The sequence below is a fragment of the Pleurodeles waltl genome, chromosome 2_1 (genome assembly GCF_031143425.1).
Source record: "Pleurodeles waltl isolate 20211129_DDA chromosome 2_1, aPleWal1.hap1.20221129, whole genome shotgun sequence".
In the NCBI taxonomy this organism is placed as follows: domain Eukaryota; kingdom Metazoa; phylum Chordata; class Amphibia; order Caudata; family Salamandridae; genus Pleurodeles; species Pleurodeles waltl.
The window spans coordinates 53,763,713-53,907,891 of NC_090438.1; the positions used below are offsets into that span (position 1 = coordinate 53,763,713).

The 144,179-nt window shown below is 49.1% G+C and overlaps 1 protein-coding gene across 1 annotated transcript; it reads left to right on the forward strand.

Moving 5' to 3' along the window:
• The first annotated feature begins 851 nt into the window (after positions 1-851).
• EFNB1 (ephrin B1) lies at positions 852-112,237 on the forward strand. The gene is made up of 5 exons (XM_069210001.1): positions 852-1,779; positions 60,568-60,845; positions 96,834-96,926; positions 103,098-103,223; positions 106,441-112,237. The coding sequence occupies exons 1-5, from the start codon at positions 1,652-1,654 to the stop codon at positions 106,830-106,832; spliced, it is 1,017 nt and encodes a 338-aa protein (XP_069066102.1). The 5' UTR covers positions 852-1,651; the 3' UTR covers positions 106,833-112,237.
• Positions 112,238-144,179: the final 31,942 nt, after the last annotated feature.

Sequence of the window (144,179 nt, forward strand, 5' to 3'; positions counted from 1 at the left end):
CGCACGGTGGAGGAAGCGTGTTTAGCGGAGTTGAGTGATGCCTCCCGGGGTGCCGTGAGTGAAGGTACCTGTGGTGAAGTGGGTGATCTCTGCAGTGGTTTCACGGTTCACAAGTGAGGCATAGCTTGTGCAGCTGAGTCTTCCCATAATTCCACCTTGCAATGGGTGAGGACTAACTCGGCACCAAGGTGCAGTGGGCACAACTTCCACGTCTGTGATGGTAAGACCGAGCGATTGCCAGTGGTTAGACAAATTGCAAACATTCCTCCCATCATCTTTTGTGTGTTCTGACAGTAAGAAATATTCAAAAGCTCTGGATGCAGCATGTGATTGTGACAGAAGAGTTGTCACTCCTGCCATTTTGCAGTAGCTCCAAGGTGCAGTAACGTGCCACAGCTCCAGTGTGGTGTCCTTGCTGTGGTGCTGGCCTGCGGACAGAGTGCAGTGGCTAGTCTCCCATAGTATCTTTGTGCGGTGTATTGGAAATGCCGAAGTGCAGTGGGAAATGCCTTCTGTGGTGTGGGGGGGGGGGAAAAGCAGTGCCACAGGGCAGTGAGTGAGTGTTCCAAGGTGCAATGATTGCATGCCCTGATGCCACTGCTGAGCTCCCTGCACTCCCCACCTCCCGCTCTTCACGGAGCCCATTCACTCTCTCCGGCCTCTTCTCCCAGGCCTCTGCTTTTACACAAGGACGCCGGCCCTTTAAGAAGTGGGCGGGGTTCCAGGGGAGCCGAGCCTGTCCCAGGCAGTGGTGGGTGTGGCCGAGCAGCAGGCGCGTCGCTGATTGGTCAGACCGGTGAGGCGTGGCCTGCGGAGGGCGGTAGTGTGCGCGCGGCCGTGGGAGGCGCATCAGTCTGAGCCGGGCGCCCGAAGGAAGCGCATCCACCGCCGCAGAGAGCCAGGGCGCGCCGCAGGAAGGAGGGCACCGGGAGCCGACGCGGCCGCTGAGCGCACCGAAGGAGACAGGCACGGGCGGGGGAAGAGGAGCCCGAGCCGGGGAGGAAGGAAGCAGCCTCTGGGGGAGTGCCCTGGGTGTTTGCGGGGTTGTCCCGGTTCATCCGCCTGGAGATCTCCAGAAGGCGCCGCGTACCAGGGAAAGCGAGACCTAAAGGAAAGTTCACCTCCAGAAACAATATTGGGAATTTCTGGCACCACATTGCCCACCCTCAAACGCATTCTCCCAAAGTGGGGTGCAGTAGGAGCCGGGGTGACCCATGGCGCCCACCCCTCGGATCCGCCCTGGGCGGGGGCACACGAGCGCAGCGGTGCAATAAGGATCTGGATCTGTGTAACCGCGTGGGGCAGGCGGAACGCTCCCGGCACCCTCTGGGGGTCCCCTGTAGTGGATTTACATGGAAAACTCCCCCCACCCCCATACCGTGGATTCATCCGGCCTCACTCCACAGATTCATTGTCTCCATCTCCCGCACCCCTCTCCATCCCAGAACATTGCTCATCCCTCCCATCTAGCGCCCAGACGCAGGGGACTGTGAAGGTGGGCGCTACCCTCATCCATTCATTTTGAGACTTCTCGCCTTGGCTGCCGGATGCAGGTGTGAAGTTTTTCGAGCGGTGGAGACGCCGCGCCGCCGGAGGGACCCTTGGATTTGTGGTGGTCTTTGCGCGCTTGTGTTTTGGGGGTACCTGGACCATGCCCGGGAGGAGGATGCCCTGCTGCCTCTGGGGGTATCTCTTTGGGATCTTGCTGGTGCTGTGCAGGATGGCCCTGCCCTTGGCTAAGAACCTGGAGGCGGTGTCTTGGAGTTCACGCAACCAGAAGTAAGATTTCACATTGTCTCTAGCCCCGATGGGGCCCTGCTCTGCTACAGCCCCCCCTTTTGCAGTCCATAGTGATATACACGGTACTACAGTTGTCATGGCTTGTGGTCTGTCCGTGCACCCCTCCCTTCAGGTTTGCAACACTCCTCTTTGTTGTAAAGCGCCTATTTTGCCACTTAGTGGAAAAGCGCCTACTGGTCGAGTGCAACGTAATTAAGCAGTACCGTGCTTGTGAAGCGGGAGGGTGTGCTGTATCCAGCTCCAGTGGTGGGGGGTCAGCCTTTTGAAGGGTGTGCGGGGAGGGTGGTTTGAGGCCTGGCGCGCAGGAGCTGCATGGATAGTTGAAGAAATGTGGCGTCTCTCACGCAGTAGTTTAGCGCACACATTTAGGTATTCGTGGGGGGCGGAGAGGTGGCCCTAGAAGTACAGACATGGAGATGGGTCACTGTGAATGTGTCCTTTGTAAACAGCCCTATTTGCCTCGATTACCCTCAAGTAACGTAAACCAGGAAGTGCTTCGAAGCCCTTCGTGTGAACTAGTCACGCAGCGCCGACTCTCCTTCGTTATTGAATGTAACTACGAAGTGACGCGCCTTGGAAGGCGAATAACCGGAGCGCTTTAAGCCCGGGCTTACGCCTGTCTATTTTAGCTTATGCACCCTCGGTCGGGGTGTCAACCCGCTGTGTTGTCGCTGTTGCTTCATTCTGTCGGTCCTATTCTAGCGCCTGGAGTGCCTGGCCACCTTCTGTCTGGAGAGCGGCGCGCTCTGCATATCTCCCTTGGTGTCCCACCCTGCTCACACCGAGCCGAGGTGCGCCTATTAGTCACGAGGCGCTAGTGAATGGAACGCGAGCCTTGCATTGATTCCTGCAGCCCGCGATGCACACGCGCCTTTCTAGTTCATATTCAAGAAATCAGAACTTAATTTGTCAAAAAAGGGATTCTAGTGAACATTATTTATTTTGGTATAAAGACCCCGTTCTTCTGCGCCCAGAAGCAGAGAGAACACTGTTTTCCATGGCTTTGAAAGTCCATCGTATCCTTCTCTGAACTCAGCCGCCTGTTTCCGAGGGCGCATCTTTGACCAGGTTTGTAGGCCCCATTTCTAAAAGTGTCCCTTCTCCCCCGTGTCCCGTCGACCCCTCTCCAGAGTGACACAAGCCCGGGGGGGGGGTGAGCCCTGATCGCGCAGAGCTCAGATCAGTTTTACAATCGCTGGTTTGCGCATGTCACCTGAAAGACTGGGGAGACCTTTGAAGGAATGAGGTACTGACCTGGAAAACATGTTAGATCAGGTTCGATACCACGTGGGGGAGGCTCGGCCTTAATACGACGATTCCCCTGTAGGTGTACCCCACCATCTTATCTGGTGCTGTAGCTCGGAGGGTTGGTGTGCCCATTGCACAGTCATCGCCTTGGAGCAAATTCTCCGGTCATCTATGAAAACTGGTTCAAATGAGCACTGTTGCTTTGCTGATCTCAGCTGAGGGGGCGCCTCTGCATGGCGGAGAATTACCCCCACCCCCTTCCGCTGTGCCTTGGTCCGACGGGTGCCAACAGCCCCTGTCTTAAAGTATAAACCCTGATCTTCCGTGTGTGTTTACGGGAGGGTGTAATAGCTCGGTGATAGCGCTTAGAGGCGAAACACGTCCCCCAGTCCTCGTGTTTTCTTTATCGGTCTCTTACAGTAATACCCCCGTAGCAACTAGGGGTGTCTCTCTGCATCCGTTCTTAAACGTGCCTTGCCGTGCCCTCCTCCCAACCGTAGCTCCTGCTAAGATGCGTCCAGGCGCTGATGCCAGGTGCGCTCTTGGGGCAGCTTTACGCACAGGCGGATTCGGTGGGCAGGGAAATCAAACGCGGGAAATCGGCCTTTGTTGAAAGAAGTTTTGTGGGCCCCAGGCAGGCTGTGCCACTCAGTTCCTGAGGTGGTATCGTGCCCCTTGCCAGGCTTGGTTGACGTGACTATGGCCCTGCTCTTGAGATGGGTCAGTGACACACGGGCCAGACATGCCCTGACTCGCAGTTCAGTTTAATGCATTTTATGTAACCCTTCGGGTCTCTAGGCGCTCTAATTCACGTTATTACCCCGTTTTGTTTTGTAAGACACTTGGGTGGGTTGGCACTGGTGCGTTTTTCATAGCGGGCATGCACGGTTTGCCCCCCTATACTAGACTCATGTCAGACAGCAACGTCCGCAGTGAGGGGCAGGCCACGGCCTCGGACGCTCCTCGAAGCCTCACACAGACCCTCGAGGCTGGGCCGTACGGTGGCTGGGCGCTCGGCTCTGCGCCCTGGTCCGAGGAATAAATCGATTCAAGGGAGAACTGAAGACCGACAGACTCCTTCTTGGAACAACCGGGCCGCCCTATCCTGAAGGGGCAGCGCCCCACCAAAGATCGGAAGAGAAACCTTCGCGCGAGACCCCACTGTCTGTCTGGGGAGAGGGTGGTTTCACAGACCCACCTGTGCCGGGGGTCTGTCACTTGTTCACTAGTTTGTCCCCGGGCCTGGTTGTAAAACCCCGGCTTTGTAGACAGTATATTTGAAGCGTTGTAGTTTGTCACTCTCCTCTGACGGTCGAGGGGCTCGGGTGGTCGCTCCGTGTAATACTGGGCCCGTGACCCTCACTCCGAGGGTCCCTCTCGACTTCCTCAGCCTTTTCACGATCTGTGGCACATTGAACGTCATTCGCCAGTAAGTCTGTGTCCAGCGCGATCTGATGTCTATTTCTGATGGCGCCTTGCACCACCCTTCAGCTATTTCTAAGCGCTGTAGATGTTATCCATCGGTGCTGCCCTGCGCGGCATCGGACGCCGTGTTTAAGTTTCCCCCGCGCACGATGAACTCTTCTCCGGGCCTGATGTGTCCGTAGCCGGGCTCTGCGTGCCCGAGTAGGCCCTGGCATACCTCGGTGACCACCAATAACCTCGATGGTGGCACAAAAAGCTTCATATTTATTTTGATGTTAAGTCTCAGTCGTGTTGGGGAGCTGTGGAACGGTTTTTTGTTTTGGGGGGTGTACACTTTCGGAGGGTGCCTGGATTGCCGACTGGAGGTCCCTCATGCCGCTAGGTCTTCTCAGCCCTAGTAGTTAAGGACAGCCAAAATAACTGTAGAAGTAGAGTATATGACGCACTTAGTTTCTGAGCGCTATGTGGACGCTGAGCGCTAGTATTCAGCAGAACGCCTGCAATACTTTACTTGTATACTGGTGCGTCCCTGGCAGTCTGTATTTTTCCCTCGTAATTGTGTTCCTCGCACATGGTTACATGTCACCGTGGGATGTATTTTTAGTGGGTTAAACATCGGGTTCCAAACACAATCCTGACGGCCATCCGTGGGTTATCTGTGAGTGGCGGCCGTTCATAGCGCCTCGCGCTTTCACTATCCGTGATGGTGCGTAAAATAACTTTGTACGGAGTAATGGCAGAACTTTGCGAGCAAGTGATATGAAAATACAGGGTGTTTTAATACCTAGGAAGCATATTCCCATTTTTAAAGGCCAAGATTTCCTTTCTGGTCTCTCAAATATACTCTTAACCTGCGAGGTCGCTTCTGCTTTCATAAGGGAAGTTCGTGGTTGGGTTTCAGCGGAGTCTAGCGTGAAGGCCGTCGGAATCCTGCAGCCGAGCCCCGGCTTTAATTCGTATTAAGAGTTTGGTTAAGTGCTGTCTGGGGCAACCTGCGACGGAGGTGGTATTGAGTAGTTTTCTAAACTTTGGGGCATTGCTTTCTGCAAGGCCGGGTGGCGGATGGCGGTCCCCACGGCGCAGGCCCCGTCCCATCCGTACGGCCTTCCCCGGCCCCTTAGGAAAGGTTTCACCGTCTTTACCTGTGAAGCCTGTGTGTCTTTTTTTGTTATTTATCTTGAATTATTTTTTACTGTTTCTTAATATTAAATTACTTTTTACGCCGACGTTTCCCTTTGTCTGGAGCTCAAGTTTGGCTTTTGACAAATGTCCACGGGCAACCAGCTCGGCGCCGTAGCCCCGGTCCGAGTCCGGGCTACACCACGGCTGCGCGTGAAAAGGGGTTTCCCCAAATATTCATCGCCTCACTGGCATGCATGGGGGTTGGGATTTGTTAACCTGTGAACTTTTAAGGGGTGCGTGTCGTAAATGCTAGTCTTAACAACACAAGGAAACTTGTACCAGTGAGTGGGACACAGATGGGGGGGGGGGGGGGCTCTATACACCTTCGAGGTGAGACTTCTTATGGGGTCTGTAAGAAGTAACGCGGAGCTTGCTGGACAGGGCACACCAAAGTCACCCGCCCCCTGACAGCAGAGGGACTTCTCATCAAACTTTTTAGGCAAATACAATGCAGGGTGCAGCAGTTTGGGGGTGCATCCTGAGAGGGCGATTACCGCCTGGAGACCACAAGCGCCCCTCAATATGCCAGAGAGGGCGGTTGCTTGAGACTCTGTCAGATCATGAACCCACAGAGGGTTCAAGTGTGCCAATCTGTAGCCCACCTCTCTCCCACCCTGTGCCCATCAATCTTCTTTTTTTTTTTTTTTAATCCATCGTTTTCCAACCTGATTGTGCGGTGCTCCGAGAAACATCTACATGGGGTCAGTGAATACGTCTCTGCTCTTCCGCTGTGCTCCGATGGTTTCTAAACTCCACTCAACACTCCCTGAAAGGGCTTGTATCCCCCAAGAAGAAACGCACATTTTTATGGGACAAACTTCTCACCTCGCCTTTAGATGTCTCCCTCGCACCTTTTTCTTATTTTCAAACCATGATCAGGGTAATAGTAGCTTTGTCGAGCCACTGTGAAGGATGAAGCCTCGCATGAGCCCGGCACGTTTCCAGACAAACGCGAGATATGGAGACCAGGGGGTGTGATACTGTCTCCCCTGGGGTGTCTAGCTTCTTTTACCATCGTGAAGTCTTGGGGGTCAATTTGCAAGCAGTGGGCCCACATCCGCCTATGGCTACTAGGCCGAGGGATTACCCTGCTCACCGGCGCCTGGGAAATAATTTGTCAGTGAAGCATTAGAATAGTTAAATTGGAAAACATTTTAATTTTCCCTTTTTGCCTCCCTTCCCACGACGGCGTTTTTTCAGCGATCTAGGTGAGCCTTGAGTCTGCGATCTGCCCGAAGTCAGCCTCTCTAAAACAGGTCTTTGAGTAACCGAAATGCACCCTTGAGTCGAACGCTCAACCCCCTATCATGTATGTAATGTACAATATATTCTTTCTAGGCTGGTCTGTAAATAACCACAGTCCTGTCCACTCCGAAGGCGGCACCTGTGCGCCCTGTTAATGTCCGGAAGGACTGTAGGGTCTCTCAAAGCAGGCCGGTCACATCCAGAGAGACGTCTGTGACCCTCTAATGTCTGTGAATGTAGGCCTCGGACCCACTCGGACGGGTCTCGTGTGCGGATGGACACACGGGCATATTTATCAGAAATTACAATTTAATGTATTTACAGAAACCAACAGTTAAGGTGAAAGCTTGGAATTGACATATTGGGGGGCAATGCATAGTCTTAAAGATGCCAGAGGGAACTCGGTGGTCGCAGTCAAGGCAACACCTGCTTCCCGACCTTTGCTCTCCGAATCAATGATTGTGGGCAACCCTCATAGATGCACTAACCCTCCCACCCCCCACCCAGAAAAGGTTGAGGTGAAAGGGTTTTGAATGAGGGATGTCTGACCTGCAAGGCGACGCTAACTCCATGGCCAACCCTTAAGGGACATATAACATTTATGGCTCTTCAAATTCCTGAAAATTGCTCAGGGCATGGAGTGACTGGAGCCAATACCCTGTCCTCCGCAGTTCACCCCTTAACACATGCCATGCGGTGCCCACAAGCGCAGAGTCTCTCAGTGGCCTGCGCCCCGAGTGCTGCTGGGTTGTGCCCCTAGAACGCGCAGGCCCCTTAAGGCAGGGCTGTAAATAGGCCCCCCCTCCCACCATTGTCACGGCGGCGTCGTGATTCCTGCCATCGAGCATTGGATATGTGCTTCTAAGCACCTACGAGGCCAGGGTCCGGGCAGGTGACTGACTGCCCCATGGTAACTTCAGTGAGTTTATTTAGAACTGTCCATCCCAGTGTGTCTACCCTCTGTAATTACTTGAACTATGACGTATGACCCTTGGGTACGTCTGTAGATTGCTAAACCTTTCACCACTTTGAACCTTTCTTAGATAATATACTTCTACTTATAGGCGGCAGGTCAGATATTTTCTCCGGATGTCTTCGTGTCTTAAAGAAATGTTGCCTTATCTGAGGGCAAATATGGCAACTGAAATCAAAACCTAAGGGTCTGCCTCGGACTTTGAGTTCTGATAAAAGAGGAAAAAACACTGCAGTGAATCCAAAAAAAAGACTGTTTTCTGTATAAAACGCACCTGCGAGATAAATAATTTAATGTATGGTGACTAAATTGTACTTTCGAGGTGTATAATAGCTTCTCGCGCATTTCAATGGAGGCACCCCATAAGAAGTGGAGAGACAGACTTAAGAGTCAATAGGGTTTGGAGCGAGAGAGTACTCCCCGCCCCGGCGCCCATCCCATATACAAATTAATTATTTGATAACTATATGTACCGCAGACAACTGCTCTCTCAAGCCAGACCTAAAAACTGAGGGTGCGCGAGCCTTCGGGGCTGCATTAAGACATGGACGTGTTCACTGACAAGATGCCTTTATCTCAGCCGTGCTACGGGCAATGATGTCTTGACTGTAATTTCCCAATAAATGGTGGGTGCCCCCCAACCCCCAAGGAAGCCAGTTTGTAATATTTTTCTTGTAGGGAAGGCGAGCTCTGGAACCAGACGGCCCCTTGCAAAACAGGCTGATTATCTTGTCATGGGTAAATGAAATGCCTCCTCTGATTTCCTCTTTCTGGACTGTGGGGTGGGGGGCGTCATACAACGCCCCCGATCCCCCCCAGGACTCTCTGATCCGGCCCTCTATCCATTTAGTGGTTGACTTTCTGAACTGTATAAACAGTTCCTTTTATATTCAAAATGTGCCTTTTCCGGCGCCGGCTCACATAAGTGGCCTACTTATCGGGGGAGGAATGGAGTGTTTTATTTTTGTATTCCTGTCTAGTGAAGGGGGTGGGAGACCTGGGGGGGGCTTCCTTACAGTTCAGGATCATGGGTGGGATGGCAGGTGTCCCACCCATGTCCAATTTACCGCTCCAACGATGTTTGCTGCAAAAGGTTTACTTGAATCATAATTTTGGATTGAAAGATACCCCCAGGTAGGAGTAAGTCACCGTGGACTGCGCTGCGCGCGCGCGTAAACGCATCAGCACTTTACCCACCCCAGCGCTGCGACGCCCAGAAATGCACAACACTTCCCAACAGCTAAAAGTGGTCCTGACCCGTGCGGAGACGGCACTTCTCATTGGTTGATGTCTCGGGGTGGGGGGGCACACCCACACTTCATATTGGTTAATGTCTCGGGGTGTGGGGGGGCACCCACACATCACATCAGTTGATATCTTGGGGTGAGCACACACACTTCACATCGGTTAATGTCTCGGGGTGCGCGCGCGCTCACCCCCCCCCCCCCCCCCCCCCCCCAATTATTACAGTTCAGCTCTTTTGAACAATAAAATGTTCCTTGGGCAAAGCAGTGACGTTCTACAAAATTCAGAACATTTTCTAAATAATTCCCTTGCATTAAAGTCCGTGCTAGCTGGTCGCAGCGTTGCGGCTCCAGGACACGTAGGTGGCATCAATAACTCTTTTCTATACGTTTTCCAAAGTCTCCCTAGTTTAACTTGGGTGGCTGTTGGCAGTCGAGGGCAGACGCACCGGGGCTGCGTGCTGCAAACTTATGAAACTGCTGCTACGTCAGAGTGGTGGGTTGGCACTACCAGCTGCTAGGGCCAATAGCCCAGGGGGCGACTGTACTGCCCGGTCACGTCCTCCAGTGGATGAGAGGCGGGCTTCCTTGTTAAAGGGGTGCCCAGATTACAGTCCCCACAAGTAGTACCGCTCCTTGTTAAGGGGTTAATATTAAAATAACCTTCCAACTGGACGCTGTTGGAGCTGTGCACAGAAATGTGCATTACTCTTCTTAAATGTCAAATTTCTGAGGTTCTAATACTATTAACAGTTATTAGGGCCCTGCTGAAAAGCTCGGATTAAATAGCCTTCTCGCTGAGAACTATCGATTATACGTCACTTGTGAAAGTGCTCCGGCCTGGCAGAGGAGTCCCTGCAGGGCACTGTCCACAACACGTCTCATCGGCCTGCTCCGGAAGTGGCGAGGATCACACACTGAGCGTGTCACAACGTCGGCAGGGCCTGTGGACGTTAAGATGGCCACAAGTCCCAGTGATGTCCCATCCGAGCAGAGTGCGGGGCCTGCTCGGCTCTCACAGCCCTTGCACTTTCTTTAATACCACTGGAGTGGGCGATGGTCGTGGCACCCTCCTGTGCCCTCATCGGACCTACATCCATTAGCCTCACCATCTCCTAGAAGTGATCCCGACCTGTTTTTAATGTTTAATATAATGCCTGAGCAGCAAAGCGGTTTACTGCTCGTGGGAGAGAAATTCATAATATATATCAGTCATGGATAAAAATCTAGAAGCGCTTGTGCAAAGAGCTCCTAGTCCAACGCCTAAACTGGTGAAGAAAGAGGCGCTGGAAAGCAAGGCGCTCTTGGAAAGTGAATATTTTCATTTTAAAGATTTCTACATTCCCCTAGAAAAGTGCACCTGGCCTGGCGCCAATTCAACCAAGTTTAGTAATCAACATAGCGCTTAAAAGAATTGAGTTCACTTTAGGTGCTCCAATGTTGACTTCTAAGCTGTGGCCCATGAGAGAAGTTAATTTGTTTAGAATCTTGTGGCTTCGTCGGTTAAGTTAGTCAGTCTATCTGTTAGTCCTCCCCTGCACTCAGTCCTTCTGGGGGCCAAAACCTACTCACCCTTGATTGAATAACGACCCCCTGTGTTGTGCTGCTTTCACCCCCTAGTGATGGGTAGCTGATCTGTTAAACATGTTTCATTAATATTTGTAGCGCCTGCAAATGTGGGATAGTATCATTTCTCTAGTCGGATCTGTGGAATGCACCTCTTTTAGCTACTGAATATTTATTTTTAGAAAGGTGGGCGAGTGCAATCACTTCTTTTACTGAAACCAGGAGTCCCTGTGGCTAGTACCCTATAAATATCACACGCCGCCATGGAACTTTTATTATCCGCGGGTTAGAAAATCACTGCTGTGCTTTCCAGACAAGCGGGCAGCGGGCAGCAAGGGGCTGGTTATGTGTGGTACTTGCAAATGGTGGCACACTCCTGTGCCAGCTGGCTCGAGCATCAGGCCTGTGACACACCTGTGTGCCTGCTGACCCTAGATGCTAGCTTACAGCTGTAGGTCTGTGGCAAGAAATCTACCACTCTTATCTTGTGGCTGTTCACTTGCCTTTTGGCAGATGTAGCTTGTGACCGCCAGTGGGCACTCTAGCACTCGACTATGCTGTGTGCTTGTCTGCTGTCACTCTGACTTGTGACTGTCTGCCTGGCTGTTGGCTGCTGTGGCATATGGCCATAGACCTGTGTGCGTGCCTGTTGACCACTGTAGCTTGTGAGGTGACTTCTGGGCCTGTTTGTGGCTATCTTGGGAGTGTAGACCTGTTTTGTGTTTGTGTTAGGTACTCCAAATGGGGTTGGCAAGTGTGCCTGTCAGCCACCCCAGCTGGTGGTGGTGGTAGGTTTGTGTGCACCAGTTGTCCACTCCAGTTCGTGGTGTAGGTTTGTGTGTGTCCGATGGCCACTCCAGCTGGTGGTGGTAGGTTTGTGTGCACCAGTTGTCCACTCCAGCTCGTGGTGTAGGTTTGTGTGTCCGATGGCCACTCCAGCTGGTGGTGGTAGGTTTGTGTGTGTCCGATGGCCACTCCAGCTGGTGGTGGTAGGTTTGTGTGCACCAGTTGTCCACTCCAGCTGGTGGTGGTAGGTTTGTGTGCACCCGATGGCCACTCCAGCTGGTGGTGGTAGGTTTGTGTGCACCAGTTGTCCACTCCAGCTCGTGGTGTAGGTTTGTGTGCGCCCGTTGGCCACTCCAGCTGGTGGTGGTAGGTTTGTGTGCGCCCGTTGGCCACTCCAGCTGGTGGTGGTAGGTTTGTGTGCGCCCGTTGGCCACTCCAGCCTGGTGGTGGTAGGTTTGTGTGCGGCCGTTGGCCACTCCAGCTGGTGGTGGTAGGTTTGTGCCTCTTGGACACTCCACTGGTGGTGGTAGGTTTGTGTGCGCGCCTCATGGACTCCGATGGTGGTAGGTTTGTTGCCACTCCACTGGTGACTAGACGTGCGATCGGTTTTGACTTGTGGGTGCCGGAGTCTTTTTTTTGTGATTCTGTTTGCCAATCTGGCTTGCTTACGTTTACCCAGTGTTATTGGAAGTCAAGTTGACTTGAGTAAAATGTAGCCGTATAACTCTTAAAACTGTAAAAACAATGAATGGTTTACACGAAAGTATGTCATAGTGACAGCTTGACTCCATTACAAAGGGCTCGGAAGTGTACAGTTGTGCGCACATTAGTCTAACGGAGCCTTGTGAACACACGTGTGAAATTAGCCGAATCTATGCACAGTTCTGATGGGTAAAGATGTCGGAGGCCGCTCATCTTCTCTTGCCGCGCACCGCAGGCGCATTAACCTTTCGAGCCTCGTGCCCACCACGATGCCCCTTTGCCAGCCTGCTCCTGGAGGCTGCCAAGGACCCTTTTCAGAGCTGGCAGGTGCCTGGGCACTCCAAGGAGTTACAGACGTTTAGTTTTCCGCACGTTGTGTCCTTTTTAACGTATGCAAAATAAAAATCACCGGTGCACGTGAGTAGAGAAAAAAACAAGCAACAAACTCTAGGATGTGACGAGGGAACCGCGCAGCAAAACGATCTTAGGGCCTAGAAAGATCCACTCTCGTACCCAGCGCTTAAGGCACCCCGCCGACTTCTGGCGCTACACGGCATAAAGTTCACACCAATCTGCTTTCTTTTCCGCTTTGCAATCAGGACCCAGGTGTTTCACATCACATGACACTCTAGCCCTGACCCTAAGAAGAAAAAAGGGGTAAAACTAACGTGTACGCACAAACCTGGCGTGATAACTCTGTCTGTGAAACACAGGGATGGTGCGCAGGTGTATTGCGACCTACAGGGTTCCGACCCAACCTTTCATCCTCTCGAGGTCGATACAAACTGCAGGCAGGCATACATTTACGTACATTTCTGCATGCGCCAGCCGTGGAAAAGCCCCTACCCCCCCGTTCCTGTGTAAGGCAATTAGAGAGCTCAGTTGGTTGCTACATGCTTGTGTCACCAGGCGTGCACTGGTCCGGATCCTTCTTGGGCCCTAATCGCACTTTCATGCTTCAAGTGTCGATAAGAACAGAAACACGCAGGACCTGTACCACCGGTTAAACCGCCAAGTTGCAATTTCATCTGTGGTATCTGTTGTATGAATGGCCTCGGCATTCTTTCCCCGCTGAAGACCCTCGAGCTGTGAATAAAATGCTGCATTTGATCGTGTCATTCCCACTTAGAGGCCACTGATATACATTACCATGTTAATCAATTTGCATAACCCAAAATTAACCACCATTAGTCGAGCACGAGAGCAGCAGAGCACGAAAGCCCGCAGGCAAAACCGAGACCCACACATTTATTAAAGTCAAGATGGATTCCGAAGCCCATCTGTTAATCTAAAGAAGAAAACGGAAATACTGCCTTCTGCGAGCCGCGGCCTTCGAGACAACCTTTAAAAATACCCCGTGTCTTAGAACCCTGTTAAATATCTCCAAGGTGCCTTTCCAAGTTATGCTCCTTTCTAGACAGACTACATTTTGACATGCTGGCCTGTTTTTGGAATAACATTTTCTCATTTTGATTATAATCCCACAATTTATATGTGCATAATTGGGGTGTTTTTCTATTGCCCCCACACCTCTTCTGTACAAACTGTACCGAAACTCATAAGTAGGTTCCTCTGGAGCCCTTCCACAGTATGTAGGTCAAGGTTAGTATGTGTGTGTGTGGTTTCTGATTTCGGGCGTAAGAGTTGATTGCTATATTTCATGGTTGTGTGATTGTGGGGTACATCGTGATTAAATGGACCTTACTCAGTTGCAGAATCCAGGGGACCTTCGGGCGCAGATGGGCAGATTTATTTATACTAAACATATACATTTTTTTCCCCTTTTTTGTTTTTTCACTTAGTTGAGAAACGCTATAGCCTTAGCCCGCTGTCGTGGGCCAATACCGGCCATTAAAGGTCAACTTTTCGCGGGTGGGGAGAGCGAAGGACCTTTGGGGCCCTGGTCGCCCTCGTGGCAGAAATTGAGGTATTAAAGTGACCAGAAATAACATAGGGGTCCCCGAGGTTAGGGCCCCGGGAGGGCACCAGGGATAGGATCTTGAAGTTCTGAGCCAACCTGCGGATGTACACACCAGATTAAGGGGTAAGGGAGCACAGATCGCTGGGGGGGCCATGGGGCTCCAGCTCTTGGCCGCCCTGTTACACCCTGAGACTGATTGGTGTTTGGAGGGGGGGCGGAACCCTGAGCGTGAGGACAAGGAACGGTGTAGTCAGGGTAACCGCCTCTCATAGGGATACAGGTGAGGTACGGTTCACTTGTGTGGTCCAATGGTGGTTCAGGACAGGAAGGGATCCTGTCAGAAAAAGATTTATGGTCACTGGTTTGTAGCTCATGATTTGTAAATATTTGTGTTTGTTTTATAAAAGTGATTTATGACTTTGCTAGGAGAATACTAAAGTTGTGTTAATAAAAACGTATTCCAACAAGTAAGATTGTCGTTCTGCGTATAGCTGGTGGGGGGAGTGGGGGCTGTGTGGCGGTCTCTGGATCCTAAAAAGGCCCGAGCCCAAGGCGAGGTCCTTTGACAAGGGAGCGGGTCTTTAATGGCCGATATAGACCAGCTATAGGACATTCTGTCACTAGACTGGCCTCCTTGGAGGTGTAATTAACCTTAGTACAGCCATGTCATTGATCTGGTTAAATAGGACTATGCCCACACAAAAACCTAAAAAAGGTGGGGGTCAAACATATTCTAGAAACCAAGATGAATGGATTAATCGGGTGCAAATGGAGCTGCAAATTTAGACTGGGGCGCCAGTCACCCTTCTCTTTAAATTCCTACAGCCGGCTCGGGTGCAAGTATTTTTGGAGCCCTGGGGCAAAATACTATTTTGGTGCTCCCCTTCCCCTAGCAACAAGGCTAGTTTAGAGCCAGTGTTGCAATATGGCGCCCTCTTGTGGTCACTTCTCTTGGTGGCATAAGGCAGCAGTCAATGTTCTACATGAGAACCAGAGCCCTGATGGGCATTTCTCAGTTTACCATCCACCAGGTTTCTTTTCAGTTCAGCTTAAGCTACTGTCCATCTGCAGTGAAAGGTCATTTGTGATGGAGAGCCCAGGAAGTAACTTTTGAAACCCCACCGTACACTCCTTGCCATGTCTGTGAGGTCACAGCCGGAGGCTTCAGAGGTGCCATGTGCTAGCAAACTCCTGTCACTTGTGAGCTGGTCCTGGGGAGACCAAGGCGGTAAAAAGCACCAAGCTAAAATACATCCTTGAAAAATGTACAGACCCCCAAAAATAAGAATCCGTGGGATTTCAATTGTGCCATGTGGTGGCATACAAGCTGCCAAGGAAGGTCAGTGGACACCAATACACATTTGGTGCATTTCCCTTGTATTCATACAATGCCAACGCCACCCTGACTTGAAAATGGCTACTTTTTAAATCATTCAATTGAGTCCAACTTAACGCAGTTTATTCTTTTACCGAAGAATGTTGCGCCCTAATGCCCAATTGGTCCCCATTTTTGTGAAACGTGTCTGACTACCTCCTCCTGGCTTCTTCCCGCGTGATGCTGATTTGCCAGAATGGCTCGTGGAACTAGGGTTTTTAAAAGAATTCCTACAGATTTAGCGGCCTGGCCTTCCGGCCAGATCCAGCCCCATAGTCGGCGGTTCTTGCTAAAGGACCGGGGCTCGGAGCGTCTCCCCCTCATGTCCGCACATGGTGCTCAATGATAGGGCGAATTAGGGGCTCCCACAAACCAGAGTGTCCCCAAGGCAGCACCTATAGCGTTTGTGACCACCCAGGTATTTAAAAAAACACCTCGACTGTTCTTACTTCAATGAAAGCAAAGGCTTCAAAATATTCCTTGGAAAGTAACCCCGGCCCCCACCCTGCGTAATTACTGAAAAGTATTCAGTAATCCCTCCTGGCATTTTTAATCAGCCCATTTTGCTCTCGTTTCAGTATTTGGCTATTAAAAAATAAAAAAGAAAGAAAGCCCTCGGATGACACTTGACCTCAGCCCCCCCCCCCCCCCCCCCCCCCCACACACACACACACACACACACACACTTTGCATCGAGTTTGGGATGTATGGCCGCCAAATGCTGGCAGAGAAGTTAAGATTTCGTGTGTATCCGGCCCAGAAGATACCGACTGCGGGTTGGGGGGGTCTCACCAGACATAAAGATAGACGTTTCCTTTTCAGGGTCACCGGGAGGATCCAGTCGAGGACATTAGACCTTGTGCATGCCCCTTGCGCATGCGCGGCTCTGATCCTTACAGACCTGTAGAAACTGTTCCTAATCCCACCATGCAAACCAGGCCTAACCCACAGCGCGTCCTCGAATTACACTGATCTGCGCAAATCTCTTCAATTCCCGCTCTGCCACCCACAAAATGGCCGATGATAGCTCCGCCCCTAATCCAAGATCTGGATCTGCCCTAATCCCAGCAGTGCGCTCCCCACAACACTGCTCCCCCACACTGACCAGTCATAGCCCCTTTGCTCCTCATTCAATTGTGTGAGCCCCCCCCCCCCCCAAATCTTTCTAATCCCTGGTAGACTCAACCCTAACCCAGCTCTGCATCCCTCACACCATGACCTATGATACCCCAATCCTAGCTCTCCCTCTCACAAACAGACCAATGACAGGACGTCCGTAATCCCAGCTGTCCGCCTCCCCACAACACTGTTCTCACAAACTGACCAATGATAGGGGCCTCCCCACAACACTGCTCTCACAAACTGACCAATGATAGGGGCCTCCCCACAACACTGCTCTCACAACCTGACCAATGATAGGGGCCTCCCCACAACACTGCTCTCACAAACTGACCAATGATAGGCCTTCCCTAATACCTGGTTTTGGGGTGGGGGATGGGGGGTTTGTGTGTGTGCGCGCAAACCATTGTCTACATCTTTTGCCGGGGTTCACCTGTAAACTTATTTTGGAATCCAACTTTCCTCATCCTCCACAGCCCTGCCCCCTTCACCACAAGAAAGGAACAAGACCTTCCCTTTAGACTTGTAGTTGTCAACCGTTTTGACGTCTGTGGACCCCCCACATCATCATTAATTGAACCAGGGGAATACCCCACTGAATCTGGGACACCACACCCCCACCAAATCATTGCTAGGGGTCTTACTGGAAGCTGGGGACCCCAGCCTAAACATTGCCCATTATTTAACTGCATAACAATACACAAAAAATACATAAAACGAGCATTTATCAAGGACATACACAAATGATAACACATTTAATTTGCAAACAAATATAAATAAATAAAAGTAAGGTTGGAGCTTTTCTCCATTTAATTGCAGTCACCCCTCGTTTGATGCACCTGTACTGCGCCCGCAAGTAAATCTGAGGATACTCATTTAAAAGTATGTTTTTAAATTTTAAATTGTACATTTGACCACTTTATATACACTTTTAATCTGTTAATATTTCATTTTCCAAGCAGTGGCGAACCTCCTGAGGCGACTTTGCGGACCCTCAGAGGTCCCTGGACGCAGGTTGGGAACCATTGCTTTAGACCAACCCTCTCACACTTAACAGCATAATCATTTTAAACATCCTTTAATGACTTTGTTTTGCCACCTGAGCTCTGCTTTCTACTTTTTCAGTTTCTGTTCACAAAAAGAGAAATACTTCCGACCCTCCTTGGATTCCACGGAAGTTATTTTTTACTCCTGCTGCAGTATTAAGTGTACTCCCTGGATGGACAGACATTTTTTATCTGACTTCGGTTCTTGCTATACATTTATATTTTTTATTTTTTTTTATTTTTAGATGACCTAGATAAATATTGTGCCTGAGCAACCTGTAAATTAGAGCGTGGCTTCTAAACGGGGCCACCTCTGCTCTTCATCGTTCTGTAGTTAAGGAAACGTACCTCTCTTTTAATCTGGCTGTAGCGCTGCAAAATTCTACCAAGCTCTATAAAATCACTTAAAGATCTGTGCATTCCCTCTGCCCCCAAACCAGAAAGTGGAAAATAACTGTGCACCTTCCAGCTAAATATCCGATTTCCAGACTCTGCTTTTCACACGTGTCTGTCTATTAGGCTGTTTGTTTTGTTTGAGGGCTCTCTGTAGCTCTGGGACTGGGGTAGCCCCTGACCCCGTGTGACTGCCTTGGTGCAGGGCTCTGGAAGGAATGAAAAAGTTGCATGCACAGATTCCTGCCAGGGAGGGAGTTACAGGGGTGACTGTCCCGAAAGCAGGGATATCTTGAGTATTTTGGGGCCCCTGTTCTGAACAGTTTTGAATGTGAGTCAGTTTCACGTCTTTCATGCCAGTCTTTGGCGGGACAGCACACAGACGCAATGGTCCAAATTATAAATGTTTCCATCTAGTATTCAGGGATAGTGATGTGTTTCTAATATTGTAACACAGCAGCAGCTCAGTAATATCACTGCAAATAACCTGTGACCCCTCTCCTTTCTGGTAAGTGCTGCCCCTTTTTTTTTTTTTAACGGATGTTGCATAAAACAAACATAATGTGTCTACAAAATGCCGGTAATAGACACTTAAACATATCTCAGATTAAAAATGAGCTAAAGGAGAACAGTATTTAAACCAATCTGTTTAAGAGTTATCAGGGCAAGACTGTAGAACAGGGCTGGTGCTATTGTGGGGGTTCCCTGGGCCCCGGGGCTAGAGCCCACTCCTTAAAGCGTCTCTGCCCGAAAGGTGCCTAACCTCCCCCAGTTCTGATGAAAGCGGGATCTCCTCGGCTTGTAAGGTGCGCGGCCCCTTTAAGGCCCAGCGCCTCGGTGCGGGCTGATGCAGGCCTCGGGGGGCCCTCCCGCCGCGCTGCCCTAGATTTCCGCCGCCATTAACAATCAGGCTGACATTCAGGCGACGGTGCAAGGAGTCCGGGTCCGTTTCCTCTTCCATATTGGAGCATGAAAGGACCCCCCCCCCCCCTTGCTGGTTAAGCCCCTTGCTTGTTGAGCACTTCTGACCCCTGAACTCTGAGTTTTTCCTTCTGAGTGGAGCTGTCTAAGAGCATGTTGTGTTTGCAGAGGGCCATTTCCCATCTGGGTTTTCACATGTTTGATTTTGCCAACAGGATTGTGCAAATCCTATTTTATGTGGGGAAATGCAGTGTTTACTCACAGATCACAGCTGCGTTCCCAGCCTTTAGGCAATTAGTCACCCAGAGTTGGGACGCCAGGGCACACTGGAATATTATTAACACTGTACACAAACTTAAAACGTCGGGAGGTCACGGGGACTAAACTTTCTCACCAAGAATACGAAAACATATGTTTCAGTCTGACCTGTGGGGACTGATAGAAAAGTCTGGGGGCCCAAAGTGTTCCCCTGCTAAGAGCCCCCCACTGCAACGTGTGGGTGGCCTGATTTCAAGGCTGCACAGGCTTGAAGGCGCCTCGAATCTCTCCCTCCAGCACTGCACGGTACTTCCTTATAATAGGCTTTTGTATCCCCCTTTCCCCCATGCGTCACTGTTTTCCTACCTTTCTGTACCCCCTTTTCTCTTTCAGTCTTTATTTTTTTTCCTCTGGCAAAGGCAGATGACGAAAAATAATTCCCAGCCCACCACCTCCAAACACCGGCACAAATTAGGTAAATTACGCACTGCTATAGCATTGCGTGCCATTAAATAGGCACGGGTAGGACACTTGGCCACGTGGGCACTAGTCCCCTCTCGCTGAGGTCGGATGGGGGCCGCAGAAAGCCATGTTTTAATGTTCTCTTGGGCAGCAGGGTTCTTAGCGGAAGCGGTGGCTACTTCCGGTTCCCATGCTGTTCCTGCAAACAGTTGCGCTCCGGCCTGAAGGGGGCGCTGTGGGTGCACTTTCCTCCCTGAGGCTGCAGAACATGGCGGCCCGTGACCCACATTTCGTGCTGGTTGGCTTGATTTTTGGGGTGCCCGTCGGTTGAACGCTCTCCCACCTCATAGGGCGGGATATAGTTTGGCCCCCTGTGGCCATGGGGTAGAGCTCGGTGCCAGTATGTGACACCTGCCAGAGCAGGGCAGCCAGGCTGCTGGGAAAGAGCATGGCCTCACTGCCACCCTTGTTGCACCCTCGCCCAGCAGCACCCGGACCTGAACCAGCAGGTGAGTGGCTGGGGTGTGTCTACGAAGACTGGCGAGGCTGGTGCCAAGGGCCACATGCCCGCTGACGCGCTCTCAGCAGCCACTCCCGACTCTCTGAACTGCTGAGAAGTCTAGGGCCCTGTGATGTCTGTCTCTCCTGCAGACCTTCCGGCAGAAAACTATTTCAGTTTTTATTTGTATTTTATTTTAAGTTTTTATTCTTTATATATTTTACGTTTCATCTGGACTGACTTGGTCTGGATTTCTAGCCCTACCCCATGGCCGTGGAGTCCGAAAGGAGTGCCCGGGCCAGAGACGGGCGCGGCCACAGCAGCCGCAGATACGGACCTGGTCTGTAATGGGCCAAGTCATTCACTGATTGTCGTGGCACCTGAGATGCCCTGATTGCAGGCTGGGCGGGGCGGTCGGCCCTGCACGATGAGTGTGCCAGCCCAAGTCGCCCAGCAGCCACACCCCAACGCAGTTTGCAGCGAGATGTCTACATATGCCAAGAGGGTGTAAGAAAGGTGTGTGAGGGAGAACATGGCACCAGGACACGTATGTAGCATGCGTGTACAACACAATCTTAGCTGCCAAGCAGGGGGGTGCCCTAAAAGTGATGGGAGCGGGTCTTAATATCCAGACCCACGAGAGGGGCAGTACACCTGCAGATTTCAATAACTTGCCCTTGTAAACAGTTAGTAATGTCCAGACTCCGGGCGGCAGTGCTGATGTCATGAGAGGGGGGTCGGTGGCTGCACTCTGAGCTCTGGGATATGCTAGACAGGAAATATCAAACGCTCCTCTCAGTTCTATGACTATGGGAGTGGCCTATTTAATTCAAGGGGCTGCATTAATCTCCCCCACCCCCGCTGCTTCAAACCCCTGCAGGTGACAGCCAGCAAGGCCTGCCCAAGGTCACAGTGTGGGCTAAGTAACAGCAAGTAACCAACCAAGCAAACTTGTTTAACAAGCATTGGAAGGATGAGAGGCTGAGTCGTCCTCCCCAGATGCAAGCTTAAGATCTACCATTGCTGCTTTTCTCTTTTTTTCTGGTTTCCACGACCCTCTTCGTTTGTTCGGTGGCTGTTAAGAATTAATTATAAAATTTCGTTTTAAGCCCACCTGTAGGAAACCTGTTGCAAAACATCCAGTGCTCGTCTTAATCTCTGTTGCTAGCAGTTTGGTTCTACACACGTCGTTGTCCCTAAAATCTGTATTTCACTTTGGCTGTGTTGCAGATATTTTTGTTTTCTTTGCAAGCGGAGATGCTGTTTACCTCTCCTGTTCTACCTCGGAGTGAACTTCTTTTGCAATCTCAACAACTGTCCTCTGAAATGAATGTTTCCCTGGAAACCTGCAAATCTCATTTCCGACCCCTCCATAGCATTGTTTGTGAGGAAAGTTTAATCTAGAGATTTGTGTCTCAAACAGATCCTGAGTAAATTGAAGACATTGTTGCATTTATTTATGCAAAAACGAATGTATAATGCCCACTGTTGGGCAGGAAAAAATACTTCTAAATAAACCGTATTATTCAGTAGGTTGAAAGTCATCTTTAATTATGGCGCAGGGCCGCTATTGGACTCGTAATGTGGGCATAAGCCATGTAAAGCATAAATGTAATTAAGACCTTTCCACCACACATTTGTTCAGCGGTGACCGTTACAAATGTGTAAATTTTTGGACTAGCAGTAAACCTTAACCTAAAAGAACAGCTGTGTGAGCCAATAAAATCTGACCTGTGTTTTGGCTTACCTGCTAAAATCTGCATAAGCCTTCTTCAGGGAGGACGTCATTCAAGGCAGCGTCATTTAATTGTAAGAATTACTCATGTGTGGGAAACTGTGGCAGTAGTTTTAATTAAATATACTTAAAGGGGTCACTCTAAATTCAGTGAGGGTGATGGACTTCACAATGTAACCATCACTGGATCTCTGTAGATTCCCTCCTCGGTCCAGACTGGGACAAGTTCATTGATGATAGAGCTCTGTGGTCGAGAATATATTCTTCATTCTTACCATGGTTTTGGCATACTGCGCTCACTCGAAGATGTGCTTAGGAAGTTTAAAGTTTCCTTTAGCCTGTTGTTAACTCCATCTTTTCCAAATGTTTTGATTGGATGAATGTCACTTTACCGATAGGAGCTTGGACTGGCCTCTTAGCATTCTCCCCCTGCATTTACTGCTCTTTCCGAAGCGTTTTGCCACCAATGACGTAGTTTCCGGATTTCCCGGATGAGGTGTTCTGACCAGGCTTGAGATGCATGATGGCAGTCTTGGCATACATGATGGCGGCAGTCTTGGCATACATGATGGCGGCAGTCTTGGCATACACGGTGTGCAGGGCACGAGCTCTGGCCCGTGGGATGTTCTTCAGGCACTGTGTGGGCCACAGCCCGGGACACAAGGGTCGCCCCTGGAGGGGATGTTGAGCGCCTGGCAAAGCCATGATTGGGCCTAGTATAGGCCATTCTGGGAGCCTTGTGTGGTGGGGGGACCTGTGGCCCTGTGAGCGCGCACACTGCATGTCAGTGGGATGCATGCACGTGTGCGCGCCTATGTCACGTACTAGGCGTGTGCACGGGCCCAGTCCTCCTCGGCCACGTGTGCACGCGCATTTAAGGCAGCCTTTGCAGCACCCTTATGGCCACGCCGTGACGTGCCGAAAAGGAGCCTTCTGATTGGTTCGAAGCGGGAACAGCATGTTGTTCACAGTTTCTGGGACAGCCATGAAGCACTCACCATTCTACCAAATGTTCCTCGGGGCTTGTTCCCAAGGCCTGCTAAAGTCGTTGTCTCCCCACTCAACACTTGCTAAAGTCATTGTCCCCACAGCTTGCCGGCGGTGTGGTGGGGTGGGAGGCCTCCCCCGGTTGAGGGAGGTGTGAGATGATCCGCACAGGGATACTTCCCGAGCTGGTGGATTTTCGGAGGGTTTCTTCTCTCGCTTAACTAGTTTAACAGTTTTTGTGGGGTCTCCCTTTCTACATAGTGTGTCCTGGAAAGGCAAGAGTTTATTTGCTCTATTGAATGTTCATTGGGGCCCCTTGTTATGATCTCCAGTACACTCGGCCGTCCCATCAGCCTTGCCTGGCTGTGGTGTACAGCATCTCCTGTCTGGTTGTCGTATACTCTAACGGTGCACACTCTGACTGGTTGTGCAGTCCACCGAGCTGTTCCAAGCTCTTGCCTGGTTCTGCACAACCCCCAGGTGAGGTGGGCACACAATGTTTTTCCTGGTGGTGCTGCACACTCGCTGTACATTACTCGCCTGCCTAGTTACCCAGTACAGTGTTCTGGTGTACACCCGGTGCATTACCCGACTGCCTCATTCTCCAGTGCGCCATCTGCTGCCTGCCTGCCTCTCCCGCGTGCCATGCATGGTTCTGGGGTGCCCTTTCTGGCTCTATCACGTGCCAATGATCGCCGGGCTCTGCGGTACCCTCTCTGGCTCTCCTATACGCCAGGTGCTGGGGTGTCCTCTCCTGGTTCTGGTATTCCCTCTCCGGCTCTCCCGTACCTCTGGTAGTGCCTGGATCCGGGGCACCGACTTTGGTTTACCCGTACACCAGGGGTACACCCCTTGCCTCTCCTGCACATCAGGTCTCCCCTGGTTCTGGGGTACCCTCGCTGGCTCTCCTACACAACAGGTCTCCCCTGGTTCTGGGGTACCCTCGCTGGCTCTCCTACACAACAGGTCTCCCCTGGTTCTGGGGTACCCTCGCTGGCTCTCCTACACAACAGGTCTCCCCTGCTTCTGGGGTACCCTCGCTGGCCCTCCTACACATCAGGTCTCCCCTGCTTCTGGGGTACCCTCGCTGGCTCTCCTACACATCAGGTCTCCCCTGCTTCTGGGGTACCCTCGCTGGCTCTCCTACACAACAGGTCTCCCCTGGTTCTGGGGTACCCTCGCTGGCTCTCCTACACAACAGGTCTCCCCTGCTTCTGGGGTACCCTCGCTGGCTCTCCTACACAACAGGTCTCCCCTGCTTCTGGGGTACCCTCGCTGGCCCTCCTACACATCAGGTCTCCCCTGCTTCTGGGGTACCCTCGCTGGCTCTCCTACACAACAGGTCTCCCCTGCTTCTGGGGTACCCTCGCTGGCCCTCCTACACATCAGGTCTCCCCTGCTTCTGGGGTACCCTCGCTGGCCCTCCTACACATCAGGTCTCCCCTGCTTCTGGGGTACCCTCGCTGGCCCTCCTACACATCAGGTCTCCCCTGCTTCTGGGGTACCCTCGCTGGCCCTCCTACACATCAGGTCTCCCCTGGTTCTGGGGTACCCTCGCTGGCCCTCCTACACAGCATGTCTCCCCTGGTTCTGGGGTACCCTCGCTGGCCCTCCTACACATCAGGTCTCCCCTGCTTCTGGGGTACCCTCGCTGGCTCTCCTACACATCAGGTCTCCCCTGCTTCTGGGGTACCCTCGCTGGCTCTCCTACACAACAGGTCTCCCCTGCTTCTGGGGTACCCTCGCTGGCTCTCCTACACAACAGGTCTCCCCTGCTTCTGGGGTACCCTCGCTGGCCCTCCTACACATCAGGTCTCCCCTGCTTCTGGGGTACCCTCGCTGGCCCTCCTACACAACAGGTCTCCCCTGGTTCTGGGGTACCCTCGCTGGCTCTCCTACACAACAGGTCTCCCCTGGTTCTGGGGTACCCTCGCTGGCTCTCCTACACAACAGGTCTCCCCTGGTTCTGGGGTACCCTCGCTGGCTCTCCTACACAACAGGTCTCCCCTGCTTCTGGGGTACCCTCGCTGGCTCTCCTACACAACAGGTCTCCCCTGCTTCTGGGGTACCCTCGCTGGCTCTCCTACACAACAGGTCTCCCCTGGTTCTGGGGTACCCTCGCTGGCTCTCCTACACAACAGGTCTCCCCTGCTTCTGGGGTACCCTCGCTGGCTCTCCTACACAACAGGTCTCCCCTGCTTCTGGGGTACCCTCGCTGGCCCTCCTACACATCAGGTCTCCCCTGCTTCTGGGGTACCCTCGCTGGCCCTCCTACACATCAGGTCTCCCCTGCTTCTGGGGTACCCTCGCTGGCCCTCCTACACATCAGGTCTCCCCTGCTTCTGGGGTACCCTCGCTGGCCCTCCTACACATCAGGTCTCCCCTGGTTCTGGGGTACCCTCGCTGGCCCTCCTACACAGCATGTCTCCCCTGGTTCTGGGGTACCCTCGCTGGCCCTCCTACACATCAGGTCTCCCCTGGTTCTGGGGTACCCTCGCTGGCTCTCCTACACATCAGGTCTCCCCTGCTTCTGGGGTACCCTCGCTGGCCCTCCTACACAGCAGGTCTCCCCTGGTTCTGGGGTACCCTCGTCGGCTCTCCCATACGCCCAGGCTGTAAGTACCCACCCCTTCCCCCGGCCAGTGTTTCTGGGGCTTCAGAAGCCCCCAGCCCCCATCCCCGGCTGGTGCATTGTGAAAGCTCCCCGCGTTCCCACTCACTTCAGCACGTCCGTATTGTGTGCGCGCCAGTGCCTCTGTGTGCCAAATGTGTGAAGCCCCCCCCCCCCGCTCCTCCTTAGCCAGAACTAATTGCTGAAATAATTGGTGCAGCTACAACCTGTCAGCATCATTTTACCAGGTCAGAGGTTGGTGAAAGCAGCTCCCACCACATCAGCCCCTCCCCAAATCACAGCTGGGATCCTTGAGCTGCGCACCGCGACTCTCCCGACCCTTTCATGACGTCTGGGGAACAGTTGCGGCATCTCTGGCTGAAAAGAACCCTGCCACCCTTTGATCTCTGCGAGGACGGGGCTTAGAAAGTCAAAATAACTCCCCCTGCCCACCACTCCTCGAGCTGTGGGCACAGAGTGGTCCTCGAGGGCGCGCGCATCTGGGCGCACAGTGGGGCCCGAGAGCAGAGGTTCTATGCGACATATAGGCCCTGATTCTAAGCTTGGCGGGCGGCGGTAGCCGCCCGCCAAGCGGGAACCGCCAGAAGACCGTACCGCGGTCAAAAGACCGCGGCGGTCATTCTGGGTTTCCCACTGGGCTGGCGGGCGACCGCCGAAAGTCCGCCCGCCAGCCCAGCGGGAAACACCCTTCCCACGAGGAAGCCGGCTCAGAATGGAGCCGGCGGAGTGGGAAGGTGCGACGGGTGCAGTTGCACCCGTCGCGAATTTCAGTGTCTGCAAAGCAGACACTGAAATTCTTTGTGGGGCCCTCTTACGGGGGCCCCACGACACCCCATACCGCCATCCTGTTCCTGGCGGGCGAACCGCCAGGAACAGGATGGCGGTATGGGGTGTCAGAATCCACATGCCGGCTTTCCGCTTCTGGCCGCGGCTGTACCGCCGTGGTCAGAATGCCCGGCGGAGCACCGCCAGCCTGTTGGCGGTGCTACCGCCAGCCTCCGCCCTGGCGGTATTTACCCCCATAGTGGGGTGCTGTTTACCCATGAGCCTGTGCAAGATTGAGGAGGCGGTGGGGCGAAGGGTCACTACTTGGAACCCCACCCCAGGACCAAATTATTTGACACAGTTGTCTACATTTTTCGGGAGGACAAAGCAAATTACGCAGCATAATAAGGCCCATTTTGAAGAAGTATTACGTCACTATTTTGTCATCGTTCAGACGTAAACACCGTGAGGGAAAATGTTCGCCTCTTAAATAATACTTTAACACCTAGATACAGCAGTGGTCACCTGAAGTGACCTGCCTCTGTGCCGAAGTAGGCCTGACTGTACTACCACAGATGATGTAGCGTTTTAATAACTTTTGATCCGCTTGAGGTAGAAACTATTTTTTTAAAATAAAATCTGCAAGTTATATATAAGAATATAGATTCTTGGCGTGTGCGTCAGTCCGCTATAATGCAGTATCTTATCATTCCAGTGGCCCTGTTCAGCGCACTTCCAGACTGTGCGCCATTCCCTCTGATCTATGGTCACTCGTGCAGTGACCCTTTGACCTCTCCACTAACACTCTGGCAGCGAGTGGACGGTGGCACAGACTGTCTGGGTCAGGGCCGCCTGCGCCCCCCCCTGACCCGTGCCAGACACGCTGGCAGCTGCGCCCTTGCGCGCAACCGACCTGGACTGGTGGCCCCTCACACGGTGCCTGACCCGGGCCCCGGCCTGCCAGCCGCTGACAGCTGACGCAGGTGGGCGCTGTCGAGTGATGGCCGCAGCTATTTCACGCCCCCGACACCCGCTTTTATCGAGTGGAAACATTCCGCCGGCCTGGGACGGGGTAACATGACCGCCTCTGCCTGGTATGCGTTAATGAGCTCTCTGGGAGCGCGGTGGCAACACAGGCGCCCCCAATCCCTCCGCCACCTTCTCGCCTCCCCTGGCCACGGCCGGTGGCCATCGTGCAGGGCTAGCGACCCTCCAGCCACCCCCTACAAGATGGCGTCCATTTGGAAACTTAACAAAACTTCTCTTTAGGCCAGATGGGTCATTGAGTCCTGGAAAGCCTGGTTCTTGCAGGTTTTAAGGTCGCCTCCAAAACTGACCGTGATTCGCAATTGGAGTCCCTGAGCGAGAAAACACTGCTATTATGCAGATCTCCTGTTAATTTGAGAGAGAATCCGGCCTTGTGGACAAATGCTGGACACCACCATGGTAAACTGTACGTTAGCTGTTTTCCCTGGACTGGGGAAGGGTTCTGGATCCCCCTAACCCTCCTGCAGGGCAGGGAGGTCTCGCTGAACACGCACATCGCGCCTTCTACGTTACAACAGTTAATTTGTAAATTCCTTTGGTCATTTCTACATTGCAGACTAGGCCCTTTTGCCGCCCCCGAAGGATGAAGGCTTGGTGGGCCCTGTCTGACACGGGTCTGCTGCATCTGTCATCAGAAGATGCATTCTGATGACAAGGGCAGGCGCTCAACCCGCTGAGCTGTCTCGCCTGCTTCTGGTAGCCTTCAAAGGCTCTCCTCGCCTTCGGAGAGGGAGGTTCTGTGTAGCCATGCCTCTGTAAGAGCTGTGAATAGACCTGGTAGGGGCGTTTTCAATAAGCCGGTGGCAAGTCCACAGAATAACAACATGTAAACGTACTTGCGTTCCCGAATTTTCCAGTAGTTCATACGTTTTCTTCCTCATAACACGAATGTCCCTCCTAGTTATTTCCAAGAAGTACAAACAGTATTTTTTCCTTTTAACCCTGCAGACATGCGTTGTCTGTATCAGTCCTTGGTTTCTTGGCAGATCAACACCTTCTGCAGTCTTAATTAAAGTTGTACGTAGTTACCACAAGTTCTTAAATCGTCGTATAAAAGTCCGGGTCCGTGTCTCTCGTATCGTCCTCGGTAGGCTGAAAGGTCCGATTGTCCACAGCTGTAACTGTAAAAAACCTGGTAGCAAGATCTGGAGGGGGAATGGGGGGAATCAGGCAGAATTTTATTACGTCTGGTCCCATCGCTGCTTGTAAACTCAGTGGCAAGGAAACTTGAGGAGCCCCCGAAAAGTACCTGGAGGGGGGGAGGAAGCACCCCCTCCCTCCCGGGCCTAGTCAGGGACCTGCCACCCGTGCACAGTGTACTAAGCTGAGTGGGGCTCCTGTCGCTTCCCCCGACACCACGGGAGCCTTTGTTATGCCACTGTGTAAACTGGCCTATTATCCCAGTAGACTATCTCAGGCAGTCCGCGTTCCTCTAGAACTAAAGTGAAACCCCCTTTAACTGTTTGCCTCATAACAGTTCATATTTCCTTGAGCTTTGAGCAAAATACCCCCCCCCCCCCCAAAAAAAAAAAAAAAAATACTGCAGTAGTTCCTTATACATAATACGTCTCTGGACCTCCCCCCTTATTAAACATAACAACCCCCCCCCCAAAAAAAAAGAGGCGGGAATCCGCGATCAGCGGGACCTTCACAGGTGCACAGAGCCACTTAAATGCCACTTGGGCCAACGGAGCTTCACCTGCCCCAGATCAGCGCCCTCTGATGATAGGGGCACCATCTCACTTCTCAGCCGGCGCTTTACTGAACACATGCCTGCATTCAATGTAGCATTTCTGTGTCTCACAGCACAGGTGGGTGTCTGCGTGGAGTGCAAAACCTGTGTGTGTAATTTTTTGGCCTGGCATGGCCCAAGACCTTTTTTAATTTCTAAAATTATATATTTAATGTGCTTATAGCGGCTTTCAGTCATCCCTTATTCATCCATTGGTCCTCTGGTATTGTCATCCACATGTTTCTTCCACCCACTACAGCATGGGGTAATGGTTCAGCCCACTTCAACCATTGGGTAATTTAACTGCCAGTGAAGACGTTCGCCCTTTGACAAGAAGCGCATCCATACACAAAGTAGTTCCTTCAGTGCTGTGGGTTATGCGGCCGATGCATGCTTTGACACCCCAAAAAAATACTTCCTGCTTTTAGTCACTCTTCTTAAGATTTAGGAGACTTCCCTCTGCGGTCCCAGACTACCCCCCTCCACACACACACAGCTGTACTAAGACTAGGTGTCTCTACACAAAGCCTTCATTCATGCAACACTTGGTCCATGTGTCTCCCACCAGCATCAGACATATTCAGGACCACGCCCCAATGCTCTCAGGCGCGTGGAGACCGAAGGAGGGGTGAGGAGGAGAGGGGCACGCGGGGGCCAGCCCCTGCTGTGCCTGCCCCGAGTCTAGGGGTGCTCTTTACAGACACTGCATTTTGACAGAAAATGTTAACTTTATTTCACTGCAACAACAATCCATGTTCATCCCTCGGGGCATCTTGGCACTTAGTAAGCGGTTTATTGTTACCCAGTTCATTGATGGTTATCGACCTTGGAAGAATGAAAGGCTGGGTAAAGCAACCAGGTTCGAACCCCTGGACATGATGTTAAACACAAATTCATGTAGGGCATTTTATCACTGAGTGACCTGACCTTCTAATCTTGAAGTGCTTGTCCTTCACCATGGGCTTTTAAGTGTCCCCCTGAACCGTAAAATACAAAAACCTTTAAAATTCCCCCAACACCCCCAAAAAGTGTCCAAAAAGAAGCATTTTTTTACCTGTTTATCAGTCTTGGGAGCTGCTCCCATTCTGTTATGTTCCTCGTGGGAGACACCTGAGGGAAGATGAAACTCTAGGTATGTCCAGCCCAGGATGCCACAAAGCTGAAGTTGTGCCCTTTAGAAGTTGGCACCATACTGCAGAGGTGACTTCCAGTCTAGTACACAGTACTTCACGGGATGGACAAGTCACACGAAGCTTCGAACACTGCACACAAATTGTACACGATGTCACTTTCGGAACTGGTCACAAATTTTCAGATGTGGGGTTCAGGAACTTCACCCACTATCGTAGATGAGGCTCCATTGGTTGCTAGCTATCTCTCTGAGTGTGCGAAATAGTGAGTTTTTCATAAAATTTCGCAAATTTCCACAAACATTGTGTGAAAATGTGCTTTTAGAATAAATTGGGATTGCCGGTATCTCACGTGACTCACATGAGTGGGCTGCTTGCGGAAAGTCTTGTGAGTCAGGAGACTGGTTCCACCAGAAAATACCTCCTGACGACAGATTTTCTGCCCGAACAAGCATGAAAATGGAAAATTCTGAAATTGTGGACATTTTCTCTGGCGCTATTAAAATCTCACCCAGGCCTTGTTAAACATTTTTTTTCTGCTACAAAAAAATCCACCTCCTCTGTCCCACCGTGGACTTTAGCTAGCATTTTTTGTACTTTTGGGACCAGGGTGGGAGGGGTGAGTAGGCCACCTGTTCCTCTTTAGATTCAAGAGCCCTTGTCCCGTAGCACCACCGCCCCTTATGTCCACCCCCCTCGCTGTCTCCCCAGAATAGGGGACAAAGATATTGAAATTGGATTTGATATGGTCTCTCCCACTGTCCGGCTTTAGAACGTCCCGTGCCCCCGTTATAGGGACCCCCTTCTCGGACAATGGGGGACAGTAATGGGATTGGTCCCGCTAAGGCTCTTTCAGAAATGGCGCCCCCTTTTGTTCAGTCATTACCCCCTCTCTTCTCATCCAACCAGGCAGTGGATGCTGTTTTCACTAAATTGGCCTGGCCAGCTTCTGGGGACGCGGAGCTCCGATCGGCCCTCCCGGGACGCCCTCGTCCATCTGCCGTCATCCGCCGTGTGCTGAGAGGGGACATCACACACACCGGACTCGCTATGCTGGGGTCCGTGCCTGGTCTTATCTGTGCAGCCCCTCAGTGTTGACAAATAGGCAAGCAGCCGCCTTCCAGCTCGGACTGAACCGCTAAGAAGGGTCTCGATAAAAGCTGACCTCACCTATGAGAGAGTAAATGGCACAGGAGGTAATGTGTAATTCTGTTCTGTCTGAACTCTGTTAAGGTTTACGTGCTGTCCCGCTCCCTGATGATGAATAGGCAAGCAGCACCCTCGGTGCTGTTCTCACTGGAGTGGAGAAGGGTTTACGTTCTGTCCCGCTCCCTGATGATGAATAGGCAAGCAGCACCCTCGGTGCTGTTCTTACTGGAGTGGAGAAGGGTTTACGTGCTGTCCCGCTCACAGATGACCAACAGGCAAGCAGCACCCTCGGTGCTGTTCTCACTGGAGTGGAGAAGGGTTTACGTTCTGTCCCGCTCCCTGATGACGAACAGGCAAGCAGCACCCTCGGTGCTGTTCTCACTGGAGTGGAGAAGGGTTTACGTGCTGTCCCGCTCACAGATGACCAACAGGCAAGCAGCACCCTCGGTGCTGTTCTTACTGGAGTGGAGAAGGGTTTACGTGCTGTCCCGCTCACAGATGACCAACAGGCAAGCAGCACCCTCGGTGCTGTTCTCACTGGAGTGGAGAAGGGTTTACGTGCTGTCCTGCTCCCTGATGATGAATAGGCAAGCAGCACCCTCGGTGCTGTTCTTACTGGAGTGGAGAAGGGTTTACGTGCTGTCCCGCTCACAGATGACGAACAGGCAAGCAGCACCCTCGGTGCTGTTCTCACTGGAGTGGAGAAGGGTTTACGTGCTGTCCCGCTCCCTGATGACGAACAGGCAAGCAGCACCCTCGGTGCTGTTCTCACTGGAGTGGAGAAGGGTTTACGTGCTGTGCCGCTCCCTGATGACGAACAGGCAAGCAGCACCCTCGGTGCTGTTCTCACTGGAGTGGAGAAGGGTTTACGTGCTGTCCCGCTCACAGATGACGAACAGGCAAGCAGCACCCTCGGTGCTGTTCTCACTGGAGTGGAGAAGGGTTTACGTGCTGTCCCGCTCCCTGATGATGAATAGGCAAGCAGCACCCTCGGTGCTGTTCTCACTGGAGTGGAGAAGGGTTTACGTGCTGTCCCGCTCACAGATGACGAACAGGCAAGCAGCACCCTCGGTGCTGTTCTCACTGGAGTGGAGAAGGGTTTACGTGCTGTCCCGCTCCCTGATGATGAACAGGCAAGCAGCACCCTCGGTGCTGTTCGCCTGATGATGAACAGGCAAGCAGCACCCTCGGTGCTGTTCGCACTGGAGTGGAGAAGGGTTTACGTGCTGTCCCGCTCCCTGATGATGAACAGGCAAGCAGCACCCTCGGTGCTGTTCGCCTGATGATGAACAGGCAAGCAGCACCCTCGGTGCTGTTCGCACTGGAGTGGAGAAGGGTTTACGTGCTGTCCCGCTCACAGTTCTCACTGGAGTGGAGAAGGGTTTACGTGCTGTCCCGCTCCCTGATGATGAATAGGCAAGCAGCACCCTCGGTGCTGTTCTCACTGGAGTGGAGAAGGGTTTACGTGCTGTCCCGCTCCCTGATGACGAACAGGCAAGCAGCACCCTCGGTGCTGTTCTCACTGGAGTGGAGAAGGATTTACGTGCTGTCCCGCTCCCTGATGACGAACAGGCAAGCAGCACCCTCGGTGCTGTTCTCACTGGAGTGGAGAAGGGTTTACGTGCTGTCCCGCTCCCTGATGACGAACAGGCAAGCAGCACCCTCGGTGCTGTTCTCACTGGAGTGGAGAAGGGTTTACGTGCTGTCCCGCTCCCTGATGACGAACAGGCAAGCAGCACCCTCGGTGCTGTTCTCACTGGAGTGGAGAAGGGTTTACGTGCTGTCCCGCTCCCTGATGACGAACAGGCAAGCAGCACCCTCGGTCCTGTTCTCACTGGAGTGGAGAAGGGTTTACGTGCTGTCCCGCTCCCTGATGACGAACAGGCAAGCAGCACCCTCGGTGCTGTTCTCACTGGAGTGGAGAAGGGTTTACCTGCTGTCCCGCTCACTATTATGACTGAACTGGGTTAAGGTTTTTATAGTGGCTCACTCACTGACGATGAATAGGCAGGCAGCATCCTTGATGATGATACAACTGAAAAGGAGAGGAGTTTGCGGACAGTATCTCACAGGTGGACGTGTCATACTTGTAAAGCCATCGCCTGAACCCCAGGTGTGCAGAAGCGTTGCAGTGTGGCCCACTCACCGTGGGCCTCTGACCCCCAGTGTGACCCTCTGCACCTTGCAGTTTAGGATTGAGCGTTCTGTCGGACTGTCCTTTGGGTGAAGTGTTCTAGGCTTGAAGTACGAGCGAGGTTGGTGAAAGAATATCTTTCAGTCGGTTACACCAGCCCTTGACAAAGTAAGATTTGTGTAAAATAAACCAGTTTGAGGCCGAATTGCCGCTTTCTCCAAACACCCCGTACTTTCGTTTTCTCATTTTTGCGAGTTCTCACCTTTTTAATCTCTTCCCCCATCTCCCTCGCCCACTCTTCTCTTTTCCCTTTTTTTGTGTTTTTTTGTTTTTTTTGCTTCGGCTAAGTGTAATGATGAACCACAAGTTGCGGTCCCCAAAAAGGAGTTCGGTCCCATCCACCTACAGTCCACCGTTATCAATCAAGCGCCGAGAAGCAGTTCCCTCTGCGCTGCGTGCTGCTCTCCGCATCTGCCCCTCGCCCTTTTGGGCCTAGTTTGTCAGAGGAGTAAATCTTATGCATTAATGTGCACAAAGGCCCCAGTGTAAAATCTTCAATACATTTCGAGATTTCCTGTTCAGTTCACGAAACAAATGATGTCAAAATTCTCTCCCTGCCGGGGTGAAAGGACAGGGGCCATTGGGGGCGGCTAGGTTGGGGTCGTCTGGTGGCGTCCCGCCCCCTAGCCGTCCGGCATACAATTGGGGTGCTGGCATGGGCGCCCCTCATTACCATCTCTATGCGGGGGGCGTGGGGAGCCTGCCCCTTTACATGCTAGGGGAAGGAGAGGGCAAGTTATGGGGGTTGAGGAGGTGGGCGCAGACTCCTGGACTCGTTAGGGATTTTTTTTTTTGGGGGGGGGAGGGTGCACTTAGTCCATGAGAGTCTTATTTTCCTGTCAGGCCTCTTCTAGTGGTCCCTGAGAGCTCCACCTTAAAGATGATACAAAGGGTTGGATCCACGCTGAGTCAGTTACTGTGTGTGTAAGTAATCCACCTGGAGAGATCCTTGGAGGGCCGGGGTGGGGTCAGGAATAAAGGTTGTCCACTAACACATCACTGGACCAGGACGGCGTGGGTGGAGGGGGCCTTCAGCATCCTGAGACTAGCAGGACAAGGCTTGCTGTCCGGTCTCCCCCTCGTGAACTTGTTTTCATCCTTGTGATGTTGGCACCGGAAGCTGTAGGTGCCGCTGGGCATGGGGAGGGCCCGAAGGCCCACTGCATCCTTTAGAGCGCACCCTGCATCAAGGTGACCCACCCCGTGAGATGGGAGGGCGCAGGCTCTACCTAGAGCACCCCACTGCCCCCCCCCCCCCCCCCCCCCCACTTCAGGCTGCTTTGCATGTGCTCTCGTCTCATCAGAACCACGATATGGCATCATGTCTACTAACCTTTTCACATAGTGTTTCTTAGTGCACTATAAGCAACAGATATTACTCTGCCCCAGTCCTATGATACCCCTTTAACTGTCCTCGGAGGGGTGGCTGGCTGAGTTGGTCACACTGGAGTTCACACTGATGACTTGGAGGTCACAGCTGATGTCAGCAGCGAGGGTTACTCTCTGGCTTGTCTCGCCCGCACGTTTATTTGATGCAGTGTACTTGTTGTAGAACTCTGGATCAAAGGACGCACTGTCCTGTGATCTCGGGGTGTCTCCTCCGTGCTGTCGACGTGTTTTTGTAGAAGTCCTGCATTGCAGTCTGCTCGCATTGGCCATATGACGCCAGGCAGCGTGACAGCGGGGTGCCCATGGCTCGGTGACCCCAGCTCTGGCCGAGCCATCCTAAGCATGGCCGGGTTCTTGTGTGGGGGGGGCGAGGGAGGGGTAAAGGGACGCTGCAGAGCAGGACCGCGTCTGCCTGCGGTTTAAGAAAGGCTGTGGGGCGAGAAGGCGCTGAGGCAAAGAAACTCAAAGACTGTGTTCACTGACTGCATCGAAAGGTCTCCCGGCGGCTCCTCGCATTCCTTGTGTCACCCTGGGCAACTTTGCACATCTCTCAGGACCTATAGTGGGTGTGCCCTGCTCTTATTGTAGGAATCCTTTAAATAAATGGTGAAAGGTATTTGCTTCAGTGCGAGAGTTGGTGACGCCTGCCCCTTGCACAGCAGGCGCACGGCCGCTGTGTCAGAGGGAAAGCTCATTGAGGCTGGAGAGGCGCCAGGGGTGCGCTAGTCTGTGCCCTCTCGAGAGCGCTGTTTGCTCAGCTGCCCTGAAGCGGGTCTGTGAGATTTATGGTCAGTCCAGGGGCGGTGAGAGCGTTTCAGCCGGCCATGCGCCCCTGCACGCTGCCTTCTGCCGAAAGGATGCTTCCGAGGCCTGGGAAAAGCAAACTGTCCCTGGCTCAGCAAACACCGCCGCCCGGGCCTCTGCTAGGGGCTGCCTCGGCCCCCCTGAAAAGGCAGCGCCCTGCCCTGGCATGCGTTTGTAGGGCGAGAGTAGGTAAAGTGGGGTCTGTTGAGCGGTCCTCTCAGTGGAAAATCTGTCCTCCCAGGCTCCTGCAGGACACGGGTAAGGACGTCGTCTCCTGTTGTATGTGGGGGAAGCTTGCCCCCCACTCTTACCCGTGCTGCACCTGTCCCGTGTGGATGAAGCTTGCTCTGTGGTCCACACAGCGCCTGTCCTGGCTGGATTAAACGTGCCCAGTCTCTACCCACCATGAATCTGCCCAGGCTGAAGGAAGCTTGCCCTCTTATTGCTATGCTGTGTGCAGTTGAAGCTTGTCTCACTGTGACCCACCCAGTGCGTGCCAGTTTTGTGGAACTGTTGCTCCTGGTGCCCAGTCTCAGTTCTCGCTGCTTTGCTGTCACTTTCCACCAGCACTGAATTAATTTTACACACAAGGCCACCCCCTGGCAGATGTCTCTTTGTTCCCCAGGCAGTTTGTAACTTTTATCGGCTTGTAAAGTCCTGGGGACGGCTGCTCGCGTCTGTGTGGCGCTGCTTGGTTACTGTCTAGGGACGAGTGACACTCCGAAGTTGGCAGTTTTTGGATCGATGCATCCGGGGGCACGGTGCCAGCCACTCTGGCAAATGGCATCCCTCCGCTCTGTGTTGAGTATGGCATGGCACCAGGGCATGGCTCCAGCTTGAGGCACTCCAACACTCTCCCTTGATGTTCACTGTGCCAGTCCCTTTACTGAGCGGATAAAATAAATGAGCATTGGCAAATCCAGTAGGCTTGGCCTTGTGTGTCGACGGTTTGACTTTGACAATGCTTGTTTTGCTCTGTCATGGCGTTAGCAAACCATTATTGGGGAAGCTGCAGGGGCCTTACTCTAAAACACGGATGCTCCCAAACATTTTCGCGGGGACCAAATAGTACAGTCTGGGGTGTGCTGAAGGCCACATTTATGGTGTGGCATCCCCAAGGAGACTTGGCAGAAAAGGAAAAACACATTTTCAAAAGATTGACAGAATAAAAAATATATATATTTTGCGCTTTTTGCTGTCGCCTCTTATAATTTGTTTAGTTTAAAATGTATTATAAACGCCTACACAATTCATCAAAAATCTATAAACGAATGCCTTGCATAGTCAGTGGTTACTGTCACAGGATGGGACCACGTACCACTATAAATACACATCTTTTCCCAGTGCACCAACCAGGGTGTAACTCGAAGACCCTCCATTTACGCACAGACAACTGAATTCTTTAGTTATCTATTCACCAAAGTGAACATTTTTTCCAAAACAATGGATTTCCGTGTACTTCTCACGCCTTCATCTTTCGATAAAGGTGTCACTACTACATTTTATAGTCAATTACAGGTTGATTAAAGAGCAACAACATAGTTCTAGAATATTTTATTCTTTTCAGCTGCCTTTCTGACCTCTTCTCCACACTTACTTACCTGTCCCGTTGTTTTCACTACCCCGTTCTTATACTTGTCCATTTCTGCAGTTCCGCAGTCCCCTCGGGTAAGCTCTTACCTGTGAACAGCGCTTCCTTGCTGATATTGGCTGTAGAAACCGAGCCCAGAACAGAACAAAACCTCTGCACTTGCAATCCTGTTCTGGGCTCTGTTTCTACATTCATTTCAGCTTGTTGTATGAGCAGGGCAGCCCTGCTCGTAAACCATGCTGAACTGGCTATAGAAACAAAGCCCAGAATCATAAAACGATGTTGCTTGGCTAACATATTGAAAACAAAAAAATCAGCTTTTTCGGTTGCAACTCTGTTTATCCGGGGTAGGAAGAGCTCCAGACCACAAGGTAGGGTCTGGTGGGCCACACTTTGAGTACACCTGTTCCAAAAGCCTCCATTGTCCAAGTAGTCCCTGGCACTGAAGGGACACATGAATCAGAAAGCGCTGTATTACTGAGACCAGTATAAAGTGGGATAGGTTCACAAGTTACACCCTACGTCTTAGACCTCGAGGACATCCTGGTGGTCCCACCTCCACTCACACGCCTGATCCACAGTAGTGGTACTGTGGCCATTTTACGTATGTTTTCCAAATGTTATATACACCCAAAGAAAGACCCCTGGGTTGTCTGTACCTCGTCTATCCAGGCTATAATACATTAAATAATGCAATGTATAAAAAAAAAAACAGTATTGTATATTGTTACAGAGATAAAATATATGGGTTGCAGTGTTGGTGTTGGCTGTGAGAAATGCCTAGACAATTTCCCAAGAATATACAAAGGGTTTCCTTTTAAAGAAAAAAGAAATCCTAGTGATAATTGAGAACAAAACAAGGATACCTGAAGATGGGGAATATCCAGGTATTTCTGGAGCTGGTCGGATTTCAGGGGACATTTACGCGAGTTGAAGGGCTTGCGCAGTCTCACAGGCGCTATATCTTAGGCGGATGAACAGAGAAGAAGCGGGCAGTGCAGGATCTTCCGCCAGTCGCAGCCTGGGTAGTCAATAGTTCGATGGGCCTAACCATGGGGGCGCTGGTCAGTCTGCGTGAAAGAAAGCTATTTAGGGGGATGTTGGCGTAAAGCCATGTAGGATGTAGGCGGAGTTTTATAAAGGCACCTTTCCTCGCTCGGGAGCTGTGTATGGTGGAGACCCAAGGGATAGGGTTGTACTTGCTGGACTTTGGAAGCAGCCTGGTTGCAGGATGCTGGGCCACCTTTGGGGGAGTAAGACTTGTGTTTGTAAGGCCAGTGAGAAGGGAATTCCATTGTCAAAGTTTATCTGTACGAGTAGTGATGCAGTGAGGCCTCTCCTGTGTGCAGAACGGCCCCTTGGCCCTGTGCATAAGTCGAGGCTGCTGGAATTATGTGGCACGGTGGACTAAATTATTTAGCAAAGAAAGACCAATTATACAGCGTAATATGGCACATTTTTTGATAGCATTACTTCAATATTTTGAAATGTCCACATGTGGTAATACTGCCTGAGCAAATATTTCACCTCATTAGTACCAGTCTAACCACCAAAAATATAAATAATCAACTGAAAGTTCACCAGTTAACCTTTGCCAAGGGTCTTGCAACAGACGGGAACACATATTGCCACGTTTTTAGTAACTTTTAATTGGTTTCAGTTAGAAACCACTTTTTTGGGTTAAACTCTGCAGATAGGGTAGCAGATGATGGATTATATGGCAAGTGCGCAAGGAAGCTGCAGCCGCAGAAGGGCATAAGCACCACTGGAATTATAATAGTGCATCAGTGAGGTATCGCCTGCGCGGAGAACCTGCTTCCATGCGCAGGACTGTGCAGCACTGGCCTCTCTCCTGCCTCCATGCGCAGGACTGTGCAGCACTGGCCTCTCTCCTGCCTCCATGCGCAGGACTGTGCAGCACTGGCCTCTCTCCTGCTTCCATGCGCAGTACTGGCGCCTCTCTCTCCTGCTTCCATGCGCAGTACTGGCCTCTCTCCTGCTTCCATGCGCAGTACTGGCCTCTCTCCTGCTTCCATGCGCAGTACTGGCGCCTCTCTCTCCTGCTTCCATGCGCAGTACTGGCGCCTCTCTCTCCTGCTTCCATGCGCAGTACTGGCACCTCTCTCTCCTGCTTCCATGCGCAGGACTGGCGCCTCTCTCTCCTGCTTCCATGCGCAGGACTGGCCTCTCTCTCTCTCTCTCTCTCTCTCTCTCCTGCTTCCATGCGCAGGACTGGCCTCTCTCTCTCTCTCTCTCTCTCTCTCCTGCTTCCATGCGCAGGACTGGCCTCTCTCTCTCTCTCTCTCTCTCTCTCTCTCTCTCTCTCTCCTGCTTCCATGCGCAGGACTGGCCTCTCTCTCTCCTGCTTCCATGCGCAGTACTGTGCAGGACTGGCCTCCCTCTCTCCTGCTTCCATGCGCAGTACTGTGCAGCACTGGCCTCTCTCTCTCCTGCTTCCATGCGCAGTACTGTGCAGCACTGGCCTCTCTCTCTCCTTCCATGCGCAGTACTGTGCAGCACTGGCCTCTCTCTCTCCTGCTTCCATTCGCAAGACTGGCCTCTCTCTCTCCTGCTTCCATGCGCAGGACTGGCGCCTCTCTCTCCTGCTTCCATGCGCAGGACTGGCGCCTCTCTCTCCTGCTTCCATGCGCAGGACTGGCGCCTCTCTCTCCTGCTTCCATGCGCAGGACTGTGCAGCACTGGCCTCTCTCTCCTGCTTCCATGCGCAGGACTGGCCTCTCTCCTGCTTCCATGCGCAGTACTGTGCAGCACTGGCCTCTCTCTCTCCTGCTTCCATGCGCAGTACTGTGCAGCACTGGCCTCTCTCTCTCCTGCTTCCATGCGCAGGACTGGCGCCTCTCTCTCTCCTGCTTCCATGCGCAGGACTGGCGCCTCTCTCTCTCCTGCTTCCATGCGCAGGACTGGCGCCTCTCTCTCTCCTGCTTCCATGCGCAGGACTGTGCAGCACTGGCCTCTCTCTCTCCTGCTTCCATGCGCAGGACTGGCCTCTCTCTCATGCTTCCATGCGCAGTACTGTGCAGCACTGGCCTCTCTCTCTCCTGCTTCCATGCGCAGTACTGTGCAGCACTGGCCTCTCTCTCTCCTGCTTCCATGCGCAGGACTGGCGCCTCTCTCTCCTGCTTCCATGCGCAGGACTGGCGCCTCTCTCTCTCCTGCTTCCATGCGCAGGACTGTGCAGCACTGGCCTCTCTCTCTCCTGCTTCCATGCGCAGGACTGGCCTCTCTCTCATGCTTCCATGCGCAGTACTGTGCAGCACTGGCCTCTCTCTCATGCTTCCATGCGCAGTACTGTGCAGCACTGGCCTCTCTCTCCTGCTTCCATGCGCAGCACTGGCGCCTCTCTCCTGCTTCCATGCGCAGGACTGGCGCCTCTCTCTCCTGCTTCCATGCGCAGTACTGTGCAGCACTGGCCTCTCTCTCTCCTGCTTCCATGCGCAGTACTGTGCAGCACTGGCCTCTCTCTCTCCTGCTTCCATGCGCAGTACTGTGCAGCACTGGCGCCTCTCTCTCCTGCTTCCATGCGCAGGACTGGCGCCTCTCTCTCCTGCTTCCATGCGCAGGACTGGCGCCTCTCTCTCCTGCTTCCATGCGCAGGACTGGCGCCTCTCTCTCTCCTGCTTCCATGCGCAGGACTGTGCAGCACTGGCCTCTCTCTCTCCTGCTTCCATGCGCAGGACTGGCCTCTCTCTCATGCTTCCATGCGCAGTACTGTGCAGCACTGGCCTCTCTCTCATGCTTCCATGCGCAGTACTGTGCAGCACTGGCCTCTCTCTCATGCTTCCATGCGCAGTACTGTGCAGCACTGGCCTCTCTCTCATGCTTCCATGCGCAGTACTGTGCAGCACTGGCCTCTCTCTCTCATGCTTCCATGCGCAGTACTGTGCAGCACTGGCCTCTCTCTCTCTCATGCTTCCATGCGCAGTACTGTGCAGCACTGGCCTCTCTCTCTCCTGCTTCCATGCGCAGTACTGTGCAGCACTGGCCTCTCTCTCTCCTGCTTCCATGCACAGTACTGTGCAGCACTGGCCTCTCTCTCCTGCTTCCATGCGCAGGACTAGCCTCTCTCTCCTGCTTCCATGTGCAGTACTGTGCAGCACTGGCCTCTCTTCTGGCTCTACATTACTGTACACCTGATGTCCTCTGCACGGAGACCCCCCTGCATCTTTCCTGGTTTATATTACAGGGAGGTCTCCTGCACGCGCAGTATAGCTCAGTATTTTGTGCAGCAGCGAGGTGGTCTCACACTCGCAGACCCCTGGGCCCCCCACCATCACTGTACACCAGATGTCCCTTCGCGCAGACCCCTGCGCTCTCGTGCGTTAGTGCGCAGCAGTGAGATCTCAGCCCCCACCCCAGCAGCATCCCGAGCTGCTATGCATGCACGTTGACCCTCCTCGCTTCATTATTCCTCGACAGGCCTCATTTGCATGGATTACTTGAAAGGGGAGGGGTGGGAGGAGGGCCTTACTCTCCGCTTCAGGCCGTAATGAAGCCATCAGGCGCCGTCTGTGCGCAGCCCGTTAGTAAATACACAGGATTACATCCGGGTACCGCGGTCTCTTGGCCGGATGCGTCCGTCCCCGCAGGTGTGCAGAGGCTCAGGTGACCCCCCGGCCATGGGCGTCATTTCACCAAGATGCCAGAGGTAGCGGAAGTGACATCACACGCCATTTGACCTTTTTACTGTGAGTCACACACACTTGCTTAGACATACACATACATTCAGACACTGACGTAGTCTCACCTGTAGGCATGCACACAGTGTACATTCTAAAACAATGTCTTCTTACCCTGGCTGCTAGATAAATTCATATTCCAGCGGATTATACTCCATTTTATTACACAAATAGTGAATAATCATATTCATTTGTGTAATAAAAATTGACAGAAAACCAAGAGAGTGGATCGCCAACCCTCAGGACTAGCTACTCTTTTGTTCCAGGCACTGGTTTTACCAACTGAGGCCATGGGTCGCAAAGGCAGTGGTGGGTGTCACCAGGGGGGAAGCCAGGGGTCGCAGCTGGGACCCCTAAATGACATCCATGCCCCCTGGAGTTCTTGGCAGGACCCCTGCCTTGCACTTAACTTCAGTGAGTTTCCCCATGAGGATTATCCTGGAACAGTGGAGGGGAAAGGCGGGTCCTGCTGATAAAGTAACTGTTTTTAGGGCTGTCTCATACTGGAGAAACAGCTCAAAGTTCAACCAATGAAGAGCAGTTCTGGATGGCCCATCCATCACAGTTTGATTGGCAGTGGAAGCTCCCTGTTGGATATTAAGGCGTATGATGCTTTTAAATCCCAACTGGCCAGAGGGGGCCCCACCGGAGCTTATTCACAAGCATGTCTCTGACTCATATGGATGAGCTGGAGGGCTCGGACACTCCCGCTGCTCTGTTTTGGTATAACCAGGGCCAATGGAATTATGCGGCAGGAGAGGGCCAAATTATGCAGCAGAGTTGAGTATATAATGCAGCAAGAAAACAAATTACGTGGCATAATGTGACACATTTTGTAATATTAGTTCATCATTTACTAACTTGGCAACATTGCCTGGGCATTGGTTGCACCTCATTAGCAACAGATTAACACCCAAATATAGCAATAAGCAACAGAAAGGTGACCAGTGCAGTTTTGTAAAGGGCCTTCCAGTCCACTGTAACACGTGCAGTTGCATTTTCAGTAACTTTTGAGCTGTTTGAGGTATAAACCATTTTTTAGGTTAAAATCAGCAGATTATACAGCAGATGAGGGATTATGTGGCAAATATGGCAAATCTATAATTATGCGAAAATCGCTGCGGTCACACAGTCTCCTAATTCCAATGGCCCTGGGTATAGCACGTGCTATTTCCAGGGCCCTAGCCTGGCTGCCTGGTTTGTGATGGTGCTTTCCTCTCAGAGATTTTTGGGAGGAGGAGAGACTTTGGGAGGGCACGTTCCTCCCAAAGTTTATGCGTGTTAATGTTGGCTATAGTTTTAGATGACTGCTCCATGGCCTTGTTTGTGTCTGTCGTTGCGTCTTCGAGTTCCCGTCTTGTTTCACATGGGGTAAAAGTTTCATCTTCCGGTGCCTGTTGTCTGCTGGTAAGTGGTTTCTCCCAATGCCTGGTTGAGGTGGTTGGTCTTGCGACTTGTGCCAACCTCTGTGGGTGAGTTGTAGGTCATCTGTGTTTCTTGTTGGGGAGAGGGTGCAGATGTTTAAGTTGTGGTCATTGGGACTACGCAAGAGTTTTTTTTTTTTTTCTTTTTTCTTGAGCAAAACAAAAATGGATGATGCTAGGTGGTGTGCTTAGAATGCCAACTGGCGCCATTGGATGCTACAACAACCGTGCGTAGGGCAGGTGGTGTTTGGAATCTGCTTATTGAAGAGGCCATATGCTACGGTCGAGGTAACTTGCCCCTTGTTTACAACCAAAATAGTAAGTTTTATAAGTAGATGAAGTAAAATGTATATGAAGATTGTTTTGACGTTCACTCTTAGTCAGTCCTGCATATATTGATGGCCACATAGAATTTCCTTATCTACAAAAATAGATTATATTCCTGTAATTTACCAAACGGCTATGTTGTCTCTTAAATGTCAGCTATGTTATTTTTGGGTACCACTAGGTGTGTTTACTTGAGTTATTGCCGGTTATGCAGATCTGCATGTAGGGCAGTAACAAAGGACCCCCACTTCTGTGTCTCGGGCAGACTTCTGTGCGATGGCCCAGATGCGGTTCACGGTGTCCTCTGGTGTTCATTGGCTTCTTCTCTTCCCCTTAACCTCTGGGGCCCAGTGGAGAGCTGTTCTTGTGATGGGGCTCTCTTGCTTGCATCTGGGGAGCAGGTCCTGGTTAGAGATGGCTCAGGGTCAGGCTGCTGCTGTGGCCGGATGAGGGTTTGGGGATATCGCTTTTTGTCATTCACCAGCATCCTCATCCAGAAGTCAGTGTGGAGAGAATGCAGCTCTGGTGAAGCCTCGCGTGACCTTCACACATTATTCAGCACTGTTTGGTGCTGAATAGACGACTTGACAGTGGGAATAAAGAACGTGCATTAAGACCTAATGTGGAATGCATTTTACAGTATGAATGAAGTAGTTTTTCGTATTTAGGAATCACAAATGTTTTCTTTGCAGTTTTGCAATGCACGCATTTCTCTGCTTTCGTTTCATAAATATCCCTTTCTTGAGACCAAAGCTTTAAAATGTGGGAGTTGATGCATCTTCCACAATGGTGAGACATCTTGTGCTATTCCTAGCTTGGCATCCAGTGCCAAGAAAGTGTGTCCAGTTTTTTTTGTTTCATTTTTATTAAATGAAGAAAACACTGTCCTATTTCAGGAAGTGTACAACACATCTAGACCGTAAATCTAGACATACAGCCTTTTGTTTTTTTGCATGAAATGAAACCGTCAAAAAACACTGCAAATTGACCTACTTAAGGTATGAATTCATCACTTTCTTTGGGTAATGGAAGAAGCAGCCTTAAGTCAAATCAAAGTAGCAGACAAAGGACTTCTAGGCCATGGTGACTAAAAACAATTGCATTTTAAAAGCAATTGCAAAAATACTGAAGGGTAATTAAATTGGAAATTACTATTAATCAAAAACTACTTTAAAAAAAAAAAAAAAAAAAAAAGCACAAACGTTTGTGACTCAATGCTGACTCTGATCCTGGTACTAACCATGCGTACAAGTTTTAGGACCACCTTTAAGCTGAAGACCAGTCCTTAATTACTGGTGTGAAAAAAGTGCCAGGGGCCTGATCAGGAGCCCACTGCAGCCAACACCAGCCATTGCCCCTCCCAACGCTGCCAGTGACGGAACCAACACAACTACTAGCCGTCACACCGATACAATTGTGACAATTCAGACCATTCCAGACCCCAAAGGTATAAGAATGGCTTGGGCGGCAGGTATCCGTTGGTTTGAGCATATATTGAATTAATAAACAGCTTTTCTGCTCATTTCTACTTTACACCGTGTGGCAGCTGTCATAGGTACCGGAAACCACCGGCACAAATTAAGCACTATCGAAGTCCTAGACAAAGGCCATCTCTGTGCAGACCCCAGACACAGCTCAAAGCTTAATGCAAGCCTTAAGCTGAGCCTAACGATATGACTTGAACCCGAGATCAGAACTAGCCTTAGATCAAACTGTGGAGCTGACCCCGAGCCCACTTTTAAAGTGCACCCTGTGCCGAACCCGACCGTACGCCCTGCCCTCTGCCTCGCAGCTGTGAAACTCGACCAATTGTCAATCTTTATTTTACATTTTAGAAATTTCACTGGGAAAGGTGTGCCATGTAAAATATTTCAAAATATCAAAGTTGAGCTTCTATTATTTTTTTATATTTGTGTTAAAGGTTCCTTGTTTTGCCCACCATAGCTCCTCCTGGTACCTGATGGCAGAGTTGCATGCACGGACAGGAGTGGTGTGCTGGCACCCCGCGTATGCTAGGTGCTTCTAGGCGCCCAGGGCCTGCTGGTCCCCTCTGCTCCTAGCCCGTGTTACCAATGCTTTTCCGCTTGGTTGCCATGCGCCTCGGTTCTGCATTCAGCCCAGCTCCATTCAAGGCCTCGGCTGCTGTTGTGTTTTTTATTTTTTCCCCCTCCCTTTCTCTTACACTCCTTTTTGTTTTTTCGCCCTTTTTTAATGATCACTTTATGCACCGTCCCGGCGTCTGTAATTTGCCCTCGCGGTCTCACGGACAGCTTAATCGGCGTTACAATGGCGGGGGCGGGCCCTGTGCTGCCCCTCTGGCGGGGAGGGGGCGCAGCCTTCCCCGGGGTCCCAGGATTGTAACGATGGGGATTTTTTTTTTTGATTGAAATTAAACCTCTAAGCTCGTTAAAACGGTCCCTTTGGGAGCTGCGAACTCCGGAATTCCACCAGGGTCCCCCAGTGCATACCAATAATATGATGCAGTGAAATGTTTCTAGCGCCCAGAAGGCTCTTTTAGTGGAACAGAACACTCAAACCCTCCTGGAGTTCAAATACAGTTCGGTGTATTCACCCAAGTCCTCAGTCGGGCAACCATGCCCCACTGCCAAGGCTCCCTTTTTGGGGGGACAAGAGCGCACTTGCCGCCTCAGACTGAGACCGGAAGTGAGGGGAGGAAGCGGCGGAGTGAAGAAAAGGAAAACTGTTACAAAGGAAGGAATCCAAGATAAAATAAGAAGCTGGAAGAGTGATGTGAAAGAGGGTGAGAGTTGTGGAATAAAGATTGGGGGCTGGAATGACAGCTATCCTGGTGCTTGGGGACCCTGGTGACTTGTTCCTCAGAAAAACTTTTTTTTTTCTTTTTTTTTTTCTTCTTTTTTTTTTTTTCCTCTCTCTCTCAATGCATTAAGCTCTGCCTTGTCCTGATGCTGTGCTAGTCCTGTGACCTGTACTGTCTCTTTTTAGGGCCTGTCCAGCTGTTCTTTACACAGTCACTGAGCTGGCCTGGCTACTGGGCGCAGGGCTGCCCCACCTGGCATTACATGGACTCTGAGCCCGCAGGTGATGGGGCACGGCTGGTCCGTGGGTGCAGTACACATGAACTGAGCTGCCCTAGTAAGTAGGCGAAGGGCGGGGCGAATTCTGCATTACTCATGGGCTAAAGTGGGCTTGTGGCTGGCAAGAGCCCGGTACAACTCTGTACTACGCATGGCCTAGGTGAGTGAAGGCAACTGAGAGTAGGGCTGGCCACCGGTGTAGTACACCTGGACTGGGGCCTGTACACCGGCACTACGTGTATACTGGGTGGACTGGCGACTGGCACAGGGCCTGGCACACGTTATGCCCAACTCTGTGTTACACCTGGACTGAGGTGGGCTGGTGACTGTACACCTCTGCGTTACACTTGTACTGGGGGGTGCTGGTGTCTGGCACAGGGCCTGTACACCACCGCACCACACCTTTAGTGGGGGGGGGGGGATTGGGGGGAGAGGTGGTGTCTGGCACGTGGGCTGGCCACCTTTGCATTACACCTGGGGGCAGGCTGGTGACTGGCACAGGGCCTGTACACCTTTGCATTACACCTGGGGGTAGGCTGGTGACTGGCACAGGGCCTGTACATCTCTGCATTACACCTGTACTGGGGGGTCGGGTGGGGCTGGTGTCTGACACAGGGCATGTACACCTCTGCATCAAACCTGTAGTGGGGTGGGCTGGTGTCTGGCACAGGGCCTGTACACCGCTGCATTACACCTGGGGTGGGGGGGTGCTGGTTACTAGCACTGGGCCTGGGCCTGGGCACCTCAGATTACACCTGGGGGAGACTTGTGACTGGCACAGGGCCTGTCCACCTCTGTATTAAACCTGGGGGTAGGCTGATGACTTGCACAGGGCCTGTCCACCTCTGTATTAAACCTGGGGGTAGGCTGGTGACTGGCACAGGGCCTGTCCACCTCTGCATTAAACCTGGGGGTAGGCTGATGACTTGCACAGAGCCTGTCCACCTCTGTATTAAACCTGGGGATAGGCTGGTGCCTGGCACAGGGCCTGTACACCTCTGCATTACATCTGTACTGGGCGTCCTGGTGCCTGGCACAGGGCCTGCCCACCTCTGCCGTACACCTGGGCTGAGCTGGCGCAGGTGACTAGGCGCAGGGCGTGGCCGGCTCTATACTTCAACCGGAAGCTCCTTTCCAGCTGCCGGTGTGCAGCAGCATCCGGGTGCCTCTTGTAGCTAGGTGTGTGTCCTGGGAGACACGACTACCAAGTGCCGCGTGCACAGACTGAGAGCCAGCTGTGCTGTCCAAGGCGCCCGTGAACTGAGAGATGAACCCGCTGTGTGTGTATTACATGTGAAGGTCCCGAATCCGCGCCCGGGGTCTGCCCCTCTGAGCCAGGGCCCACCCTAAAGGGATGCTCCGACCTTTACTTTTGTGCGCGTGCTGTCCAGACCAACCCTCTCACGCCTCCAGAGCTCAGAGAAGCCTCTACCCATCAGAAGAGCCCCCCCCCCCACCAAAAGTGCTGGCACCCTTCATACCTGTAAGATGGCTGGAACAACACGGCCCCTGGCTGCCCCGGTGAAGGCTTGTAGGGCCCGCACATGGCCTGGGCCCCGGGGGCCTCGAAGGTGCCCAGCCGCCTTAATGTGGGCTCAGGGCAGACGCAGCAGGGTGCCTAGTTTTATGCATGAGCTCTATTTATTACAGCGCTGAGACGCGCGTAGTAAACGTCCTTTCACAACCATCTTCCTTTCCTTCCCATAGGCTAATTTTCGGCCTCTGACAGGTTCCACCCTCCCCTTAAAGCACCTGCCTCCCCATTGTTTAACCATCCGTGTGCCTTTGCACCCGAATCCCAGATCTCCACCTCCCCTGTGGACCAGTGCCACGGCCCCACGGGTCTGTAGCGCCCCCGCCGCCCTGTGCCACTGCCCCCCTTTGGGTTTATGTTGGTGAACATGGCGCTGGGCTCGGGGCCCCGAAGAGCCCTCGGTCTGCAGTGGCCTGGGGCATGGCAATATTGTCGCCCCCGGCTCCCAGGCTCGCTGAGGAGGGTTTAAATCCGGGTTGTGGTGTGAGCAGAGAGGGGTGCGCGGGGGTTTCTATGGAGACCCCCTTTTCCGCCTGGCTGGCGCATCTTGTAAGTCTATTTAAGCCACAGAAAGGGCTCTTGTCTCCGGAGCAGGCCTCAATAGGGCCGCAATGTGAAAAAATGGGCTTAGAGTGTGTCTGGGGGGCCGGCTAGCGGGTCCGGCCGGCGAGAGGGGGCGGGGGGGCTCAATGAGCCCCGCCAGCCCGCACAAAGGCCCCTCGAGCCGCCCCTCATCTGGGGCAGTTTATTAAACGAGGCCTTTAACCCTGCACAATTCAGGGGTGCTTGTTCCCCAGGCCCAAGCCAGCTCCTTGGCCCGCCTCTTCCTGGACAGCCTGCCCCCCCTTCCCCCCTCCCTCACAGTGCCCCCACCCGCAACTGGTGAGATTTTGCATAATTTAATTATCCCATTCGTGCGTTTGAGGGGGCTTGGAGTCGGCGTTTGATTAGATTAGAGCGCCATGTGAAGATCTCATGGTCTTCAAGGGGATTTTCTAGTTTTCTTTGTATTGTTTTTCACTGCATTCCAGGTTTTCCCCGGGAAAGGCTTTGCCCCTCCCCCTCCTCCTATAGAAACCCCCTCCACGGTGACGCTGGTGAACGTGGCACCTTTACTCCGCCGGAATTCTGCAACATTTGGAAAGCTCCAGATTTCTAGAAAGGTTTGACGGTGAAATCCACCCGGTGGTTTGAAATGTACTCCTGACTGAGAACGGTAACCTCACTGTCAGCCTGAATGGGCGGGGTAGGTTTGGCCCAAGTAGGCCACGTTTTTTTCATAAATGATTTTAGTTATTGCACAGTCAAGCACTTAGGCAGTTGGCTGTGCCCCACCTCTAGGTTCTGGGTTTGAAACCGGGTCACCCCGACTCCACCTTCCAGCCTTCTGTGCACAGAGGTACAGCGTGTTCTGTTTGCCATACCCAAGAAAAGTACTCATTTGGAGGAGAGCAGGTTCCCGGTTTTTAACCTCCTCTTAGGATTTTAGGATTTGCTGCCTGCAATGGGGGTCTGCAGCGTAGCCCCTGGAAGGGCCGATCCATGCCAGAGTTTCAGGACAGCCACATGCCAGTACATTTGATTAATAGATGTTAGTAACACTGTCAGTGATTATTTAAGATTTTGCACGGTCTCCTGACAGACGTCTCTTACATAACAGTGGTTCCCAGCCTTTTGACTTCGGTGGACCCCCACTTTATCAGTCCTGGAACCCTGGGACCCCCCACTGAATCATTATTGGAATTCGGGGACCCCCAATAAGTCATTACTGAACGCTGGGGATCTCATCTGTTAGGATTAGTACATTTTCTAAGCAGTCACGGACCCCCTGAGGAGGCTTTGCGGACCCCCGGGGGTCCCGGACCACAGGTTGGGAACCACTATAATTATGTGTCCACAGAACAGCTTGTTTTTAACAAGTGTTGGGCTGAGTGGCTTGCGCCCATTTCTGGACAGTGCAAAGGTCAGATCCCATGTTATTACCACATTACAGTCTAGCCAGCTTGTAAAAACCGTGCTGATTGTCTCTGATTCCACCCTGGAGCCAGCTGAGGGAGGGAACTAACTGGGGCCAGAGGACAGACAGCTCAGTTATTGTAACTGCACAGATTTAACCCGTTGTGCTCTGGCTACGAATGTGCATCTTTATTATAAACAATTTCACATGAAAAAGCAGCCTGGTGTGACCCCCCCCCCTGGCATTGTCAAGGGGTGTCCTTACCTACTGCAGGCTTCATATGTCGTGAATTATGCCCCCACCCCAGAAAAACACTGGTAACCAATGACATGTTAAACTCTGTACATGTTAGCTATGTGTTACGCTAATGTTGTACCGTAATGTGTAATCTATACGTTAGAACATTGGAATGTTGAGCACTCCGTTGAAGACCATGGAGCAGCTCCAGGCATCTAATGGTTAGTAAAAAGCCCGGATTTTCAACATTTTGATGTTTGTCGGTCACAGCAACAGTGGTGAACAAAGGCCTCACAGAGTCAGAGTGGATTTCAACCCTTCGGCTCGGGCCTTTAATGCTGGAGCAGGCCCTTAATGGCTGATATAGCCCACTACGGAAGGCTATAAAGCTATGGTATTGTCCTGAAATTCACGGCACGTTTATAATGCAATAAAGCAAACTGGGCAGTGTGGCCTGGCAGAGGAAATGTGGCACTTGTGTATACAGATGGATGCCAGAGCTTCAGGCGACTTTTGATTCTGTTTGAAAGAAGTGTTGCACCTAGAAGTCACTACAACAGGATGGTGGCCCCATGAGTTACTGATGCCCAGCCGTGTGTCTCTTGTGGGAAGGCACCACAAGATGGCAAACTCATTTACTAAAATAACGGATGATTGACAGTGTTCAGCATCCACCTCTTAGTCACAGATCTGGGCCTAAATCCATTGTGTTTTTGCTTGCCATGCCATTCCAGTTTGGACCCAGCCTTATCAGTCTTGACCCTGCAACCCATGGGGACGGTCCAGCCCATCCTATTTACGGCACTGGACATGTTGGCTACATAGCTACCTACGGGGTAGGGCTGACTCTGAAGGGGGCCTCACATATGTGCCCCAACTTTAAATGGAGGGCGGTTCTGATGGCAAGCTGCACGCAACTGACACATACACGACCACGCAACTGACGCATAATCTGCAGATTTTAAGAAAAACAAGCACCGAGGAGGGCAGGAGGTGTAAAGCGACACCTCCCATTGTGCGCCTCACGGGTGTACCGAGGCGTCCTGTGCCTGCCGTGTAATTATCCTGTTGTACTAATGAGGCCCTGTACTGGCGCTCTGCTCATAGGCCTGGCTCTGGTGTGCTCTCAGGTGGCCGCCCCGCCCCCAAGGAAACGGGAGGGAGGAGCCCTCCGTTCTAGAGCAGGTACCTCGTCCTCAGACACATCCCCAAGTCCTCTAGGAGCTAGGGCCTCCTCAGTTCACCCACCGTGCTGTTCTGAGTGTTTTCAGTCTGGTGACTAGTGATTTTTATTTATTTATTTTAAGAGTTTCAATATGACATACTTACACATAATCAGCTGTTAACAGCCGTAGAGATGGTATATTATAGTAAGCGGTTGACTGACCTCTGAAGGATGAAGCGCTCAGTCGGTTTCACCCGGATCCGAACTAGTGACCTGCAGAATACTGCATACTTCAGCAGTGAGCGTTCAACACACTGGGCCATCCTTTGGGCTGCAATTGTTTATAAACTGCAAGTCGCAGAACACGGCGAATAGCAGCGTAGATGGGTGGGCAGTGGGAATGTGCATGAACCCACTAAGCTATCCTACTATCTGTAATGGTTTAGCAACATAAACGCGAAAATAGCAGAAAAGGGTACACTAGGACACGCGTTTCTGATGCAATCTCTCGTCACTTGAAGACTGTGCTAAAGCCACCCTGCTGTGTGGGGCTATCTGGACTTCTCTAAAGGCCAGGACCCCCGCAGCGGCCCGTATGCTAATGTATGCAGATGAGATGCATAAGCCTGTTGGACACGGTTCTCTGTTATGGAAATCCGCAGGGTTTGCGTGACTGGGCAGCGGGTTTGTGGGGCCTCTGAGGCACGGGTGACCAGTGTTGAGCTGAGAGCTTCGCTCGTGTGCAGTAAGGGGTCCTGGGAGCAGGGATCTCTGCCGGCAATGGCTGAAGTGTACAGGTCGTGTGAAGGGGGAAAAAACTCATGCACATTTCAAGACAATAGAAGTGACGTGCTTAGACTACATGTTTCTATTTAGAGAGAAGCACGTCAAAGTCACGTTTTAATCAGTAGGTTTGTGAATTTGTACATGGACATACATTAAGCTAAGGAGCACCGTGCGTGCCTCGGGTCACCTGACACGTGTCCTGAGAAAGCCACAAGGACCCCTAGATTTTTGCACTAAAACCTTTAGGCTCACATTAAAATAAACAATCCCTCGTTCGTCCGTGAGCTCATTCTTCTAAAGCAGAAAGCGCCTTGAAGCGAGTCTTCCCTCGTCCCATCTGCATGGGGGCGGAGGCCTGGCGTCTTGGTTGCCGACAGTAACACCTTCATGCTTGAAGAACAGTGTACCTCCTCTGGCCTGCCATCTCGCCCCATGCAATTGTGCTCCATCTGCTAGTCAGTGGTGCCTTCCACACTGCAGACAGGATCCGCCTAGAAGCGGACCTTGCCGCCGTGTTGAGTGTTTTCACGCCTACGTTGAATGAACTGAGGTTTGCACGCAATTCGCCCCCTCGTTTCCGACATTTGTTTGAAGAGGGATGTTGGGGGTGGGAGCAGGCAGCCTGTGAGATGGCGTGTCTCCTTCAGGGCCCTGCTGTCTGGGTCGTGTCTGTGTGTTGGGTTTGAGTGGGTGGTTGGTATCTAGGGACAGTGAGGTGGCTTCTCAGACCCGTGCGGTACTGGGGATAATTGAACTGACTTGGGAACGACGAACCTTTCATCCTCCCAGGGACGATTTTTAAAAGTGCCATTGACCCGTTGTGATACCAGCAGCTATTTCCAGGCCAGTACTACAGACTCGACAGTTCTACTTTCAGTTTAAATATTGTGCGTTTCTGGAGAGCCAGCCTCGATCGAGAAAGATTGCAAGCCGTCTGGTAGCGCCTAGAATGGTATTATTCAATGCACTGCGGTTGGCATAGTTAATTGAAGAGCGGGGGCTTTAAAAAGGAACTATAAACACCTTCCTGGGCGTTTCCCAAGACGTCTACCCGCGTCAAATAATTCAGCGACTTTTCCCTCGCAAAAACTTTAAGAAGCGGAGTCCTTGAATTAGATTTTTTTTTTTTTTTTAATCCAATTTAAGACGTTGATGTTAAATTAAAATATTTACTGCTAGACAAGCTCCTATATAGTGCCTTGAAGTGATTCTATGTTTGCTTTGTAGTGACCTCCGCCCCTTCCACACATCCACCCTTTGGACTGCCCCCCCTACCCCCCCCCCAAGACTCTCGGCTTTCTCATTACCTTGTGGGGCAGTGACCCCCACCTGTGGGTAAACAGTCTCTCTGGCGGCCTTGCTCAGCAGTCCGAGAACAACGAGAGAATTAAATACTTCTATGTATTATCCCTCTAAGCAAATAGATAAACCTCTGTTTATATGTAATCTGTTAACTGAGTGCACTCGGGGGGGGGGGGGCACGGCACGGGCTGGAGCAGGTGGCACCTGCAGAGGGGGCGTGGCCCGAGCAGGAGGGAGGCGGGGTGACCAATGTATTGGTCAGGACTGACCCTTGACAGTCTTGTTCGAGGGGCAGGTGGGTGTCCTCTGACAGGAAGGGGCGGGACAGAAGCCGGAAGTGCTCTGGGCAGACAAGGATGTACAATGAAGGGGGTGGTCTGGATCGGTTTTTTTTTTGTTAGGTTTTTGAGGGGTAGGGGTTGGTGACAGAGGACTTGCCACTGGTGAAGCCAGGGGTAAAGGAGACCGGAAGGACACAATTGGAGGGGGTTACTGTATCCGGTGCCCCCAACAGGAATGCAAGGCTCCTAGCCGGGCACACCTACCGCCCGACCTCTGCTGTTCCTGGATGGCCCTTGTGCTCCTGCATGGTAGATTGGTAGGAACTCCCTGCCTCGGGAAATCGGGGCTACTTCCAACTGGGGAAAATTCAGAGAGATGCTCAACACCTGGCCCTCTCTACAAGCAAGCCCATAATCCATACTCTGACCTGCCTTGTCTTAGTTACCTTAGCGGCCAGCGCCAAGAAACTGTCTGGCGTACGTGCGCTCTACAAATAATAGCAACAACACAGGACAAGGCTGTGTCAGGAGCTGGTCTCTGTCAGGGGGCGCAGTGCCATGGGCTGCCAACACCCTCTCCCTACCATCTGGTTCACTTAGGTAGCGCTCATTGGCTCTTCACGGTGCAGTGAGTGTAGGCGCTTACTGGCCGCAGGCTTCCAGTGTACCCAGCCTGGCCTCACCCTCTTGCCCAGGCTCTGCCAGCTGCTCACGAGTAACCTCTTGGCTGGCGGCACTGGGTGTCCCGGCGCAGCAAGACGTGTTCACATTACACAGTCATATCCGGTGTATTAGTAAAGCTGCGTGGCTTCCGGTGAAGGGGTGCTGCGGGGCAGAATTGGGGTGCACATACGCTTGCTGTGTCTCAGCTCTGTACCCCAAGGGCGTCGCAGGACTGAGTTGAGGTTCTTCGGGTGGAATGGCGTTGCATATCCGGCTCGAGGCGCTTTGACTGAGCGGTGTGGGGTGCCGTACAAGGAGACACACTAGTAGGTCAGGGATTTTAGACTCCTGCTGACCGGGTTTCACTGTAGATTAGGGTTGAGGTGCATTGACTGCGCCTGTGCTGAATAACAAGGCGCGCTGTCGGCCACGACTGGGATGACTACTGCCTCTGTTCTCGTTACAGGCTCTTTGCAGAAATGCCAGAAAGAGGACGAGGGTAAAGATTGAGGAACATTGATGGAGTTGAGTGAATCTCTCGTTTGAGCCATTAACCAACGACCCAAAACAGCTCCCAAATGTGTGCGCCCTTCACCACAGCCTGGCTGTGAAACTACGGGTTTGGGGTCCTGGTGCTTTGGCAGAGCTGACGTTTAATACTAAAGGGGCATCTATCCTGAAAAAAAAAGTGCTTCCAGCTAGTACCCTGCCGTGAACCTGGGCAGTAGTCCACTTGGAGTGGCACACTGCTGTTTTTTGAGAGCGAACACTGAAAACTAGCCTGTGGCTGATGCACACTTGGGAGTTTACTAGAAAAAAACTGTGCTGTTCCGAGCGCAACCACTAGATGGCAGTAGTACGCATAGCATGTGAAACTAGAACACTGAGCCGGCCAGAGGCTTGCCATAGAGGCACCGCTCCCTCCCCCGTTCAGGCACTAAACAGACCACATTAGAGAGAACCCAGCACTGGTAATAAGAGTGGGTCGTCTCCCGGCGTGTATAAATCATTCATGCCCCTTGTTGCTGTGCCTTAAGGTGCAAGGCATGTGCCCTTCCTTTGGATATGCCCCCTCAGTGCCATCCTCCCCATAGCTTGCTACATTGGCACCCAACTCTTCACTTCTGTCCCATGCAGTCTGTCCAACTCTTAGGTTCGGGTGCCATTGTTAAATAGAAACATCCTGCTTTCACTTAACTGGCTATTTATAACCTATTTAGTTTAATTTATTGTCTCTCTTGAATGGGGCTTATTTTATTCCTTGGTAAATTACTGTTCTCTATGTCTGCGGTCTTTATGTAGCGCACACCTACCCAGAAGTCGTCAGAGCGCTGTGAAGGGTCCGCGTGACACATAAAGGCAACAGGTGGATAGATGGATTGTGGACGTTTAATGCACCGTTTCGTCTTCTGTGTTTTTTTTAATTTATTTTTTATTTATTCTATTAATTTTTTTAGCAAGAACTTTCTTATCATGCAATTTTTAAATGTTCTCTGGTCTGGCTCCATTTTGTAAAGCTTTGTTCGTGTTTTGGATGCACGCACCGCCCCCGGGATGGGGCACTAGGCTGGGAGGGAGTTGGTTGCGATTTCCTGCCTGTGAATTACTTGTATGGCTGGAAAGTTTCCATTCGTGAACTTGCATCTGATTCTCTCGCTTGTTGCTGTGTTTCGTGGCTGTGGTGATTGTCTCGGCACACTTTTCTGCCACCGCCCTTTAACGTGTTATTTTCGCCCTACGATTGAAATGTTTGCTGTGGTGCAGTATGTGTCCCCCCTCCCACTCGTTTGGTGTGGTGTTCATGTAGAATGAAGTGTTTGCTTTGGTGTCCTTCCTGCATCTCCTACTGTAGTGATTTTGTGTTTAAAATTGCTTCGATGCGCTTTCCCGTTGCACCTTTGGTTGTAATAGAGGGACAACCCCTTCCTGTTCCTCCCTTGGTATAGTGTTTGCAATTTCACTGTTTGCTCTGTTGGTTCCTGTTCTTCTCCTGGTCTTTTTGTGTTTGAAATGTTTGCTTTATTGCACGTTGGGCGCCTCCACCATCTCCCTTTGGTTGGGAGTTTGTTGTTTTGAAGATTTGCCCTGGTGCACTTTCCTGCAGCCCCCTGTGGGGTAGTTTTTGTGCTTTGATACACTTCCGTATTGCACTCTTGTGTGTGATGGCTGTAGTATAGGGGTGTGTCCCTACCTGCTCCTGACTATGCTCTGGTGTTTGCTTTGTTTTTATGTTGCTTTCCTGGTGCGTTTTGGGGGTTTGCTTTCAGTGCCCTTGATGTGGAGTTTTTGAGGTTGAAAGGTTTGCTCTGGTGCCATTTCCTGCTCCTAACGTGCTGTGGTGTTTGCAGTTGCAGGGGTTGCTTTGTTTTTGTTTTTTTGTTTTTTCTGTTGCTCTCCTGGTGTGGTTGAGGTTTACTTCTGTGTCCTTGCTGTATTATCTGGGGGGAGGAAGGTTTGCTTTTATTTTGGCTCTCCTTGTTTGGTTCGCAGGTGTGCTTCAGTGTCCTTTCTGAAGTATTTTGGGGTTGAACGATTTTCTCTGGTGCCATTTCCTGCTCCTAACTTGTAATGATGTTTGCACTTGCAGGGATTGCTTTGTTTTTCTGTTCCTCCCCAGGTCTGACTCGGAGGTTTACTGCAGTGCCCTTACTGCAGTATTTAGGAAGGTTTGCTTTGCCTGTTTTTCTGTTCCTCTCCTGGCGTGGTTCACAGGCTTGCTTCAGTGCCCTTGCTGGGGTGTTTTGGTGTTGAAAGTTTTTTGCTTTTTTTCTGCTCCTCTCCTGGTGTGGTTCACGTGTTTTTGCTTTAGTGTCGTTGCCGTGGTGTTTTGAGGTTGGCAGGTTTGCTTTGCCTCCGTCACTTTGCTTTCTTCAGTGTCCTTGCTGGAGTGTTGTAGGGTTGAAAGGTGTGCTTTGTCTTTTCTGTTCCTCTGCTGGTGTAGTTCGCAGGTTTGCTTCAGTGCCTTTGCTGGGGTGTTTTGGGGTTGGAAGGTTTCCTGTGCTGCAGTCACTTTGCTCGCTTCAGTGTCCTTGCTGGAGTGGTATTTTTGGGTGGTTGGCAGGTTTGTTTTGCTGTTTTTCTGTTCCTCTCCTGGTGTGGTTCTCTGGTTTGCTCCAGTGCCTTTGCTGGAGTGTTTTGGGGTTGGAAGGTTTCCTCTGCTGCAGTCACTTTGCTCTCTTCAGTGTCCTTGCTGGAGTGGTATTTTTGGGTGGTTGGTAGGATTGTTTTGCTGTTTCTGTTCCTCTCCCGGTGCAGTTCGGAGGTTTGCTTCAGTGCCTTTGGTGGGGTGTTTTGTGGTTGGAAGGTTTCATCTGCTGCAGTCACTTTGCTCGCTTCAGTGTCCTTGCTGGAGTGTTGTGGGGTTGGAAGGTTTCCTTTGCTGCAGTCACTTTGCGCTCACTCCCTCGATGACTGAGTGCTTGCGTAGCTGCAGAGCTCGCTTTGCTGCAGTCCTCAGATCACCGATTTGTCTGGAATTCCTTTTAGCGCCGGGTCACTGAGCTGTCCCTGCCTGACTAGCAGAGGCAGGAGCTGCGCTGCCCCCTGGCTCTTCATTGTCTGAGGCTGCAAAGAATCCCATGTCAGACAGCAAGGGGGGGTGGGGGGGGGGAGGGGGGGGCTGGGCTGGGATGTCAGACGAGTCATCGCCACGAGACAGACAAGAGTCTGCAGACAAGTATGCAGCTCTCTAAGACAGCCGTTGCGCATTATATGGACCCTCTCTGGACCTAGACAGGCGCTACATTCCAGAGACCGCTTCCTATAAAGCTGTCTCTGGACCTAGACAGGCGCTGCACTCCAGAGACAGCTCCCTATAAAGCCGTCTCTGGACCTAGACAGGCGCTGCACTCCAGAGAGCGCTCCCCATAAAGCCGTCTCTGGACCTAGACAGGCGCTGCACTCCAGAGACCGCTCCCTATAAAGCCGTCTCTGGACCTAGACAGGCGCTGCACTCCAGAGACAGCTCCCTATAAAGCCGTCTCTGGACCTAGACAGGCGCTGCACTCCAGAGACCGCTCCCTATAAAGCCGTCTCTGGACCTAGACAGGCGCTGCACTCCAGAGACAGCTCCCTATAAAGCCGTCTCTGGACCTAGACAGGCGCTGCACTCCAGAGAGCGCTCCCCATAAAGCCGTCTCTGGACCTAGACAGGCGCTGCACTCCAGAGACAGCTCCCTATAAAGCCGTCTCTGGACCTAGACAGGCGCTGCACTCCAGAGACAGTTCCCTATAAAGCCGTCTCTGGACCTAGACAGGCGCTGCACTCCAGAGACAGCTCCATATAAAGCTGTCTCGTGGTACCGCAGCAGTGTGGGGTGCTGTGGCAGACTGTCTACGACTACCTAACAGGTGTGTGGGTGTCTATGCAGGGTACCCGTCTGTCTGCAGGGGTGCGCCGGTTGTCTCTGCTCTGTGTTCTTCCGGTGTCCCTCCATCTGCGTTGTATTTCCGGGTTGTCAGCATGCGTGTCTGCTGTGAGACCTCCACCTACCTTTGCTCAGGAAGTGAACTCCAAGCCATGGCTGAGGGCCCTGGTGGAGCGGTCTCGTGGTCTTTAATTCTGACTGCACTGATGTCAGCAACAGCAGGCTGGATGTCCCCCACACTGCCCTGCTGTCTGAGGGTTGAGGGCGGGACATGTGGGGTGTAGGTGGAGGTTTATGTGGAGACTGGGACAAGGACTGAGGTGGGAGGTGGCTTGAGGCGGGAGGTGGCTTGAGGCAGGAGGGGGGTGAGGACTGAGATGGGTGGGAGGGTTGAGGCAACAGTTCTGTGAGGGCTGATGCAGGTGTGGGGGAATGGGACAAGGGTTGAGGCGGGAATGAGACATAGGTTGGGGCGGGAGAGTGGCATGGGTTGACCACTACTTAATTTGCAGAAACATAAGTGCCAGGGCCCCCGTCGGGAGGCTACCTCAGCTTGTGCCACCCATTGCCTCTGCCAGCGTTGCCAATGTCAGTCCAACACAACCACTAACCATCACACTCACACAGGTGTGACAATGCAGACATTTCCAGCCCCCAAAGCTATAAGAATGGCTTAGACAATAGGTATTAGTTGTTTTAATACAGATTAAATACATAAGCAACTGTTACTCTGCTTCTCTCTAAATTACACAAACAGTGCCACCATGTGGCAGCTGTTATAAGTGCCAGGGTTGACAAGTGCCGGTGCCGGGCCCTGGAAAAAACTGGCACAAATTAAGCACTGGTTGAGGCAGGTGTGGGGAACGGGACAAGCGTTAAGGAGAGAGTGGGATGAGGGTAGGGGCAAATGTGGGGATTGGAGCGACGGCTGAGGCGCCAGTGGGACGAGCGCTGAGGCGGGTTTGTAGCAGCATGTAGCAGTTCTCTCTCGACTACTTGGGGTTCAGGACTTGGCTGCACTGACAGATGAACCTGGGTGGAGGGTCGCCCAGGGCTGGTCCTTATTCTGTCAGGACAAAGTTTGAGGTCGAACTAGGATTCAGGTTAAGGTGCCACCTAGAGCTGTGCAAGTGTTATCACTGGACTGACACTGATTCACAATCGAGGTAGGAAATCGATGGCTGTGCAAAGGCGGAATTAATCAATCAATCAGAACCACCTGGGAGGGAGGCTAGGGTAGGGGGGGGGGGTGATGGGTACGGGATGCTGTATTACTATTGAGTTACTATGTCCTTGTGTTGCTCTCACCTGCGGGAGACAAGAGATATTTATTAAGCCTAGTGGGCAGTGCTGATGCAGGGCAGGATCGAGATTAGGACAGTTTCTAACAGCTTCCTACACTCTGCTGCTTGCATCTCTGTCCTTAACTCTGGTCCTCTGCTCTCTTCTAGGTTCATCCCCGGCAAGGGCCTGGTCTTGTATCCAGAGATCGGCGACAAGCTGGACATCATCTGCCCGAAGGGAGACTCCTCGCGGCCGTATGAGTACTACAAGCTGTACCTGGTGCGGCGGGAGCAGGCCGACTCCTGCAGCACCATCATGGACCCCAACGTTCTGGTCACCTGCAACCGCCCCGAGCAGGAGATCCGCTTCACCATCAAGTTCCAGGAGTTCAGCCCCAACTACATGGGCCTGGAGTTCAGACGCCTCCAAGACTACTTTATTACATGTAAGTCACAGCCAGCGGGCTCTTGGTTTAAACAGATGTTTTAAGGTATGGGCAAAGCGGGCTCTGGCCCAGGGATCCGGCCTTCCAGGGGCCCCCTGATTGAGCCAGCTCTGATCTGCAGTGTCTTGCCCTGATGACCCTGAAAAATTCTCAGATTGTTTTAAATCCTGTTTTCCTCTGATTTATTTGTAATGTGTGATTTTATTAAAGACATTTTGGCGAGAAAGGTTTATTGCATGCACCATCCATTTAGAAAAAAAAAAAGTTTCTTTTAGATTAAGACAGGACCTCATATGAGAAATGGTCTGGTATCACAGAGATTTGCAGTAATATGACTTAGCTGCTGCTATGTTTCATTATTGAAAACACACGTCACTATCCCTAAAAAGTGGATGTAAAAATTTGGACCAATGTGCTTATGCGCCATTAGGGACCTGGGCAAAGGGGGCATGAAAGAGCTGAAATTAAATCATAAATTCAAAGCTGTTGCGAACAGGAGCCCCCAAAATACCTTTGGCCCAGGGACCCCAAAATCCTTAACATGTTGAGTTTAGTACTCTACAAAAGGTTTTGGCCTTTTTAGCCCTCTGTGAACCCTTCTAGCTCCAACTTTGCACGCTATGTCCAGATCTTCAAGAGCGGGTGAGATGCACATGTTCATGGGTGATGGGAGGGTGGAGGGAGTTGTACCTAAGATCAGTAGCCATTTTTAAGGACATCTAAAACTGGGACAGTGTATATTAGGTTTGTTTGGCATGTCAGAGTCATTCAAATGAGTGTCACTCGATTAGATGAAAGTGCCAAAAGGCATTAGCCGCCCTACAAAGTTGAAAGTTTCAACAAGTACTATACTGAAAAAAACATACTTTTACATCCGTCTAGTTTGTAAGGCATAATAAGTAGTCTTGCGTACTCTTTAGAGAAACGAAATCACCTCTTTCTAAGTAAAATAAAATCACAGTTTAGTGTGTTCGCCAAGCACTTCTTCTGCATCTTTGGGAAGTTCAGTCAGTTTACTTCATTCATATACTCGCTCACTGCTGCTGACTGTTTGGTAGAGAGGTGTGTATTGTTTTATTAGAGTGAATCCTGAATATTGGGTCAGTAAGTTTCTACAATTGGACTTATGAAGTCATTTTCTGAACTGGTGCTTAGTTTGTTCACCTTTCGTAAGTGTCCACTCTTGTCAGCACAAGCTGAAAATGTATTCTTGGCACCTAAGTAGATGTTCATCGTTGCACCGTATTTTCTCATCCTTGGGGGAGCGGAGTCCAGGGTGTTGGAGATTCAGTTCTCCACTGTGGTTGCTACAGGTGTCTTGGCGCTTGTAAGTCCACTTCCGGTGTGGAGTGAGCATACGGTTTATTTTTCTCTCCTTGTGTTTTATTTGTTCAGGTTTGTGTGAGGTGGCACACCTTTGTATGAAGGTCGTATTCTCAAGAAGTGAGCTCATGTGTTTACCGTGGTTTGACTGTGGGTTCGGTTTGGCATACAACAAGGTGACGTGGGTACAAACGTGATCATTAATCAGGATTTTTTTTATTTTTTATTTTCCAAAGTAAGACGCAAGAATAATGCGCTCCTGCTTTAAGGTACCATATAGTAGCGCGCTTCGCCTACAGGTGACTGAGAGAGTGTCAGGGTCTTGAACCCCTGCAGGACCGCTCCACTCCAGTGCTGTGCCCCAGATCCTGTTGGTACCAAGGAGGCTGAGACACCCTTTGTACTGTGCCAGGATTGTAAGGGCTTGGCCTGCAGTGAGTACCCAGGACTTGAATCACCTTTGTCTCAACAGTGGTGTCGGTGGTGCGAGTACTCAAGGCCGCACTCGTGGGAGCTGGTGCGAGTACTCAAGGCCGCACTCGTGGGAGCTGGTGCGAGTACTCAAGGCCGCACTCGTGGCAGGTGGTGCGAGTATTCAAGGTCTCACTTGTGAGATGTGCTGTGTAGGAGAATAGATACCATGTAACACTGGTCATCAATGCCAAGAAAGGCCACTGTGGAGCCACATTGGGCTACTTTTTAAAACCATGTACCTTTATTTTATTTTTCACAGAAATACCACAGTTAAATCCATTCCCTTAAAACCAGAAGTCTCCAGCTGGCTTGCTTCAGGGTATTACCCACATAAGTATCACACAGAGGAGCCCTCCTGCCTATTAAGATGTGTGGGCAGAGATGGCCAAAGGGTAGAGTTTTTAATACTGTGAGCCAAGAATATTCTTTGCAAACCCTGAGCTTCGCCTTCCGTAAAACAGTGGCTTCTACCAGAGCCATCCACATTGTTGTAAATGTATGATACAAACTTACAATAACAAGTAGCATGAAGCAATGTGGTTCCAAAAGTAACAGGAGTTCCAAAGTAACATGCTGCACTGGTGGAAGCCAAGTAGCCTGGCATGCAGCGCTGGTGGTGGAAACCAAGTAGCCTGGCATGCAGCGCTGGTGGTGGAAAGCATGCAGCACTGGTGGTGGAAAGCATGCAGCACTGGTGGTGGAAACCAAGTAGCCTGGCATGCAGCACTGGTGGTGGAAAGCATGCAGCACTGTTGGTGGAAACCAAGTAGCCTGGCATGCTGCACTGGTGGTGGAAACCAAGTAGCCTGGCATGCAGCGCTGGTGGTGGAAAGCATGCAGCACTGGTGGTGGAAAGCATGCAGCACTGGTGGTGGAAACCAAGTAGCCTGGCATGCAGCACTGGTGGTGGAAAGCATGCAGCACTGGTGGTGGAAACCAAGTAGCCTGGCATGCTGCACTGGTGGTGGAAAGCATGCAGCACTGGTGGTGGAAACCAAGTAGCCTGGCATGCAGCACTGGTGGTGGAAACCAAGTAGCCTGGCATGCAGCACTGGTGGTGGAAAGCATGCAGCACTGTTGGTGGAAACCAAGTTGCCTGGCATGCTGCACTGGTGGTGGAAAGCATGCAGCACTGTTGGTGGAAACCAAGTAGCCTGGGGTGCTGCATTGGTGGAAGCCATGTGGCCTGGAGCGCAGCACTGGTGGAAACAGTTTCTGTGAAGGTTTTGTGGATCTCTCCGATAGAGGGTGGGGTTCCTTCATGTAATTGTGGCATGCAGATACCTGGGGAGGGGGGTTAGTATGGTGCTGGCCTTCTAACATGCTCCCAGGCATCAGTAAACCAAAACAACGTCAAATGTTGTGTCCTAGTGGCCAGAGTACAGTTTTCTGCTGTTTCCTCACAGTTGTAGCTTAATACACTTGACCCAGTATGTGGCCTAGGTGGGCTTGTCTTCAGCCCGCGCACCATCCCTGGAGCCTCCCCCCGGCTAGGGGGCAGCAGGGAGGGGTAGGTAACCACCCATCCTTACTACAGCACCATAAGTACTCATGATTACCTGACAGGGTACCAGGAGCTTACTCTCCCGACAGCCTGGCAGAGGGCTATAGGTTGGGCCTGCACCCCCGTCTCTGATGGGGAGCACGGATATTCTGGGAAGCATGACCACCAGGACAAAAGACGAGTACAACTTTGGACTTGCACCCTTTGTGTGCACAGATGAGCACTCCTCTATGCTCTTGGAGTACTGCCCGCCTCGTGTGCAATTCATGCTGAGTTCACAACGTGGGTGCAAAGGCCAAGCTGGAGACTAAGCCCCATATATAGCAAGATGCATTGTTAAAGGGCAGTTGTGAACCGGAAGCAAATCTGCTATCTGAATCAGACATGGCCATCTCATTTACCACATGCTATACGCTGATGGTAGGACAGAGTACACGAATAGGAAATCACAAGTGTGAAAGATGGCTTTCCTGTTCTGCCCATTTTTAATTATACGTGTGTATGTGTGTGTGTTAATTCCACAGGGTTTTTACGCTCTACTTGTCCCAAATCCCTGAATCAGGCCCTCTGGATATGTACCCTTGAAGGTGGGAGATGCTGACTAGAGTCCCAAGCTTTTGATTCACTCCAGCTAAGCATTTAATTTGTCAGAAAATAAAGACTAGTCCTTAAAACTTTTTTGTCGGGGCTTCAACTGTGTCTCTGTCCTCCCGGCGCTACAATTGATCTGCCTGGAGTTTGCATGACACAGAATCAGTCCTTTTTTTATGTTCATCATGGTTATGGAAATAGAAGAAGTGTTCCAATACAACGGCAGGCAAAGAAACTGTTGCTGTCTGCCTGTTTCCATTGACCCAATGGAATAACGAAAAGGACTCCTGTCTCCTGCTCAGTGAATTAAGGCAATAGCTGACCTGGTCCTCGACCGTGTGAAACATGAGTCCTAGTCCCCCAAAATAGGTGCCAGCGGTGCCCACTTGCAACCTCCTGCACAAATAAGTACTGCTTCGCTCTACCAAGAGCACATTGGGCTCCTTGCTTGTAGCCCCTGGGAGGTCCCCGGGGAGGAGGCCCTCTTCAGGTAAAACATTGACTTGCAGGGTGCATTGAACCTAGACGGGGCTTGTTAAAGTTCTTCACTAATTAATTTCCTGGTGGTTCAGTTCTGATTGGGTGAACCGAAGGGCAGCTTGGCCCTGAGGGTGCTTGAGGCCTGAATTCTTAAGAAGCACAGTATGCTGGTTCCTGCGAGATTACGCCTTGTGCAGGGAACTGGTTTCAGAAGAGCGCTCCATGCTCCACTTACCACCCGCCAACTGAACCACCCCGGGCATTTCTTGATGTTAACCAAATGCATAATGTAATCTGTGTGGGTATGGTTTCGTGACTGGGATATTTTAAGTGTGTTCTCTATCATGCCTTGCAATATTTTCAGGGATCCATTTTAGATATCCGACCTTTCCCTTGATTACACATGTTTCAAAGGCTCAGACTTAAGATGGCAGAGCTATCCCTCAGGTTCTTCGAATGCTTAAAGCTTGGGCATTAGACAGCGTAGCCAATCCTTTTTGTCACTTATTAAGCGCAGACTTTAAGTAGTTGTTGGCCCATGCCACAAGTGTTGGGTAGCAGGGGTATCTCTCGGGAGGCACCAATTACATATGGTTGGGCATGGATGGAAAAGTGATCCTTGCTGGCCTGCAGGCTCTGTGGACGGCTTCAATGGGCCCTACCTTCCTGGAGTCTGTCGCCCAAGACCATTGAGATCCATTAAATTGCTCGGGGCAAAGAGCTGGAACACCCGCCCCTGCACCTCCGGCAGTCACCATTGCTACTCCAACTCAGGAAGGACCTTAAAACCTGGTTCTTCGACTGAAGCTCAGAGGACAAACCCCCTTAGCGCCTTGAGACCCTTATGGGTGAGTAGTTGCACTTGATAAACCCTGACTTAATTTGATATACGTCCGCGGGGTAGGGTATGACTTTAATCAGCTGCCTCACTCACTCTGAGTAGGTACATTTGCACTTCTCAGCCGGTACACACATTGCTCAGAAGTCACAAACACCCCTGATATACACTCTCTGGTAAGCCGTTAAAGTCACTCCTCAGCAGCCACAGTCACTCCTGAGCCTGTGTGCGCACTAGCTGCTCAACAACCCATCACTCCTCAGCAGGCATGTCACTCCTGAACCTGTACTCTCTGCTCAACCGCCACAGTCACTCCTTAGCCGGTACACTCCCTCCTCAGCAGCTACACTACGCCAGTGAAGTTGCTTCCGCTCCACAGCAGCTGTGCAGTTCCCAAGGGGGGGTCAGCTCTCACTCATCCTCTTCAGCCCCCCCACGCCAGCTCGCTCGTCATTTGCTGAGACCTCGGCCCCGCCCACCTCTGCCTGCGGGGCCCGGAGCGGTCTTGGGATCCATGAAGGCCTCAGTGTCCCAGGCCAGATCAAGCATCCAAAGCCGGAGCTCGTTCAATGGGTCCTTCTCCGGGCCCCCCACTTATCCCTTCCAGACCAGTGGTTCCCAACCTTTTGATTTCTATGGACCCCCACTTTAACATTAATGGAACCCAGGGACCCCCACTGAATCATAATTGGAATCCGGGGACCCCCGCCTGAGTCATTACTGGAAGCTGGGGACCCAATGTGTCAATATTAATATTTTTTAATTTTCTAGACTCTCGCGGACCCCCTGAGAAGGCATCGCGGACCCCCAGGGGTCCCCGGACCACAGGTTGGGAACCACTGTTCCAGACAATGCGCACCCCATTCGAGGTCTTCGAGCCTCATTGACTGAGATGTTTTAAAGAGGTGGGGGGGTCACAGTGGCTCCTGGCCCAGGGCCCCAGCCTTTCAGGGGCCCCTGATAGAAGCGGCTCTGTTCTGCAGAGTCCTGTCGGTGACCGGGAATGATTCTTAAATGGATGTTCACACATTAGAATTTGGACCGATGCGCGTGTGCAGGATGTTCACACATTAGAATTTGGACTGATGTGCGCTGTCAGCGACCTGGCCACAGAGGGCTGGAAGAGCTCTAATTGAATCATTAATTCAGAGCTGCTCTGAACAGGGGCCCCGATGATACGTTTGTCCCATGGCCCCCACAATCGGTAATATGCCCCTGCTCATTGGATCTTGTATACCAAGAGCCATGGCTGCTGCGGAGGCACATCCCATCCCTCAAGGCCTCTGAGGGGGTCCTGTAGCCTGAGGGGTCCCCTGAGCCAGTTCCTCCGTACGGTTTCCTGCACTCAGTCTTGTTCGAGTCCTGTTTTCACATCAGTGCGCTGGTCTTCCCTCCTTGGTCTCCTTTCCTCCGCGCCCCCTCGCCCCATCCCTCCCTGCTATCCGAGCTCTTATTTCCGCCTCACTTGGGATGATACACGTACAATAACAGGCCGGGCCCGTCAGACCCATCCCCGGCGCGCATGACTGCGTCCTCCCGTTCCCACATCCACGTCCCCTCCCGCTCTGCGCATGCTCACACGGGGCCTGCGGGGCTGCGCCCTCCGCCCCCTCGCACCTGGTGCCCCTGTACCAAGCCCCTCTGACGTAACAGCGGGGGTTTAGTTCACCCCCCCATGCCTGTTACAGGCATTGTATCCTCCTGCCCCCCCCCTCCCCCCCCAAACTCTCCCTTGTTCCCGCAATTCGTCACTACCCTGGAGCTCCTCCTGGGTGATGTCTCGTGCGGGCAGGGACTTGGCTTCAGGGGCGTTTTGGGGTGTTGCCCCCCCCCCCCCCCCCACCCCCCCCCCAAAGTATTTTCTTATAAATAGCTGGGTACAGGTGCTTTAATCTGGGTCTTGTGACGTCTCCGTCTGATTTCAGCAGGAATTTTTACAAAATTCTAAAAGTCCTCAAAATATTGGTTATTTTACAGAATATTGTTTTCTCTTAATACTCCTACCGATCCACATTCCTCTTTGTTTCTACTGTCCCTTAGGCCCCTCCCATACACCCTGCTTGTCTATAATGTATTTAAACATTATATGCCAGCCTGATTGACCTGGGATATGTCCTCTTTCCACCCGCTTACCTTTGACATCAAAGCTCACTCCAGGTTTTTACCGTGGACTTGGTCTCCAGCTTTTCACCTACAAATTATTGATTTCATGTATGACTGTAATTAGTTCAATGGAAGGAAAACAAGACTACAACATCTAGAATGCATTACACTATCACATTCAAGTCCAGTACTGGAAGCAGTGCTTGTAATGACCTGAATTAAGGTGGTTGCCATACACATTTCCCCCTTCTTAAACCGTCCTGCTTCCTAGCTTCCAACTAACTTTCTCTCTGACAGCCTTGAAACTGAGAACAAACTCTGGCTGAGTGAATGGTTTGTTTGTAGTCTCTTCTTCCTCTCTCTCCTACCGCCAAGCATTGCCCTGCCCCTTCACCAATGAGCCGTCCATCAAGTTTGGCCCGTCGCCCCTTCTCCATCACGTGGCTTCCAATCAGGACTGACCCTGTGAGCCTTGCCCTGTGCTCCCTTCTTACAAGCATGCCCTGGGGCATGCTCCAAAGAGGAGGGGCGGTCTGTGCCACAGCCACACATGGCTTAAATAGTCCAAACATCTGTACGTTTAACAGGAGCCCAGACTGTCGAACAAGAACTGCCACCATCTCGGGACAGTACGACAGCTATATGCCCATTATATGCAGGGTTTTCACTTCCGACTGGACTGAGCGGGGAACAACCCTGTGAAGCTGCCCTTCACCTAAACTTTACCTACTACAGAGCGCAAGCTGTCTTGTTGCGAAAGACCAATAGTGAACCAAGTGTAGCTTGCTGTCCGCCCATTGGTTGGCTTCATTCAGTTGATGTCGTCTTATTCGATGGCTCAGCTTCCAGTTCTGGTGTTTGTTTATCCCCTGGTTTATAGCAGCTTTGCAAACCTTTTAAATGGCTGGCTTGTATCCTTCCCCTGCTCACATTTAGTTAAGTACTTTTTTTCTTGTTCCTCCTGCACTTCATGAGAATGCATGTGTTTTCCAGCTCTCTCCCTTGTGTGCTCCAGATAGCCACCCCTGGCGCTGTGTTGCCCCCCCCCCCCCCCCCCACCTCTCAGCTTGCCTGTGCATCACAGCAACAGATTTGTGCTGTGTTAAGGGTTCTTTTTGTCTCCTGCATTCCACATATTGCATGAAAGCTTAAGCTTTGGTAAACAAAGAACTTGTGGTGGTGAATAAAAGGTTATCTGCTGCACTCACTCAGCTTGTGTCTGAGGCAGGAGGTGTACTTGGCAGAACACTTCTCCTGGAGAGCCATTAATTAGCCTCTTGGGTAACTTCAGAGGAGTAAATGGCCGAATCGTGTGGAAAGTTAATTTGGTCGTGGAAAGCATTCCCCTTTATGTTCTGGCACTTCTTATTCTTTTTAAATTTTGTTCAAAGAATGTGAAAAACAAACCATGTCATTTTACAAAGAAAAATATTGATTTCAATGTGTATTCTGGAGGTGTATGTTTTGTTTTCCTCCTGTTATGAAATTCTTTTGTTTTTTTCCTCTTTTTAAACCATACTTAACTGAGAAACAGTGGCAAAGCGAACACCTCAGGACTCGTTTATAAAGGTGAGACCTTTTGCCTTTGCCAGTGCTTGCTGTTCTAGTTGTCGCAGGGATGTAGTGCTCCAAAGCCATGCATCGACGCTACAAGCAGCTATAGGAAACAGCAGGTGTGGAAAGGTAAAGGGCCTTGGCTTTGTTTATGAACCCACTCTAATATCCCTGCTTGATTGTGGGAGTTTAGGGGGGGGGGGAAACTGGGCAGGGTAGTCCCGGACACTTACCTGCCTGATGGGTCGCTCCAGATAGATGCATTTGTGTAAAGTTATGATTCGAGACGTATCTCTGGTCGACACCCACAGTTGAAGCTGTACTGGAACAATATGCTGTTCAGAGCTCAATCAATAGAATTTATAAATGATTCAAGTGATAAAACTATGGTATTGGGTAAGAAGCTTTTTGTTACAAGCAGTAAATGTGTTGTAACATGCACACTAACACACACAGTTGTTTCTTGGCTTGAGACATTTGTGTTGGGTGGGCCGGTGCTTGCGCGGACAGAATTTGGGCGCGTTGCTCTGTCCGTGCTGAACGGCAGCACGCGGAGTGCTAGAGCCCGCTGCGTCTCGCTGCCGCTCCAGTAGATTTTCAACTCGAGCGGAAGCTTTCTCAGCTCGGTCACGAACTGCCATGGGTGCCAATGTTAAGAAATCTCGCAGGGAGGCATTCTAGCACCCAAAAAATCACGCTAGGGGGTTGCAAATCCTTCTTCGCAAACAAACTGCGGGTCGCACATGAGAAAAAAAACTCCACCACGTGGCGGTTGACCGAGTTTTGCCAGAACTCCACACTCCAAGTGGAACGCAGCGTGGGCAAAACTCTCCGCACTCTTCTCAAGGAGAGGAATTATTTTGCCTACTCGCCACTCAGGCACCAGACGGGGTGATTAAAGGCAACTGAGCACCAAAAATGGCCTGTACTCCCAATACCAGTTAACGATGGATTTCCATATGTACACCTCTCTTCAGTGACCAAGGCTTCTTGCAGCCAGGGTTAGAAGACTAGGCCCTATCTTAATTTGAGTCCCTCACAGCTAGGCAAAATGGCGGTAGAGGGGCGCAGGGTACCTGGGTATGGTAATACATGGTGCCCGCTGTTCGTTAACATCAGGATCTCATTGCTGGGCATAGGTAGATTTGGATAGGTGTTTCGTAACGCTTTTGCGGCCCACGTGAGGAGCATTTATCAGTTTGATGCCACCTGGGTAGAGGGGTGATTGGTGGCAGACTGGCACAGGGTAAGTGGGACGGGTTAATCATGCCTGCCGCACAGGGTCACCATGCAGAAGTGACTACCTGCAGTTCAAGGCCCCTTGGTCGGTTCTCCATCATGCCAGGCTGTGCCCGGTGGTACTTCTCATAGACACTGGCAGCAGCTGCTGTAAGGGTCGAGGAGAACTTCCTGCCAGCGTGGGCCCAGCTGGAGGGGGTCTGGGCACCTCCATGTGCAAGAAACATTGTGCAGGGCCGCAGAAGTGGTCCGAGTGGGCCTCCGCTGCGTGGGTTCAAGTGCAGTGGACTCTCCCAGCCCTCCCTTCCAAGGGCAGCTTGGGGTGGGGGGAGCTGAAGGGGCTCGACTGTAACCCTGAACACGAGGTCTAAGCTAAGCTCAACTTTGACCCCGGGGTCAACGAGGTGAGGGATCCTGTCCTCAGTCTCCTGAAGAATCTAGGGTGACTAGATTTTGAGGAGCAAAAACCGGGACAGGTCAGACATAAAAGAAGGACTAAAGAATTTACTCTCACTTTTATATATGGCATCTCCCCCTTTTTTTTTTTTTTTTTTTTGCGTAGCTTTGTGAATGTGTGCCTATACATGTGTGTTTATACATACACATTTACAAGACAACACATATAAAATTATCAATGGCTTCACCTCCAACCCTGCACCCCCAACCCGTCCCCACTCCCTTTCTCTGCTGAGAGCAGACAGGGGACTGTGTTGCCTGACAGTTACCGATAAATTACTTTAGTTATTGCATACATTGTAGGCTCTGTTAAAGGAGAGCATACCTTGAATTTATGCTTCCCTAGATAATGTGACCTTTGTCCCAGAAACGGTACATTTATGTAATATCTGACCTTTGTCCCAAAAACCGGGACATTTCTTTAAAACTAAGAGAAGCGTGGGGACATCGGGACAGTCCCCTAAAAACCGGGACTGTCCGGTGAAATCCGGGACGCTGGTCCCCCTAGTAGTCGGTCCCCGGACCCCATGCACTAGGGCAAGGTGACCTTTACCCCCGCGAGGCTGCGGACTGGGGTACGACTCGAGTCAATGGGCTCGGAGAGGTCGCGGGGGGGGCCTAGTGCTGGCCGGACACCGGCCTCTGATGGAGGGGGGCAGTGCTGGGCTGTGGCCTGCGGTAATCCGGGGTCCCCTGGAGGGGGTTCAAGGCCTGGAGCCCGAACTGGGCTGGTCCGAGACGGACACGAAGGTGGTGACGTAAGGTGGGCACGTGGAGGGTCTCCGCTTTTGACTCCGCCTCCTCTTTTGAACTTTCTTTTTATTTTTATTTTATGCTCGATTCCTTCTTTTATTTCACTCTTTTCCCTTCTCTTGCTTTTTATGTCCCTCATGTTTTGTTTTCTTGTCTAGCGCTTAATGCCAACCGGCATTAAATCAATTTTCATATATTTTTCTTTAGTCTATCGCCCTCCTCCTCTCGTTATTGCTTAATATCTTTCCGAATTTTTTTTCCCTAGTCTGTTCCTGTGTACTCTTTTCTTGCTCTGATATTTTTTTCATGCCCTTGATTGTCGCCCTCTTCTCGTCTAGTTCCCCCCCCCCCCCCCTCCCCACACACACCTTTCAGGTGCCCCACCATGTGCCCACGGATGCTGTTCGCTTTGTGCATCGCTCTTGGTATCCATTAAACACGAAGGCTGTGGATGGCATGGACGAGGGAGATTAGTGCGGGGTGGGGGCGGGATTATTGCGGGGCGGGGGCGGGATTAGTGCGGGGCAGGGGCGGAGTTGGCCAGGAGGCTGGGGTTCAGTTGCCAGAAACATCTGTTTTTCCTGCACCGCTCCTTGTCCCCGACGCACAACCAAATGAAAGCCTTTCTCTTCCAGTGTTTGAGGGGAGGGCACCGTGCCCAGCTCACCAGGCGGAGGGCCCTCTGTGCTGCCCGCAGGCTCAGAAGCAAGCAAAGGGGCTTTGCCTAAGAGGTTTGGCGTCGAGTCTAAGAGCTGCGACCGCGTCGCCCCCACACCTCGCTTCCTCTCCTAGGATCGCCAGTTTACCAGTCCTGTGCTCTTTCTCCAGAACCTATTGCCACCTGGCACACTGAAGCTTCTTGGCGCTTTAGTTAAACGCACCTCCACGTTTGTCAGATTCTGGCACGCCCACCCGGTGCACACGCCTCAACTATTCAGTTTTGATGGCAACATCTCAGTGCTATGAAAACATACGGAGCAGATTCCCAGACATTTTACGGAACTACAACGTCGTCAAACATCACATTTACTGAATTACAAACAAGGCCGTCGCAAAGGTCACCTCAGCTTCATGAAAACATTACAAATTCGTCAGGATAAATCCGACTCTTTTCGAAACCATTGGGTGTGTTTGTCTGGTTGTGTGTTCGCGTTGCCATCCTGTGGAGGTCCAGGGCACCCCATGAAGGCCTGGCTCCCCCAGCATGCTCCAGTGAGCCCTGCAGCCCTCAGGCATCCATCGGCCGACCCTGGCACAGTCCTGCAGCTGCGGGGAGGCGGCGAGCGCCCCCTGCTCGGTGCCCACCGTCCTGCTGCACCTGCTGGGAGGCACCGAGCGCCCCCTGCTCGGTGCCCACCGGTGGGTAGGCCACGCAGGTATTGCGTTCCCGGGCGGGGGCGAAGGTCGCGGTTTGTGTTCACAACAGGCATCTTTGTTGGTCGCAACCGGATCCTCTTGAGAAGCACAGGAAACACACACACTTTGTGCAGAATTAAAAAAAGAACTCAAAGGCGAGGAGTTTGCAAAATCCTACTCTTGGATGGGGCACGGGGTGCCCCGCTGTACCTCAACCCTTCTCTGTAGGGGCAACAGGGCGTGGCCCAGCAGCCTCACCTCGGTGCAGACAGACAAAGGAGCTTTTAGGCCACACGTGTGCCGACCTGAACTCCCACGCCGCTGTGCTCCGTCTCTCGGCAACAAAAGCGTTGCGCCCCTTTCAGATGGTTCTGAGCGCTGGTTTCGGTTTTCTGGGTAGCTGAGCTGGCCAGCGCCCCTGCTGCAGGCCATTTTAACATGCTTCCTGCGCAGTCAGGTCCACATGCTTCCGATCTCCCCCCCCCCCCCCCCCCCACACACACACACACACTTTGAGTGAAGAGTAGGCTGGGAGCGGTGACTTTCTTATAGTGTGAAGCGCCTAGAAGACGCGCTGGGAGTTCGAGTACGTTCTCTTCAAGTAGTTTCCTGTGCAGTTGTTACCTGTCTGTGACTGATTTCAAATGTTTTTTAATTTATAACAGGGTGCCCTGCTGGTCTCCAGTCCATGAGGAAAGACCCCCCCCCCCCCCCGCTCCTCGGTTAGGGCGGTGTAAGGGGAGCTGTGTAAGGACAGTTATTATTCTGGTGTTAACTGGTCTTTGCTCGCTCTCCTGACCCACGGAAGCATCGATGGCCCGTCCTGCTGTCTGCCCTCACCCAGTCCTGGCGGTGGTGGGAAGAGGCTGGGCCTTGCTGATGGAGGAGGGGGCTTGGGGGTGCCCGGGGCACCGGCAGCTGCCATGTGCACAAGATAAACCAGGCCACATGCTGGCTGCCTTCGCCTTAGCGCCTTCACCCCGTCCAGGGGCCTGCCTGGTGCCCCCTCCCTGGCCCAGAGTGACCCCTACCAAAGGACGTGCTCCCTGGCCAATGCCAGACATTCCTGGGTATACCCTGTGTTTGGGGGGAGGGGGAGAGAAAGTGGCATTCCTTGGCTGCGGCCCCCAGCCTGGCACTTGTGCCAGGTGAAGCCGTAAACACCACCATCGGGTCTTGCCAGCTGCTAGAGCAGGTGTCCAGCAGCAAATGCCAGTGAGGGGCTGCTCACTGAAGCCGGAAGCGCTACAAACACCGCAGGGCATGCTGGGACTGCAAACCCTGTTTGAGCGCCGGAAATGACATCCTGTAGGGCAGGCAAGACCGGACTGCAGGGATCCCAGGAAGAGAACAAGGGGGTGCGTGATACCCCGGTGTGTTAATAATTCGTATTGAATCTGTCAATAAACACGGGGGCAGAAGAGAAGTCACTTAAATTTTACAACAATTTCATATTTCAAAATCACAATGAACCCAGTTAATAACATACAGATTTTCATGACAGATTTTCCACATGAACGCAAAAATAAGCCACAATTGTCTAAAAATGCTGTGTTCCCCCACATCCCTCAGGAATTCGTACACATTCTCACTTATCATTTCCTGGGGAAAAGGACGTGTGCACATCAATGAGACATTATTTATTTTGGTCATTACACTTCTTGCAGCGTAATCCTCCTCTCTGTAGTCACATTTTGTTCTTTTATCGGCTTTCATATATATATTTTTTTTAAATTAAAGTCTTCATCGAGCGGTAAATCTTCATTCTCTGTCTGGTAATCTTATTTAATCCTTTTTGTCTCGCCAATACGTTGTCGGTAAATACACCAGTTTCATATTCTTTAAGATACAAGTGATTCTCTTTTAATTACAAACATTAACTTGATTAACTAGATTCCACACAATTCAAATGAGCGCCCAATTTCTGTGCGAGGCAGAGATTCATAAGGTATGGTCCTGCATAACCAATCCATATGTTGTACATTCTGAAGTTATATCAGGCCTACCTTATAGATAAGAGCCTGTCCATGTCATGCCAGTAAGTTCTGTAGGCATGCCAGTCCCGGAAGTGTAGCTGGCAGCATGGGCGGGGATGGGCATTTCCCCGGTGGGTGGTTCTGGGAGTCTGGCCAGTGCTTCTGTGAGCATAGCGCAGAAGTGGGCGCGTGCTGCCTGGCAGGAAGTTGCTGGAGCTGTGACCCCCCCTTACATTCCACAGGGATGCTTCCATTGCAGGGCATGGGCGGTGAAGCCGCCATTGCAGGCGTTGGTGCTTTGACGTCTTGTCCCTTGGGACAAGAACTGGTGATCTGGTTTCCATGGCCTTTCTTCTGGTCTTTGAGGGACTGTGGAAGGAAGTGATGTTCAGGGTGGCTCACTGCAGGGAATGGGTGTGGTGGGGTGGGGCGGATGCTATGCGCAAAGAAGTCTTAAGGCCTAATATTTCGTCAGCGAAGGATCTGGTCCAAGCGCCTGGTGGGTGCCCATGCTCAACAGTTTTGTTGCCTGAACTTACCAAGGCTCGGGCTGTGCCTGGTTTGGCTGTGACGTGCCTTGTCTTTACCCAGGAAGAGTGGGTGGGCTTTTTTGAAGTCCACACCCACATTCTGACTGCCTTTCCTAGCCCTCTGGTAGGATGTAAACCCACGGATGGTGAAAGTGTCAACAACAGATGCTAGTGAGTGGGCACTTTCCAAAGATGGCTGTTGTTTCACTGGACTAATCCGCAACATCTGTGGTGCGATTCACCGCCAAAAACCATCCTGGCTATAAACAGAGCAACCACCTACTGTAGCCCAGCCTCCTCCCATTTTATTTTTTTCCAAACATCTCCACCTCTTGATCAGGTCCTGACCTCACCGTATCTCCATCAAAGATGTGACCCCTTGGCAGTCCTTGTTGGCGTTCTTGCTACACATTATATATGCATTTTGTTACTTTTTCAGTAACTGGTGCCGTCTCTAGGTGAAGTCTTCATGCTTTTGCATTATAGAAGTCTAGACTCTAGCAATTCTATGCAGCTTTTGCAGGGATACCACCTTGGGTTTGCAGTACGTCCTGGGACCTCCCGCCACGAGGTGCCCTGGGCAATATACAGCCACTGCCTTTCCAGTCTTTGTCAGAGACCTGCTGTGTTTCCAGGCATGCATTGCTGCTGCCTGTGCCCTGGGTCTGTTTGCATTGGAGGTTTGCACTGCTGCTGCATGCACAGTGCCATTTCTGTTTCCATTGGAAGTTTGCATTGCGGCTGTCTGCTCTGTACTGCACAGTTTGTGCACTGGAAGCTTGCATTGCTGCTGTCTGCTCTGTACCGTACAGTATGTGCTTTGGAAGCTTGCATTGCTGCTGTCTGCTCTGTACCGTACAGTATGTGCTTTGGACGCTTGCATTGCTGCTGTCTGCTCTGTACCGCACAGTATGTGCACTGGAAGCTTGCATTGCTGCTGTCTGCTCTGTACCGTACAGTATGTGCTTTGGAAGCTTGCACTGCGGCTGTCTGCTCTGTACCGCACAGTATGTGCACTGGAAGCTTGCATTGCTGCTGTCTGCTCTGTACCGTACAGTATGTGCTTTGGAAGCTTGCATTGCTGCTGTCTGCTCTGTACCGTACAGTATGTGCTTTGGAAGCTTGCATTGCTGCTGTCTGCTCTGTACCGTACAGTATGTGCTTTGGAAGCTTGCACTGCGGCTGTCTGCTCTGTACCGCACAGTATGTGCTTTGGAAGCTTGCATTGCTGCTGTCTGCTCTGTACCGTACAGTATGTGCTTTGGAAGCTTGCATTGCTGCTGTCTGCTCTGTACCGTACAGTATGTGCTTTGGAAGCTTGCACTGCGGCTGTCTGCTCTGTACCGCACAGTATGTGCATTGGAAGCTTCCATTGCAGCTGCCTGCTCTGTACTGCACAGTATGTGCTTTGGAAGCTTGCATTGCGGCTGCCTGCTCTGTACTGCACAGTATGTGCTTTGGAAGCTTGCATTGCGGCTGCCTGCTCTGTACCGTACATACAGTATGTGCTTTGGAAGCTTGCATTGCGGCTGCCTGCTCTGTACTGCACAGTATGTGCATTGGAAGCTTACATAGGGGCTGTTCCCTTCTGTGTTTGCTGGGGAAGCTTGCATTGCTTTTGCACTGCACAACAGGGACCAGAATGCCTCAACAGACGACTCTCCTTCTATACCCCGACCCGGCATCTCCGCTCCGCCGACCTCGCTTTCGCGACAGTCCCACGCGTTCGCAGAACTACAACGGGCGGTAGATCATTATTGCACCTCGCTGCCAAAACGTGGAACACTCTTCCCATCCACCCGGTCCAGACCAAAGACGACCTTACCATTCGGAAACTTCTCAAGACCTGGCTGTTCAAGCAGTAGCAGCACCCCCCCCCCCCACCCCCCCCTTCCTCAGCGCCTTGAGACCCTCACAGGTAAGTAGTGCGCTTCACAAATCACTGATTGATTGCTGATGGCCATGTGATATCCTTTCTTTAGATTATTAAGGCTTGTGAAAACATTTTCACAACACATAAACCTAAGGATTGTGGTTGCCAGGGCTTGTATTCTCGCACATACGTGTCCTATGGGCAGCGCGCAGCTCCTCTAAGTGTAAGGTCTCAAACTGTCGAAGGTGACTGCATGCCCCTTGTGCCGAATTACTGTACCATGTCACTCACTCCCTGTACACTCTGTGTACTGTAGGTGACGGGCACCATAGATCAGTACCAGGGCCTTCCTGTACACTGTGTACTGTAGGGTACGGGCACCATAGAGCCGTACCAGGGCCTTCCTGCACACTGTGTACTGTAGGTGACGGGCACTATAGATCAGTACCAGGGCCTTCCTGTACACTGTGTACTGTAGGGGACGGGCACCATAGAGCCGTACCAGGGCCTTCCTGTACACTGTGTACTGTAGGGGACGGGCACCATAGATCAGTACCAGGGCCTTCCTGTACACTGTGTACTGTAGGTGACGGGCACCATAGATCAGTACCAGGGCCTTCCTGTACATTGTGTACTGTAGGGGACGGGCACCATAGAGCCGTACCAGGGCCTTTCCTGTACATTGTGTACTGTAGGGGACGGGCACCATAGATCAGTACCAGGGCCTTCCTGTACACTGTGTACTGTAGGTGACGGGCACCATAGATCAGTACCAGGGCCTTCCTGTACACTGTGTACTGTAGGGGACGGGCACCATAGAGCCGTACCAGGGCCTTCCTGTACACTGTGTACTGTAGGGGACGGGCACCATAGATCAGTACCAGGGCCTTCCTGTACATTGTGTACTGTAGGGGACGGGCACCATAGAGCCGTACCAGGGCCTTTCCTGTACATTGTGTACTGTAGGGGACGGGCACCATAGATCAGTACCAGGGCCTTCCTGTACACTGTGTACTGTAGGTGACGGGCACCATAGATCAGTACCAGGGCCTTCCTGTACACTGTGTACTGTAGGGGACGGGCACCATAGAGCCGTACCAGGGCCTTCCTGTACACTGTGTACTGTAGGTGACCGGGACCATAGATCAGTACCAGGGCCTTCCTGTACACTGTGTACTGTAGGGGACGGGCACCATAGAGCCGTACCAGGGCCTTCCTGTACACTGTGTACTGTAGGGGACGGGCACCATAGATCAGTACCAGGGCCTTCCTGTACACTGTGTACTGTAGGTGACGGGCACCATAGATCAGTACCAGGGCCTTCCTGTACATTGTGTACTGTAGGGGACGGGCACCATAGAGCCGTACCAGGGCCTTTCCTGTACATTGTGTACTGTAGGGGACGGGCACCATAGATCAGTACCAGGGCCTTCCTGTACACTGTGTACTGTAGGTGACGGGCACCATAGATCAGTACCAGGGCCTTCCTGTACACTGTGTACTGTAGGGGACGGGCACCATAGAGCCGTACCAGGGCCTTCCTGTACACTGTGTACTGTAGGGGACGGGCACCATAGATCAGTACCAGGGCCTTCCTGTACACTGTGTACTGTAGGGGACGGGCACCATAGATCAGTACCAGGGCCTTCCTGTACATTGTGTACTGTAGGGGACGGGCACCATAGAGCCGTACCAGGGCCTTTCCTGTACATTGTGTACTGTAGGGGACGGGCACCATAGATCAGTACCAGGGCCTTCCTGTACACTGTGTACTGTAGGTGACGGGCACCATAGATCAGTACCAGGGCCTTCCTGTACACTGTGTACTGTAGGTGACGGGGACCATAGAGCCGTACCAGGGCCTTCCTGTACACTGTGTACTGTAGGTGACGGGGACCATAGAGCCGTACCAGGGCCTTCCTGTACACTGTGTACTGTAGGTGTCGGGGACCATAGATCAGTACCAGGGCCTTCCTGTACACTGTGTACTGTAGGGGACGGGCACCATAGAGCCGTACCAGGGCCTTCCTGTACACTGTGTACTGTAGGTGACGGGGACCATAGATCAGTACCAGGGCCTTCCTGTACACTGTGTACTGTAGGTGACGGGGACCATAGAGCCGTACCAGGGCCTTCCTGTACACTGTGTACTGTAGGTGACGGGGACCATAGATCAGTACCAGGGCCTTCCTGTACACTCTGTGTACTGTAGGTGACGGGCACCATAGATCAGTACCAGGGCCTTCCTGTCCTCTGAAGGTCTGCCCCGGGGTCCTTGCGCAGTACATGTACCGCCACGGAGCAGTGTCCTGTACTTCCTGTGAGGCAGCCAGTACCTTCCTGTACTGTGCAGTAAGGGGCCTTAGACTGCCTAGTACAGACACTAGGGCCTTGCTTCAGTGGGTATGGAATAAGGGCATTAAACGCGTGCCTCTGGCCCGGGCTTCTCGGCGCATTGCCTGTAGCTCAGACCTGACCGTCTTCCACGGAGTAAGCACCGAGCATCCTCAGCGTGCGTTCCCTCCCCAGCCCCCGCCCTCGCCCTCAGTCGGGCCCCCGAGGCTCCCTCTCCGGGATGTTTGCTTTGCAGCTCAGATGCAAGGGTCACAGAGGTCGTGTTGCCACTCGCCCGGGATGGCGCAGTTGGGACCCGTGAACAAGTGTTAATCTGGAGTTGGACACAGTTCCTTTTTGTCCTTCAACTGTCCGTTTTTGGATTTTTTTTCTTTGTTGCATCTCGCGCGGGCCTTTCCACCTGTTCCTCTGTTAGGCAGCCTCCTCGGGGTGTTGGATGGTATTTCGCCCTCTTAGCCCCCCGCCTCCCTTTCTATTGCCCCCTCTTTGCCCCTCCCTGCAACCCCCCCCCCCCCCCCCCCCCCCCCCCCCACCCCCAGTTACTGTGCCCGCTTCTTACCCGCCCTCTTGCTCGGATCAGACACCCTGGCAGACACTTGATGGGCATGTTATGTGTTTCTAAAGCGCACCATCACAGGAGTGACCATGTGCCCTCGAGTTACCTGGAACTGTCCTGTTTTCAGTGGAAAGTCCCGGTGTCCCTATACCTTTGTTAATTTTAAATAAATGTCAGGTCAACCCTGCAAAGGAGAATTTAGGTGTCTGTTTTTGCCAGGCAGCACGGGGTGGGGTGTCGATAATTGGAAGTCCTGCCATTGCGAAAACTCTCTCTCAGGCGGTGGGGGTACATTTAATAAATGAAGCAAAAAACTGATTTCCACCCCCCCCCCCCCCCCCCCCCCCCCCCCCCCACGCTCCTCTTTCCATCGTCTCTACAGGCTCCCAGCCGCCCTGCGCCCAATCCTGACGCTGCTCTGAGCAGCGTCCGGATTGGCTGGGAGCCTGGATGGCGCTCTCCAGCCCGCCAATACAGTGCCGTGCTGGAGAGCGTACACTGGGCATGTGTGTTTGGCCGGCCCGAGACGGCTGGCGCAAACACATGCGCACAGTGCGCTCCACTCATCCGGGTCACCCCACGAGGCCCCACCCCTTTCTCAACTAAAGGATAATAAACTGTCTGTTACTCTTTCCTTCTGAAAGTTTTGCTGCTTCTGCTGCTGGCGGGGGCGACGCTCCTCGTAGCTAATGGTGGAGTGTGTGTGTGTGTGTATAATACATATATACACACACTTTCAAAGGGCTATAGCATTGATATTCAAAGTACGCCCGAGGGCCGCACGCGGCCCTCCTGACCTTTACATGTTGCCCCCGGGTCAGCAGTAGCATTGTACTGTTGTTTTCTGAACTCAGCACAAATATTAAAAAGATGTTAAATAAACAGGCGCCAACTTTTATTTAAAGACGAATTCTGCAGTTCACCCACTAGATGTATATGCTTCACTTCCCCTACATCCACCTTACGGGCAAATGCCATCAATGCGGCCCTCGGTCACATCAGACCAACATTTTTGGCCCCAGGGAAAAATGTTCTGCATACCCATGGGCTATAGTCTTACTTCTATGTCTGTGGTGAATGTGTGTTTTTTTTAGTAAATGATGGAAGGTGCAGGCCCCTTTTGATTACCCGGGCAGGTGTGTGTTGACGTCATTGCGCCGACACACGAGACGGACGGAGTGTCCGCTCCCTGGGAATGCATTGCATCACGGATGTGGGTCTGCCAGGCTCATGCCAAAACTGCCCGACTTTAGGGGCCTCCTAAAACGGACCCCACTCAGTTTTATTAATGTTCTGTTGACCGTCACCTGCTTTCTCATCATTGCCCCCCTCTCCCATCACAGCCACCCCATGCCAGCATGCACATGGCATTTCAGTGCCCCGCCTCTTGTGGAAACACCCCCGAGCGGCCTGTCTGCTGCATAGAAAGTTCCCCTCTTCGGGGGGCTACCTCGGCTCCCCTCCCTGCTGGGCCAGGCAAACACTTGAAGTCAAAGGCGAGCTTTGTGCCCCAAACTAACTCCATACGGCCTCGCTGGCGTGACTAAAGGTATTTCAAGCCTTTTGTTGCTGGGCCGTGAGTGGGGGGTGCAGTGACACATGCCAGATGGGGGGCGCTTTACAGATGCTGCGGTGTCCTCGCTGGTTGGGAGAGGGGGGCAGCCAATTTCCCTTTTAAGTTTATTCTGCAATTCCTTCTGTTTTTGCAATTAGAAGTGTTGCACGGAATGAGAAATCGCTACATCCACACACATGCAATAGCAAGGGTTACCTTAGGGAGGGGGGGCAGGGGCGCAGGCAGGGAAGAGAGAACAGACGGGTTTCTGCCACATTCCCAGCGCAAGGGTACAAAGTTCGGGCCAGAAGTGCTTGTCAAGTTTCCAAGGTCCGTGCGTGATGGGCTGCACCATTCCAGTGTTTTTGCTTTTAATTCTGGGACTTGGTGTCTTGTTTTTCCTATTAGAAAACAGGACTACAACTCCCAGAATTCAAAGGAAAAAGTCTAGCCTGGAGCAGCACATCACACATAGACCTTCAAGCAGTTGTGTTGGCTTCGTCTGGGGTGACGAAAAAATGGGTTATTCCACAGGCTGGGAAGATCCCCAGTGTTCAATCGACTGAGCCACAGAATGACGGATGTGACATCACTCGCCAATATAGAAAACTAGAAAACGCAGACCGCGAAGGCAAGAAAGATGATTCAATTTATAGTAACTACATTACTTACTAAAGTGGAAGTTATTCTGCCCAGGAACACAAGAAAAAGTGCCTCACCTTATTTAAAAACAAAAAAAAAACTGGTCATTTGCTGGATTTACTGACATTTGTCAGAACATCTGGCGAAAATCTGGGAGGGTCTCGACAAAGCTCTAGGAATAGCTTCAGATAAATCAGGGGCAATTCCAGTGTCAGTGTGCTTTGCAGCATTGTTAGAGCAGTGGATTTTTGTTGGGTCAAGAAAGTCGAAATTCATAAAGATGACTTTAAATTGTCTTTTTTTTCTTGCCGCACGTGCGGTGTTTCAAAGACTGGTCAAATGTCAGGCTGTGCCTTCTGACACATTGCTGCCTGCTTTTTCAGCAAGGGGATTGGTGTTTCCAGTCTCCTTTCACTTTGCAGTCTAAAAGAAACATTAAAGTGAATTTATATGATAATCTTGCTGGGTATGGGCAGTGTGAAAGAAATGGCTAAAGGATTTAAAAATGTCAACGCCTGAAAATGAACTGTACTCATTCAGCAGTTAGGAAAGTACAAATAAAGCACATTTTTTTTTGTAATTATGAAGCGTGATAGAAACAAAAGTTTTAATAGGATCAAAGGAAATCAAGACACTTTACTTGGTATTCACTGGAACCAGATTCCCACACATTATCATTTGTGTGCAATATAGTTTTATCTGTAAAACTGTCTGCAAATTTCGTGGCTGTTTCAATTGCAAATGTGCTGGTTTTTAATTAGGGTGGATCCACCACACAATTCTTTAGTTAAATTAAAAATTGCCCACATCATGTCTATTAAAGCTAAGTGGATTGGGAGTTAGGTCGAAAAATGGGGTCATGGGCAGGGTCACTGGAATTATGGGGCAGAAGAGGGCCAAATTATGCAGCAGGATTAAATTATGTGGCAAGAAATGCCAAATTATGTGGCATAATGCGCCACATTTTGCAGTATTACTTCATTATTTAATCATTTTTAAACTTGGTAACACTTTCTGGGCATTGGTTGCACTTTTTTAGCACCAGTTTAACACCCAAATATAGCTATAAGGAACAGAAAGATGACCAGTCTAGCTCTGCAAACAGTTTTTCACTGCAAGGCAACCCTTTTTGCTGCCTTTTTAGTAACTTTTAGTAACCATTTGAGCTAGAAACATATATATATATATTTTTTGTTTAAAATTGCAGATTATGCAGCGGATGATGGATTATGTGGCAAAAGTAACAAATCTATAATTATGCGATAATCACCGCGGTCGCACAATCTCATAATTCCAGTGGGCCCTGGTCATGGGTCTAAAGTTTGAGAAGTAGTGTTTTGGATAGACTCCTACAAGCTCAGATATTTGAGACCCCGTCCTTTACTTCAGAGTGCACATTTGCATCGGAACACTACATTTCCCCTCGCCAGGGTGGCTCACAGATTGGTACCACCCGGATTCCGTCACTTTTTCTCACTCTGCCCTGCCTGCAGTTAACTTCTCCACACACTGCGGCATCAGATTGGTTACTGGGGTGCCTCCATAGGCCCACCCCTAAAGAGGTCTGACAGCCAAAATCCCTTACCAAAGGCATGTGGAACTCCTTAGATGAAAGGGGTGCAAGTTCCAGTCTAGACAAACGCCACAGCTGTTCACACTGTTTAAAGCCTCCTTTCTATTAAAATGAGGCATTGACAGAGACAGCCAATTTTAAACAAACTCCTGTTCCGGATAATATGTTCCGGACAATATCTAATATCTGCACATGCAGTAGCTTCCTCGCCCTTTTAGTTCAGCTACTCTAGCCTCAATGCTTAATTTGAAGGCACCGGGACTTATTTCTCCACATCAAACATTTCCCGAGACCAGGGTAGGAAAAACAAAACAAAAATCAGAAAAAAAGATACAGAAAATGTTGCCAAGGGAGAAAGCAGACACCTGTAAGAGTGAGATAACCGAGCAGGGAGTGCCTGCAGTGAACTGAAGTGGATTCGGCACTGCGCCCCCTTCCTATTCACTCAGACATTTCATAGCACCAGCCCTCAGTGTCTGAGCAGCGCTTTGAGCTCCGGCACTTCTAATTTCACAAATAAAGCACTGTCTACCCTGCTTCACCCCCAACATCACTTGAGTCCAGTGAGGTTTGGACTTTCATCTCACATCTATTGTTTATCAACAGCTTGGAGTAGCTTTTAGTTTCCACTTGCTGAAGTCAGGAAAGTCTAGGCTTTGGCAGGGGCGTAGCTTGGCCAAAAGACTGGAGGGATGTGAGCTCAGGATTTTCCAACAATCACGCTGGCATGCAATGTTAAAATACTTTATAGGCAAACAGGCGCTTGAGAGGGGCTGAAGTGAGTGGAAAGGGAGATCAATGCAGATTGGTAGGGGTAATAAGTGAGAGAAAACACAAGACATTCTACAATAATCAACATTTGTGAAGTTTTTCAAAACCGAGAGGGAGTGCGCGTGTTTTTGTCAGTATGTGTATGCAAAAATCCCTTGTGGAATCCGACCAACACCTTATTGTACCCGACAAAGCGCATGCACCCAAATATTAACCAACAAATGCATTTATTTAGGGGGTATAACACCCCAAATGCCCTGCCTCCCCCAGCCTAGCTCCAGAGCTTTGGTCTAACTTGTAACAATACTGGAGAGGGCACAGCTAGGCTTTCACCTGCCTCCTCACATTACTGGAGCTGGCTAACCTAGTATTTGGGTTTGTCTCGTGACAATACTGGAGTGAACAATCTGGGTTTTGGGCCTACTCGAACACACTACTGCAGTGGAAAAACTAGGCTGTAGGCCTTCTGTGTACAAGAGTAAATGAGTTAAATCTAGGCTATGGTACAGTTTCTGTACCGCTGAAGCGGTTTATTATACCCCACCTCTGGTGCTGAAGTCTTGGTTTGGAACTTACTAAAGCTGGGTCCTGTTAGTCAAAAATATGAAACTTAGGTCTAGTTTAAACTAGAGCCAATGAGAAAATTATAAAAATGTGCCAACCTTCCGTGTGATCCTCGTCAGACTTGGCGAAAATCTAGTCTTTTGGCCTGCTGCTCCACAGTGCTGGAGTATGGGAAATTACTTCTTCGGCCTTTTCTACCTCACTGCTAATCGGGAAAAGTTAGCTTTCTTGCCCTCCATCTTGAGGCCCTAGCAGGAGTGGTACTTCGAGGCCTACATTGTGTGGGAGACCTGATGGACTGAGCCCTACATGCTGCGGTGCCCTTGTTGGAGAGAGGCTCTGGCCTACATTCTGTGACTCTTGCTGGACTTCTTGTGCCTTGAGGCCTGAATTCTGTGGCGAACTTCCTGGACTGAGGCCGCCATTCTGTGGCGCCCCTGGTGGACTGAGCCCTACATTCTGTGGCGCCCCTGGTGGACTGAGGCTGCCATTCTGTGGTACCCCTGGTGGACTGAGGTTTAGATTCTGTGATACTCCTGACCCCCACATTCTGTGACATCCTTGGCGGACTAAGGCCTTAAGACCTATATTTTGTCCCACCCTTGTTAAAGTGGGGTCTACATTCACTGACTCCCTTGCTGGACTGAGGCCTACGTTCACTGACGCCCTTGCTGGACTGAGGCCCACGATCACTGACACCCTTGCTGGACTGAGGCCTACATTCACTGACGCCCTCGCTGGACTGAGGCCCACGATCACTGACGCCCTCGCTGGACTGAGGCCTACGTGGACTGAGGCCCACGATCACTGACGCCCTTGCTGGACTGAGGCCCACGATCACTGACGCCCTTGCTGGACTGAGGCCCACGATCACTGACGCCCTTGCTGGACTGAGGCCCACGATCACTGACGCCCTTGCTGGACTGAGGCCCACGATCACTGACGCCCTTGCTGGACTGAGGCCCACGATCACTGACGCCCTTGCTGGACTGAGGCCCACGATCACTGACGCCCTTGCTGGACTGAGGCCCACGATCACTGACGCCCTTGCTGGACTGAGGCCCACGATCACTGACGCCCTTGCTGGACTGAGGCCCACGATCACTGACGCCCTTGCTGGACTGAGGCCCACGATCACTGACGCCCTTGCTGGACTGAGGCCCACGATCACTGACGCCCTTGCTGGACTGAGGCCCACGATCACTGACGCCCTTGCTGGACTGAGGCCCACGATCACTGACGCCCTTGCTGGACTGAGGCCCACGATCACTGACGCCCTTGCTGGACTGAGGCCCACGATCACTGACGCCCTTGCTGGACTGAGGCCCACGATCACTGACGCCCTCGCTGGCCTGAGGCCCACGATCACTGACGCCCTCGCTGGCCTGAGGCCCACGATCACTGACGCCCTCGCTGGCCTGAGGCCCACGATCACTGACGCCCTCGCTGGCCTGAGGCCCACGATCACTGACGCCCTCGCTGGCCTGAGGCCCACGATCACTGACGCCCTCGCTGGCCTGAGGCCCACGATCACTGACGCCCTCGCTGGACTGAGGCCCACGATCACTGACGCCCTCGCTGGCCTGAGGCCCACGATCACTGACGCCCTCGCTTGAGTGATACCTAAAGTCCACGGTACGAGGCTCTGTTCTTTACATTCCACACCCGGTTTTATCCCGGCCTTCCAAGGCCCTGACCTGCACCTCTGTTTTCAGTCTACCTCGCCCGTCTCTCTCCTGCCTTCCCCTCTCCTCTGACGTCGCACCTTTGCCCCACCTCACCCCCTTCTCCGCCCCCTCCCCAAGACTCTCCGAGCAAGCGAGATCTAATTAGCAGCTCAGCAAACGGTTGAAGTCGGGGGATAATGGACTGAGGAGTGATGAGTGAATGGCCCGGGAGGTGGGGGCTGCGCCGAGGGATTAGGGGGGCCGAGGAATGTGCGCACTGGTGCTGTGAGTGATCACTTCTGAAGGCCGGGCCTCTTGTCGCTTTAAACCCGTGCCCGGCGCGCCATGATCTAAGCGCACCAGAGGCCAGTTGGCGCGGGTCTTCAGGGGAGCTGTCGGGATCCGCCAGGCCGCGGGGGCGGGGGGGCTTGCGCCCTCGTGGTGCCACCTCAGCGAGCAGTCACCAAACTCGTGGCTTATTTATTTATAATACAAGAGAAACACTACAGTCCATGTTACAGGCGAATTGTGACATCTGTGGTCCCTGTAATAACGTAGTGGCCAGCTGCTCAACTGTAAAACGTTTATTACAGTTGAGTTGTGATGTCTTAACGCCTGCTGCCAGAGTAAAAGGCATGCCAGGGAGCAACATTGCACCCTCCGTTTAAGCAACAAATAATAACTTTTTTTTTTTTTCTTTCTTTTGACAACTTTATTTTTCGAAAAATATATCGGCAGAGATGAAAGTTTTTTGGGACGAGGTTAATTAAAACCATCACAGTTCAAGTATACATCCAGTATAAATACTTACCATGCCCACTAGATAAATTAGGAGCTCATAAAAACGTAATTTGCTTATTTGGAACTGAATCATATCAAAATGTTAAATTGTGCATGACTAAAACCTGCTCTGCCAATTTCAACCTTGTTCTTAATCGGGATTTTCTTAAAGCTGCGTTGTTAGATGCTAAAAGTAAAATTCTTGAAATATCCTTAAATAATTAACACTAAGTCATACCTATGACTGATTTCTGGCTACTGTTGACCGTTTAAAAACTCTTCTAACACCAGTTGATAAACCCTGCACTCTTGGCTTGCTAGAGTTTGTCTAATTCTTTTTGGGCCTGTACCATAAATTTGGTCCCTCAACAAGAAAATGGGATTGAGTCCACTAAGCCAACTGATAACGGCCGGCCTACATGAGCGTATATTTAATGACCTGAAGAGGTTTTTCAAATACAATATCCTGAGGCCTAGCAAAGCCGGGCACATGCAAAAGATGTGTTCTAGTGACTCGTCTGTACCCACACAGTCGTCAGTACTTGCTGTCTCCATAAATGGACCATGTCTTTCGTTTCCATCAACCTGAATCGAAAAAGCATGAACTGATGTTTCAGTGACTGGTTGAAGGATGCTGCTAGATATTCCTGAGCCCGTAAAGTTTTATATAATGTTAAAACAGTCCATGCATGCTGTCTTCTTGCCAATTTTTGTTTATCAGAAATTAGAGACTTCATCTTAGTGACAGCATTTGCCTTCCAATAAAACTCCCCTTTGCCCAGGTTCCACTTTTAGGCATCGAGCAAGCCTAGCACTTTAATGCAGTTGTTTAAGTGATGACCCCAAGTGCCTTTATCGTTGTAACGCTGTTGCTCCTCGATTTCAATCCAACGTAGGTTATTAATGGTACCAATCTCTGCTGCACGCATTCTCCAGCATAATTTAATGAAGGCACATTTACTCTGATGTTCGTAGTTTTTTAAACCCAATTCTTAGCAGACCTGAGCTGGAGATGCTGGTTGTGGAATCCGAAAAACCGATCAGCAGAATAGATATAAATGGCACATTTTTCCCCACCCATATAAATCATTACAGGAAATATAGACACTTTGTTTCCACACATTTAGTACATTTTAAAAAAAATCTAAATTGCCATAAACTAATTCTGATATATTTTTTCCCAAATTTTTTTTTTTTTACTGTTTATTTTTCATGCTATAGATTTTTGTTTTTGTTGGCTGCTTTCTAGCTCGAGGAGTAAGACAAAAACTATTTCTTTTGTGCGCGGGTTGACGTGTGCTCATGTATTATAAGGAATAAAATACCCTCTGCTGTACATTTCAAGGATATTGCAAGTCATTGAGGAGTTCCATGAACATATATGGCCATGGAACTCCATATATCTATATCGCTCTCTCTATATATAAAGAATAGTGTAGTATGACCCATAGGCAGCTTAAATGAGGTATAAAAGTGAATAAACTGTTGGGCCAGTCAGGCAAAGGGCAGTTGTGACATCAAGAAAGAGTTTAGTCTTTTATTTGGAATAGTTGATGCTCTGATGATTTCCTGAACTTTAGGAAGAGCATACAGGGAGTGCAGAATTATTAGGCAAGTTGTATTTTTGAGGATTAATTTTATTATTGAACAACAACCATGTTCTCAATGAACCCAAAAAACTCATTAATATCAAAGCTGAATATTTTTGGAAGTAGTTTTTAGTTCGTTTTTAGTTTTAGCTATGTTAGGGGGATATCTGTGTGTGCAGGTGACTATTACTGTGCATAATTATTAGGCAACTTAATAAATAATTGAAATGGGTATATATTTTTTTTTTTGTTATTACCAGTGAAACCAATATAACATCTCAACATTCACAAATATACATTTCTGACATTCAAAAACAAAACAAAAACAAATCAGTGACCAATATAGCCACCTTTCTTTGCAAGGACACTCAAAAGCCTGCCATCCATGGATTCTGTCAGTGTTTTGATCTGTTCACCATCAACATTGCGTGCAGCAGCAACCACAGCCTCCCAGACACTGTTCAGAGAGGTGTACTGTTTTCCCTCCTTGTAAATCTCACATTTGATGATGGACCACAGGTTCTCAATGGGGTTCAGATCAGGTGAACAAGGAGGCCATGTCATTAGATTTCCTTCTTTTATACCCTTTCTTGCCAGCCACGCTGTGGAGTACTTGGACGCGTGTGATGGAGCATTGTCCTGCATGAAAATCATGTTTTTCTTGAAGGATGCAGACTTCTTCCTGTACCACTGCTTGAAGAAGGTGTCTTCCAGGAACTGGCAGTAGGACTGGGAGTTGAGCTTGACTCCATCCTCAACCCGAAAAGGCCCCACAAGCTCATCTTTGATGATACCAGCCCAAACCAGTACTCCACCTCCACCTTGCTGGCGTCTGAGTCGGACTGGAGCTCTCTGCCCTTTACCAATCCAGCCACGGGCCCATCCATCTGGCCCATCAAGACTCACTCTCATTTCATCAGTCCATAAAACCTTAGAAAAATCAGTCTTGAGATATTTCTTGGCCCAGTCTTGACGTTTCAGCTTGTGTGTCTTGTTCAGTGGTGGTCGTCTTTCAGCCTTTCTTACCTTGGCCATGTCTCCGAGTATTGCACACCTTGTGCTTTTGGGCACTCCAGCGATGTTGCAGCTCTGAAATATGGCCAAACTGGTGGCAAGTGGCATCGTGGCAGCTGCACGCTTGACTTTTCTCAGTTCATGGGCAGTTATTTTGCGCCTTGGTTTTTCCACACGCTTCTTGCGACCCTGTTGACTATTTTGAATGAAACGCTTGATTGTTCGATGATCACGCTTCAGAAGCTTTGCAATTTTAAGAGTGCTGCATCCCTCTGCAAGATATCTCACTATTTTTGACTTTTCTGAGCCTGTCAAGTCCTTCTTTTGACCCATTTTGCCAAAGGAAAGGAAGTTGCCTAATAATTATGCACACCTGATATAGGGTGTTGATGTCATTAGACCACACCCCTTCTCATTACAGAGATGCACATCACCTAATATGCTTAATTGGTAGTAGGCTTTCGAGCCTATACAGCTTGGAGTAAGACAACATGCATAAAGAGGATGATGTGGTCAAAATACTCATTTGCCTAATAATTCTGCACTCCCTGTAGAGGAAAGGAGGGTGCATGTTCTGGGGAGGCGGGGGGTATGAATGGATTCGGCCACTTAAGCATTTTTACTTTCTACAGTGAAATATGCAGTGGTTTGGGGCGGCAGGCCTTTGTTCTCTGGACAAAAACTGTCGATTTTTAAATTGCCCCTATTGCAACATATGGGGCCACTCCAGCCCCTGGTGAAAAGGGGCCGCCAACTGGGTTGTGTGCTCAGTAGAAAATAATCTTTTTTTGCTACAGCTCTCAGGCTTTTGGAAAAACTACCCAGTCTACCAACTGTGCCAACTGTTCTTTAAAAAATAATAATAATAATAATTATTATTATTTTATTTTATCTATTTATTTTGGGATTGTCTCCTGGTTTGTATCTAGCTCAACAAGTTAAACGCTAACATCTGTGCGCAAGCTGCTGTAAAAGTTCAGAGTTCTTTCATAGAAGGCCTTGCATTTTAGATGTATTTGTACAAGGCACGTTAAGTGAGGCAGTTACTTGGTGCCATGAGAGAAATGACCGATCTTGATTATGGAACAAGGCCACCTCGTGTCGACCTCTGAAAGATGAGAGGCTGAGTAGGCGTGTTAGGGGTTCAAATGCAGATCGTTGCACGGGATGTATTAGTCCGTTGAAAGTCTTGTATCCTCGAAATTAGTTTACAGTGGTGTGATATTTAAATTAAAATACCCCGTCTCCCCCTTCCAACATCTTCTATCTAAACAAGCTGGCCTTGAGGGAATCATTAGGTCGAGCTTGGAAGTTCTTATATTGTGCAAAACGAGTTCCAGCCAGACCTTAGACACTGGTTCACAAGCCATGCTGACTCTGCCTGTTGGAAACGCCCAAAAGTGTTTTTAATTCAGAATATTTCTGAACCCAACCTCTAGATATCACAGCACACTATAAAACAAGCATTGGCAAATCCAATAGTGTTGGCTTTAATTTGACAAGTCATGTAAACAAATGCTATTTATAAGCATTAAAGCAGACCAATTTGGCTTTGCCAATGTTGGACGAAACTAGCAAAAAAAGATTGCCTTCCGTACAGAAAGTATTCAGAAAATAAGGAATTAAATGCAAGAGAAAAATCATGGTAACGGACTGTACTGTTCACATCTACAAACGTCCTTATGTGTTGCAATCAAAGCACTTCCTGGGAGGAGGAATCATGCTCCAAACAGCCGGATGCAGGAGGTGAGATGCTAAAACTTCTAGGCGGACACAACACCCTCTCTACGGATGTCTTAAAGAACTGGTAACAATACGTCTAGCAGGCAGCTGTATTCTTAAGCCAGACCCAACTATTGTTGCAGGTAAATAAGTATGTTGCCATCTGCCGCTCTCCTCTGGGTGGTAGTGTTGGTGGGTGTCTCTTGGACAAGTTTAAAAGACTGATTTATATTTCCCCATAACTGCTTTGCTTGATGTACTTGTAAACAAAATTATTCTAACCCTTATCACTAAACTGAGATTCAGACTTCAGTTTCAGCATCTTCTCATCCTGCAGTTCCATAACCCGAGTTAGGTGGGAATCCTGGCATGCCAAAGTGGCAAGCATTCACCAGGGTTAGGGTGCTTTGGAGGGCAACACATGTGCCGTTCTCTTCACACCTTGATACCTTATCGCAAATGGAAAGTTATATATTTTTTAGGTATGTGCAATAAAATAAAATGTATTTATTAGTAAGTTTCATAAAACAACTGTCTGGTCACTTAAGAGCCCCTGATAAGTAAACTAAATACATTTGAACTTTTTTTTTCTCCATTTTTACTGAAATGAAAAACGCAGGTTGACATTCGGCTGCAGACAGACCTGGGATGGTGATGGTTAGTTTTTAAGATTAGCGCTAGACTTGGCTTAGTGGCTAGAGTCGTAGAGCGGCGTGGGCTCAGCCTTAACGTAAGTCTTGCATTTTAAGTTTAGGGTCAGGACTTGCCTTCAGCCCAGGGCACGGTGTTAGCCAAACTGAGTTTGCTAATAGGCTGAACCCCGAAGATTAGAGTGAGTGACAGGCTTACTTTAAAGTTGGTTCTTATTTTTCTGTTGTATGTGTATTTTGTTTGTGTAAACTTTATCGACAAATAAAATAATTCAGTAACAATTAAGCTAAACCTCTAAGTTGCAGTGTAGCGTGCTGTTATGAACCAACCGCCTAAACGATGAAACGTAAAGCAAATAACTGTTGAAACCATAAACCAATAAGACCTATTCTGATTAGAAAAGCTAAATTGCATTATTAAATTAAGACAGTTGAATAAAAATTAGTACACGCCAGATTGGCTTCTTGTAATATAGATTTAAAATTGGAATCCTTGAGCGGGACAATAATTTATTAATTGTTGATTTCTAGCTAATCGCTCCAGACTGCTGTACCATAGCTGGGTTTCTGTTTTGGAAGGGACATCCCTTTCTAGTATGTAAAGCGATGAAAACCCCATTATGGAGCTGTCTACCGCCATATTTTCTGTTTATGCAGCGATTGCTTTTGGAGGCCTAGTTGCATCAAAACGTTTTTTTTTTTGTTTTTTTTTTTGTTTTTTTTTTTAATGTAGTTTTTGTTTTTAATAGCTTTTTTTCGATCACTGGTATGCCCTAAATCCTGATATTTTATTTGCCTTGCAACTAAAAAAGGAAGTGACCTTTTTAAACAATGTGTACAATGGTGTGAAATCGCGTGCTGTACTAGGGCACGTGCTCTGGGCAGGAGTCGTCTTTGCCACTGTAGCCATCTGTGCTGGCTTTCGCACACCGGGTAACCATCTGATGCATTTATGGACCCACGCCCCTCCCCGCATTTTATAGCAGTCAGAGGCATGCAGAGTACAGGATTTCACGAGCACGGGGGTCAAAGGCCAAGCGTCTCTGCCTCCTGGGCACGCTTGCCCGAATGTTCCCCAGAGGAGACTTCCGGAATGTGTTGGGTTGTGTGTTACCAAGTTCAGAGTTGTGCGTTTAAAGGTACAGACATCTGAGGGGCGGTGCATGCTGGGAGATGGGACATGAACGGCCCCGTATCACGCGAGGACACGTGATGGGCCGCCCGGGGTGTTCGGTATCTGAGCCCCAGTTGATGGTTCAGGGTGACGCAGTAAACTAGGTGCACAGCTGGAGGAGACCTGGTGAGGGACTTCCACTGTACACAACTCTGGCTTGTCCGCCCCTGGAATCTGGTCCAGTTTCGAAGCTGACACACCGAATGACCCAGAATAGACTATACCTGGTGTGGTGTTCCTTGCTCTCGACGTCATATCCGGTGTATTTGTTTCAGCCCTGAAAACCCACTCTGCATTAATGTCTTCTTCAGGGGGCTGTATGTGGTGTATTCTGTCCACTGTGGAGCTTTCATGGAGAATATTGTTTGCACTGCTGTCTGGTTGCGTTCCAGTTCTGAAGGATGGAGTCCAGCTCCGGTGGCCACACTAGGATTATTAAGTTGTGCAGTGGAGGTCGCATCAGGACCACAGTACCCAGTTGTTGGTGTAATATCTGGGCCAGGAGGCCGCATCTGATTCACTTCTGGGAGCATCATCTGGGGTACAGGGAGTGCCATACGTCTGTTGTGCAGCTCTGTCTGGTTCTGAACATCACATCTTAAGAAGGTTAGAGATTGGTTATTGCAGAGCAGCCTGGGAATGTTGGTGGGCGAGATAACTACTCCCGGGTTGGCGCAGGTCGGTTGGAGGCCTCTCAGGCTAGTGCAGGTCGGTTGGAGGCCTCTCAGGCTAGTGCAGGTCGGTTGGAGGCCTCTCAGGCTGGTGCAGGTCGGCGGCAGCCCACCGCCCTGGTGCAGATATTGTGGTGCAACTTGGCTTGTGTATGTTTTCTTATTTTATCCAATTTTATTTACTTATTTTTTTTAACATAGTCCCAAGAGGGGGAGGGTCACAACTGCGAACAGGTGCACTCTGCAAGGAGTGGGCGGGATTTAATAGCTTTTCTGTTTTGAATCCATGACAGTCAGTTAAAGGGCGACTTTCCAGTAAAGACCTAGGTGGGCCGAGCTTTGAAGGCAGAAACACTTGGGGTCAGATCCACAAAGGTAAACTTGGACCAAAAGTCTAAGTTTACAACCTTTTGTATTCACAAAGGTAAGTTACAAGTAGTATCTTTACGTCCGCGTTCCAGGACTGCAGAGATTCCACTCGGCTCCTGGAGTGTAATCTCGCACTCGACGCATATATCTGCTCAGATTGTGGAGATTCTGTTCCTCCGTGTGGAGATTCTGCACTCTCCTCCGTGTGGAGATTCCGCCAGAGTGCAGACGTCAAGATACTACTCGTAACTTAACTTTGTGAATACCGAAAAGTAGTCAAATTTAGATGAAAAGTCTTAACTTAAACCAAAATTCTAAGGTTACCTTTTGTGAGACGGGTATAAATGTATTTAAAATGGCCGGAGCAGGCTGGTGGGACAATAGTGCTGAGTCAGCAGCGGTAAAGCTGGCGACCACTTGGGGCCACCGTGTGGCTGCTGACGGGTCCAGGGCTGGCTTGCGCTAAGGAGAACCCAGTCAACTGCTGAACTTGTCTCTAGTAGGCTCAAAAGTCACACCCAGGGCGGCTGGGAGGATGAAAAGAGCCACAAGTTTTTGTGGGTGATGAGTTCTGAGTTTTATGGCGACTCTAAACCTGGTTTAGGACCTGTCCTGGTATTTTTAGCCTTGGACACGCGTTGGGTTAATAGACAACTGTTAACTAAACACACTGGCGCGTTCCAGGGCCTCTGGTGGTTTAGGCGGCCATTTTCAGGAAGATAAAGCGCTCTCTGCTGGTCCTTCTCTCATAGGCAGGTGGGCGCTTCAAGCCTCTCGGAGGGGTGTGTAGTAGTTTGGTGCAGCTCAGCCAGTTATACCCTCGCTCCAAGCGTGTACCCTAAACTGACTTTGCCTTCACATCCTGCCAGGGCTGATTCTGCCTTTTATCCTTCGCATACCGAAGAAATCTGAGCACCCTGCAGGAGTGTGGAGGAATTGTTGGCTTTTACAACTTTAGGGAATAACTCTTTCTTCATCAGTGTTAATCAGAGGTGTTTAGGGTTTTCTTTTTATACTGTTTCTGTGCTTTTTATGACGTGGTGGTCGGCATGTGTTTAGTCTGGGACTTGCACCCTGTGGGCGGAGGCAGACACGCCCTCGGTCATAACTGATCACCAAGCTGTAAACAAAACATTTTACGCGCGGAGATTGGCTGACAACGCTGATGACGTGTAGGGGCGTGGTTGGGTTTATGCTAGGCACATCTTGTCTACCTGTATTATCCAGTGCCAGCCATGCTCTCCTTCTATACAATAACCTGTGCTCTGTCTTTTCTTCTCTTGCAGCCACATCAAATGGCACCTTTGAAGGCCTCGAGAACCGGGAAGGGGGTGTCTGCCAGTCCAGGTCTATGAAGATCGTAATGAAAGTTGGCCAAGGTAAGCCCCCCTCAACTGGGCACAGTTTGCTAATCCCAGAAAAGGCTTTAGTCTTGTGTGACTGACTTGGAGAGGTTCCCCGAGCTTGAGTTTATTAGTCAACCCCTTCCCCCCCCCCCCCCCCCCACCCCCTCCAGTTCATGTGTCGAAGTCACCATTTTGTGCTGCTGTTACTCCTGACACTCGAAGTATGAAGGCCGCCTGCAGCCCTCCCGACCTTCTCATCTGCCCCCTTGTGAGCAGCAGCACTGGGCTGATGTTTACCTGAGAGCAGCTGGGTATCAAACCAGCAAGTATTTATTTACTTGTTGAGTGAACTATAGCAAAAGAAGCAAATATGGTGTCCTGCACAACTCAACCGCAGGAACATCTTCATTGTTAAAGACCACCTGCAACAAACGTGGAAATGTGGTCTCTTCAAAGAGCAGAAAACGATTAATTTAACATACAGGAGTGGTTCACATTAGTACATCAGATTATATCAGTGCATTGAAGTATTTTTTTAATGATTTTTTTTTTCGTACAGCGCACATCTTGAAGTTGTGTACTTCAAGGTGCTGTTGTGTGATAATGGAGGAAAAGGAGGCAAAGTAAAATAAAACAATTGCCTTGGATCACACAGTGGCGTCAAGTGGGGAAGCCAGGATTGATACCAGGTTTTCTGATTTCCCATTCTGCAGTTCGATTTTATTCAAATTAAATGACTAAGTTAGTACTGAAGTACCCTTGACTCTCACCAGGTAGCGATAGCAAGCAGAGAAGGCTTACCCCAAGGTGCGGGAGGGTTTCAGTATAGCGCAGTATTGTCACGTCTGTCTTTCCTAGATACTAGCGGCTTAATTTAGGACACTGTGCAATGATCCCCTCAACTCCTCACTGTCCACTCCATGTAGATGCTTACTTCCCCTACGCCCACCTTATAACAACCTGCCCACCCTGCTGGTATCCGTGCCGCCCTTGGTCCTACTGCACACCATACTTTTTGGTCCCTGGGAAAATGCGAGTACCCATGTCGTACAGCGACACAACCTACCCCTTCCAACCTCCTCAGCCCATGACTGCAGCCTCCAGCGAGTGGCCACCGGCTTCAGCGAGGAGGCATGGATCTCTGGTGCATGCCAAGGACGCATTCACCAGGACGGGGGGCTGGCGTCCCTTCCAGTAGGGGAGCTTGGGCAGACCACGAGGTGCCAACTGTATGCGTTGTTAGTGGTATGGTCGCTTAGGCAGAACACGAGGTGCCCACAGGAGGCGTTACTTCCTGTTGGACCGCTTGTCAGTTCACTTGGTGCCCACTGGAAGCATTCTTTTCAGTATGGCATCTTGGGGAGACCACTGGGTGCCCTTTGGAGGTGTTGCTATCAGTATAGCCGCTTGAGCTGACTTGCGGGTGCTTGGAGGCATTACTTCCGGTATGGCCTCTTGGTGTTGTCCACCAGGTGCCTGCAGGAGGCGTTACTTCCGGTATGGCCTCTTGGTGTCCACCAGGTGCATGCAGGAGGCGTTACTTCCGGAATGGCCCCTTGTGCATGGTACGAGGTGCCCCTGGGTGTGGTGATGGAATAAGGGTCTGTTTAATGATCTCCCAGGCTTTGATTTATCTCAGAACCTGTGAAGTGGTTGCCTGGTTTCCCATCGACCCAGGCATGGCAACCAATTGATTTCTGTTTAACCCCCATTAATGATTAGAGGCCTCTTCAGCCTGTGATGGACGGGGGCTCCCCGCACCCGCCACGTGAGCGGGTTAAGGCTCGTGGCTGCCCCCTACGGCGGCGCTGCTGATAATCCTGGAGGCAGGAATCCTGTATAGCGCTCTCTGTATAGCGCTCTCTGTTTGAAGCATCCCACCGAAGCGCTTACACTACAGAACGACGTCTGGTCCGGTTTGTGGAGGCCCATAGCGAGTGGGGTGAAGGAGAATGGATCTGGGTGAGGATATTTAGGGGGTGAGAGTGCCCCGGGACTCCCACCTTTCACCTGCACAATAGATGCTCCTGAGCTGCACTGGAAACCGCTGCTTTACAGGTCTCAGAGGCCAGATGTGCGACCTCCACAGATCTCGCTGGAAGTGGGATATGTGGGCATTTTGTTTCCAAAGGCTTAGAACGGAAGCAGCCAGGCGCAGCCCCAACACTCGTGTCTCTGTTGGGGTTTCACTTGCTGCGTCTTTGTGAACCCCAGTTCTGTGGATTGTGATTGGGGTCACTGGCGGTAAACTTTGCCCCAGTGGTTTCTCATGATGCTGCGACTACAGCTCTTGCCACATAAGCCACCGTCCGTGCCATTTCCAAAAATATTGTTTGTAGCTCAGACCTTAGTTTAAATAATAAAATGCTTCCCATGCGGTGTCGCAGGGCCGCAGACCTTTTGCAAAGATGAGCACGTCCCCTTCATTGGGAGATTTCCGTGTTCGGGTGATAACCTGATGCCAGTTTAATGAAACTTTTGCCAAAGGCCGTATTTGTGTTCAAATGGAGAGATCATATTGGCACAGAACCTGCCGCATTATGTCACTTCAGCAGGATTTCGGCCTCCATTGCAGCATAATTCCAGTGGCTTTAGTTAGTGTTCAGGACAGTGTTACAGCAAGAACAGTGACTGAGGCCCGGTCTCAAGGGGCAGTATTGTAAGAGGGGGTACATCCCCTGTGGTTATCGTCTCCACTGACGCCGGTTCTGTGGTTCTGGACCAGTTATGTGGTCACTGGCCGCCACCGCCTCCTGTCTGCCGGAGTAGCACTCGCTGAACTCCAGAATGTGAGCTCCAAGCCCGACGCCGGACTTAAGCGCATACTCAAGATAAGTGTTCTCGCTGGTATATCCGTGAGCTGTGCAAGCTTCCCTCGCTCACAAGTACAGCGGAGCAGATGCGCCCGCTTCCTCCCTCCCTCCCTCACTCAGAAGTATAGCAGAGCAAGCGTCCCTCACTCACAAGTGCAGTAGAGCAAGGTTCCCTCACTCACAAGTACAGCAGAGCAGCTGTGCAGGCGTCCCTCACTCCCAAGTGCAGCAGAGCAGCAGTGCAAGCTTCCCTCCCTCACAAGTACAGCCGAGCAGCTGTGCAAGCGTCCCTCCCTCACAAGTACAGCCGAGCAGCTGTGCAAGCGTCCCTCCCTCACAAGTACAGCCGAGCAGCTGTGCAAGCTTCCCTCCCTCACAAGTACAGCCGAGCAGCTGTGCAAGCTTCCCTCACAAGTACAGCCGAGCAGCTGTGCAAGCTTCCCTCACAAGTATAGCCGAGCAGCTGTGCAAGCTTCCCTCACTCACAAGTATAGCCGAGCAGCTGTGCAAGCTTCCCTCACACAACAGGTTCAGAAAAGCAGTAGAACATGCGTGTAGCAGGGAGCAGCAGTGCAGGCTTAGCTTGTATACGTGTGCAGCAGGCAAAGCAGAGTAGCAGCAGTGCAGGCTTAGCTTGTATGCGCACGTAGCAGGTACAGCAGAGTAGCAGCAGTGCAGGCTTAGCTTGTATGCGCACATAGCAGGTACAGCAGAGTAGCAGCAGTGCAGGCTTAGCTTGTATGCGCACGTAGCAGGTACAGCAGAGTAGCAGCAGTGCAGGCTTAGCTTGTATGCGCACGTAGCAGATACAGCAGAGTAGCAGCAGTGCAGGCTTAGCTTGTGTGTGCACATAGCAGGAACGGCAGGGGAACGGCAGTGCAGGCTTATCTTGTGTGTGCACATAGCAGGAACAGCAGGGGAGCAGCAGAGCAGGTTTAGCTTGTGTGCGCGCGTAGCAGATACAGCAGAGTAGCAGCAGTGCAGGCTTAGCTTGTATACGCACGTAGCAGGTACAGCAGAGTAGCAGCAGTGCAGGCTTAGCTTGTATGCGCACGTAGCAGGTACAGCAGAGTAGCAGCTGTGCAGGCTTAGCTTGTATGCGCACGTAGCAGATACAGCAGAGTAGCAGCAGTGCAGGCTTAGCTTGTGTGTGCACATAGCAGGAACGGCAGGGGAACGGCAGTGCAGGCTTATCTTGTGTGTGCACATAGCAGGAACAGCAGGGGAGCAGCAGTGCAGGCTTAGCTTGTGTGCACGCGTAGCAGGCAAAGTAGCAGCAGTGCAGGCTTAGCTTGTATACGTGTGTAGCAGGTACAGCAGAGTAGCAGCAGTGCAGGCTTAGCTTGTATACGTGTGTAGCAGGTACAGAAGAGTAGCAGCAGTGCAGGCTTAGCTTGTATACGTGTGTAGCAGGTACAGCAGAGTAGCAGCAGTGCAGGCTAAGCTTGTATGCGCGCGTAGTAGGCACAGTAGCAGCAGTGCAGGCTAAGCTTGTATGCGCGCGTAGTAGGCACAGTAGCAGCAGTGCAGGCTTAGCTTGTATACGTGTGTAGCAGGTACAGCAGAGTAGCAGCAGTGCAGGCTTAGCTTGCATGTGCACATAGCAGGAACAGCAGGGGAGCAGCAGTGCAGGCTTAGCTTGCATGTGCACATAGCAGGAACAGCAGGGGAGCAGCAGTGCAGGCTTAACTTGTATACGTGCGTAGCATAAGTGCAGGCTTAGCTTGTATGCGCGCATAGCAGGCAAAGTAGCAGAAGTGCAGGCTTAGCTTGTATGAGCACGTAGCAGGAACTGTAGGGGAGCAGCAGTGCCGGAATAGCTTGTTTGCACCTAGCAGGTACTGCGGGGTATCAGCAGTGCAAGCTTAGCTTGTGCATGCACATAGCAGGTACCACAGGGTAGCAGCAGTGCAAGCTTAGCTTCTATATGTGCATAGCCTGTACCTCGGGGTAGCAGCAGTGCAAGCTTAGCTTGTGCATGCACATAGCAGGTACCGCAGGGTAGCAGCAGTGCAAGCTTAGCTTCTATAGGTGCATAGCCGGTACCTCGGGGTAGCAGCAGTGCAAGCTTACCTTGTGCATGCACATAGCAGGTACCGCAGGGTAGTAGCAGTGCAAGCTTAGCTTGTGCATGCACATAGCAGGTACCGTGGGGTAGCAGCTGTGCAAGCTTAGCTTGTGCTTATGCATAGAAAGGAACAGCAGGGTAGCAGCAGTGCAAGCTCAGCTTCTATATGTGCATAGCCCGTACCGCGGGGTAGCAGCAGTGCAAGCTTACCTTGTGCATGCACATAGCAGGTACCGCAGGGTAGCAGCAGTGCAAGCTTAGCTTGTATATGGGTACCTCTGGGTAGCAGCAGTGCAAGCTTACCTTGTGCATGCACATAGCAGGTACCGCGGGGTAGCAGCAGTGCAAGCTTAGCTTGTATATGAGTACCGCGGGGTAGCAGCAGTGCAAGCGTAGTCATTGGTAAATGCTTTACGTTTGTCCCTCCTTGGGGCCGTTTTGTTACCGCCTTGCAGACTGCCCCTGTTAGATGGATAATTGCACGATTTGCCAGTACCTGTGACTGAGAGCGAACTTCTTTTTCCTTTCGTGTCTCTCCTTCGTGCTCATGCTCCTGGCGGCCGTGGCGCTCTGAATCCGCTCGCTTATGTCGACTGTGTTCAGTTTCATTTTCAATTTAAGTGGCAAGAAAAGTCCAGTTAGGAATTTACAACGCTAATAGCTCGAACTCGAGCAAATGTGAGACCCGTTGCGTTGCAAATGCTTGTTTGCAGTTAATGTCCTAAATCCAGACGTGGGTGTTGTGCTGACTGCCATAGGACTCAGAGTATGTCTTACAGGTGAAGCCCAGGAAGGCCTGGATTTGCCTGAGGTTTTGTTCCCATCTGGAGTGCGCCGGGCAGTTTGCTCGAACTGTTCCGTTAGAGCAGAACCATGACTGATTTGCCAATGGCTGGTCTTTATCTAGTACTGCAGAGTGGGTTCAAAATGATGGAGTGGAATGCGCCCTAAGCAGTCACCAGTAGTTGATATGAATTCAAGCATTCCCTCATCATATTCCTGTTTGCATGGAAACCCAACAGAAGGCACGGGGCGCACCCCAGCCACGCCCCTGAGCCTTCTTTCTGTGTCTCCTGGTTCTCTGTGACCTTTGCTGCCACCCCGGGGTGAAAAATAGGGGTTACTGCCCAGTGCCTGGCTTACCAGGTGACGTCTGTACCTTCTCTCCTCCGGCGGTGACTGGTTCATGGTGGGTGTGCCCTGCCCCGAGTTCAGGCAAGGCACAGACCGGAACTAGATCCCTCCCACGTCACCATGCAAAAGCATGCTTCCTTTCAGTGCACTGATAGTCTGTAATCACTCTCTCGTTTCTGTCCTCCGCAGATCCAAGCACGTACGTCCCAGAGCAGACGACGACCATTCGGCTGCTCAAGGAGGTGGACACCCCAGGGAAGGTCGCTACAGTGGGGCCCAGGATTCGGGGCCCAGTAGAGGACTCTGGAAAATCAGGTACGTCGAAGAGCCCTGGTTCGGCTGTTGTGCTGTGTGCATCAGTGGCTGCCTGAAGAGGGGGGCGTGTCCTTCCAACCCGGAAGTGGCAATGTACATCCTTGCACATACTCACCACAGGGGCAAAATGGGCACCTTTGCGCGCCTGGAGTGTGGCCTGGGCACCTTTGCGCGCCTGGAGTGTGGCCTGGGCACCTTTGCGCGCCTGGAGTGTGGCCTGGGCACCTTTGCGCGCCTGGAGGGCACCATGTGCATCTTTGCACATGCAGGCCTATAGGGGGGGCATGGGCATTCTTGCAGACCTCGATGGGGTGCATGGGCACCTTTGTACATGCAGGCCATGGGGGGGGGGCGGGGAGGGGTCAGCATGAGCCTTCTTGTGCGCACTGCATGCAGTATGTGGGGAGCTGAGAATGCAGACTGAGGTACCTCGCCAGAGCTGTGCATTGGTATAGTTTTTGTAGTGGATAAGTTGAGGCATCAACAAACCGAAATTGGGGTGCACTAGCAGAGCTGCGCTGGTTCCGTTTTGTGTTGGGGCCTACACTTGTCGTTGGAACTGAGGACCACGGCTGAGGTGCACTGACCATATTCTTCAAATGATGCATGTCAGGACTGAGGTTGCTACTCCTGTGTCCCCCCCGCCCCCCCCCACACACACACACACACCTTGCACGCCCTCTAGGCTGCCCCAGAAGCTTTTGCCTATCTTTAGCTGCAGGTACGTTATAATTACACTTCTTAGCTGCTAATCCGGGAGCTTTATGGGGGAAGCCGGGTCCCTGGAAAGTTACATTCTGAGCCTTTAAAGACCCGAGGAATGCCACTCTGCCCTGTGTGTTAGGGAGGGGGAGCATTAGCGCCTGGAAGGTCTCTCACCCCGTGCCCTGCTAAAGGTTGAGGAGCCTTAAGGCGGGAAGACTTCCTGGGGCGGAGCTCACTGACCAAGGAGGGATCATTGCGCCCTACAGCCTCCCCCCCTCCCCCCCCCCCCCCCCCCCCCCCCACACACACACCTACCTCATTGCACCTTGAACCCATCTCCATGCGCAAATGTTGCACTTTAGAGCACAGTAACTCAAACTGCCCCACGCTCCCTCAGCCTAAGGGCTGTTTTGCAGAGGGAATCTCTTCTGGATTCACATGTTGTGCATTATTCCGTCATCTAGTCCAAAGTAGTAGTCCTTTATCGTTTTCTATTTTTGTTTGCGTGTTGCTGTTTCTATGTCCCACGTACAGCATGGCACATTGCTGCCCCCTGCTGGAGGCGCAGTAAGGTGACTGCATTCTGTTGCAAGGACCCCCCTGATCCTTCAAGAAATCTAGGAATTTTGCGAAAGCCAGCAGGAGGAGCTACCCTAGTAAGCAGGATCCATTGGATTACTCTGCCGCACTTCACTAATTTTTTGTATTAAAACAATCTGTCGGACAATGTACTGCGAAATCGATCTGTTTCAGGTTTAAATATGGTTCCTAAATAACTTGTCTTCTAGGCGCTACCAGGGGCAGGTAAAGATTGAGGCTATAGATGAGACTCTGTAAGGAGGTCACTTCATTTTCTTTTGGGTGGGGAGAAGAAAATCGGCCCCTTCATCTCCCCCCCCCCCCTTTCTCAAAAAGGGTGCCCTGTTTCCCCAGTATTAGAACATAGAAATGTAGAGGGGGTCTTGGCATACTAAAACTACTAACCTGAAACCATTCTTGCTTGATGTTTGCTTGTGGCACAGTTTCCCCTTGTCCGGTAGCATTAATACTTCTACGCCCAGTAGTAATTCCTACTAGTCACAGCCAGAGTCTTTCCTACTAATACTTCTGTAGTGTTAGTACTACAAGCAGCACCCCTACAAGGGCTCCTACTAGTGTTACAGCCAGGGCTGTGGCCCCCATTAATACTTGTGTAGTGTTAGTACTGCAAGCAGCGCCCCTACAAGCGCTCCTACTACAGCCAGGGCTCCTCACCCTACTAATACTTCTGTAGTCTTATTACTGCAAGCATCACCCTCTACAGGGGCTACTACCAGTATTACAGCCAAGTTTCCTCAGCCTACTAATACTTCTGTAGTGTAAGTACTGCGAGCAGCGCCCCTACAAGTGCTCCTACCAGTGTTACAGCCAGGGCTCCTCACCCTACTAATACTTGTGTATTGTAAGTACTGTGAGCAGCGCACCTACAAGCGCTCCTGCTGGTGTTACAGCCAGGGCTTCTCACCCTACTAATACTTCTGTAGTCTTAATACTGCAAGCAGCACCCTCTACAGGGGCTACTACCAGTATTACAGCCAGGGCTCCTCACCCTACTCATACTTGTGTATTGTAAGTACTGTGAGCAGCGCACCTACAAGCGCTCCTGCTAGTGTTACAGCCAGGGCTCCTCACCCTACTAATACTTCTGTAGTCTTAATACTGCAAGCAGCACCCCCTACAAGGGCTCCTACCAGTGTTACAGCCAGGGCTCCTTACCCTACTCATACTTGTGTATTGTAAGTACTGTGAGCAGCGCACCTACAAGCGCTCCTGCTAGTGTTACAGCCAGGGCTCCTCACCCTACTAATACGTCTTTAATCTTACTACTGCCAGCAGCGCTAGTAACAATATCACCAAAGTAAGAACATTTTTTCCTAAAACATTTCAAGTTCGGAGAGAATTTTAAAAAGTCGAAATTAAATCTCTGATGGCCATTAACAATATATCTAACTTTGGGAAAACTTTGCCTCCGACCCCACCCTTTTTAAAAAAAAAAAAAAAAAAAAAAAATTCTAATTAATCCCTTTCCGTTTCAGTAATTTTGTGGTGATTCTATCACTGTTTGCTTTTCACCCTTAAACACTAGATCTTCAGGGTTTTTTCTCAAGAGGTGTGGCTCCCGGGTGGCACGCCCCACTATACAAGAGATAAGCCAGTAGTGTAGAGGTGCTTTGTGGACCATACCAGAAGTTTGCGGTTGCCACTTACTACCCCGCGCCCTCATCCACAGGCAGTAACCTAGTAAGGAGGCCAGGACAGAGGTCCATGTACCAGGTCGCATTGCTGGAGCATGAAAACCTGGGTTTGAATGCATGCTAGGTGCAATGTCTGGGATTCCGCTTGCGATGGTTGGGGACGCCTGGCGCGACGCCCCATTGTGCATAACTTTGTCTGTCTGGCCCACCAGGATGCGTGATGCGAGTTTCTTTTGTAGAATGAATGCCATTGACAGTATATATTTTTTTCCCTCCAGAAACTGTCAACCAAGAAGAAAAGAACACACCATCGGCCGGTGATGGCTTCTTCAGCTCCAAAGTGGCAGTTTTTGCAGCCATTGGTGCCGGCTGCATCATCTTCCTCCTCATCATCATCTTCCTCATCGTCCTTCTGCTGAAGATCCGCAAGCGGCACCGGAAGCACACCCAGCAGCGGGCGACTGCTCTCTCGCTCAGCACGCTAGCCAGCCCGAAGTGCAGCGGCGGCAACGCCGGCTCCGAACCGAGCGACATCATCATCCCGCTACGGACTAGTGAGAACAACTACTGCCCACACTACGAGAAAGTGAGCGGTGACTACGGGCATCCAGTCTACATCGTGCAAGAAATGCCACCACAGAGCCCGGCCAACATCTACTACAAGGTCTGAGGGCGCCTCCCCCTTTCTGCCCAATTTCTGCACTCCTGCCCTCCTTGTGGTGGTAGGGAGGGTCATGTGCAACCCACAAGCGGCTGGGACATTGGTGGGCCGTGGAAAGGAGAGCCGCTGGCCCCTACTTTAACCTTCCTCTGCAGCACGCCCTAAGGGGAGGCAGGGGAACAAGGAGGCTATGAGGGTAATTGATGGCTGCGGACTGCATTGAGGCAAACACTCCAGCTTTCTTTACTCCTTTTTATATGTAGGTTTTTAGTTCTGGAGGTGTAGCTTCACTAGTCTAGCACTGGTGGCCACCCATGCCTCACCACTTCTCCAGCCATTGGCCTACTACTGCTGGGACTAGAGCGTTGGCGGTTCCAGGCCCAAGAAGCCGATGACCTGGGGAAAAAACACCTGCCTGAGGCTCGCCGTCAGTGGTCGAAACCAGGGATTCGAGAAGGGGGAAGAGACTTCCTAGATAAACGAGCACCGCCAACCCTCTGCGGTCAGCAGGTACATCCTGTGGAACGCTGTAAAGGACTGGACAAACGAGGGGCAGAGTCTCCAGTACTAGGCAGCACCTCCCGCCCAGGTCAATGAGCCAATCACAGACCGACCCACCTTAATTTCTCTGTTCGATTTAACTTCCTTTTGCGTTCTTCTGAGCTTTGCCATTCGGCTAAATAGTAACCACCCCAATCATGGATTGACTCCTCCTGTAAGACTTGAGGGATCCACCTGGTTGCTCGCCTCTCATATTTGGGGCATCTGCTCGATTGGTGGCATAATGGTACTGTTGGGCACCAGGAATGGCCTTGCTCTGTCAGCAGCATTGGCGCCTAGCTTTCAAGGGCATCCGGTTTACCATCTGCAGACGGTTGGATGGTGGTCCCCTTCTCCAGAGCATACCAGGGTCTGGTGCCCAACGGCTTGGAACTAACATGGAACGTTGTCTGTGAAGCGTAGAGATCTGAGTATTTCAAGCACTAAAGATGAAAAATGTCTCTGGCTATCAATGTTTGAAAGTTGTGGGGCTGCTTTTTAAACCTTTAACCCTCTCCCTCCACAAACCTGTTTTTATTCTGGGTATATTAGCAGTGAGCTTCTGTTCTTCCACTTTCAGATGCAAGCAGGGCACACGCCTTGAAGGGAACCTTTTTACACTACGTTTGGGCTGTGCTGTTCTCTGCCCAGGGTATAGTTCCCCCTTACTCCTATAGTCTGTCAAAGGGGGATTTGTTCCACTCCTTTAGGGTGGGCCACAGGCACTCCCCTCTTGTGCACAGGTAATGTTCTACTGTGCGCTTTTTTGCACAACAAGCCTTCTCCTCTCACCCCAGGCTTCACAGCCAGCACCTCACCACCTCTGCTGCTCCTTCACACCCACCTTCGATCATGGTTCTTTCTTAGGGTTACATCAAAGTTTTTGGAAGCTAACATTATCAAATATTCTCCAGGGTGGAGAAAAGTCAGTGTGCATGTGTGTTTCTTCTCCTGCAAACATCTCAACGTGGAGTTCTTCTCCTGCAAGAACCCCCAGAGACCTTCCCTCGAAACCCAGTACTCATGTCCACTGTACAAGAAGGGCCTTGAACACCCAGAAAGTCCAAAAAAAGAATTGGAGCAGGTCAGGGGTATCACAATGGGTACATAAGTTTCCACACAGGTGCAGTTCTCAGATGGAGGAACCAACCCATGGTCCAAAACACTGATCGAACAAGAATCTCCTGAAGGTGGACAGATGGTCAGACAATCTGGTTTTCAGGTAGCAATGTCCCAGTGGCCTTCAGTCTATAACTATTAAAAGTGTTACCTTTCTAATCGAGCAACACAGAAACCCAAAAGTTAAGAACTGTTTTCCAGGCTTGAGGTGCTATGGAACTCCAACATGGTGGGCGCCCCATTTTTGAGGGCGGGCACTGGCGGGTATTTTAGAGGGCCTTGCATTAGCCGAAAGAAGCATTGATGTCTCTTGGGGCTTTTTGTTATGGCCTCCTACCCCACGACAGCTGATCACACCGGTCTTGTATGTTGTGTAGGGGAGACAAAACTGACAATCCGTGTCAGCTTCTGATAGACCAGTAGTGGCACATCCCAAGTTCACCCTGGTTGTGTAACCTTTCTTCATCCTGGTTACACTTAGTCACATAGTCATGGCACTTAAGGGACTCCTTCTCTTGCATTCTCCCGGCCTTCTCCATCACTTATTTCCACAGGTGCTACAAATGCATTGGGCATGTTTGGCACTTTTTTGGTTCACTAACTGCACTGAGTTGTACTTTCCCTGAAAGAAGGGAAATATCTGTGCTTCTCTGTGTATTATCTGTAGATTTTACATCTTCTCACACCCAGTAGACATGGCCATGCCAGTAGGCGGGACCCCATAAGTGTTGCATTAAGGCGCACAGTGTGGTGAGCCCTCCATTTTAATGCGACGATGATGGCTGGCTGTTTATACTGGGTTAAAAATTCATCATCTCTTTAGCCCCAGTCTTGTCTTTACTCCACATGCGCACTTCAAAAATAACCTAACTTGCAGCAAGATTGGCTGTACCCACAGTGTTTGCAAATGGTCTCTTGGTTTTCACAGCAGGGAAACAGATGGGAAAATGAGTGAATGTATGCACAACTGACAGCCCTCAAAAATCAGATGTTGATCTTCCCATCCCTGGTCTCCAAATCTAAAGACATTTGGTCACTCAGTGAGCCAATTTAGGCGGGATCTACAGTTCATAAAGAAATATATCTACCTTTTTGATCAAATGCTCACCTATTTCTAAGGAAGGCTGTTCCCCAAGTTACATTTCCCTGACTAGGCCACAACGAATAAATTAGAAACACATTTGTTTTGCATTTCCCATTATGGGTGCATAGGTAATGTAAGCTTCTGTAAATATAGATAAGTGAAATCTAACTTAATATACCTTCTATTCTCATTCTAAAATATTAAAGCAAAGCAAACAACTTTGCACTCCCTGCCCTCCTTTTAATTTTACATTTGTGTGCTTTGTAAATATCTAGAATTTTTTAAAATATTGTATAAAGCTATTTTGTATGGACGCCAAATTATTTTCTGGTGCATTTTTCTTAGAAAAAGACTCTAAAAAGAGAAAAATCTGTACATCATCGATCTGTATACACCTGCATGAGAATGTGTCATTCCGCTTGTTTTATTCTCCACTGGCCTGTCGGTTTTAGTTCTGTCATTGGCCCTTGCGTAGCCCCGCCCAAGTGCCTTCTGCTCATTGGCAATCGTGGTGTTTGATGCTGCCTTAAAGGGGAAGGGCACATTTATTCTGCCTCTCCCTTTGCAATTCAGTAATTGTAATGAGACAAAGCTCACCAGGTTAAGACAAAACACTAATAAATTTGCCTCATCGGACACTGGACAATTCCATGCCCCAAATTTGCCCAGATTTGTAAAAATAGTTTGGTAACTTCTGTACCGTTTTATTAAAAGAGCAAAACCCCACACATTAAATCTTGATCTGGTCTCCCATTTCATGTAAGTGATGTTAATACCATGTCGTGGTCTGCGCTTAAAATTGTCATTTCCATGAAATATTGCACATTTAAAAAAAGTGTGATGCTTAAGTAAAGTTGATCTCCGGACACTGCTGCAGTAAGAAGACACTAAGGGTGCGTCCGTCCCCTCCTTTGAGGCAGCATAAGGCCTGCATTGCATGATAGGTGGGCTTTCTTCAGCTCCTTGCCATTTTGCAATTGTCTTGGCGGCTAATCATCATACAAGTTAGGTGTGGGCTCAGTCACCTCTTTGGAAAAGTTATTACCATCTTTGCTAATTTCCTACAGTAATAGTTTCACCTCCTTTTCACCTCCCATCAAGATGTATCAAAAACATAACACTAACCCTACCAGAGAAGTAATGCAGGCAGTGGTGTTGCACGGAAATACTCCTGGGGCAAACTTGTGCTATGTAGTTCATGTTTTCATCCATAGTACTCCCACGTCCCCTCGTTATCTAGTAATTGATATGCTCTGCTAATCACCTCCTGGTTGCAACGATGCCTGCAGTTCGCTTGGTTTGCAAAGCCTGTGCTCTGAGGAACGGCGTTGACCCCTATTGCGTCCTTGGAAAACAGTTGGACCATCCTCATACATTTTGACTTAAATAGCAATAATCACCGGCGGGCTATGCCTTAACCGTAGTTTATGCCCTGGCTGGGTCACCCTCACACATGACCTTTTCCATGCTGTATAAACGCATCATGTTTAACTTCCAAAGTCCTTTTTGAATGACCAGAGAGATTTTGGGCCACCAAAGATGCCCTTCACTCTTGGGGCACTGGACTCTTCTGATCTCTCCATCAGTCCAACAAACATCTTTAAGAGTGTCAGTGGAGAGACCGGGATAGTTTCCGGTCACGGAGACGAGGCTAAACACTCCATTCAAGTTTCCAGTATTTGTTATTGTTGGTGTGCAAAAGGAAGAAGCAAAATGTGAGAGAATATTTTATGGTCTCTTTTAAAGGCAAGGTTATCTAAACTGCATAGGAAAGAGGCTGTGCTCCATAGGAGCCAACAAGTGTGTAGTGAAACATACTTATGATGCCACAGCCGCCTTTCCTGGAAAGAAGCGTATGCTTTCCACTGTTCCCAGTTTGTCACAGGCTAGTTCGGTGGTGGGTTCTATTCACAGCACTGTGGCAAGCAAGTCTGCTGAATGGGAGTACAAGAGGCAAAAAAAAGCCCTGCCCCCGCTTCACCATCCCACCTCTCATAACCCCTCCCAACACATACACACAACCTATCACTGCTAGGGCTGCTGGTTTTCAAACTACCTTCTAACACCTCTGTGACACCCACAAAACTGCACTTGACCCAGCATGCCTGATCCTCCATTGCCTCCAAAATAGGTTTTCTTTCCCCCACGCAGTTCCCCACACTGTATTTGTTCCAGGATATCAATGGGCATTTAAAAATGTTATTTTGTAGTGTACATTTCAGATAATTAGACACTGCACCCTCTTATCTCTGCACATTTGCAGCCCATGTGGCTTGCCTAGACTTGCACAAATCCGGCATGGTGCACTTGACTCACTAAAACATTCACACTTCCTTGCTACCCCTAACCGGCTGTTTCTCTCGTTTAGAGTCCCCTACACTTGTAGAACCCTCACTGGGTCTGTTCATCTGTCACCTCGGTCCAAAGTTCTCAGTATTTTGTAGCACATAATCACATTTCAAGAACGCAGAGGCGAAGGTCACTTGTTTTATTTTGCATTGTTTTACATAGTATTTCAATGTCCAACCTGTTTTATTTGTACTGTTAAGCTGCAACTTGTCCCCCAACATCATATCACCAGTACTCGAGCCAGTGGAGTTGGATTGTAATTCCACTGGGCCATGTTGGAAACCTGTTATATTGTTAAATAAAGAGTTTTTTCCTATGGAAATCGGAGACTGTCTTCCTTTCAAAGGGCTTCACCTTATGCCACCCTTTCCCTAGTTTCATCCTCACTAAACCTAGTGTAGACAATGCTAAAGTTGTGTTCTTTCACAGGCGCAGGATGCAGTTTATTTAATTTAATGTAATTTTGCCAAGTGCTACACATATTGAAGAAGTAGTACCAAAACCGCGTGAACTGTACAGCTCATACTGTGGCCACTTCTATGAAGCATCAGAGAATTGAAGGAAAGGACCAGAAGGTGAATGTTTAAAAGGATACACTGAAAAATTAACAATGGAAATCCGGACTACCAAAAAAGATGGGGAACTCAATGACTTTTGAAGAATTGAGAGGAACGTAACAGTGTGGGGGGCGAATAGTGTGATGCGGGGGGATAGAAACTGAGAGAACAAGATGGGGCAGCGCGACAGAGAAAGAACGATAACGTTAGAATAATGGCTTGCATTGTATGTGGGCCCCCATCCTTTCCCTTGGAATGTTCCCATGTTCGCACATGTTCCTGCCTCAAAATACGTACCTCATTGTTTAGGTGTTTAAGATTTGTTGAAAGTGGTTTCACTCCTGCACAGCTCTGTCCAAAGCAGTGGGTTCAAATGTGTCTAGTGTTTGTTCCAATCCTAAGAGTCATGGGGGGGTGGCTGCATGATGAATTTACGCATCCACCGGAAAGCAAGGGTGAGCTGGTACTGTAACATAATATATTTTTCTTGTACTATTTAACGGAGATGTTGACATCAAAAATAAGTTAAATGAGGCACAGGAACAGTGATAGATCTGCCACAGGTCACACATTTGAAAAATTACGGAAGCAGAAGGTAAAATAGAGCGAATGCACACACGTCCGAATCTGATGGCAGAGAGAACAATCTAACAATGGAGTAAATGCTCATGTGCATTATCACCAAGGGAGGAGTCACTCTACCTCGTGACTCAAGACTTCTTCAAAGAAAAACAACTTGCACAACTCCAAATCCAACACTAGATAGCAGGAGTAGGCAGAGCATCTGAATCTACATCACTACATGCCACGAACAGATGCGTGCACGTTGAGTAACACATTCCTTTCCACACATCCTCCCTGAGGTGAGATAAACAGACGTCAGCTGACCAACAGCTGAAGCTCTAACTCACTTGATCGAGTCTTAGCCGGCAGATCCTGAGTCCTTTTTGGCCAAGACCACAGTTGCTACTGGCCTTAGCGGAAGGTGTCCAGAACAGCATAGCCCACCTGGTGTATGGTTTTTGTTATCAAATAAAGCATCCTGCTATCGGAAGAGAATTTTGAGCGGGTTTATTCTCCCCATCACAGGGCTTGTCCCAGCCAATCAAAACAATGGCCGGTGCAGTTGATCCCTGGAATGTTCCAAGGTAAAAGGAAATGGAGGTTGGAAGAAGGACGTAACCATTGAGAAATTATTCACATGGGTAAGGATGCTTCAATTCCTCTGTGCCTAACAAACTAGGTGCATTAAACAAAAAAGCAAAGCAGCCAAAGATAAACACATACCATTGGTGAAGAAGGTTCATGGAGATTAGGTTGTAAGATAAGCATTATGCTACTTGGGTGCAGCATGGCCATCCTGGAGTGTTTGTCTCCCTTCCCTTGAAAAGACAGATGTATGGTTTGTACATCTGAGGGTAACCGCATACCTAGTTGTATTTTGACACTCTGTCCGTACTCCAGGTGGTTGGGTTTGGAAATTGTTTTAGCAGTAGTAGTCTTTTTTTTTTTTTCTTTCAGAGGGGGGGGGGGGGTTGGTGAAGCATTTGGTGCTTGGTCCATCCTCTGTGACACCCTCCCTGGAACCTTTTCTCCCACCTGCCATCTTTAAGGTTATTTTTTTTCTGCTGTTGGGTCTGGAAGCATTGGGAAGATCTCCAAATCTGAAGAGGATTAGGAGAAGCAGACAGGGTTTTATTTTTCTTTGCGTGAAGGATAACCGAGAAAAAAATCAGAACTCCGAACTTGTCATATCGATGACACAAAGTAGGTGGATTTTATTTATTTTAGATGTTAAAAAAGAGAGAATGCCGAGACTATAGTGGGCTCCCTGTTTGATCTAAGATGGAGAACACACCATCACATTTCTACCCAAAATGCTGCCACAAGTTTGCACAGAGGGACAGCCATAAGGTTTGTAACCTTTGTCTGCCTATAGACTATGACTCTGGTTCCTGGGAGGCCTGCGCTGAATTTAAGTCGAAGATGCTAGAGTCAACACAAGCAGAGGCGTGCACGCCACACTACGCAGGGCGCGAAAGACACTACTTCACTCTGAGAATTGGGGCGGTTGAGTCAGGAGGAAGGTAACACCACTGTGGAAGTAGAAGGTGAAGACTATCTAAAAAGACATCGACATCGAAAAAGAACACAAAACCAAAGGAGAAACAAAAACTCAGACGGGTAACCCGGAAAAGATGCTGATAGTAGAGTGACAAACAGACTCACGAAAGATGAAATCAGCCTTGTTGCCGAAGAACTCAGGCCAAAGGCAAGACAAAGCACAAAGAACCCCTCGGGTCTCATCTAAGGATACCGCAGGTGCTAGAAGTGCTGAAAAGACTTCAACATTGAAGGACTAAGGAAGTTGAGAAAAAGAAAAGACCGCAGCTACGACAATAGCAGCTGAAGCATTGATGTATAAGTGATGGAAGTTGAGCGAGAGAACAAATGCGGAGAAACTCGAACCAACCCTTACACCTGAGCCTCAGGAGGAGAAAGAAACAAGAGATCCTCTGCGAGGATAAGGAGACAGAAGGACAGACCATATATGAAGACTATGAATTAATCTAAGATCAGTGGCAGGACCTCGAGGCAGGTTCTCCCGAACCTGTTGAGACGATCACCCCTAGATTATTTGACCATGTATAATCAACTGCTCAAGAAAGCAGCTGAAAGTTACTGGGTCCAGATGGTGAAAGGAAAGGCAAAAACTTATTTTGCTTGAAACTCTTGTACACTCACAAAACAAGGTACTGCATCTCCCTACACTACCAAACATCATGGATCAAGGGAAAGAGGGGTTTTAAAAAAAGAGAGCAAAAAAAAAAACAGCACCCTTTAGAACAGCAACTCCAAGAATAGAAAGGAAATACAAACACTCCTCCAAAGATCCAGCATAGATACAGGGCAAGGTAGTGGTGGGTTTAATAAGCCACAGCCAGAAAGTGGGACAATGTCTGCTACATCTAGCCTTCCACCAAACAGGGAGACTAAAATATTTGACTTGTTGGGGAGAAAATTTGTAGGAGGAGCTGTTACTCAATGTAGGATTAAAAAAAAAAAAAAAAATCAAATGCTTTCCTTAACAGGTATGCCCATCAGAACTGAAAAGGGATGGCTCCCGGTTTATGCATTCCCAAGGATGACAACATTGCGACCCTCGTGACTGAGATTTGGGATGAGAGAATATTCTACCATCACACTTCTGGAAAGTAGGCAACTTTTGCATTTTCAGTCACCCACACAAAACAGACTTCTTTACACAACTTATACGGTCACATCTTTCTTTATAGTCTGATTGGTGGGACTTCATGTTCGATGGCATGTGTGGCTGTAGATACACATTCTTTGTATAAGTCCACCATCTAGTGTTGGGCTCAGAGTGTCATAAGTTGATTTTCTTCTAAGAATCCTTTTGAGTCATGAGATCAAGTAACACTTCTCCTCTCCGAGATACTGCGCATGAACATCGAGTCCTTTGTTAGATTGTTTTCTCTCTGCCATCTAGTTCGGACAGGTTTCCTCTCGCTTCGGTGGATCTCAGATCTGTATCTTTCAAACTTTATTTTCCATCTTTCTATCAGCGTCGCATAGTTTTTGATAGAGAATTCCACACTTTTACGATTTGATCCGATCTTTATCGTCTGGGTCAGTTTAAAGCCCTTAGGGGTGTCCACGCCGTTCTTGGGCCTACTTCGACAACTGTTGTTGGAGAATGATAGGCTAATAGAATGTACTCCGTTTAGATTCTGCCCTCGATGTCACTCCAAGTTTCCGTACAAGGATCAACACTTGGTGTGTAATTTGTGTCTGTTCCTGGAACACAAAGAGTAGACCTTCGATGCCTGTAGGTCTTTTCGACCTCTGGGATCCAAGAGTGCATCAATTAGAAATGGCGTAGAAGACAACCGATGATACCCCCAACATCTTCAGAGAAGACCACGCACAGGAAGAAGTTGGACACCAGGCAGCCCTTTCGATACGACACTCTGAGTTGGACCAATATTCGGACCTTGAGAGTCCATCCATTCCAGCGGCGCCGTATGCGAGTACACCAGCACCATCTCGCCAAGTAAAGACATTCAAAAAGACTTGTCATTGGTACTCCACTGCCCTTCGGTCATGGTAGGATCAGAAAAATACATTTTGGAGACACCACTCTCCGGTTCGACACCAAAGTTTATAAAGACCAAAATCCCTTCAGCACCCATTAAAGAGACAACCACATCCCAATATGTTTCAGGATCGAGTCGAATCGACCACTTCGCTGCTGAAGAAACAGACATTGCCATCTATTTTGGAGCCAACACTTTCGGCTCAAAAAAAGCTTTCAGGACTGAAAATTTCAGAACCGAAAAGTATAGTGGGCACAGATACTACAGTTTCCCCAGAGGAGACTTCTTCTGTAGAGCCTATTTTGGAAGTGATGGGTGCTAGACAGTGGAAAATTCACATACATAAGGGAACAGAAAGAATCTTGGCTTCTCCTATTCAATCAAAAGGAGACTTACATTCCAAGAAACATTGGGCACTGCACCCCCCCTTAAGAAGTCTCCAAAGAAAGACAAGGCTCCTGAACAACCTCCGCCACTTCACTGTCCAGTACTTCCCTCTACTTGACAACCACAACAATCACCTACATCCTTTATTCACCCACAAGTTTCTCCACAAGCATCATCACCTCATAAAGATGATTTAGGTGATGTTCCACAAGATGTGGATCCATGGGATCTGTACAATTCAGATCCCATTCTTCTTATGGACCCTTATCCAGCAAGGCCTTCCTGAGGATACAACTGCATACAACCAAGTTATTGCAAGGGCAGCAGCGTATCATAATGTGCAGATGAATACAGACCCCAGAGGATTTCCTCTCTGACACACTATCCAGAACACACAGTCTCCGTTTCCACCCATGCTTCCAGGCATGCTCAGACATGCCACTGACATATCTAAAGAACCTGTTGGGGCAAGAATTATTACACTAAAGGTAGACAAATATAAAGATGCACCCCCAGATCCAACTTTCATAAAAAACACAACTACCACCAGCTTCTATAGTAGTAAGTGCGGCACAATAGCGTGCCAATAGCCAGTCTACAAGGGATGCTCCTCTTGCAGATAAGAGCAAAAAACTGGACATAGCGGGTAATTTTCGCAGGCCACAATTTAGGGGTGGTTTCAGCCACTGAGCCTTCCACCTCTCAAAATGAGCAAGGAGCACACTTTTACAACAGGGGTTCCTTCAGAGGATCTTATAGAGATGCAAATAATAGAGGGAGAGGCAAAACGTCCACCTTTAGCGGATCTCCCTCTAATACAAAACAGTGACTTTTTACAAATCCCCACCCCACATGCATCTCCTGTGGGAGGAAGACTGGCAATTTTTTTTATTCCCAATGGTCCAACATCACTATAGACCAATGAGTTCCATCAATTATCCAACATAGTTATTGTCTATAACTCATTTCCACTCCACCAAACATGCCTCCTCAATTCACAAACTCTTACACGATCATCTTGTTCTCCTAGAAGAAGAGGCAGCCCCTTCTTCTCAAAGGAGCTACAGAACCAGTTCCCCTATCCCAACAGGGGTTAGGAGTATATTCACTATGCTTCCTTATACTAAAGAAAGATTGTTCCTTAAGACCAGTTCTTGATCTCAGGCCTCTCAACCTATACATACTTTCAGAGCATTTCCACATGGACACTCTGCAAGATGTTATACCTCTATTTCAGCAAGGAGGTGACATGACAGCATTAGACAGCATTAGATCTCAAAGAAGCTTATTTCCACATTCCCATACATCCGGAACACCCCAAATATCTATGATTTCTCACTGTGGGTAAACACTATCAAGTACTACCATTCGGGGTAACAACTGACCCAAGGGTATTCACAAAATGCTTAGCTGCAGTAGCTGCATTTCTCAGAAGGCAACACATCCACGTTTTCCCATGCTTGGACGACTGGCTCATAAAAGCCAATACCATCCAGAAATGCAAGCAGCATACGGAGTACACAGTAAATCTTCTACACACTTTGGGATTTACAATAAACTATCACAAAACCCATCTTCAACTTTCACAGATACAGCCTTATCTGGGAGCAATTCTAAATACTCATTCAGCATTGGCATATCCAAGCCCAGTAAGGATTCAGGCTTTTCAAAATCTCCTGGCTCAATAACGGAAAAAAACATACTTACACAGTAAAACTAGTGATGCAACTATTAGGGATGATGGTCTTGTGCATTGCCTTCGTTCCCCATGCAAACCTACACATGCGTCCACTACAGCAGTGCCTCTCTCGTCAATGGTCTCAGTCACAAGGTCATCTTCAGACTCCCTGCTCTCTCCAATGGTGGAATCCCACCAACCTTTCCAAAGGGCGGCCCTTTCAGGACCCTGTGCCTCAGATCACTCTCAAAGCAGATGCATCACAAGTGGGTTGGGAAGTTCACCTCAACAACCTTACAATACAAGGGAAATGGGATCCCATTCAACAGACTTATCACATCAACTATTTGGAGTTGATAGCAGTCTTCTGAGCGCTCAAAGCATTCCTAGCACAGATCTCTCACAAAGAGGTATTAGTCCGTGCAGACAACTTCACAACCAGGGATTATCTACAGAAACACGGGGACACACTCATCTCAATCGTCCCTTCTAGCTCAGACAATTTGGAAGTGGGTGATTCACAATCTCATTCAATTACTGGCAGAATATCTCCCAGGCATGGACAATCAGATAGCGGACCTATTAAGCAGGACACAGCAACAAGTCCACGATGAGGAAATTCACCCACAAGTACTTCACCAATGCTTTTGCCTCTGGGGAACATCCTAAATAGATCTTTTCTCAACTGTACAAAACTCAAAATGCCAAAACTGCGCGCCCAGATACTCAAACCCTCAGTCCAAGGGCAATGCTCTATGGATGAATTGGTGAGGGATATTAGCTTAAGCTTTTCTGCCTCTTCCACTCATTCCATTTCTGGTACACAAATTGAAACAAATGTCACTAACCGTGATCCTTGTAGCTCCCACACGGGCATGTCAACCTTCGTACACAACACTACTGGATCTGTCTGTGGTTCCCCATCACAAACTTCCCAACAGACCAGACCTTTTGACTCAAAAGAGAGGTCAAATCAGACATCCAGGCTCCAAAACACTCAATCTTGCGATATGGCTCCTGAAGTCATAGAGTTTGGATATTTCCAACTTCCTTCTGAATGTATGGACATTCCTAAAGAGGCACGCAGACCTACAACTATGCTGCAAATGCAAACGTTTTGTACATTACTGTCAAACGCATTGATCCACTCAAAGTGTCAGTGCAAGACCTTGTTTGTTATTTGCAACATTTACAAAATGTACATTTAGCATACATCTCTATTAGACTTTATTTAGCAGCTGCATACCTCCGAAACAGACAACATATTTCTTTGTTCAGAATTCCTGTTATTGAGACCTTTATGGGAGGACTTAGAGTTATTTCACCCAGGGTTCCTCCAGCTGCAGTATGGATCCTTAACATGGTCATTACTAGACTGATGGCTCCACCATTTGAACCCATGCATTCCTGTTCCTTGCAGTTTCTTTCATGGAAAGTTGCCTTTTTAGTAGCTATAACTTCACTGAGACGTGTAAGTGAAATAGAAACATTCGCTTTAGAGGAACCTTTTTTCCAAGTACATAAAGATAGTCGTTCTTAGGACAAACCCTAAATTTCTACCTAAAGTAGTTTCACCATTTCACATTAATCAGTTGAGTTACTTGTATTTTTTCCCACAGCCAGACTCAGTCGCAGAAAGAGCTCTGCATAAACTAGATGTTAAACGAGCTCTTATGTATTACATTAACGGGACAAAAAGTTTTAGAAAATCAAAACAACTTTTTGTAGGTTTTTCTATATCTCACAGAGGTAACCAGATTTCAAAGAATAGATTAGATGGATAGTCAAGTGTATTCAAACTTGTTATCGCAAAGCTAAAAGACAATTACCAACAACTCCTAAAGCACACTCTACCAGGCAAAAAAAGGTGTTTTTATGGCCTTTTTAGGAAACATTCCAATAGAAGATATCTGCAAAGCTGCTACTTGGTCTACACCACACACATTTACTAAACACTATTGTGTAGATGTTTTAGCTCACCAACAGGCAAATGTTGGTCAAGCAGTCCTCAGGACACTTTTTCAAGCTACTCTAACTCCTACAGGCTAGCCACCGCTTATTGGGAGGGGGACTGCTTTACAGTCTATGTAAAGCATGTCTATCTACTGCCACACATGTCATTGAACGGAAAATGTTACTTACCCAGCAGACGTCTGTTTGTGGCATGGAGTGCTGTATATTCACATGTGCCCTCCCTCCTCCCCGGAAGCCTGTAGTTGTAGTACAAGATATGGTAATCATGTATATACATTGCATGGACATCTTTTTTTCATTCCTATATATATATATATATATATATGTTCGATGGCATGTGTAGCTGCAGATACACATGCTTTGCACATCCTGCCATCTAGTGTTGGGCTCGGAGTGTTACAAGTTGTTTTTCTTCGAAGAAGTCTTTTCGAGTCACAGGATCGAGGGACTCCTCCCCTTTCGGCTCCATTGCGCATGGGCGTCAACTCCATCTTAGATTGTTTTTTTCCGCCATCGGGTTCGGACGTGTTCCTTTTCGCTTCGTGTTTCGGGTTGGAAAGTTAGTTAGAATCTCGGAAAAATTGTCGGTATTGTTTGCGTTCGGTATCGGGTTAGTTAAAACAGATCGACACCGACTTTGGAAGAGCTCCGGTGACCCTTCGGGGTTTTTTCGATCCCCCGTAGGGGCCTGGTCGGCCCGGCCACGTGTCTCTTCAAGGCTAATGGGACGGACCCCATTCCGCTTCTGCCCAAAATGTCACAACAAGTATCCATATACAGATCAGCATCTGGTCTGTAACTTGTGTTTGTCTCCAGAGCACAAGGAAGATACTTGTGAAGCCTGTCGAGCGTTTCGGTCGAGGAAGACATTAAGAGACCGAAGAGCGAGAAGACTGTAGATGGCGTTGGCGCCGACAGGACAAGGGCGTTTCGAGGAGGAAGAACAAACCTTCTCCATTCAGGAGTCGGACTCAGATGAGCTTGATCCCGAAGAAACGCCGAAAATCGTGAGTAAGACATCGAAACATAAAACTCACGAGAAGACCACAAAAGCCCAGGGGACGCCACCGCCAACAGGCCATGGCTTAACCTGAAAAATAGGTGACCGATCATCGGCACCGAAAAAGGGCACGCTTCTGTCGAAGTCATCCGACTCCGGTCGAGATACCGGCACACAGCAATCTCGGGCCCGAGACAGCGGCTCCGAGCAAGTTCGGCACCGAGACAGTGGCACCGAAATGGGTCAGCACCGAGACACCACGACGCCGAAAATAAAAAAGGTTTTGTCGGAGCCCAAAAAGGCAACCGAAAAGGTTTCCATTCCGAAACACCCAGCCTCGGAACCGAAAACAGGTTCCTACACAGAGGAACAGGGGTTGTCCTCCCAAATGCAAGGACATAAGTTCGGACAAGAACTTGATTCAATGGAGCCAGACTACACTCAAAGGAGGCTCCACATTCAAAAGGACACAGGGAAGATAAGCACTCTTCCCCTAATTAAAATGAAAAGAAGACTTGCCTTTCAAGGAAAGGACAAGCAGCCACAAGCAAAGGTGGCAAGACAAACAACTCTGCAACCATCTCCACCATCATCAATGCACACATCACCGGTAGCCACTCCACCACTGATGCAATCCCCGACTCATACTGTAATGAGTCAAGATGATCCCGACGCATGGGACCTTTATGATGCTCCGGTATCAGATAACAGCCCAGACTGTTACCCAGCGAGACCGTCGCCACCTGAAGACAGTACATCCTACACGCAGGTGGTCTCAAGGGCAGCTGCTTTTCATAACGTCTCCTTACATGCAGAACCGATTGAGGATGACTTTTTGTTTAATACACTATCCTCCACTCATAGCCAATACCAAAGCTTACCTATGCTCCCTGGAATGCTAAAACACTCCAAACAAGTATTTCAAGATCCTGTGAAAGGCAGGGCAATAACTCCAAGGGTGGAAAAAAAGTACAAGCCCCCGCCAACAGACCCTGTTTATATTACGCAGCAATTAACACCAGACTCTGTGGTTGTTGGGGCAGCTCGCAAGAGAGCAAACTCTAACACCTCGGGAGACGCTCCACCTCCAGACAAGGAGAGTCGCAAATTCGACGCTGCGGGGAAAAGGGTTGCAGCACAAGCAGCAAGCCAATGGCGCATTGCCAACTCACAAGCACTTCTGGCAAGATATGATAGAGCTCATTGGGACGAAATGCAGCATTTCATAGAACACTTACCCAAAGAGTTCCAGAAAAGGGCACAACAAGTGGTGGAGGAAGGACAAAGTATCTCAAATAATCCGCAATGGATGCAGCAGATACATCTGCAAGGACAGTAAATACTGCAGTAACAATAAGGAGACACGCATGGTTGCGTACGTCAGGATTCAAGCCGGAAATACAACAAGCCGTGCTGAATATGCCTTTTAATGAACAGCAGTTGTTTGGGCCGGAAGTGGACACTGCTATTGAGAAACTTAAAAAAGACACTGATACGGCAAAAGCCATGGGCGCACTCTACTCCCCACAGAGCAGAGGCACATTTCGCAAGACACAATTTAGGGGGGGGGGGGTTCGAGGTCAACCCACAGAAGCCACAACCTCACAAGCAAGGCCCACTTATCTAAGCCAATATCAGCTGGGAAGTTTTCGGGGGCAATATAGAGGGGGACAATTCCAAAAGAATATAAGGAAGTTCCAAAGTCCCAAAACTCCTCAAAACAAGCAGTGACTTCCACGTCACAAATCCCCAACATATAACACCTGTGGGGGGGAGACTAACCAAGTTTTACAAACATTGGGAGGATATAACAACAGACACTTGGGTCCTAGCAATTATCCAGCATGGTTACTGCATAGAATTTCTCAAATTCCCTCCAAACGTCCCACCGAAAACACACAATATGTCAAAAGAACACATGGATCTTCTAGGACTAGAGATCCAAGCGTTGCTACAGAAAGGAGCAATAGAATTAGTACTAATTCAACAGAAAGGAACAGGAGTTTACTCTCTGTACTTTCTCATACCCAAAAAGGACAAGACTCTAAGACCTATATTAGATCTCAGAACATTAAATACCTACATCAAATCAGATCACTTTCACATGGTGACATTACAGGACGTAATCCCACTGCTCAAACAACAAGACTACATGACAACACTAGACCTAAAGGATGCATGTTTCCATATACCGATACATCCTTCACACAAAAAGTACTTAAGGTTTGTATTCCAAGGGGTACATTACCAATTCAAGGTGTTGCCATTCGGAATAACAACTGCGCCAAGAGTTTTTACAAAATGCCTGGCAGTGGTAGCTGCACATATCAGAAGGAAGCAAATACATGTGTTCCCATACCTAGACGATTGGTTAATCAAAACCAACACGCTAGAACGGTGTGCACAACACGCAAAGTATGTCATAGAAACCCTCCACAAACTAGGTTTCTCAATCAACTACACAAAGTCACACCTTCAGCCGTGTCAAACACAGCAATACTTAGGGGTGACAATCAACACAGCAAAAGGGATTGCCACTCCAAGCCCACAAAGGGTACAGGCATTTCACAATGTAATACAGGCCATGTATCCAAAACAAAGAATACAAGTCAAAATGGTGATGAAACTCCTAGGCATGATGTCCTCATGCATAGCCATTGTCCCAAACGCAAGGTTACACATGAGGCCCTTACAACAGTGCCTAGCATCACAATGGTCACAGGCACAGGGTCAACTTCTAGATCTAGTGTTGATAGACCGCCAAACATACACCTCGCTTCAATGGTGGAACAATATAAATTTAAACCAAGGGCGGCCTTTCCAAGACCCAGTGCCACAATATGTAATAACGACAGATGCCTCCATGATAGGGTGGGGAGCACACCTCAATCAACACAACATTCAGGGACAATGGGACACTCAGCAAAAACAGTTTCACATAAATCACTTAGAACTACTGGCAGTATTTCTAGCGTTAAAGGCATTTCAACCCATAATAAGCCACAAACACATTCTTGTCAAAACATACAACATGACAACAATGTATTACCTAAATAAACAGGGAGGGACACACTCAACACAGTTGTGTCTCCTGGCACAGAGAATATGGCATTGGGCGATTCACAACCACATTCGCCTAATAGCACAGTTTATTCCAGGGATTCAGAATCAGTTAGCAGACAATCTCTCTCGGGATCACCAACAGATCCACGAATGGGAGATTCACCCCCAAATACTGAACACTTACTTCCAAAGTTGGGGAACACCACAAATAGATCTATTTGCAACAAAGGAAAACGCAAAATGCCGAAACTTCGCATCCAGGTACCCACAAGATCAGTCTCAGGGCAATGCGTTATGGATGAGTTGGTCAGGGATATTTGCATACGCTTTTCCCCCTCTCCCACTCCTTCCATATCTGGTAAACAAGTTGAGTCAAAACAAACTCAGACTCATACTAATAGCACCAACTTGGGCAAGACAACCTTGGTACACAACACTACTAGACCTCTCAGTAGTGCCTCATGTCAAACTACCAAACAGACCAGATCTGTTAACTCAACACAAACAACAGATCAGACACCCAGATCCAGCATCGCTGAATCTAGCAATTTGGCTCCTGAAGTCCTAGAATTCGGACACTTAGACCTTACACAGGAATGTATGGAAGTCATAAAACAAGCTAGGAAACCTACCACTAGACATTGTTATGCAAATAAGTGGAAAAGATTTGTTTATTACTGTCATAATAATCAAATTCAACCCTTACACGCATCTGCCAAAGACATCGTAAAATACTTACTACATTTGCAGAAGTCAAAGCTAGCTTTTTCTTCCATTAAGATACATCTTACCGCAATTTCAGCTTACCTGCAAATTACGCACTCAACTTCACTATTGATGATACCAGTCATAAAAGCGTTTATGGAAGGCCTAAAGAGAATTATACCACCAAGAACACCACCAGTTTCTTCATGGAACCTCCACATTGTCTTAACACGACTCATGGGTCCACCTTTTGAGCCCATGCACTCTTGTGAAATGCAATACTTAACATGGAAAGTTGCATTTCTAATTGCCATCACATCTCTAAGAAGAGTAAGTGAGATTCAAGCATTTACCATACAAGAACCATTTATTCAAATACACAAGCATAAAGTAGTTCTACGGACAAATCCTAAATTTTTACCAAAAGTCATATCACCGTTCCACTTGAATCAAACAGTACAATTACCAGTGTTCTTTCCACAGCCAGATTCTGTAGCTGAAAGAGCACTACATACATTAGACATCAAAAGAGCGTTAATGTACTACATTGACAGAACAAAACAAATTCGGAAAACAAAACAATTATTTGTTGCTTTCCAAAAACCTCATGCAGTAAATCCGATTTCCAAACAAGGCATTGCTAGATGGATAGTTAAATGCATTCAAACCTGCTATCTTAAAGCTAAAAGAGAACTGCCTATTACACCAAAGGCACACTCAACCAGGAAAAAAGGGGCTACCATGGCCTTTCTAGGAAATATTCCAATGAACGAAATATGTAAGGCAGCCACATGGTCTACGCCTCATACGTTTACCAAACACTACTGCATGGATGTGTTAACAGCACAACAAGCCACAGTAGGCCAAGCAGTATTACGAACTTTGTTTCAAACAACTTCAACTCCTACAGGCTGAACCACCGCTTTTGGGGAGATAACTGCTTACTAGTCTATGCACAGCATGTGTATCTGCAGCTACACATGCCACCGAACGGAAAATGGCACTTACCCAGTGTACATCTGTTCGTGGCATGAGACGCTGCAGATTCACATGCACCCACCCGCCTCCCCGGGAGCCTGTAGCCGTTTCGAAGTTGATCTTAAACATTTGCAAATTTGAAAATATATCACTTTAAACGACATTATGTACATATATATTCACTCCATTGCATGGGCACTATTACTAGCATACACAACTCCTACCTCACCCTCTGCGGGGAAAACAATCTAAGATGGAGTCGACGCCCATGCGCAATGGAGCCGAAAGGGGAGGAGTCCCTCGATCTCGTGACTCGAAAAGACTTCTTCGAAGAAAAACAACTTGTAACACTCCGAGCCCAACACTACATGGCGGGATGTGCAAAGCATGTGAATCTGCAGTGACTCATGCCACGAACAGATGTACACTGGGTAAGTGACATTTTCCATATACACATACATACAATACATACTCCTTACCTGCCTGCGGGAAAATAATCTAACAAAGGACTCAATGTCCATGTGCACTATCACTGGGAGGAGGAGTCACTCGATCTCGTGACTCAGATTCTTCGAAGTAAAAACTTGTAACACTCCAAGCCTAACAACTAGACTTATGTAAAGCATGTGAATCTACAACACTACATGCCAGGAACAGATGTCTACTGAGTAAGACATTTTCCTTTCTCCATAACTTCATTCATGTTCACATTGATGGAATCCACTTCTCATCTAGAAATGTTAGCTTAGTTCTAGGACATATCCCATTATGGTTTACAAAAGGTGATTCTCCTGTAACACTATTAATCGTGCCGTACTCACAGTTCCCTGCCAAGGTTTACCTATAAACACTATTTCACCTTATGATGGATCCTTTCCACTAACGCATTAGGATTGGGGGGGCAGGGGAGATACAGTGCAGTTTTATGGTGGAGGACCGACATCTTGTTAAACTCTTTCATAAGATCAAAAGTAAAGTGCAGACCAGTGTCTATTAGGAGTATTCCTAGAATACTTTCATTGTGGGAAACCTTCTGCAAGAAGTCATTGAACACTTCTGTGGCGGCACGTTGTGCATATTTTGTCTCCATCTATCGGGTGCAATAGTCCACAGTTACTGAGATGAAACAGCTGTATATTGTTTTCTGTGTCGAATGACAACTGGACCTATGTCCTATCAAGAATTTTAGTGGGCAAAAGGCGAAAATACATGCCATGTCTCTTTTGAAACCACTATGAGAACACTTAATTTTGTGATCAATTAGTGTATAAACGCCTCAACACCAACATTAAGACCAAGCCTCACTTTAAGTTGAGCTTCGGTCTATTCAGTCCACATGGAGGACAATCTTACCACAACTTCGTACCACACCGTCTACTGGGCATAGCTCATACCTAACATCCCATTATTGAGACAAAGGACCAGAGTTATCCTGCCTTGTTTTGGGCTAACCTCTGGGATGCTGGTTGCCAACATTTCCATTTCTTTATCTTCTCCCATGCACTCTGCCCAGTCATCTTTTCACAGAGTGAGCTTGAAAGCAAGGAATATCTCATTGGCTGTTTCCTCCTCAAAAACCAAGTTAGTTTCCATTGCCATATGGAACAGTCTGAAAGGACATTTTTCGGACCAGGTAGACATTGTAGCCTAAAGTCACACCCCTCTGGGCCCACAAACTAACACCAAATCCTCTGTGTGTTATGTTGAGACCCTTCAGTAGTGAAGGCAAACACCAGAGGCTTGTGATCAGTCCTAATCGTGAATGACATTCAACAAAGGAAAAACCTGAAATGCCTGATTGCCCACTAACATCCCAGGGCCTCCTTCACTACTGTTGATTTTCTGGTCTTTTCAAGGCACCAGAAGCGAAAGCAGTCATGTTTTCACTTTCTTCTACTAGCTGTGTAAACGTGGTACCCAGTCCTTTGTTACTGGTGTCTGTGGTCAGCATGGGTGGTCTGCTAAGGTCCAGTTTTCCCAGAGATGAGGGTTTCCCCACTAGCCAATTTTACTTGTTCGGATGCAGTGTGGCCAGTTTAAGTTCCATAAAAATGTATTTTTTTTTTTTTTTTTTTTTTTGAATAGGGGAAAGCTAACATGCCAACAAAAATGGTGTCCATTTATGCCTTTATTTTTCCTGCATTCACCCTTTAAAAGCTTTGCAGAGATGTTTAGTTTCCCTTTGAAAGGCATACTTTCAAAATCACTCTAGGAGGATGTTGCTGGTTTTCAGTAACCTGTTGAAGAGACTTCATGGTTTTCAGTCATGAACCCCTGAAACAGCCCTGAAACTCTTTTTTAGAGGCGTGTACTAAATCCTTTGGTATCATACAGAACCACCCATCAAGTGGCAACTCTTCCAAATGAACCGCATACTTTGAGTTCTAACATGGTAAGGAGTGACCATTTCCTTAAAAACAAAACAGGAGCGGTCCAGTTTTGCCCACCTGACCCACAGAGTAGCCCCAATTGCTTTATTTTTAAAGTCTCACCCCAGCTTTCTGTCCTTAATATTCTCCCTGCAATATTTGTGTGTCAGACATTAGCAATGCCCTATCCATGGCCAAGCCCCTCACAGGGTTCACGGAGTCCCTTCCTCTGACCCTGATCTCTGAAACCAAACTGCATGTGCTTGCTGGTTTGGATCTCACACAGATTATGAAACACAATCTCAGGTCAAATAATTGCCTTTTGGTTTGCAACTGATCCTACAGGGAGCGACAACCCCTGTCAGAGTTTTGCAAACCAACCCGTAAGGTGCCAGAGGGGCAGATGCCAGGAAGATGGAGCGGCAAGGCCAGGTAGATGGCTAGGCCAGGAAGCTGGAGCGGCAAGGCTAGACTCTGTGCCAGCCATGCCATTCTAGTCTGAGGAAACCTTAGCAAAAGCAGACACTTCCTGACATTGATAAGTAGCATGTGAATCTAGAAGGGATTCATGCTGCAAACCCATTGTTACAGGTAAGTAACTTGTTTCTTTGTGGACTCTTCCTGCCACTCCCTGCTCACCCAGTGGTTACAACAAAGACCACTTGGACCGCTGTCCTAAAGTGACCAGATTTTCTAGACCAAAAACCGGGACAGACCTTGGACATCTGTCGTGGACAATACCTGCACTGCCTGAGACAGATGAAGAACATGCATCAGGGCCTTAAGGCGTTTTTATGGAACGGATGCTCTGGAACGAGCGCGCACCACTGTCAGTTTAATTTAATGTATCCGTTATCCTAGACTGTTGGGAGGGTCAGCCAGTCCACTGAGCGAGTGGTGCCGTCAGCAGGTACGCAGCCTTGACTAATGTCCGCTAACACAGAATCACCTTTACTAGCAGGGCAGTGCTGCCAAACCGTACCCCACAGGTACTGCTGATCATGCTTCCTCTTGCTACCCGGCCCAGGTGGCATCCGGGTATATGCAATGACAAGGATGGAATTAATGAGGATGGCTATTAGGTTGAGCTGGGCATCCCTGGAGTTTGCACTGGATGGTAAATCTATGATCGTCTTGCGTGTTCCATACATGTATGGGGCCTGAGCCCTTATGCGCATTAAAGATACGGTAGGCCAGCTTGGTGTTTTAATGCCACCTGCAGCAGAAATATGTTCGAACATGGCTAAACCCAATGGTGGCAAAAAGAAAATCTGATGTGCATTCTGTGCCCCAGTGCATTGTGGATTTCAGGAGGGGTGACACAAGCCACATCAAATCTTCTTCAACAAGCAACTTGCAACGTAAGAGACAACACTAGATGTTAGAACTGTGCACAGCATGTGAATCTGTGAAATGTGGAGTAGAGGGCATTCTGTGAATTGGCCCATTTGCAGCTGGTAAAAAAGGTTTCCACATTGGTCCCAAAGACTCTCTTGACTTGCATTGTCCCCTTTGTACAATGCGAGTTACATTTTTGAGGTTGCAAAGCCTGTCATTTTGTGAATTGTAGGCTATTCAACTGCAAATAAGTATAACACATCAGGTCCCAGCGTCTTTCAGTATCAAGGCAACAGAAGTCAAACCAGCTTCTAACATATGTGCTATTTCTGTTACACTGCAAGTGAAAATATGTATATTTCCCTTAAATTTGGGTGAGTTCCCCCTTCCACAGTCTAGCAACTGTTCTGGTCGGAGTAGCTTTGTGTCACTCTGGGTGGACGGGTTAGGAGGCTACTTTTGAAGCTGGATAACCAGCAATGACCCAACCACGCACCCGCTGACCAGTCGTACTCGTGGCCTCCTGAGTATGGGGCTAGTACTTTGGTTTCCAGTCCAACCTTGACTACAATATATTATCTTCTCTCCTGTAACCACTTAAAGAGGCATCCCTTTATCCTGCACATCTCACTCCAAGAAAATTGTCACCATTTGGTTTTATGCTTTACCCCCCACCCCTACCCCCCCCCCCTCTTCTCTGCATTCACAAAACCTGAGATTAAGTCCTGGTTGCTCTGCTTACCCAAAGTTCTGTGGATCTAGGTAGCTTTCTTTTCATCTTGTGCCCTATTGCTCCTTTCTGCCAATATTCAAGGCTTACCAACATATTAATTGATTAATAAAAAAAAAATCATGAAAAAAATGAGTCTTGGAAAAAGTTATGAAAATTTAAGGTTCCACTCCAGAAATTCTGCTTATTTGAAGTTTAACCCTCCTTTCACTAAATTAAGCACTATTGTCGACGGTAGACATATGCCCAAATCCAAGACTTGTTCCATTACTTGCAAATGAATGGATTTTCCTCATACCTCAGCCCACGTGCAAAATTCTTAGGTTCAAAATTACCTTGGACCTATCTTTTAGTGTTTGCATCCACAGGTGATGAGCAAAGGTCTCATAGACTAGATTCAAGCTCCAGTGAAGGGCATCCTGTACGGCCTTGAGGAAATCAACCAGACATCACACGCCCTGGAGGACCAACCCTTGCTGCATCTTCTAGCCGGTGTCCTTCAAGACCTGCTGCACTGCAGACAAAGTGGGGGCGGACAGCACTCCTTCCTCCCCAGGAGCAGGAAAAATGGGACCTCTCCATGGAGTGAACACAAGAAGCTAGGACATCACCAGACTGAAGAAGAAATGCAAGAGAGAGAAGGTCTTGGATACCAGGCTTGTCCTTTTTCGGATCTACAGTAAAACAGCTGGCCTGCCCTCTTGCCCCTGCAGTTAGGAAGGATCCGAAGCCTCACCTCTACAGGGAGCGTATCCTCATCCGCTGGTGGTTTATGGACTCCCAACCCGACGACTAGGTTCATAACCGTGAATAAAGACCCTTGTCCTTCCCCTAGCACTTGCTTCAAATACTTCAATTTCCAGCAGAAGGCTCACCCCAGGTAAATAACTACTCATGCATCCTTGCGCAAGAAGGATGGGCTAAGTCACCTACATGAGCAGAGGTATGCAGGAGACCCCTCCACCAATCAAAGACTTCTATTCAGAAGATGCCTTGGAGGAGGGGATGAGAGTTCTTACCTCTGTTCCGAATCCAGACCTCGACACTGCGTGCTTCTGCATTTCCACATTTGAGTTTATTCACTGATTGTAAGTTATGCATCTGGTCGCGAGCCAATACCTAGCATGCTAAGCGGATCCGCGGCCTAGTATTGGCGCACCCGCGTACCCCCAGTGCTGCGGAAGCACAGTTTGGAATGTTTTACAAGGGTCAATGCTCCAAGCCTTCCAGGCACTCCATGCCTAGGGTAATGACATACGTCAAAATCTACGTTAGCATAAGTCAGGACTGCAGAGCTCTGGGTCCCACCAATAGATCAGGGTTGTGAGAACGTTCACATGAATAACCAAGCCCTACTGTTGGGAAGCAATGTGGCCACATGAGCTTGGGCAGATGACGGAATGGAACATAATTCTTCTGTTCGAGTTAAGGTGGAGCCTTCCAAATGTGAGGCATTGTGTATGGAGTCTCGGTTAATCTCAGCTTCCTTCCTTGACAAACCGAGTGGCCCTTGGCAAAAAACACATTAGTGTCCTAGGTGCTTGAAATATAGAACAGGAGAAATCTTAGGACTGGGGTAAGTTTGGGGTTAATATGTATAAAATCTGGGCAGTTACACAGATTTAAGGATTAAAACTGAAACCCCAATAATGTTTGAGAAAGTCCCACAGGGTTTTGCAACCACCGTTGCCTCTGTTCAGCCACCTCGCACCTTTGTGCAATTCAACTCTCCCAGGAGGCAGAATGGGCTTTAATAACTTCCATTTATAGTCCACACAATGTACATCACATTTTCTCAGGTATTTTAAAATGACCAATTTTCTTAATCGGTGACTTGATGCTACTCAATTTTTTCAACCATGCAAGGATGAAAGCCTGAATCGCAATTCTAGGCCTCACGCCTGTGTTTTGCGAGCTGCACACCGATCTCTGGTCTGCACTCATCCCACTGAGATGTCTTCTTGTCTACAAGAATGTGGGCGTTTGCGGACCCCTGGGACAGATTGCATCCCTATCACCGACCAGTGCTGTTTCCTTCTCTGGCACTAGTCACTGAGTGAGTGACTGGCCTGTTCCTAGTCCTACCAGACGACTAAGAGGGACAGGACTGTGGAGGAATCGTTATTGGCCTTTAGGTCTCTTTGCCCCCGTCCCCTCAACGAAGGCATTTGTGTTTTTGGCAGGTATCGTTCTAGACCTTCAAATTCTGGGTCTATCTCACCTGCACATCTGGCCCCTCCTGTCCCCTGCAGATGTGTTCCTCGTTGTGTCACTGTCAGACCAGCACTGCGCATGCGGCCACATTCAGTCGGAAATGGGAACTATAATCGGGGCTACTGGAATTGTGCGGCAGGCAAGGGCCAAATTATGTGGCAGGCTTGAGTAAATTACGTGGCAAGGAAAGGCAAATTATGCGGCACATTTTGTAGTAGCATTACTTCATTTTTCACCATTTTTAAACTTGGTAACACTGTCTGGGCTTTGTTTGCGCCTCATTAGTACCAGTTTAACACCAGAATACAGCAAAAAGCATCAGAAAGGTGAATAGAAATGGGCCTTCCTTCCAAGGCTCAGCAGCACGTCACTGCATTTTAGTAACTTTTGAACCGTTAGAGCTAGAAACATTTTTGTTGTTAAAATCTGCAGATTATGTAGCATATAGCGAATTATGTGGGAAATGCAGCAAATCTATAATTATGCAAAAATCGCCACAGCTGCACAATCGTATAATTCCAGTGGCCCTGGCTATAATCAGTCAACATAATCACTCATGCCAAAATGGGAGGTCTTGCAGCAGGTGTGGATGGAAAAGCCAGAGCCTGGGCATGGCGTCTGGCCATGGTAGGTGGCGTAAGGCTCAGCTAGGGGGGGTCTGCGTAAATATGAAGAACATGCCAAGAGCCGTCATATAATCAGAGTTTCATCTTGCACTTGGTGGGTCCCACAAAGGACCCATAGCAACAAAAAAAAAACATAATGTCAATAATAAGAAAAACAAAATGCTACTCCAGAGACCCACCAGATGCAAATCAATCTTGGCCGTTCCCTTAAAATAAAGGTCTAGGCCAAGCTGCCAGGCCAGGGACCTTCCAGAGGGGATCACAAGATGCCCCAGGCCAGTTTCATCCCTTTGGCCCCTCCCCAGCAAGGTGAAGTCTGTTGGGCCAGTGAACCTGCGTCTTGTGCACCTGTTGGATTCCGGTATCTGACATAGAAATAAAACAGGTGAGGAATGACTGATTTAATCGCAGCCACTGGTAATCACTCTGAAGGCGTCCCTGTCCATCACAGAGACCAGCCAATGGAAATCAGTCTTGGCCCTGCTTCAGTCGTAAGAGTCCAGCCCAAAATGCCAGTCTGGCGTTCCTCCAAATGGGAAGTCCTTCAACAGACTGGTTTTGGCCTATGTGGGCGTTACTGCGTGGGAAGCCTGAGTGGTGCAATCAGCCCAGGAGCCAGGTTTTTGATACCCATTGCACTACTGGTGTCTGGCTTGTGAGTCAGGGGCGTAGCTTGGTTAGTAAAATTGGTGGGGTAGAGCCTCAGATTTTCAACAATCAGGCTGGCATATAATGTTTAAATACATTATAGGACAAGCAGGGTGCACGAGAGGGGCCTATGGGGCAGTGAAGGGGGAAGGAATGCGGTTTGGTAGGAGCGCTAAGAAAGAAAACCCAATGGGCCAGATTCACAAGTCCCTAGTGCCACCTTGTGCCACATTAGTGTCATTTTTTTTACGCTAATGTGGCTCAAGGTCGCAATTTGCATTGCGCCACTTAGCGACCCCTTGTGCCACATTATTCCGGCATCAGGCATAATGTATGCAAGGGGGGGCATTCTGGCATTAGGAGACCCATAAAAAATGGCGCAGTGAAATGTACAAGATTTCACTGCTCCATTTATGGCATCATTTTTAACGCGTGCTTAGAGCAGGCGTTAAAATGACGCACCCATTGAAATCAGTGGGCCTCCTTGCACTTTGCTACACTAGTGTCAAATTGTTTGACGCTAGTGTAGCAAAGCGCTACAATAGCGTAAAAGTTTGACGCTATTGTTCTAATGACAGCCATGGTGCGCCATATTATAAATACGGCACACTCATGGTGTTGTTAGATGGGGCAAGGGCGTCTCAAGAAAAATTGTAAATCTGGCCCAATAATTTGTAAAATAACCAATATTTTTGAGGACTTTAAAAACCAAGTTGGAGTGTGTGTGCGTTTTTGACTGTATGTAAAAATTAATGGTGAAATACGACTGACATCTCATAATACCCGACTGAAAGCATCTGTACCCTACAATTTATCAAAAAATAAATTTATTAGGGAGGTGTAATACCCCAAACACCCTCCCAGAATCTACGCCCTTGTTGGAAGAACAAAAAAAGTGATGTGTAAAATGTTTGAACTAATTTCGATCTCCAATTATTTATGGGTGCAAATAAAATGGCAAAAGTCCACCCCTTGTCCACACTTGAAGGGACTGAACAAATTGTGGGGGAGTTCGGCCCTTAAGTGAAGGTAATGGACTTACTACGAGTCCCTGGGGACAATCCTGTTTCCTCGAGGCCTACGTTGCAATGTTTCTTTCCCTCCTGTCTGTGACGGTTCCCTCCCTTCACAGCCAGGGTGGTTACAGGCACCTGCCTTAGAAGCGTGCAAGGAAATAGCGTTTTTGCACAGAGAGCGCTAACGCGTTAAATTACGCATAAAACTGTAAATGTGTCCCCGCCCTCTCCGCACGGAAAGCGCAGATAAACTGAACATTTTTCAACAAAATAATTGCAGTTTTGCATGTGCTGTGGTTCAGGTTCTCGCAGAGTGTTCCGCCCCCTTTAATGTGTGTTCTAAAGGGGGGTATAGTTTATCTGGATTGCGTGGGGATCTTAATTGTATGTGGGGTTTTTTCTGACGGTTCGTGTGCTGTTCTCGCTGAATGTGAGAGGATCGAAATTCATCTTTTTGCTTCAATTTTTTTTAACAAACTGATCGTAAAGTTTAACTGGCGGAAGATGGATTATTAAAGTCACACTGCTGTTTGCACTGATTGATCTAAATAGATGTCTGTGTGTGGTGGGGGTTTCAAACATTCGGAAGTTCTACCAAGAGATGTTAGCTCCAGTAGTAGGCTCGGGGCCACTAGAATTACGTGGCAGTGGAGGACGAAATTATGTGGCAGGGTCAACTAAATGATGCATTATTAGTTGGCGAATTATGCGGCTTTAATGTAACACTTTTTATGATCGTATTACTTCATTATTTTGAGAAAAACTAATTTGGCAACACTAAGCAACCGTATCAATGCACGTTTCCTAATTTACCCAAGTATAAATGCTGTTAGGTAGTGCTCATACACTTATGCACATCGTTGCCCTGATGTGCTTTCCGGTTTTTCATAGAAAAGACCGTAACAATAGAACCAAACAAAATGTACCAGCGGAGCACAACAATTTTTTTCTTTCTTTCTTTCTTTTTTCTAAAGTATTGATAATCAAAAAGTCAAATATGACTATATAATTAGTAAATTGTGATAGACTGTCCACAATCCATATAAATTCAAATATTATTAACCTCAAGCAATGTAGGTTCTCATAATTTTATATAATGAAAATATTTATTTCAAAGATTGGTGACAATGATAAATAACATATAACACTAAACCCCTACAGTAGACAACCAATCAACATAAAAGACATAATGTAAATAGTTACAATAAAAGTCCATAATCTAACACAGAAATAAACTATGAGTCAAAGGACCGGATGATATTTTGTCGAATCTACATGTAACATCAGCCGACACGTGTTTCGTCCACACATTGGACTTCTTCAAGGCTGATAAATCATAATTCAAAAATATTACATTAATAATTTAAAAATACAAAATCTGAAAAACAACTCCAAAGACTAAAGAAAGGATCACAGTTAGTCAACCTGCACCAAAAGCGTGTTGGAAATAGAAAAAGTGCCATGGAGAACCTACATCCCAAATTAGCCTTTGAGATTAATAAAATGATATAGTAAGTATGAGTGATAGGGATGAAATTTGATATGAATGTGAAGGTGAGTCACTATTTTTAAGTATGAAAGAGAGACCTATGTAACCCCCAAAAAGAGTTTTGAAGGGAAAGTACCTTAATCTCTCCATTTACCACTTGTATCTCCAAATGATATTCAAATCTCTAAATGACAGAGAAACTGGGGAAGAGATCCAATCATCAACTGTCAAAATGTAGACCATATGTGTTACCTATATTCAAAATCTGGTACCCCACTAACCTTGGTATTGTCCGCACTAAGCTTGTTCAATGTACAAAAACACCGCAACTGATTTTCATTTTTTTGATAATATAATTTTAGTTCATCAGCTTATAGTTGGTCCTACAAATAAATGAAAAGAACATGTATGCACATTTTAGTAGCTGATACAGGCCATGTTATGGCCTTTATTTATCATATCCTTCTTAACAAAGGAACCGTAATCCAATCTAAGGAAAATATCTAAACCGTCACGATAACATAAAACCTGGTTCCCTACAAAGTGCAATTTAACTCCATATAGATACATCACATCACAAATGAAACTAACCTCTATATGTAGTTCAGAGTGCCTGGCCATAACAATGTCAGGCCACAAATAGAAAGTCACATAAGAAAAAGTATTGCCGATATTAAATAAAGTCATGATATGAGAGAGAATATTCAAACCTGAATCAATATCAAAGGTATAATAAAGTCAGACAACCATATCCAAAAGAATATGTCTTGTCCATGATAGTACAAAACAGGAATGTCCCACATAACTCTGTGGCCAATGAGTAATAAAAATCAATGGGGCACCCCCAAGACAAGCTAGTCATAACGCCTTCAAAACTAACCTGTATCCTCGTAACGTCCGCATAATAGCAATCCACGTCCTGTGTTGCTTCGTTGCAATACCAACGAAGGTGTGTGCATTGAAGAGAGCACGGATGTCTTCTTAAATCTGGTTGGTGTCGGCAATTTAGCCAATGCCAACCCTGAGTTTCAAACCCACAATTAGAATATTCTTATAGTAGAAAGAGAAAAGGGCCCACTACAAACATCGCGAACATGGCAGCCATCTTAGTATAGTTCGTTTTCATATTAATCAGACCTTTTGTCCTATTGTCAGAGAACCTAATTGATATATACTAATCATCAGGCGGAATATATATAAGTATATTGGGCCAACGAGTGAAGCTCTTATCAAATACTCTGATCTTTAGATTTAAATAAACCTAAATTGAAAAATCTTCTGTGTAGGTAATAAACCATCCTTAATGTATGGACAGAATAAGGTAACCAACGAGACTCCGAATGATAGGAAGGAGGAACTGGAAGAAAGATCCTATACGTATTAGTCCAATATGTGCACATTATCATAGACAATTATATATGATAAAAAGTGATTGGACAGACAGGAGATATCCAGTCTCGTTCAAAGAGAGGCATCCATCACCATGGTATGTGAGTATAAACATATAGGCACAACAAACCACTGATCCCAATGTATTATCTGCCTGTAAAGAGATGTATTGGTAATAAAAAGAAGACATATCTTATAATCCACAATCATGTATATATTATTGTAAAAAATGATATAGTTCATCATCAATATTCATCCCCATTTCTATAGTTCTTAACCTGATAATCCACTTCGCCTCATTTTTCTTAGCTCCAATGTTCTATTACCTCCTCTAGGGTTAACAGGCGTATGATAAATTCCAATGTATTTAATCAAAGGAATTCCTCTCCCTGGATGTTTGATGTTCATGTGTCGGACTACTGGTGAGATTGTGTCATTGTTTCGCAGGGCACGGATGTGTTCCTGAATGCGTTCTTTCAAGGGCCTGATAGTACTTCCCACGTATATCTGGCCACATTCGCATTCCAAAATATACACAGTGAATTTGGTGTTACAATTTATAAAGGTGGTAATTTTATGTGGTCCGCTTCCATTGTACTCAAATTCCAGGGTTTTATGCATTGTGAAACCACACATATTACAATGACCACATTTGTAAAAACCATTGATTTTGCCTGGTAACCATGTCGGTGTTTCTTCCCTTAAAGGTGGCAAATAACTTTTACATATTACATTTCTAATTGTTTTGCCCCTTTTTGTGGATCATTCTCTGTCTTTTAGGTAATATTTTTGCTAGTGTATTTTCCATTGGTAATATGTTCCAATGTTTTTGTAGAATACGATGTATATTACGGCTATTCTGACTATACTCCGTACAGAAACTCACCATTGTGCCCTGGGACCTTTTCGGAGATGTGCTATGCCTATTCTGCAAGTTTGTCCTACATGTCCTATTGATTTTGTTTCTTGCTACATCAATAGTTTGTTTGGAATATCCCCTTTGTAGGAATCTTTTTTCCAAAATGTCTAATTCCATATTGCATGTATTTGGCTCACTACAGTTCCTCTTGAGTCTAGTCATTTCCTTTTATTTTGTCATTTTTACACATTAACACTGCTGGGCCAAAGGTTTCAACTGGCCAATCCCACGTTAACACCCAAATACAGCAAAAAGCAACACAAAGGCCACCAGGCAACCTTTGTGAGGGGCATTCCACTGCTCAGCAACACATGTTGCTGCATTTTAAGTCACATTTGATCTGCTTGAGCTAAATACAGCCTTTTTTGTTAAAATGTACAGGTTATGCATGAGATGATGGATTATGTGGCAAATGAATAATTATGCAGAATTTGCTGCGGCTGCAAACTCTGATAATTCCAGAGCCCTGAACATACTGTGGGGGCCCCAATACCCATGCTGCGTCTTGATTGGATTGCTTTCTAGCTTACATAGTTTCCCTGCTACCAGTTCCATAGCTTCCCTCCCTGTTCTTTGTCCTACCACTGGAGCATTTGATTTGATGTTTTCTGTCCTTCCACTGCTTGCTTTCAGGGAACTAAGGGCCAGATTTACAAGGCCCTAGCACCACCACAGTGGCGCTTATGACTGCTTCATATTTACAAGGTGGTGCTAAGCCACTTTTTGTGGTTTTATGCCTCCTTGTAAATATGGGCCCCTCCAACGCATTTTTTTTCGTCAGAGGGGCGTGTAATGGGTGTTGCTGTGGGCACTCCATTGCAACACCTATTGCTTTTGACGCTGCCCCAGACTGACGAGAAATCGTAAATCTGTGGCAGCGCCGAAAACTAACACCACCCCAGGGGTGGCGTTAGCTTGGCAAATCGGGGAGGAATGCTTTTATTCCACCTCATTTTTTGCTTTTTCTATGTGTCCTGCATAGCATTCTGCAGCACACATAGAAGAAGCAAAATGGCGTCAATGATTGTTTATGTGCAGTAAGGTTTCCCTTCCTGCACTAAAAAAAATACGCTTTGGTACTTCTATGTGGGCTGAATTCTGCAGCACACACAGGAGTGCCAAATCACCATTGTAGATTATGTGAAGGAAGGGACACCTTCCTGCACATAAACAATCACTCCCCTCAACGCAGACACCCTTGCACTATGGTGCAAGGATGCCGCGTTGGCGGAGGCTGCGTCATCTAGCACTGGTGCAAGATGTAACGCAGGGCTGCGCCGTACTCTTGTGAATAGAGTGCGGCCCTGCGTTTCAAAACTGGCACGGCACTGTTGATTTTGGAGCAGCACCACGCTGTGCCAGTTTCTTTTAAATCTCATTTTTCTTTTTCTTTTTGCATTACTTGTATTTTCTTGCTGTGTTCAGATTCCCCTCTTAACCCCTTAGCTGCTGGGCCTTTCTCCCCCAGTGCGTCCTCCCCCTCTTCTCCCCCCTCCCCTACCAAGTGCTGAGCCCTATTTTGGCTATTTGGGGTAGTTTGCTCTTAGGCCCCCATAACTGTTTGTCCCCATAATCTATCCACATCAAATTTGGGTCCTTTTTTTAAACATCCTGGGTATTCTAAAGTTTGTGGGTTCTGCTGGAGGAGGACAAGAAATTTGCCAAAATACAGCTAAAATTTGTTTTTGGGGGGGGGAAATGGAAAAAAAAAGTGTGGCAGAAGAAAGCATCTGTTTTTTTCCCCTGCAAATGGGATCTACGAAGGGTTTGCAGTGATAAAATCACCATCTTCCAGGAACAGACAGACTTGTATCAGAAAAACAAATTATTCAATGCAGTTTTGGCATTTTTACTGGGACAAACCTCATTTTTACTATTTTTTGTGCTTTCAGCCTCCTTCCAGTTGGTGACACACACGGGTGTGAAACCAATTATGGATTCCGGACACCTAAACATTTCTGAAAGGTAGACAACATTCTGAATTCAGCAAGGGATCATTTGTGTACATCCTTCAAGATTTTCCTACAGAAAGTAACAGTTCAAATAAAAAAATATTGACATTGAATTGAAAAAAACAGCCCTTTCTGACTGTTTTCTTCCGTAACCTTTTCCAACTATGATAGATTTTTGAAAGCAATATACCAGTATATTTGCTGGACCCTCCTGGCTGCGGGGATATATAGTTTTGTAGGTTCATTAAGAACCCAAGCTACTCAGAGCCAATAAAGGAGCTGCACGTTACAATGGGCTTTCATTATATACCTGGTATACAGCAATTAATTTGGTAAAATATAAAGAGTGAAAAATAGGTATCAAGGAAACCGATGTATTTCCGAAAGGGGCACAAGATAAGGAGTTTAGAAAAAGTGGTTAATTGCACATCTCTGAATTCGGGGATCCCCAAATTAGCATGTGGATGACAGGGCATTTGTCAAAATGACGTCTTTCTTACACAAACCCTTACATTTGGAAGGCAAAAATGTAGAGAAAGACATTTGGCAATAACACTTGTTCTTCTATTCTGTGTTTCCCCCAAGTCTCCAGATAAAATTGACACCTCACTTGTGTGGGTAGGCCTGGTGCCTGCAGCAGGAAACTCCCTAAAACACAACATGGACACATCACATTTTTCCATTGAAGTGTTTTTGCAAAGTGCCTAGCTGTGGATTTCGGGGTGTAGCTCAGCTGGCAACTAGGGAAACCTACCAAACCTGCACATTTATGAAAAGCAGACACCTCAGGGGAATCCAGAATGGGGTGACTTGTGGGGCTCTCACCAGGTTCTGTCACCCAGAATCCTTTGCAAACCTCAAAATTTGGCTAAAAAACAAGTTTGCTACACATTTTGGCGATAGAAAGTTCTGGAATCTAAGGGGAGCCACAAACTTCCTTCCACCCAGCAATTCCCCAGGTCTTCTGATAAAAGTGGTATCTCACTTGTGTGTGTAGACCTAGAGCCCATGACAGGAATGGATCACACAATGGTCAATGTTACATGAGGGCAACTGTTGACCCGGGGGTGATCCATTCCTGACGCAGGCACTAGGTACAGGCACTCAAGTGGGGAGCGTTTTTATAAGGACAGTTGGGGAAACACTGGGTGGTAGGAATTTTGTGGATCCCAACATATTCCTGTAGTTTGTGTGACAGAAATGCAAGAAAAATAGAGTTTTTAGTCAACGTTTCAGCTTTGCAGGGTATTCTGGGTAAGAAAACTTTGGGGAATCCACTCAAGCCCCACCGTTGTGGACTTCCCCGGGTGTCTAGTTTCCAGAAATGTCTGGGTTTGGTAGGTTTCCCTATATGGCCGCCGAGCCTAGGACCAAAAACACAGGTGCCTGCCTTACAAAACCAGGTTGTTTTGTGATAGATAATTTTGATGTCTTCACAATACGATTTGGGCGGTGAAATTTGGGGCTGAACTAAATTGGGGAGCTCCCAAGAGAGCACTCTCTCTCTGTGCTTGCCGCCGCATTCACCTGCTCTCTGGGTTGGGCCAACCCACTATTACCCAGTTGCACAGACTGTGCTTGCGAAGGGAGAGCAGGACTGTCCTCATCACCTCCCTCATAATTTACTGGAAGAGGAGTTATCGAATGGGACTCCTCCGACTGAAAAATCACTCCCAGAGTCTGCGCCATTGTCCTGTCCCTCAGATGCTGTCTCAGTATCTGATGTCTCAGTCTCTGATCCTATGTCAGAGCGGTCCTCTATAACCCGAGTGACGACAGCAGTCATCCATCAAGATGCCATCTCTGCTATTGGCGAAACTGTTGCTCTAAAACAATAGGGTGATGCGTACAACAGTAAAGGTCAGCCACCTTGCCTTCACTTTTTTCCCTCAATCAGCTTGTTCTCTCAAGACACTCAAAAAACAAAAAAGACACACTATTACTTCACCTTGTCACATACCCATCGTCACAGTCTTTGGCGGATGTGGTGCCGAGTCCGACTATCATTATTGGTGCTTCCACTCCCATGACCACCTCCTCGGATTCCCTCATTACCACCCAGCAAAAGTGCCCTTCATCTCTCCATAGTCCCCCTCGCACATACATTTCATTTGTATTATAGCGCAGGTATTGGCTGGCTGTACTAATCCACTCAGCTATTCACATAGAATACAGATTTGATATTTGCAGCAGGCAAAAGAGATCACTTTTATATGTGGGTGTGGTTTCCCTGGGGGCTGATCGCAGCCCCCAGGGAAACCACACACAAATTGACAAAAGTGATCTATATAGATAGATATGTCTGTCTCTCTCTCTATATATATATATATATATATATATATATATATACATATATATATATGTGTATTTATAGATCGATATATTTAGTTATAGATTATATATATATATATATATATATATATATATATATATATATATATTTTTTTTTTTAAAGCTGTATGGTTTCTCCGGAGGGGGTGGGGGGGCGATCATGGCCACAGGGAAACCATACACCTATTTTAAAAAAACAATTGCCCCCACAGGGGGTCAGCCCTGCTCACGGGCGACCGACCCCCTGTCAGTTTTTTTTTATTTTTTATTTATTTCTTTTTTTAACCTGGGGGGGCGATCACCTCACTTATGGGGTTAAATCCCCACCCGCACTCTTCATTGTGTTCCCCTCTCAGCACTTCTGTTGCTTCACTTGCTTCTCCCCATCTTTTCCTGGACACCTCAGCAGCTGCTTTCTGCAAGTACCAGGTCACTCCTTACTTTTCATGCGCTGTTATGTCTAGTTTATGGGTACTAACAAACATTATCTCCTATCTCGGGGGCCAAAAAGTACAGTTTGGGTTGTATCAGAGGCTGCACCTATGCAGTGGCCCTGCCCAACCCTAAGTCACTCTCCTGTTTGCTTTTTATATATATTTTCTTTAAAAACAAAAAAGAGGCGCATTAGCCCTGTTTCTAATAAAGTGCTTTCATGCAATACCAAGAAAGTGCATTTCATGCAACTTTTATTTACTAATCAGCCTGCGATTGGAAAATAAGAAAAAAATGCTCACTTCATTTTGTAGGCGCAAGCATCGATGTTAGCGTGTGCCTACAAAATGA

Excerpts from the sequence above, each read along its gene's own strand:
- EFNB1 (XM_069210001.1), top strand. The coding sequence starts at position 1,652 with ATGCCCGGGAGGAGGATGCCCTGCTGCCTCTGGGGGTATCTCTTTGGG. Across the intron at positions 60,846-96,833 it reads CCAAGACTACTTTATTACAT|CCACATCAAATGGCACCTTT; the intron begins GTAAGTCACAGC and ends CTTCTCTTGCAG. Across the intron at positions 103,224-106,440 it reads AGAGGACTCTGGAAAATCAG|AAACTGTCAACCAAGAAGAA; the intron begins GTACGTCGAAGA and ends TTTTCCCTCCAG.